This window comes from Mustela erminea, chromosome 18 (assembly GCF_009829155.1).
Source record: "Mustela erminea isolate mMusErm1 chromosome 18, mMusErm1.Pri, whole genome shotgun sequence".
Taxonomy (NCBI): Eukaryota; Metazoa; Chordata; class Mammalia; order Carnivora; family Mustelidae; genus Mustela; species Mustela erminea.
In genome coordinates this window covers 19,748,353-19,886,365 of record NC_045631.1, presented here as the reverse complement: position 1 = coordinate 19,886,365, position 138,013 = coordinate 19,748,353, and the positions used below count along the sequence as shown (strand labels likewise).

At 51.5% G+C, this 138,013-nt stretch overlaps 6 protein-coding genes across 13 annotated transcripts; 2 read left to right on the top strand and 4 right to left on the bottom strand.

Annotated features, from left to right (window-relative positions):
- Nucleotides 1-22,740: 22,740 nt before the first annotated feature.
- On the top strand, nucleotides 22,741-49,908 carry SLC13A2 (solute carrier family 13 member 2). 2 transcript variants are annotated; one of them, XM_032320801.1, is made up of 12 exons: nucleotides 22,741-23,039; nucleotides 37,648-37,776; nucleotides 38,709-38,845; nucleotides 38,960-39,174; nucleotides 40,162-40,339; nucleotides 40,464-40,586; nucleotides 42,306-42,524; nucleotides 42,746-42,834; nucleotides 43,095-43,216; nucleotides 44,357-44,518; nucleotides 45,135-45,272; nucleotides 45,582-49,908. In XM_032320801.1, exons 1-12 carry the CDS (start codon nucleotides 22,938-22,940, stop codon nucleotides 45,750-45,752), a joined length of 1,785 nt encoding a protein of 594 aa, XP_032176692.1. In that variant the 5' UTR covers nucleotides 22,741-22,937; the 3' UTR covers nucleotides 45,753-49,908. The 2 variants fall into 2 exon arrangements, with proteins under 2 accessions (XP_032176692.1, XP_032176693.1); XM_032320802.1 differs by lacking the exon at nucleotides 22,741-23,039 and adding an exon at nucleotides 36,036-36,218.
- A 4,878-nt stretch (nucleotides 49,909-54,786) lies between these two features.
- Nucleotides 54,787-83,193, top strand: FOXN1 (forkhead box N1). 4 transcript variants are annotated; one of them, XM_032320800.1, is made up of 9 exons: nucleotides 54,787-55,021; nucleotides 69,052-69,203; nucleotides 69,602-70,057; nucleotides 72,386-72,496; nucleotides 74,266-74,396; nucleotides 75,693-75,789; nucleotides 79,199-79,406; nucleotides 79,619-80,110; nucleotides 81,597-83,193. In XM_032320800.1, the coding sequence occupies exons 2-9, from the start codon at nucleotides 69,081-69,083 to the stop codon at nucleotides 81,914-81,916; spliced, it is 1,938 nt and encodes a 645-aa protein (XP_032176691.1). In that variant the 5' UTR covers nucleotides 54,787-55,021; nucleotides 69,052-69,080; the 3' UTR covers nucleotides 81,917-83,193. The 4 variants fall into 4 exon arrangements, with proteins under 4 accessions (XP_032176691.1, XP_032176689.1, XP_032176688.1 ...); XM_032320798.1 differs by having other exon boundaries at nucleotides 69,072-69,203; nucleotides 69,599-70,057; nucleotides 81,597-83,192; XM_032320797.1 differs by having other exon boundaries at nucleotides 69,599-70,057; nucleotides 81,597-83,192.
- A 4,118-nt stretch (nucleotides 83,194-87,311) lies between these two features.
- Nucleotides 87,312-93,112, bottom strand: UNC119 (unc-119 lipid binding chaperone). Its single transcript, XM_032320305.1, has 5 exons — nucleotides 92,808-93,112; nucleotides 89,241-89,354; nucleotides 88,651-88,753; nucleotides 88,309-88,481; nucleotides 87,312-88,011 (listed from the first exon to the last, which is right to left on the bottom strand). Exons 1-5 carry the CDS (start codon nucleotides 93,028-93,030, stop codon nucleotides 87,899-87,901), a joined length of 726 nt encoding a protein of 241 aa, XP_032176196.1. The 5' UTR covers nucleotides 93,031-93,112; the 3' UTR covers nucleotides 87,312-87,898.
- Nucleotides 93,113-93,933: 821 nt separating this feature from the next.
- PIGS (phosphatidylinositol glycan anchor biosynthesis class S) lies at nucleotides 93,934-106,061 on the bottom strand. Its single transcript, XM_032320302.1, has 12 exons — nucleotides 105,967-106,061; nucleotides 105,548-105,687; nucleotides 105,348-105,459; nucleotides 102,360-102,449; nucleotides 102,013-102,104; nucleotides 100,358-100,565; nucleotides 99,750-99,892; nucleotides 98,734-98,848; nucleotides 97,234-97,379; nucleotides 96,576-96,676; nucleotides 95,365-95,575; nucleotides 93,934-95,036 (listed from the first exon to the last, which is right to left on the bottom strand). Exons 1-12 carry the CDS (start codon nucleotides 105,998-106,000, stop codon nucleotides 94,761-94,763), a joined length of 1,668 nt encoding a protein of 555 aa, XP_032176193.1. The 5' UTR covers nucleotides 106,001-106,061; the 3' UTR covers nucleotides 93,934-94,760.
- Nucleotides 106,062-108,637: 2,576 nt separating this feature from the next.
- On the bottom strand, nucleotides 108,638-112,534 carry ALDOC (aldolase, fructose-bisphosphate C). Of its 2 annotated transcripts, XM_032320303.1 has the most exons (9): nucleotides 112,394-112,534; nucleotides 110,985-111,106; nucleotides 110,681-110,892; nucleotides 110,479-110,533; nucleotides 110,226-110,386; nucleotides 110,021-110,104; nucleotides 109,623-109,797; nucleotides 109,294-109,493; nucleotides 108,638-109,144 (listed from the first exon to the last, which is right to left on the bottom strand). In XM_032320303.1, the coding sequence occupies exons 2-9, from the start codon at nucleotides 111,094-111,096 to the stop codon at nucleotides 109,049-109,051; spliced, it is 1,095 nt and encodes a 364-aa protein (XP_032176194.1). In that variant the 5' UTR covers nucleotides 111,097-111,106; nucleotides 112,394-112,534; the 3' UTR covers nucleotides 108,638-109,048. The 2 variants fall into 2 exon arrangements, with proteins under 2 accessions (XP_032176194.1, XP_032176195.1); XM_032320304.1 differs by lacking the exon at nucleotides 112,394-112,534 and having other exon boundaries at nucleotides 110,985-111,211.
- Nucleotides 112,535-113,154: 620 nt separating this feature from the next.
- SPAG5 (sperm associated antigen 5) lies at nucleotides 113,155-136,642 on the bottom strand. Of its 3 annotated transcripts, none has more exons than XM_032320299.1 (24): nucleotides 136,400-136,642; nucleotides 136,004-136,119; nucleotides 129,198-130,291; nucleotides 128,918-129,095; nucleotides 123,545-123,619; nucleotides 123,031-123,123; nucleotides 122,374-122,508; nucleotides 122,161-122,280; nucleotides 121,948-122,040; nucleotides 121,733-121,846; nucleotides 121,274-121,367; nucleotides 120,924-121,071; nucleotides 120,742-120,844; nucleotides 120,419-120,552; nucleotides 119,749-119,887; nucleotides 115,558-115,669; nucleotides 115,359-115,445; nucleotides 114,975-115,095; nucleotides 114,746-114,857; nucleotides 114,275-114,355; nucleotides 113,945-114,100; nucleotides 113,789-113,863; nucleotides 113,578-113,658; nucleotides 113,155-113,347 (listed from the first exon to the last, which is right to left on the bottom strand). In XM_032320299.1, the coding sequence occupies exons 2-24, from the start codon at nucleotides 136,115-136,117 to the stop codon at nucleotides 113,276-113,278; spliced, it is 3,531 nt and encodes a 1,176-aa protein (XP_032176190.1). In that variant the 5' UTR covers nucleotides 136,118-136,119; nucleotides 136,400-136,642; the 3' UTR covers nucleotides 113,155-113,275. The 3 variants fall into 3 exon arrangements, with proteins under 3 accessions (XP_032176190.1, XP_032176189.1, XP_032176192.1); XM_032320298.1 differs by having other exon boundaries at nucleotides 136,004-136,129; nucleotides 136,400-136,641; XM_032320301.1 differs by lacking the exon at nucleotides 123,031-123,123 and having other exon boundaries at nucleotides 136,004-136,129; nucleotides 136,400-136,631.
- Nucleotides 136,643-138,013: the final 1,371 nt, after the last annotated feature.

The following is a 138,013-nucleotide window of genomic DNA, read 5'->3' as shown; positions in this document are numbered from 1 at the left end:
GACAGAGAGAGACACAGCGAGAGAAGGAACACAGCAGGGGGAGTGGGAGAGGGAGAAGCAGGCTTCCTGCAGAGCAGGGAGTCCCATGTGGGGATCGATCCCAGGACCCTGGGATCATGACCTAAGCCAAAGTCAGACGCTTAGCGACTGAGCCACCCAGGCATCCCAGAATTTCTAACTCTTGACCGCATTTGCATCTGCAGTTCGCCACTGCCAGAAGCAGTGGCTTTCCATACATCTCACCTTGTTCCCTCCCTCACAGGTCTCTCTGTATCTTTAGAGCCTAACAAATGGACAGGTATAAACACGGGGCTTGTGTGTCATCAAAGAGAGAAAAAGGAGCTTCCCAAAATCAAAGCACATGATATCAGACCTTCTAAATGTTAATAACGCTGAGTGAGAACCATGCCCCTCTTTTTAAACGTATATGAATTTCCTCTTAGATATGTACTTTATCTGTGCACTGCAATTCCTCTTGTTTTCAAAGTGTATAGTTGAATCTCTCTCTTTTTTTAAGATTTTACTTATTTGTTTGACAGAGAGAGACACAGTGAGAGAAGGAACACAAGCAGGGGGAGCGGGAGAGGGAGAAGCAGGCTTCCTGAGCAGGGAGCTGGATGCGGGTCTCGATCCCAGGATCTTGGGATCATGACCAGAGGTAACAGCAGACACTTAACCAACTAAGCCACCCAGGTGCCCCTGAATCTCTTTTTAAGTCTACATTTACTTTATTTCCTCTGTTATCAAAGTGTGGACTTGAATTTCTTTCCAAATATATACTTTAAATGAGAGTGTGCTTTGAAAGTTCAATGAGAGGAGTGCCTGGTGGCTCAGGCAGTTGAGAGTCTGCCTTTAGCTCAGGTCATGATCTCCCAACCCCTGTCCGGGGATCCAGTCCCTCATTTGGCTCCCTGCTCAGCGAGGACCCTGCTTCTTCCTCTGCCTGCTGCTCCCCTTGCTTCTGTTCTCTCTCTCCCTGTCAAGTAAATTTTTTTTTTAAATCTTAAAAAAAGAAAATCTTAGGACAGCTGGGTGGCTCAGTCTTCAATCCTCTGCCTTCAGCTCCTGTCATGATCCCTGCTTCTCCCTCTCCCACTCCCCCTGCTTGTGTTCCCTCTACCACTGTCTCTCTCTGTCAAATACATAAAATATTTTTTAAAATCTTAAAAAGAGAAATTACCCTCGAAACTTAATTTTGTTGTTACTTGTATTTAATGCTGTCATGTAATCCAGCTTTAATTTTTTTTTTAAGATTTTTTTTTTTTTTTTGACAGAGAGAGATCACAAGCAGACAGAGAGGCAGGCAGAGAGAGAGAGGGAAGCAGGCTCCCTGCTGAGCAGAGAGCCCGATGCGGGACTCGATCCCAGGACCCTGAGATCATGACCTGAGCCGAAGGCAGCGGCTTAACCCACTGAGGCACCCAGGCGCCCCAGCTTTAATTTTTATATGATTACGAAAACGTACACACACACAAAATAGATTAGTGCAAAGAACCCCCATATACTCATAACTCAGATTCAACAATTAATCAAATCTTGCCACAGATTTGCCTAGTTTTGTCCTTTGCTAGAGTATTTTTTTATACTTTATTTATTTATCTGACAGACAGAGATCACAAGTAGGCAGAGAGGCAGGCAGAGAGAGAGGAGGAAGCAGGCTCCCTGCGGAGGACCCTGGGATCACCCAAAGGCAGAGGCTTTAACCCACTGAACCACCCAGGCGTCCCTTCTAGAGTATTTTAAAACAAATTCCTGACATTATAATGTTCTGTCATTTCTAAAATATATAGACATTGTCTCACATAAGCATATGTTATTATCACCCCTTAAAATGTAGCAATTTGGAGCACCTGAGTGGCTCAGTCATTAGGCATCTGCCTTCACTTCGGGTCATGTCCCAAAGTCCTGGGATCCAGCCCTATGTCCGGCTGCCTGCTCAGTGGGAAGCCTGCTTCTCCCCCACCACTGCCCCTGCTTGTGTTCACTCTCTCACTGTATCTTTCTCTGTCAAAAATAAATAAATAAAATCTTAAAAAAAAAAAAGTAACAATTCTTCAACATGATCTAATACTGGGTATTCAATAACTGTTGCCAAAAAATGTCTTTTTACTATTGATGTGCTTGGATTAGACTTCAGACAAGCCCACACAGTGCATTTTAAGGGCATGTACCGGCTCTTAAATCTCTTTTGTTCCGGAACAGTCTCTTCACTTCTCATCATCCCCCGTGTCTGCTTTTCCTGAGTTGTAAAAAAACAATAACCATAAACATTTATATAATAAATACAGGTTTTACAACACTTGTGGGCTCCAGGAATGGGCTCCATCCTATGACGTGTAAACTTAATTCTCAATTTTTGCATCCTTCACTGTCACAATATGTAAGAAACAAGGCACTGCTTGTAGTGGGAAATGTATCAACAGAAAAGAGGGGCCCAGAATAGGTTGGGAGGAACATCCGGAAAACAGAGATCGAAGGGAAAAATGAAATTTGGCAATTTATGCACTCTAGGGTGAGAAGCGTTGAACCCAGCAGACGTGGGCATTCATTTCCCAGGCAACATGGATGCCCCAGTGGACAGCAGTCCTCACCAGCAAGCGGCTCATGGTTGTCCTAATGAGCCTTACAGGGACCCCACAATCCCACACTTTCATTCTCCTTCTCCCTTGGTGACCTCTGATGACCCTTCCAGGCCCCAGAGTAAGGGCATAGAGGTGCCTGGTGAGCGGCAAGTGAACGCTGTCCCTGTTTAGATCTGTTTAGGTTTACAGTAGTTTGAGTTTCTTTCTTTTTTTTTTTTTCCCCTTAAGATTTTATTTATTTATTTAACAGACAGAGAGCACTAGCTAGGCAGAGGAGAAGGAGAAGCAGACTCCCCATGGAGCAAGGAGCCCAATGCAGGACTCGATCCCAGGACCCCAGGATCATGACCTGAGCTGAAGGCAGACTGAGGTCTGCCTGAGTCTGACCCAGACTCCACTGAGCCACCCAGGCTCCCCAGAAGTTTAATTTTCTCCTGGGAGTTAACACATTGACATTTGAAACTTTGAGGCAGTCCCTGATGGGCTCGGTTACTGTGCGTCCACCTCTGAAAACCAGATGGTCTGGCTGTTCTGACAAAGTGGCATTGGCCACCCAAGCTTCCATTGCTGTGACCAGGATGGAGCTTTGGAAGACCACCTGCCATCCTCATCACTCGATATCTTACCTGGTGGACAGGCCTTCTGTGACCTCATCTTTTCCCATCCTGCCACCCCAGTAACCCTCCAATGGTTCCTTCCCTGTCCCCACTGCTCTTCACCAGCCTAGACCACTTTCCTCCTGGGACTATTCCAACCACCTCCTGGCTTGTCTTATACATTCTAGTCTTGCTCTGCTTCCAAATCATTTCCACAGTGATTTTTTTTTTAATGCAAATATCATTTGGTTTCTTCCCCCCTTAAAAACCTTCTGTGATTCCCTTGGCCTGACATCCGAGGGTCTTTCTGATCTGATGCCAGCTCCATCCCCCTCAGTCCCCATTCCATGCAAGACACCATGTCTCCTCCCCATACAACCCTGGCACTGGCTACTCCCCTCTCCCATGTCCATCCCCCTGGCCAGGGTAACTCCTTCCTACACATCTTTCTAGACTCACGTTAAATAACCCCTCCTGCAGAAAGCCCACTCCCCATTCAGAATAGGCAATACCACAGAGCCCCATACTCCCCACACTGGGTTACTAGACTGTTAGTCCTCTGAAGCCGAATATGTCTTGCCTTATCCAGCAGTGCCCGATGTGCCAGGAATTACTGTCGGATGACCGAAAAAGTGACACTTTAAGATTGAATGCCTTCTTGGCTCCAGGCTGAAGCCCCTCGGCTCCTTTCACTTCTTCTCTTTTGATGAGATGTCCAGATCCCTCCTCACAGTGGCCCTTCTTGCAGGAACAGAGCACCCTGCAGATTGCTGCCTAAGCGTCCCCTGGCTTGTCCAAGTTCTATGCCCCATTAAAGAAGCCATAACTGGGGAGGGAAAGTGCATTCTCACTGCCTGGCTGGCTTCTGCTGTGCTGTTCCTGGGAATCCCCAGGCTCTCACCTCACACTCTACCCCTGGGTCTGCTTTCACCTCCTGGCCCACACACAGGTGGACTTTGAACCCATCGTCAGGTTCATACACGTATCCCTTACATGTGATGTCACCTTCTTCAATTCGGCCCATCTGGGTCACTTAGCGTTCTCTAGTTGCAAGGAAAATAAATACATTCTGGCTGTCTTTTTCAAATGGATTTGTTTGAAGTTCCTGGAAGGGTAAACTCTCAGAATACAAAGAATGCTGAATGGCCAGGTCACAGTTGGGACAAGAAGCAAGACAGTTCTGGGAATCTGGGCAGCAGAAACCATCAGACACACTTACAGGACATCGCTGTCAGGAGAAATCAGCTATATCCCATTTCTATCATTCTCAAGATTCTGGTTCACGGGAAACAGGCTGACTGGCCTGTTTCAGTGGGTCATGCGCCGACCCTTGGGCAAGGAGGGAGGGTCTTTGACTTTTCCATGGCTGCACCCAGTAGGGCAGGCAAAGCAAGATACTGTTATCAGAAGGTGAGTTGGTTGCTAGTCAGGGGGAAACACTGATCTCCATGCTGCTGGCCTTTTGCTCTAACTTGGACAAATTCTAGAGATCGAGGAAGCCAGGATGGGGACGATTCAGTGCAATGTTCAAAGGGTAACCTTGGGTCAGGCTCCAGCAGGGTCCACCCAAGGCTCTTTTCTGAGTAGCTCAACACTGTGGCAGGGGGTCCTAAGGGTGGCTGAGCAGCCAGTGTGGCGCTAGGGCACCAGTCTGGTTCAGAGCCAACCCCACCAAGGGACAGGCTAGGACTTATACAGTGTGCATGGGCTCTGTGCTCACCACCCAACAGTTAACACCAGGAACCAGCAGCAAGACAATCCAGTCTCCACGGCTTAGGAGGTTTTCCTATTTTCTGGTGACGGAAAGCCTTAGCCTCTTTCCATTCCTTGAGCCCTGCTTCTAATGGATTCTCTCCAGACTGGGTCCCAGCTGCTCTTGCTTGCTTCCTGGTGGCCATGCCTGGTATGACAATACTCTCCAGTTTCTGGGAAGAAGTCCCCAACCGGCAGGGACCTAGCTCTACATCTTGATAGTGAGTCTACCAGATGAAGCAAATGTATTTTCCACAGAAAGAACCATCAAGACAGAAGGGCTTTTTTTCCCGAGGGGGTGACTTGTGTAATGACAGTCCTATAAAGGTATGAATGAACAATTATATGGACCAAGCCACAGTTTAGTCCCTACACTGAAACAAGAAGAAGTGCATGACACCAGGACTCTCCTGGAAGAATGTTTCTACCGTCAGAGACCAGCCCTCTTGGCTCTGTGGGGCTTTACACTGGGGAGAATGGTGTACACTGATGAAAGGTTAGCCTGTCAACACATCTCATGTGCTTCTCCAGAAACTTCCTTCTCAGCACACACACATCCATCCCCAGCTTCCTTGATCACAACTCCTCTTTGGTCACAATTCCTCTCACCCCCTCCAGACCTGACTGCCAGTATTTCTCCTCCAGATCCTGTCAGCCTTTGGTCCATCACCGGCAATTTTCAGCCCCCCTGTATTAGGCACGACCAGAAGATAGGCTATACCTCATTGTCAGAGAGAAGAAAAAGGAGGAGGAGGAAAAAGTGAGAAGGAGAAACAGATATTTCACAAAAGACAATGTTCAGACGTCAGGTAAACATGAAAAATTGCCCATCTTCACTTGTCACCAGGGAAGCACAGACTGAAGCCACAACATAGTATCACTCCAGACCTGATGAGCTCAAAGGAAAAGGAGATAATATCAAGTCTTGACTAGGGTAGCCAACCATGTGGAAACAACTCAAATATGTGTCAAGAGAGCAGAGAAGTTGTGGGTAATCACACAAGCAAATATTAAAGAGCAAGCACTACAGATCCATGTGACAACAGAGTGAAAAAAATCAGATACAAATGAGTACGTACTGTATGAGTCCACCTACATGGCCTTCAAAGAGCCAATAAGACAAATCTATTTTGTTAACTGTCCGCACAGTGGTTCCTCTTGGCAGGGTGAGTCAGGAGGTGGTAACTGGGAGGTGGTACTGGGATGGCGGGAGGTGGTAGCTGCGAGGAGCTGCTAACATCCCTTCATGCGGGTGGTGGTTACATGGGTTCTATCTGTGGCAAGTCATCCCACTGAACACTTAAATTTGTGTACTTTTCTGTATGCATATTTTATCTCAAGAGAAAAAATGTTAATCCCCTTTCCTCTATTACTTTGATGTTTCTCCATTTTTGCCCCCCAAACCTCTCCTCCCCCATTCTTCTTGACACCAGTCACCCACTTGGGGTCTTTTCGTTCCTCCCCCTCTCTTTCCACCACCCCAATCTTATTATCCTTTCCCCTCTCCCAGATAACATCACATCATTCCTACAAAACTCCCCACACCACCTCCTTGCTTCACTCATTGATTTCTCTACTTTTCACACGGAGGCCAGGGGCTGAAGGGAAGAAAGATACTGACAAGGGGAGTCCTCCAGGGACAGGGGAGAAGGAAAGAAGTTGCAAATAGTTTTGACATTTTGATAATTTGTGTCCTTTCGACAAGTCAGGAGTCGGGGCATCTGGGTGGCTCCGGCAGTTAAGCTTCTGCCTTTGGCTCAGGTCCAAAGGCAGATCAAGCCCGGCATAGGACTCTCTGCGCAATGGAAGGATCCTTCTCCCTCTCCCACTCCCCCGACTTGTGTTCCACCTTGTTCTGTCTCTCTCTGTCAAATAAATAAAAAGTCTTAAAAAAAAAAAAAAAAGTAAGGAGTCATGTTCTGATGTTTAACCCCTTATTAAGACCTTTCTACCAGTTGCCTTTTGTTTTGTTTTATTTTAGGCAAAAAGATAAGTTATTGATTCATCACACAGTAAAATGTGGGGGTAGCATGCCTCAAGCCATGACTTGATCCAGAGGCTCACAGACCTCTTCCAGACCAAGTATCTTTCCATCTTACTTTTGTTTTCCTTGGTGCTGATTTCACTGATGAAGGCTTTGCACACCTGCTAGTGGCAGCCCCCAGCTTAGATCCCAAGGGGTGCTTCTCAGCCTACCCCGGGAAGAAATAGAACTCCTCTTCCAATGAAAGTTGCTTCCAGCAAAAGTCATCATTAGTCATGGGTTATGGACCTGTGAATTTGCCTCCTCTTTTAAATGTATTTATAACCCCAAAAATCAATGCCAGGCACTTTCACCACACTTTCAAAGTCATTTGTACACATGTGTGGAGATGAAAATTTTGAGTCACCCATGGGGACTGCATAGCATGGGCGGGATAGAGGGTTAGATATGTTATCTGTAACCCGTACAACCCAAATAAAACTTGGCAACCTTTGTTTCTCTTTTGCTTCCAAAACAGAAGAAAAGAAAAAAGATTTTTGAGTCACCTAGCACACAGGTTCCCAGCTGAGATCCAATAAGCCAACACTCTCTCTTCTTGCTTTTGCTCATCCTGTAAACAGCTGCCCCTTTTGCAGTCTATTTAGTGCTGTGTTTTGGGCATTGTTGTGTTTTTTCCTGCTGATTTCACTATTTTAAATGGCCCCAAAGATAACACTGATGTACCGTCTATTGTTCTGAACCACAAGCAGCCTGCCTCTAACGTAACTTAGGGAGAAAATGCACGTGTTAGAGAAGCCTCCTTCATGCATGAGTAATAGTGCCATTGGCTGTGAGTTCAACCTTAGTGACTCGATCATATATTACATAGGATGTCTAAACAGAAACACATAAATCAAGATTATGTATCGATTGGTTGAGGAAAATGTGAGCAGAGGCTGATAGGAACCTAATCTTTTATTTCCCCTAGGAGCAAGGGTTCCGTATTTGCTAATTTGCTGTTTCCGCCAACTTGATGGAACATAATGATCCCAGATAAAGAGAACTGAATGTACTAGCATTAAGTGTCTTTAACCAGGCCGGAGGGGTGTGCTGTGAGTACATCACCTGAGCAGGAGGAGGGAATGTTCTGATTGGCTAGGCCTGCATCATCCCTGAATCTGTCCAGTGGAGGCTGCTTCACCCCTACTGCAGAGGCTGAATGGGAGAGGGGGGACAGGTTCCCAAAAAGGAATCAAAAGGAGAGGAGTGGACGCGAGGCAAACAATATGACAAATGCCCACTACTCCCAGCCTCTGTTTTGAATTCTGTCTTACCTTACAGACCGCAATTTACATTAAATGATTGGGTAAAAAGGAGGAGTGAGGTGGGTACAAATCTATTGGCAGCATAGATACTGATCCGCTAACTTAAGCAGAAAGACTCTGGAAGGTCATTGAGGAATTCAGAGAACTGGCTAGGAGAATGGAAAACCAGGCTTGGAAAATGATGAAACTGCAGCCATGGCTTGCCCCAAGAACTGTCGGGTTGGGACTCAGCTGGTCACTGCTGTGGGCAGGACACTGATAGACACGGACCTTGCTGTGAAATACCCCGAGTGGACATTGATCCCATGCACGGAAATACACTCTGCGTCTCTTATCACCAGACATAAAACTACATAAGTGGCAGAGACTGTAAACTTGGTTTACTCAGTACCATTCCAACCCGTTTCTATCTTGCCTTCCTGTATTATAGAGGCCGGAAGAGTTTGCACTTTCTAGACTCCCATGCAACTGCAGTGATCTAATCTCCCTCCAGCACAGGAGAGCAATGAGCTAGAGGTCAGAGGCTGGGAGTCTGGAAATTCTGCAAAGCACAGTGGTGCACCTATCTTTTACTTTTGGGGAGTAGCTAGAGATGAGGCTTCAGGGTTCAAACTTCCCATCAGCATGTGAAGCAGATACCATATTTTTAAAAGTCCATTAGCCATATATTCTCATATACCTCTACCCTCTTCTACTTACGTCAAATAAATCAATACATATACAAATTCAATACAAAATTCAGAGGACTGGCTAAACATTTATCTATGCTGATTAGAGGCTAAGAAACCCATGGGGCACCTGCGTGGCTGTGGGTGGGTTAAGTGGGTTAAGCCTCTGCCCTTGGGTCATGATCTCAGGGTCCTGGGATCGAGCCTCGCATTGGGCTCTCCGCTCAGTGGGGAGCTTGCTTCCCACCCGCACCCCCGTCTCTGCCTGCCTCTCTGCCTACTTGAGACCTCTCTCTCTGTCAAATAAATGAATAAAATCTTTAAAAAAGAAAGAAAGAAACCCAGAGAATAGAATAAAATTTGAAGTCTACTATAGGTCTAATCTGGAAGCTGGGAGCAGAGTCTAAAGAGTGAAAAGAGGCCATTTTTGAAGAGACATGGGCTGAGGAGTTCCCAGAATTCAGAAGGACACAAACCATCAGAATCATAATAAGTTCAATCTAGGATAAATGATCCCCAAAGCAGGTATGGGATGGAAGAAGGAGCTGAATGCCAATAACGGGCAAGAAAACGTGTAAAATCAAAGCAAGCATTAACTGTATGTACAAAGCAATCTTATGATGACGATGTTTAATTTGGGAGGAAGGTTGTAAAAAAAAAACCCCACACAAATCAAATAACGAATGACAGTTACATGTATGAGAGGAGGGAGTGATTGGTGTTAAGGAGAATGGTAGAGATACTGAACAATTCTCGATTTTATTTCTTTTTTTAAGAAATAAATCTTGGGGGCGCCTGGGTGGCTCAGTGGGTTAAGCCGCTGCCTTCGGCTCAGGTCATGGTCTCAGGGTCCTGGGATCAAGCCCCGCATCGCATCGGGCTCTCTGCTCAGCAGGGAGCCTGCTTCCTCCTCTCTCTCTCTCTCTGCCTGCCTCTCTGCCTACTTGTGATGTCTCTCTGTCAAATAAATAAATAAAATCTTTAAAAAAAAAAAAAAGAAAGAAAGAAATCTTGGAGTCAGGTTGTGAGTTCAAGCAACTCACAGCTTTGGGTGTAGAGTTTTCCTTAAAAAAAAATCAGAATGACTTTATTTATATTTTTTAAAAGATTTTATTAATTCATTCAACACAGAAAGAGAGATCACAAGTAGGCAGAGAAGCAGGCAGAGAAAAAGGAGGAAGCAGGCTCCCCACTATGCAGAGAGCCCAATATGGGGCTCAATCCCAGGACCCTGCGATCATGACCTGAGGGAAGGCAGAGGCTTAACCCACTGAGACACCCAGGCGGCCCTGACTTTATTTTTTTTTTTAATTTTGATTTATTTATTTGAGAGAGAGAGCACAGAGGGAGAGGGGGAGGAAGAAACAGACTCCCCACTGGGTGGAGAACTGGTCACAGGGCTCGATCTCATGACCCAGAGATCATGACCTGAGCCAAAGGCAGACACCCTTAACTGACTGAGCCACCCAGGCACCCCCAGAACGACTTTAAACGTCTCAAAAGAGTCACTCGAAGCAAGAAAACAATGCAGAAATGACTTCAAAATTCTAAAGGCAAATGATTTCCTACCTAGAATTCTATAACTAACCAAGCTGTTGTTCCAGTGTGAAGGAGCAATCGGGCATTTTCAGATATGCAAGTTCAAAAAGTTTACTTCAGGGCTCGCTTCTGCAGCGCATATACTAAAATTGGAACAAAAAGTTTACTTCATATATCCTTTCTCAACGATCTATGGGAAGTTGTCCTCTACCAATAGGAGGACGTAAATTAAGAGAAAAGAAACGGATACAGGAAACAGGAGATTCGACACCGAGGAGGAAGGAAGGAAATCTCCAGAATGATGATGTAGGGAGATTCCAGGATGACAGTAGTGCCCCAGATTATAAAGGGCAAGCCCCCGCCCCATGGGTGGGGTTATGATCACCCTCAATAGAAATGCCTCGTGAGTCACCCTATTGAGGGTGGTCATGAACACGCCCTCTGCTGGCCAACGTGCGCCACTAAAAGAAGGAAGTAAATCAAAGAGGAAAGCCTATCACCCAACTCAGGAAGCACCAAGAACATGACAAAAGTCCCAGGTGGATAGCTGTGCAGCAGGGCTGGAGAGCCACTAGACTAGCCTGAAGGACACTGGATGTCTCCAGGAGGGAGGAGAATGAAGATCTCCAAGAAATGATGTGAAAGCGGCTTATCACCTACTGTGAAGAGCGTTTGGGAAAACTGTAGTAAGAAGAGGCTTTTAGGTGGCGTGAGAGGGTGAACAATGTGTACAAAGACAACTATGCTAACAAGGCACATATTAACTTTAATAAAAATAAAGGAAACATAATCATCATCCACCACAACGCCCAACTGTGAGTATTTGCATAAGCATTCTAAGGTAAAAACTAAATATTGATTCAAATTCTTTTAAGATTTTATTTGTTCCTTTGCCAGAGAGAGAGACAGAGAGAGAGAACAAGAAGGGGAAGCAGCAGGCAGAACGAGAGAAGAAGCAGTTTCCTCACTGGAAAAGGGAGCCTGATGAGGCGCTCGATCCCAGGACCCCGGGATCCATGACCTGAGCCAAAGGCAGGTGCTTAACTGACTGAGCCACCCAGGCACCCCTGACTCAATTTTAAATTATAATATAAACAGGGGCGCCTGGACGCTCAGTTAAGCGTCTGCCTTCAGCTCAGGTCATGATCCCGGGGTCCCGGGATCGACTCCCTCATTGGGCCTCCTGCCCAGCGGGGAGTCTGCTTCTCCCTCTCCCTCTCTCTCTCAAGTGAATAAATTTTTAAAAAATTATAATATAATCACATTTGACTTGAGAGAGCTAAATATTCTCAATATAGTTGTATTATACTGAAATGATTCTCTAATGGGAAGCTGATGGATAACTTTCAAAATTGATAAATGAAATATGATATATGGGGCACCTGGGTGGCTCAGTGAGTTAAGCATCTGCCTTTGGCTCGGGTCATGATCCTGCGGTCCTGGGATCACGAGACCTATGGTGGACTCCCTCTCAGTAGGGAGACTGCTTCTCCCTTTCCCTCTGCTGCTCCCCCTCTTTGTGCATACTCTCTCTCTGTCAAATAAGTAAAATCTTTAAAACAAAATAAACTAAAATATGGATGTATGCGTTCTCTTTAGAAATAAGGATTATATAAATGCTCAAACAAATGGCTAAAAGATTTGAAAATGTCTGATGCTAAGAAGGGATCCTAGGGGAGTGAGAAGGAGTGGGACCAGAAACTTCTATATTTTTTAGCCTTTCAGAATATTTGGCTGTATGAATGTATTATATTGTATTTGGCTATTGATGTGGTATTTTGATAAAATAAAAATTAGCTTAGAAATGCCATTTAATCCTAAAGAGAACAGGAAAACATAAAAACAAAGCACAGAAAAAGCAGGAAAAATGTAATTTCAAAAATAAGAGGAATATCTCCAAGTAATTGATTAGAACAAGCAGATACTAAATCAGAAAGCATACAGCTGCCGATTTGCATAATACTAACAACTGACTTAACCTGACTGACATTTATAAAAAACACAATCTACAACAGCTGTGAAATATACCTTCTCTTCAAATAGACACAGAATGTCCACCAAGGTAGACCATAATCTGAGTCATGGTCTATTTGATGAGAATCAGCAAGTTTCAGAAGAATTCTGTTTTAAAGATTTTATTTCTTTTTTAAAGATTTTATTTATTTATTTGACAGACAGAGATCACAAGCAGACAGAGAGGCAGGCAGAGAGAGAGGGGAGGAAGCAGGCTCCCTGCTGAGCAGAGAGCCCGACGTGGGGCTCGATCCCAGGACCCTGGGATCATGACCTGAGCCGAAGGCAGCGGCTTAACCCACTGAGCCACCCAGGCACCCCTAAAGATTTTATTTTATTTTTTTATTTTTTTTTTTTTAAAGATTTATTTATTTATTTATTTGACAGAGAGAAATTACAAGTACACTGAGAGGCAGGCAGAGAGAGAGAGAGGAGGAAGCAGGCTCCCTGCTGAGCAGAGAGCCCGATGCGGGACTCGATCCCAGGACCCTGAGATCATGACCTGAGCCGAAGGCAGCGGCTTAACCCACTAAGCCACCCAGGCGCCCAAGATTTTATTTTTTAAGTAAGCTCTGCACCCGAGGGGCTCAAACTCATGACCCTGAGATTAAGACTTGTACGCTCTTCCAAATGAGCCAGCCAGGCAGCCCTTTGGAAGACTTTTTAAAACAAGGGGGGCGGGGTAAAGTCAACATGATGACCCTCCCAGAGAAATGTATAGCTTTAAGTGCCTATACTGGGAAACAAAAGGGTTTATCCTAAACTAGATCTTAAACTAAGAAATTGGAAAAAGAACAATGTGGGGCCGCTGGGTGGCTCAGCCATTGGGCGTCTGCCTTGGGCTTGGGTCATGACCCCAGGGTCCTGGGATGGAGCCTCACATCCGGCTCCCTGCTGGGGGAAGCCCGTTTCTCCCTCTCCTTACAGCTTATGCTCTCTCGCAATCTCTGACTCGCTCGCAAATAAATAAATAAAATATTTTTTAAAAGACACACACACAAAAAGCCCTTCGTATAGACGATTAGTACCATCATCCCGTTGAAGACCAGGAAATCAAGGCCCACAGGAATGAAAATGACAGATGGGAAGGAGGGCGCGGGTGATGCTTGCGCTGCAGGACGTGTCCCCGGATGGGAGGCTCAGGAGTCAGGCCTGAGCTGGGGGTGTGGGACCCAACCGCTACCAGGAAATCCTGCTGGGCCTGCCTACTCTCAGCGGTCCTGAGCCAGGGAGCTGCCCTGCAGCATTCCTGAGGCCTCTGAGGCCCCGTTTGCTTGCAAAACGGTGGTTTCATAAAAGCATGGGGACAGGACCTGTGGGCAGAAAGAGTTGCTGTCCCCCAGGGTTGTGAGGGGTGACTGATTATATATGTGGGAGTTGGGGGACATAAGGAAAAGGGAGGTTTCACAGGGATGTTAAAAGACTCACAGGATACTGGAAGCCTTGCCATTGTCAAGTTGAGGTTGTTTTTCCCTCTAGCAAGGTATTAACATGAAGATAGTGGGGGCGGCGGGGGGGAGCGGGGCAACTGGGTGGCTTAGCTATAAAACGTTTGCATTCAGCTCTGGCTCCGGTCAGGATCCCAGGATCCTAAGATCAAGCCCCACATTGGGCTACCTGCTCAGTGGGAAGCCGGCTTCTCCCTCTCCCACTCTCCCTGCTTGTGGTACCTCTCTTGCTGTCTCTCTCTCTGACAAATAAATAAATTAAATATTTTTAAAAAGATAGTTGGGGGGCTTCCCAGAGGAATGTCACACGTATCCCCCCTAGGGGTTGGGGGAGGGGGGTAGGTTGCAGTGTGTCACTTTGTGCTTTGTCCTTAGCTAGCCTTCTGCTCCCTCATCACATATAGAGTGAAGGGTGTCAAGGTTGGGGACACACAGAGGGAGGCCCCATCTCCCCCGGAGACCTGTATGCTTTGCAAATTCAATAGTGAGGAACTCTGTCTTGATATCTTGTTGAGGGAATGAGGTCAGTATGTGGGGGGAGAGGGGGTTCTGGGTGTTTGATAAGGAATCCAGTGTCTGTCAGCCATCACAGTCTCTGAGACCTCTGATCTGAGAAGAGCGCTGGGCTACACACTGAACAAGTAACCAAAGGGGGACAAATTGGATCCTGGCTCTGCTCGCCAGCCTCTCACCATCCAGTGAAACACGCCAGGGACAAAAGGTACCACCAAAAGTACCTTCAGTGAGGGAAACCAGAGCAGCTAACAGATCCCCAAAGGAGTTCTGGGGACCGTAGTCAAGAAGAGCCTTGACATCGGGCATGGGTGACAGATGGGGCCCGGTCTTGTGGGATAGGGAGAGTTTTCATGGAGTGGAAAGGGAGGTGGGCAGCACATTCCAGAAGTTAAGGCTCTATTGTGCCCGGTGAAGAGGTGGGGGGCATGGCGTGCCCTGAGGATGTTCAGCTTTGGAAGGGTACTTGCCACCCCCCGCCCTCCCCCCATCTGCAAGGCCATCCCCACCATCCCCATTTGAGAGCCCAGCAGGAAGCAGAGACTTAAGAGGAAAGGGAGGAGGAAGGCAACCTTGGCCTCAGGACCTCCTGTGCACGCCGCGTCCTCTCTCAGAAACCCCACACCAACCCTTCCAGGCAGGTTTTTCTTGTGCTCACTTTACAGGTGAGGCAATTGAGCCTTGCAGGGACTACACGCTGGTTGTGCAGTTAGCAAGGGGCACAGCTGGGGTTGGCAGCTGGGTCCTGAGCCACAGCCCCTCCTCCCTACCCTTGGGAGCTACTTTCTAGGCTTTGAAAAGTAGAGGATTCTTTCGCAAGAGGGGAAGATGGCTTCTCCCCAGGAGGACCAATCAGGCCTCTCTCCTCTTCCGGGCAGTCTTCCAGCTGCTCTCAGAGTCAGAGAGTTCTATGATCCAAACAAACACTGTCCCCAACCCTATACCCTTATCGCCACTCCCCACCCAGAACAATCTGATTAAATACTGCTGTCGTCAGTAAAAGGTCTTTTATAAAAAAAAAAAAAAAGTCTTTGCTTTCCTCAAGCACAGCCTCCTTGCCGGACACAACATGCTCCCCGCCTCCCAGCCTTCAAGGTCAGGACCGAAGGGAAGCTTGGTTACCGTCCCACCCGGGAGAGGCTTGATCAGACAGAGTCCTGCTACATTTGTCAACAAGTAATGAATGATCTCCTGAGCGACTAAACGGAAGTTGAACCCTAAGAGAGCCTTGGTGCCTTGGTCCTGACACTCAAGGGACCCTGGGGAATGGTTGTGTTACCCAATACTAGCCACCAAGAAATAATAATGGCTGCCTTTAGGGAGTCCCCACCTCGGTGGGCCTGTTTGCCCACCTCCTAGCTCTTTCTACCACCCAGCAAGGTCAATTCAAGTGTTCTCCTCTGGCTACATTTTCAGTTTTTCTGCTTTATGGAGACAGAACTAAAGCTCAGAGAGGTTGTTCTGTCCAAAGCCATGACGGGACTAAGCTTACAAAGAAAGGCAGGATTCAAACCTAGGTCTGTTTGATTCCAGATCTTGGCCATGCTCTTCTGTAAGTGTTCGGTGAATGAATGGATGGATGGATGAATGAATGATGAATGATAATGAATGGAAGGGATCAGGTTCAGAAACCCAAAGATTGGAAGCCAGCATTCATCTTACCATCTCCTCCTGACTCTGTGGCCTCTGCACAATGTTTAGATAGGTGAAATCAGGTTAAAACAAATGTCAAAAGAAAGTTTAAATGAGAAAACAGGCCTCAAAAGAGCTGGGCATATGTATCTAAGGCCGTAGTCAGCAGAGTGAAAAGACACCCTGTGGAATGAAAGAAAAATACTCACACATCAATATCTGACAGGGGATCAGTATCCAGCATAAATAAAGGACTCCTACAACTCAGCAGCAACAAAACCCAAATAACTTGTTTTATATTTTTTAAAGATTTTATTTATTTATTTGACAGACAGAGATCACAAGTAGGCAGAGAGGCAGAGAGAGAGGGAGAAGCAGGCTCCCTGCTGAGCAGAGATCCTGAGTGGGGCTCCATCCCAGCACCCTTTGATCATGACCTGAACGGAAGGCAGAGGCTTTAACCCACTGAGCCACCCAGGCGCCCCTAAATAACTTGTTTTAAAAATGGGGAAAGGGGGATGCCTGGGTGGCTTAGTGGGTTAAGCCGCTGCTTTCAGCTCAGGTCATGATCCCAGGGTCATAGGATAGAGTCACATCCGGCTCCTTGCTTGGCAGGGAGCCTCCTTCTCTCTCTTCTGCTGGCCTTTCTGCCTGCTTCTGTGCACTCTCTCTCTCTCTCCCTTTCTCTCTGACAAATAAATAAATAAATAAAATTATTTTTTTTAAATGGGGAAAGGGTCAGTAGACATTTCTCCAAAATATACAAATGGCCAACAAGCATATGCAAAGATGCACAACATCACTTGTCATTAGGGAAAGGCAAATTAAAGGCAAATTAAAACCACAGTAAAATGAGACATCACCTCATCCCCATTAGGATGGCTGCCTGAAACAGACAAGCAACAAAACAAAACAACAACAAAAACAACAACAACAGGGGCGCCTGGGTGGCTCAGTGGGTTAAAGCCTCTACCTTCAGCTCAGGTCATGATCCCAGGGTCGTGGGATCGAGCCCTGCACTGGGCTTTCTGCTCGGCAGGGAGCCTGCTTCCTCCTCTCTCTCTGCCTGCCTCTCTGCCTACTTGTGATCTCTATCTGTCAAATAAATAAAATCTTTAAAACAACAACAAAAACACACAAAAAAGAAAATAACAAGTGTGGGGAAGGATGTGAGGAAATTGGAAACTTGTGCACTGTTGGTGGGAATGTAAAATGGTGCAGCTACTATGGAAAACAGTAGAGAATTTCCTCAAAACACTGAAAACAGAACTAACATATGATCTAGCAATCCCATCTTTGGGTATATAGCCAAAAGAACTGAAATCAAGTTTGAAGCAATGTTTGTAGCTGCATTTTTCACAATAGCCAAAAGATGGAAGCAATTCAATGTCCAAAGATGAAGAGATAAATAAAATGTGGTATATACATACAATGGAATACCAGACTTAAAGAGGAAGGGAGTTCTGGCCCATGCTATAACATGGATGAACCTTCAGGACATTCTGCTAAGTGAAATAAGGCAGTCACAAAAAGACAAATACTCTTGATCCTGGGATCATGAGTTTGAGCCCCACGCTGGGCATGAAGCCTACTTAAAAAAAAAAAAAAGAAAGAAAGAAAAGAAAGAGAAAGAAAAACTGGGACACCTGGCTGGCTTATTGGGTTAAGCCTCTGCTTTCAGTGCAAGTCATGATCTCAGGGTCCTGGGATCGAGCCCCACATCAGACTCTGCTCAGCAGGGAGCCTGCTTCCCCCCTCTCTCTCTGCCTACTTGTGAACTCTCTCTCTCCCTGTCAAATAAATAAATAAATAAATAAATAAATAAATAAAACCTTTAAAAAAGAAAAAAAAAGTAGCACCTTTAGAACCAGAAAGTGGAACGGTGGTTACCAGGGCTTGGGGAGAAGGAGGTAGGAGTTCTTGCTTAATGGGTATAGAGTATCAGTTTTGCAAGATGAAAAAGTTCTAGAGACTGGTAGCAAAACAATGTGATTATACTTGACAGGACAGATCTCTATGTATAAAACTGATTAAGATGGTAAATTTTACCTTATGTATATTACATTACAATTTTTTAAAAGAGCAAGACATGGAAACTCGGAAGACAAGGGGACAGGCTTGCTGCTCAGTAATGCAGGGGGGAGGTTCTTGGGCTGACTGTATCCAAATGAGTCTCAGGTTAGCATCAGAACATTCTGTAGATTCTTGCCCAGGCTCAGCTTCCAGAGGACGTGTGCAGGGCCAACACTGGAAGGGGGATTCCCTATTGCCTCTTCACATTCTTTTTTTTTTTTTTTTTTTTTTATGAATTTTATTTATTTGACAGAGAGATATCACAAGTAGGCAGAGAGGCAGGCAGAGAGAGAGGAAGGGAAGCAGGCCCCTGCTGAGCAAAGAGCCCGATGTGGGACTCGATCCCAGGACCCTGAGATCATGACCTGAGCCGAAGGCAGTGGCTTAACCCACTGAGCCACCCAGGCGCCCCTGCCTCTTCACATTCTTGATGGTGGTAAAAACCCATTGACTTCTTTGCCTTTTCACCTGACCAACAGCCCCGATTGTCCTATTGAAAGATCCAGAGAGCAGCTCCACAACATGATAGTAAAAGGGTTTGACTCTCTGGCACGAACCTTATAAATTATCACGTGGGCACTATCCACCCACACACCCAACCATCCATCCATCCATCCACGCAATCATCCTTTCAACGTATTTGTTGGATATTCGCTCAAGAGGCTGAAGAGGTCTATAGGGACAGTCATACAAGACAGACCCTACCGTCCCCAAACTCAGAGCCTGGTGGAGGAGAACAAAATGCAGTGTCCTATGTGCTTATGCGGTGATAGTGTCTTCAAGGGCACTCAGCAGGGACCTGTTCCAATTGGTAATGAAGGTTCGCAAAGGAAGTTCAGTCTCAGGCTGAGACTTGAAGGGTAAACAAGATTCAACCAGCCACGCAGGGAGAGGGAGCCTGGGAGAGTATGCCTGAGAGAAGCAAGAACATAGGCACCTGCCGGAGATCTTAGTAAAGGCAGGGCCCGGAGAGACTCTGTAAAGAGTGGAGTCATGGCAGGAGTGGTGAGAGCTGAGGCAAAGAGGGGAGAAAATGAAACAGCCACTGAAGGACCTGCTTTTTGGACGCCTTTTTCTGCTTTGAGTCCTCCCAGGACCTACACCCCCAACTTATGCACGCCTTATAGCACAGATAATGCATGTCCAGGAATTAGCGATTTCTCTGGAGCTTTCCAGCACAATGAGTAACATCTAAGGAATGACTTGACGGGGTCGTTGGTCATGAAGGTTCTCCAAGACCACTGACTCATCAAGACCCCTGACTGCAGGGCTTAAGTGACTTCTGGAGGACACCTAAAGGCTTGTTTTGTTCCTGGATTACTGAGAAGACACGTGTGCTGAACCACTTTCCTTAATAAAAACCCCAGACCCCAAACAAAGACAAGACTCACTCTTCTTCCTCTCCAGGTCTCCCTGACACTCTGTTTGATCTATGCTTTCCCCACATCTTTAATAAATAGTCTCACTTCCTCTTGGCTCACATTTGATTTCTATCCTGCGCGAAGCCAAAGGACCTTCTTGGCTGGTTCCCCTGGAACCCCCTCTGCATCCTCAGCCCCGGCCAGCCTGCAGCACAAAGATAGGGTCATGTAGGTTCATGGAAGTGCCTTCTGAGCAGTCTGCAAGGTGCTGTTGGGGGATGGGAACAGGTAAAAGATGAAATGAACATGCCCCGTTGGAAAGACACTGGAAGACATGGGCCTTTGGAGTCAGATTCTGGGTCTGGGATTCTCAGAGCTCTGAGCAAGTGCCCCCCACGCACTGTAGGATCCCCTCCATTTCTCCCTCCTGCCCCAGGGCAGGCTAGCTGCCCAGGAGGGGCCCTTCCAGGGCTGAGGCCCATATCACCTTTCACCAGGGGGCCTCAAAAAAGCCACAGTGTGCCTTCCTACCTTGCCCCCTGCAGTCCTTTCCGCCCAGGAGAATGCTCACGCCCGATGCTTCCACTGATGGTCTGACGGCCACCCCCGACTCTATCTTCTCCCCTTTAGGCCAGGCAGCTCCAGCTCTTATAACTCATTTCTGGGACTCCCCGCCACATCCAGCCTTTCCCACCTTTCCGGGACCACTTGGATAGGGCCCTTGTTCAGTCCAACCCCCAGTTGTCCCAGGGGCCTTTGTCTAAATGTCTGGCCCTGCGTCCTGGTCCAAACTTCCTAAAAGCCACGTTTGGACCCCATCCCCAGCCTTGGCTTTCTCTCCCAAGTGTATCTTCCCCTTGATTCTGAGGATAGGCTGGTTCTTGTAAGTCGGGGACCACCTCCTGTTTGGCTAGGGCCTCCTCAGCAGTTCTCAGGCGGCCCTCTCCAGGAGGGTCAATGGTCCAAGTGCAAGGTCAGGGTTCCTCCCTGACATCATGCAGAGGCCTGTCATGGGAAGAGCCCCACAAAGACTGAAGAAAGACAGTCATGGCATCCTGCCATGGATTGCTTACATGCACTAGGAGGCATGGAAAAACAACAATGACAAAAACAAAACAGAGTTATTTGCTGCAATCATTGAAGGAAATGGAGGGTGGTGCAAAGTGGGCAAAGCCTGGGGGCAGGGGCCGTGGCTGCGACCACCAAGTGGGGGGAAGGTCCTCCTGATGTAGTGTTGAGTGGAGACTCCCCGCTGGTCTCAGCACGTTGCCTTGTAGAGGACCTGATCACTGATGGGCCCTGGCTCCTGGGGACCCCCCCCCATCAAGCTGCTGTGGGTCATCAAAAGAGCTGGACGAAGGGCCTGAGGGTCTATGACTTTGAAGGGCGTTGCAAGTGTGAAGTGTGGGTTGGGGGTTGGGTAAACTGGGTTGCAGAGGACACACATACTGGAGGCCCAGCCCCACTCACGGCTCCTCTAAAGCCCCAGGCTACAGAAGAAGCCATCTCTGCATGGAGACAGAATTCAGGTATTGTCTTGGGTATCTGAAACCCTTTGTCCTGCGCCTCCTGACTGCTCCTCGCCTAGCCCTAAGCAGGCGGCAGGTTGGCTGAATGGGAGGGAAGAAGCCATAACCCCAGACAGGGGTGTAGGGTGGCCGGTCTGTCCTGTCTTATGGCAGCTTCCCACCAGGCTGCCCTCAGCAGTCGGATGACTTGATTCCCTCCATAGCTCTCTGCTCTCCTCGCAGAGGGCACAGGGGTTCTCTCCCCCACAGACCTCACTGGCTCCAGGAGGATCTCACTGACAAACCAGCCAAGCCAGGCCATTCACTGAACACCCTGGAAGTGTGGCGATTGGCTCTCGGTCCTGCCCCCCGCAAACCCATACTCCAACCACAGAGAACTTTCTGTTCTCTGAACTCCGCCACGGTTCCGCCTCTTTGCCCCGGCTGTGTTTCCATCCTGAAACATTCTCCTTGACATCCTGCCTTCTCACCCAGGCACACACGGATCTTCAACGTAGTCGTGGAAATATGGATTGAATTTCTCCTGTGTGCAGTTATGGGCTGGGGGCAGGGTGGCAGCACCGGGAGACAGAGGTTCTGGGTGGACAGACTCCAGCCATTCCTTGCAACCCTCAATCCGCCCCCTCCAACACAAACACCTCTATGCACACTCCACCCTCCTGGCCTTAGCTGGTTGCTTCTTCCCTCTGCCAGCGATCTTCCCTTCAGCACCGGGCAACCAAATGAGATTCAGCTTCAAAGGTTTAGCTCACACGCCCCCACGCTCCTTGTTCTCTCCTTCCAGCTGGTGCCCCCGGATGGGTTTAGACCTCCCCAGAGCACTCAGGGCACTCAGAAAGCATGTTTAAATTCCGGCTGGCTCTATGTCCCGGGGCCTCAGTTGTCCCACCTGTAAAATTGAATAGTCACACCTAATTCATAGTGTGTTTTGTACAGAGTAAATGAACCAGTGCCCTAACCAGCTCGTACTAAATGCTAAACAAACATTCACTGTTACCAGCACCATCTTAACTACTACAACCATGGCACTGAACCCGGGGCTGAGTCTACAGTTGGTGCCACATACTTGTCTGGTGAATGGGATGGGTGAAGGGATGGATGGATGATGGGTAAATGGAGAGATCAATCTCTCTGGTCTTCTGTGGCAGTTTGGGGTTGGGGGTGGGGGACCAGGAAGAACTTTAAAAAAAAAAAAAAAAACAAACCCTAACCTTTTCTGATCAACATACCATAGGTTGTCTCACTTATGCCTCATAATAGGAAGTTGTTACAGCAGAACAAGGAAGTGTTTATTCAGAGAGGTTAAGTCAGTGGCTCAAAGTCACACAGCAAATAAGAGACAGTCTGGATGGGTAACTTTGACAGTTTCCTTTGACAGTTTCCTGGATACCCAGAGGGAGGAGGAGGAGGGCTTGCTTCAGATTGGCTGGGCTCGATCTTAGATTGGAAACCCCCTGGAGGGTAGGGCGTCTCCGGACTGCCTCCTGGGGCTCAGTACTGCGGATAACCCAGCTTTGGGGGAATAAAAGGAGAGAGGGGAGATTGAGCTGGGGAGAGGGCCTGGGTCTTTCCCCACAGAAGCTGGCTCTGGGGCTTCCCAGACACCCTTCCTTCTCCAAATCCTCCAGCACTTAGCAGCCTGCGCTCACAGAAGGAGTTAACTTTGGGCTTAACTTCTTCAAAGAACCCGAAGCTTTTACTCCTTGATCTTGCCTGCTCCCTTTCTTTGCAAAGTCTTCCTGATCTTTACACCTCCAGCAGGTCCCTCCTCCTTACTCTCACCTCCTGGACTCCAAAACAGTCTGATTGCCAGGGTGGGTCAATGGTTAACACTCAACCAGCTTTATATAAGTTTGCCCTGGCCTGCCGCCTACCTGCCGCATCGCTCCTTTGGCTCCCTGGATCCCGGAGGCAGTGGCTCCAGAAACCCTCACGGTCACACCATGGCCACCTGCTGGCAGGGCCTGTGGGCCTATCGCTCCTACCTGCTCGTGTTCTTCCTGCCTATTTTACTTCTGCCCCTGCCCATCTTCATCCCCACCAAGGTAAGCACTCGGGGTTTGGCTCCAAAGGGGTGAAGGAAGGACGGGGGAGGGCAGTCTGGATGAGCGCTGGGCGTCCTTAGGACCGGCGTGGTTTACTCATCCCTCCCTGTCCTGGAAGTGAGGCTCCGACCTCATGGTCCTCTTCAGACTGACGGTTAAGAGGCCAAAGGGATTTTTTTTTTTTTTTGGTTTGTTTGTTTTTAAGATTTTATTTATTTATTTGACAGAGAGAGAGGTCACAATTAGGCAGAGAGGCAGGCAGAGAGAGAGAAGGGGAAGCAGGCTCCCTGCCAAGCAAAGAGCCCGACGCGGGCCTCGATCCCAGGACTCTGAGATCATGACCTGAGCTGAAAGCAGAGGCTTAACCCACTGAGCCACCCAGGCACCCCAAAGGGGGCTTGGCACCCAGGAGTAGCCGCCCAAGGGGAATGGCTTAGGTGCACTTGAAATCTGCTGCCTGGGGAGACGGGAAGCCAGTTCCGTAAAGGTGGGTACAGGGGGAGGCACCTGGGGTTATCTGGCTACCGCGGGCTCCCCCAGCCCTGCCGGGCTCAGTGGGGTGAGAGCGGGGCTGGCTGCTGGAGAAGGGTGGAAAGGGTGTAGGAGGAAGCTGGCTTCAGGCAGTTTGTGCCTTTAAGAGTGTAAACAGAGGGGCACCTGGGTGGCTCAGCCGGTTAACTATCTGCCTTCTGCCTCCGGCTCTGGTCATGATGCCAGGGTGCAGGGATCAAGCCCCATGGGGCTCCCTGCTCAGCAGGGAGCCTGCGTCTCCCTCTCCCTCGGCCATGTGCGTGCACGCACTCTCTCTCTCAAATAAATAAAACCTAAAAAAAGAGAGAGAGAGTATAAACTGAAAGAGAGCGAGCTCACCCTTGATCCCAAGGGCTAAGTCAGCTGAGGGAGAGGGGCAGGAATTGGACAATGGACAGGCCCCTGCCAGTGGGCACTATAGAGAGCATACCCTGGCTGGAGGGACAGGTGCCACAGCCTCCTGCCTCCCTTGGCCAAGCAGCAGGATCCAAAACTTTGGCTCCCATTTACTGGAGCCCTCACCACCTGCTCTGGACCATGCATCCAGTCTCCCTTCCTCTCCTCTTCCCCCTCCCCTGACAGACCCTTCCTCTCACCTTCAGAGGCAAGCCTGACTGCCCCATTTTACAGATGGGAAAAGTGAAGTTAAGTCACTGAAACCAGGGCAGATCCTGGCTTCACAGAGCTTGGCTATAATACACATTGGGGGACCCCTTGTAAGTAAAAAAAAAAAGATAAAATGATGAATCTAAAATTATAGGGCTTTAGGGGAGGGTCAGTTCAGGAGGAGGGTCCTGAAACTCAAGTTTCACAAACAGCAGGTGAGGCAAGTCACAGAAAGTGGCAGAGCTGGGGGTGTGGTTGAGCACCAAAGCCTAGGCTGTCTTCTCTCTACCCTGCTGCCTCCTGAAGGCTGACCCAGGATCCCCTGGTCCAACCCTCACCCCACAACCCCAGGACTGCCCACTGAGCCATTTTCATCCTTTTGTCCCCAAAAGGGAAATCGGGGCGGGCTTTTTGTTCACGGTATCACAAAGGGGTGAGAGAATAGGGATGCTGTGGCACAGCTCCTGAGCCTCTGACACTTGGTAAGTGACAAAGCCCTGTCTGACCTTCAAGGAGATCCTCATCTCAGGCCAAAGCCAGTGACCTCCCTGTGCCGGGGACCCGTCCGATGGGTTTTGAAACAGGTTGGGCTTTATGTGTAAACTGCAGAGAGAAGGACAGTCAAGTCCTTCCCTCCTCAGGAAAGTGCAGCCCAGAAAGATTCAGCAACTGGCCTAAGGTCACACAGGAAAGACCAAGTCAGAAGAGAAGCCAGGCCCCCTGGCAGGAGGGCTAGGGGTTGGGAGCACACCCCCTCACCCCTGCCCATGTGCCCTTTGCTGCACCCTGCCCTGCTGCCTGCTTTGGCCTCACAGATGGTGCTGACCTGGGCCTGACTCGGAGGAACTGTTCCCAGTCCTACCCGCAGAGTCTAGGCCCTCCACGGAGGCCCCGGAAACCAGCTCCTCTCAAGGACTTTGCTCCCCTCACTATCCCCTCCCCAGCCTCCTCAATTTTTCCCTCTCGCCTAATCTCTGCCATCAGCATACAAATGTGCTGTAATCTCTCTCACTGTGAAAAAACAAACAGACCCTCCTTGAATCCCACATTCCCTCCACAGAGGTCTGCTTTCTCTGTCTCTCCAGATGGAAGGTCTTGGAATCTGTCTGCACGTGTCTTTCCTTAAGACACCTCCCGTCTCCAAAAGGCTACCTTCCAAGCCCCCCCTCATTCCCACTCCCCCGCCCAGGTGACTTTGGCTATCTCCTTGCTGACAACTCCCCAGTCTTAAGCCCAGCCCTAACCTCCATATTACCTAGCCAACACTGGACACTTGCTCCCGAATCTTCTCCAAACAGCTTATGTTTCCACACGGACAGGTCTAAAACAACACTGCTTGCCCATCTTTCCCAACTGGTTCTTTCTTCCGTCTTACCAAGATGTGGTTCAACTTTCTACTTCAGAGTGTTTCCCTTTTTTTTTTTTTTTTTAATATTTTATTTTTAAGTAATCTCTATATCCAACGTGGGGCTCGAACTCACAACCCCGACTTGGTCAAGAGACACGAGCTCTCCCCACTGAGCCAGCCAGGTGCCCCTAGAGCCTTTACTGATTCCTCTTTTCCCTTCATTTCCAGTTCTGTCAGTAGGTTCCGATTGACTCGAGACCTACGAAATACTGAGTGGAAGTGCTTGCCACTGCCTCCCCAGTGGGTCCAGGCCGCCATCATTCCTCTCCTCTCCCTCTCCCTCCCCAGACCATTCTTCACTCAACCCTTCCACAGGCTTCGAATCAAACTCGAAATAAAACCCAGACCTCTTAGGGCAGCCAGGAGTCCCTAGGGCTGCACCCCTGGAGACCCCTTGGTCCCCAGTGCCCAGTATCTTCCCTTCCCTTTCGTTCACTCTTCTCCAGCCTCACCAGCTTTCTCCGTGCTCCGCACGTCGCTCGTCTCCCTGCCTGGAATGTTCCAGATGACTGCTTCTCACTCGGGTTTCAGCCTCAATCTACCTGCTCAGAAAAAGCCTTCTCTGACCGCTGCCGGTCACATACTATTAGGAAGCCCTGTTGTCCTAAGTAAAGGGCTTTCCCTAACTGAAGTGATGCATTTGTTTATTTTCTATTTATTCTCTGACTCCCTATGCTAGCTAGAAGGTAGGCTCCATGCGTGCAGGCCCTTTGTCTTCTTCCATGCAGAATCTCCAGGACCTGGCACATAGTAGGTGCTCAACAAAACACACGTTGCATGAATGCATGATTGTGGGCAAAGAGGACCCTGTGTTGAACCCCTGCTGTCTGGAGTGAGTTCCCAAGCTTACCTCCATGCCCCCGAGCCCCTGAAGTGGGAAGACTGGGGAGTTGTCAGGATGGAGAGTTTGATGAGTCCCAGACAAGGCTCAGACAGATGTCCATATTGTAACAGTTGACATTTATTGAGTATTATTTCTGTGCTAGTCATGATGCCAAGCACTTCAAAGCACTAACCCATTTACTTCTCACAATAACCTGTGAGTTACTGTGAGAGAACTATTATCCCATTTTACAGACCTATCAACTAAGGCACAGAGCAGTAATTTGTCTGAAATCCCAGCTAGAGAAAGGCAAAGTCTAAACTGGAATGTGGCTTTGAGGGTCTCTGCTCAAGGCTGTCCAGGGATACAGGCTGGTGGCCCCATTGTGAGTCACCTCTTGAGCCATCTACCCTCCCATCCACCCTGCCATCAGCCAGTGCTCCCACTGGGCTGCAGTTGGGGAAGTCTGCTGAGCTCCAAGGCTCTGTGCTAGAGGTTACTGGAAAGGAGTACGGGGTTCTGTCCTCAGGTTGCTGTCAGAGGAACATGTGTTTACACAGAGATATAGCAAAGAACTCAGAGAAGGGAGCAAATTCTTCCCACTGACTCAGGGGTGAACCCAAAGCAGGTGTTGTTTGAGTTGGGCCTTGAAGGCTGAATGAGATGCCAACAGTCAGAGGCACCCATAGACGGCCGGCCGGGTGAAGGCAACCATAGGAGTAAAGGTGTAGGGGCCGGAATCATAATGTGTGTTCCAGAAATAGCAACCAATCCTGGAAATGCTCGCCATCCTCTGGTGGTCCCAGGGGAGGAGGGACGGTGGGGCCCGAGGCCTCCTCACTGCTTCCCCCAGCTCAACCACCGGACAGTGAAGGGGCACTATGGGTGTGCCCCAAACCTCATACCCACCCATTCACTTGCCTGCTCACTTGCCCATCAGGAAGCAAGTAATACGTCCCAAGGACTGTTTAGGTGCAGGGGCTGGAAAGACACACAGAGACATATGCTGTGAGAACCGACTGTGACTATGGCTTAGGGATGGGCTGCTTGGGATGGGGTGTTCAGGAAAGGCCTCCCGGGGCAATGTTATTTACCCTCGGACCTGAATGACAAGCGAGGGCCAGTCAAGCACGGCTCTGAGCAAAGAGCTGTCCAGGCAGAACAGGCAGTGCAAAGGCCTAAGGCCAAGAGCAAGCTTGGCAAAGCCGGAGGGATGATCAAGGCCAGCGTGGCACAGGGAGTAGAGCAAGGGGAAGACCGTGTACGTTCAGTTAGAGAGTCAGGGGGAGGTCAGCCCATGTGGTCAGCCCTGCAAGGCCTCGGGGAAGGAGGGTTTTTAGGTCAAAACTGCAGGTGCCCCACTCCCCAACCCCGCCCCCCACATGGGACCATCTGGAAAAACAGTCTCCTAGGGGCACAGTGTTTGCCAGGACAGAGCTTAGCTAAAATCCAGATCGTAGTTACAGGAGGAACAGAAGGCAGAAATTCTTAATCTGAATCAGCTGGTCTCCTAGACTAGACGAATGGTATGTCGTGTTGCCCACGTGAGCTTTAAGACCCGTGTAACTAAAATACCCTAACCGCAAGCTATTCCTGAACCCCAGGGACAGAGCAGGACTCTGATGATTCACCATGGGCATGAAGACTGCACGTGGAATCTGGACCTCGGTGCTGGGGTTCCCCTCTATCTTTTGAAACTTCCTGGCTCTTGATCAAGAAGGCAGAGCCCAGGGAACAAAATGGGATTTCGGAGCCAGACAGATGTGGGTTCAAATCCACACTGTATGTGACCTCACCAGCCCTCTCCTCTCTAAGGGGCTGTGTGAAGATTAAAAATAAGAACCTGTGGACATAGGATCCCTGGTACCTGGGGCCCCGTAGGCGGTGGTTCCCTGTGCCTTCTGCCTCTCATCTGAATTTTTAACCTCTGAAAAGCACAGCCAGCCCCAGGCACCTGACTTCTTTTCCAGAGATGACTTCTGTTCACAGGGGCTGTTGTCCCGACAAGGGGGCCTTGATGTTCCCACCTGTGAATCAGGAAGGTGAGGGGCAGCTGGTCACGGACATGAGAGCAGTGAGGTAGAGTCTCTAAGTGTAACCACCACCTGGAGACAGACTTTCTGGCCTCTGGGGGTGCCTGGGAGTAGGATTAGAAGAACCCAGGGCGCCTGGGTGGCTCAGTGGGTTAAAGCCTCTACCTTCCGCTCAGGTCATGATCCCAGAGTCCTGGGATCGAGCCCCACATAGGGCTTTCTGCTGAGCCTGGAGCCTGCTTCCTCCTCTCTCTGTCTCTGCCTGCCTCTCTGCCTACTTGTGATCTCTGTCAAATTAATAAATAAAATCTTTAATAAAAAAGAGGAAGAAGAACCCAGCCTCCAAATCCAGCGGGGTTCCTGGAGGAGAGAGAGAGAGTTTCCCCAGTCTGGACTTTGTTCCCAAATTATTAGATTATGTCGAAGCCTGTCAGCACCTGCTAGGTGAGGGTCAGGAATGGGCAAACCAGGTAGAATCTTCCACAGTAGTTTCCTGCATAGAATCCAGCAGCGAGGTCCATCGAACGCATGGAGTGTGGAAATGCTTTGCTCACAGTCAGTCTTGCCTGCCGTTTTGCTCTTCTGTGGACCCAGGCTGACCTGGCCCCCAGCCCAAGAGGTCAGGACTCTCCCCCACCACTCCCGATGTTGGTCTTCTCTGACACTCAGAAACCCATTGTTTCCCTTTGGCCTCTTAGAGCGGATGACGCAACCAACTCATTCAGACTTGAGTGCAGAAATAAACAAAGATCTCAGGAGTGAGAGCGGGCAGAGGAAAGGCAGGCAGCCAGCCACCATCGCTCACTGTTAGCAGACCCTCAAAGGTGGGGTGGGGACGGAAATGCTTTACTGGAGGAAAGGGGAGGCTTCAGGGGTGCCCCGACCAGAGGCTGTTGGCAGGGGAGGCCGGAGGGCCTGATAGGCAGCAGGTAGGCCATGTGATTGGTTAGGGATGCGGATTTGGCTCTCACCAGTTGGTCTGGCACTGGAAGTGAGGGTAGAGAGTAGGGGCAACATGGAGGAAAGCCCGCCGTCATTGAGCAAATCCGGAGTACTCAGGCCACCGGCTCTAGAGGCTGTAATTTGGCTTCCCCGGGCTGGTCGCTGCAGACCACGGGACATATTTTCGTATATGAACTGGTTGTCTCCCCTTTGCATATTCAGTCTCTTGAAAAGGTTAGGTATTTAGCCTGGACCTACTATTCCTGGAAAGACTATCCGGCAGTCCGGCCTGCTCTGCATCTCCTGCCCCAGGTCCCTCCAGCCCTTGGGCTCGCTGCAGTGTGTCTAGATACCCTGAGCAGGCACGTGGGAGTGTTTGCTTCCCTTTTCCTCCTACCCAAGATTTTGTTTACTTATTTGAGAGAGAAACAAAGACAGAGATAGCAAGAGAGAACGCACGCAGGGAAGAGAGGGAGAAGAAGGTTTCCCACTGAGCAGGGATCCCAGTGCAGGCGGGACTCGATCCCAGGACCCCGGGGATCATGACCTGAGCTGAAGGCAGACGCTTGACCAGCGGAGCCACCGAGGAGCCCCCCTATTTTCCTCTTTAGATGATGTATTTATTTAATTAGATGACACCCTGACATCGTTTGACATTGGACAGTACCAAAGAATGAAATGGAGAGAGGTCCTGCTCCTATCCTTGTCCCTGGCGCCCATCCAGATGACAGCCTCAGTGGCCAGGGCAGGGACTCCTCATCCCTGGGAATCTAGGGGGAGAATTCAGGAAGTCTGTGAACTTGGATGGAAAGAAACCCTATATTTTATGGTCTATAACATCTAAGGAAAATTTAGTACTTCCTTCTGTTATGAATGTAGATAGCAAATCACAATAGTATTAACCATATATTTGATTTGGCCACCAGGAAAAAAAAATCACAGATATTGTTACATTTCATTAGATTCATTCTATCTTTCTAATTCTGATTCATATATATATATATATATATATATATATATATATATATATATAGACAGACACTGTGCACATATTTTTAAAAATCACATAGGGGATGGGGTGCCTGGGTGGCTCAGTTGGTTAAGCATTTAACTCTTGGTTTTGGCTCAGGTCATGATCTCAGGGTTGTGAGATGGAGCCCCTCGTCAGGCTCTGTGCTGAGTGTGAAGCCTACTTAGGGTTCTCTCTCTCCCTCTGTCCCTGCTCATATATGTTTTCTCTCTCTCTCCCTCTCTCTCTCTAAAATAAAATCTTAAAAAAAAAATCACATAAAGTAGCATTCGTGCAACCTGACAGTGTAACTCTCTCCTCTTAAAACCCTTTAAGGGCCTCACTTTTCACCACTGTCTTCCAGATAAAGCCCTAGATCTCCCCTAAGGCAGCAAGGCCTGTTCCAAGCATGACACCCCTCCAAGAATGCATCAAAATCACTCATGCCTCATTCTGTTCCCACTCTGCTCCCTCCCTCACCTCAATACCTTTTGCCCACCCGCCCACCAAACTCCTATTCATCCCTCAGCACCCGTTCAGCATCCCCTCTGGAACCCCTCAGGCCCCTTCTCCTCTGGGATCCCACTCTGGTCTCGCCTTTGCCATGGTTCTTGGCCGGCTGCCGCCTAGTACGTCACCTCACTCCCAGACCTGGGAGTGCTCACTGCATCACTCCTCACTAGGGGCAGGGGGTAGTGGGAGTGGCCCCCTGTGTGCCAGCCCATGCCCCCTCCCTGGGTTAACCTTCAGTCTCCAAGAGGAATAAGTCATGGTGCTCTGAGACTAAAGGCATGTTTGCAGCTGTGCAATAGCCACGGGCTGCTCTGTGCCCATCATGGGTAAAGGCCATGATGCCCACAGGTCCCACACCTTGCCCGCACCCTGGGTCCAGAGTCTGCCCTGGACTCTGGCACTGTCATCTCCATGTGTGCCTCATGAATCCACACTGGTTTTCCGGGAACCGGGAGTACATTCATCTCTCAACGCCAACCCCACCAATTGCTCACCGCTGTCAACCGTACTTTATGACATACTCACATCCTTTATCCTTATAATAGCCCAGAGGGGCAGGTGTTTCTTTTATTCCCACTTGCAGATAAGGAAACCATATAAAAGAGATAAATGTGTGTATAGCTGGAAATGATCAGTGTTGCTTACAAAAAAAGAAAGAAAGAAAAAGCTGAGAGAGGTGATGTAACTTGCCCAAGGACACAGCCATTAAGCTGGGCCTGGGCACGTGAGTTTTCTGACCTCTCACCTGTGTTTCCCATTAGCTGCCAACCTGGGGGGTTGGAAGTCCTCTGAGTATTGATCTCTCCTGTCCTCTGTTGGCTTTGCAGGGCAGCCTGCCCACAGTGGGCCGAAGGGCCAGCCCACATGGGGGCACCCAGAGCCCCAGAGGGCCAGGGCTGGGCCTCACTCATGCCTGCTGCTCCCATTTATGCATTCCTGCCCATTCCATGTAGGTGTCTGATGGGGTAGGCTGAAACGGACTCGGCCCTAGCTCCCTAGAGACTACGGTCTAATGAAAAAGGGTGATGTTCATAAAAAAATTCATGAAACAAAACATTTAATTATAGCCTGTGATGAGTGCTAGGCAGAAGAGATACAGGGGCTTCATGTGTGAAAACAGGGAACCCATGGAGGATTCCCTGAAAAAGGAATACTTGAGATCTTGAGAATGAGTAGACATCAACTGAGCAAAGTGCGAGGAGAGGAAATCGTGTGTGCAAAGGCCCTGTGGCTGGGAGAAGGATGGAGCATTTGAGGAACTGGAAGAGGGCTGGTGTGGCTGGAGCAGAGAGCAAGGAAGAGAGGCTCAAATAAGCCCCAAACTTCTCTTGAGAGCAGTGGGGTACTCTGAAGGGATTTGAGTTGTTTTGAGGTGAGTGTATCCATGTTGGGGAATTGGAGTGGATTAAACAGACTTGTGACTCGAGATTGCTCTGCCTGCAGCAAGGAGAAGGGATTTCGGCACAAGAGAAGAAGAGAGGTGAATCAGGAGACCTTGTAGGATTCTTGGTGACAGATGCTGGGGCTCGGACGAAGCCGGTGGCCAAGAGCTGGAGAGAAGTCAGTGGGGGCATTTGAGGTATAGATGACCAGCAGGACTGCAGACTTGGAGGGGAGAGGGTATTTGTCTAATGAGTGCCTGATGAACAGTTGAGGGGCCTAGGGCTTGCCCCCCAGAGGCTCCCAATAGCAGGGACTTCCTGATGTAGGGGTGGGTGTGGCACAAGTGGGAAAGGAGGATTTTGCATCCAGGCCAGCACCCACCAAAGAGCCAGGGGTAAACCACCCGGAGGTGAAAAGACTCACTCCCTGTCCTCAGCAGCCCATAAACAGATACTGAGAGAAGAGCAAATCCTCAGCCAAGGCACAGAGCTGGGGAGCACCTCCCCTGCCCGCCTGGGCAAGGGAAAGGTAGTGACAGAGGAAGGGAGCAAGAAGCATTAGCTGCCGGGGGGGAAAAACTCTTGCCCACTGCTAGCTGAGCCACCATAGACTGCAGTGCAGGCTATGCATATGGGATTGGTGTGTGGGGTTGTACGGTGCCAGCAACCCTAGGGAACTGCCAGTGGCCAGAGCATAAACTGACTGGGTCCCACGCCATAGGCTGCCAGCTGGGCTTGGCCAGCCCAGGTTCCTCCCTCACTGTGGAAGGAGCAACAACCACTGCCCCATGGAGATGTGAGGAGGAAATGAGAGGGAAGGGACACGGAGTGCCCACCCAGCTCCACAAGCTTGACCTCTGTTGATCCCTCGCTCTGGCTCACACTGCATCGCTGGGGCTCCTAGAGACCCCTTCTCCCACCGAGAGACGAATTCCACTCGGAGATGGACCTACAGGTTTGGAAAGTTCCCAAGGTAATTCAGGGAAGCTACCATAGTTAGTGCGAGGTCATTGTTCTCTTTCCCTTCACCTTAAGGCAGGGATAAAACTGGGGCCCAAGAGAGCAAGAGCACCTGGCTGTGAGGGACCCAAGCAGAGGGGGCTGGGCCACTTGCTGCTCATAAAACTCAAAGGCAGAGAGATGAGCGGTGGTGGAACGAGGAAGGGATTTATTCCAGCAAGTCCGTCACAGGTAAGAGAGCGGACTAGTGTCTCCAGGAAGGTCTCCAAAGTGCTGAAAATACATGCTGGGTTATATAAGGAAAATGTGGGACAAAGAAAAGGTCCCACAGGTGGGCAAGAAAGGTCAAGTTGACCACCGTCTCGGGGTCAATCATGCAGTTTCCTGTGGCTGTCAGGGCAGTCCCTGCTGTTGCTTGGGGGGTCATTTTGGTTTCCATCAGGGTTTCTTTGCCTGCATCTTTTTGGCTTGAGATAAGAGAAAAGCGGAAGGAAGAACTTAGGGGCGTCTGGGTGGTGCAGCCGGTGGGTCATCTGGCTCTTGGTTGCAGCTTAGGTTATGGGTTCAAGCCCCATGTCAGGCTCCATGCCCAGCGCAGAGTCTGCTTGGGATTCTTGCTCCCTGTGCCTCTGTCCCTCCCTGCAGTACTCTTTCTCTCTCTCTCTCAAGTAATTTTTTTTTTTTTAAAGATTTTATTTATTTATTTGACAGAGAGAGAAATCACAAGTAGGCGGAGAGTCAGGCAGAGAGAGAGAGAGAAGCAGGCTCCCGCTGAGCAAAGAGCCCGATGCGGGGCTCGATCCCAGGACACTGAGATCATGACCTGAGCCGAAGGCAGCGGCTTAATCCACTGAGCCACCCAGGCGCCCCAAGTAATTTTTTTTTTTAAAGAAGAACTTAATTAGAAAGTACGGACTGAGGTCAAAATGGAGGTAGCTGAAAACCTCGTTCAGGGATTTTTTTTTTTAAATATTTATTTATTTATTTATTTGACAGAAAGAGAGAGAGAGAGATCACAAGTAGGCAGAGAGGCAGGCAGAGAGAGAGAGAGGAAGGGAAGCAGGCTCCCTGCTGAGCAGAGAGCCCGATGCGGGACTTGATCCCAGGACCCTGAAATCATGACCTGAGCCGAAGGCAGCGGCTTAACCCACTGAGCCACCCAGGCATCTTTTTCTTAAAGATTAATTAATTTGGGGTGCCTAGATGGCTCAGTTGGTTAAGTGTTTGCCTTTGGCTCAGGTCATGATCTCAGGTTCCTGGGATCAAGCCCCGCATCAGGTTCCTTGCTCGGGAGAGAGCCTGCTTCTGCGTCTCCTTCTGCCTGCTACTCTGCCTACTTGTGCTCTCTCTCTCTATCTCTCTGTCGAATAAATAAATAGAATCTTTTTTTTAAAAAAGATTAATTAATTTATTCACGAGAGAGAAAGTGCACAAGAGGGAAGGGCAGAGGGAGAGGGGCACTGCTTGGAGCCCGACCTGGAGCTCCATCTCATGACTGTAAGATCCCGACCTGAGCCAAAACCAAGAGTCGGTCCTCTCACCAACCGTGCTACCCAGGTGCCCCTCGTTCACAGACACGAACCCATTTCTGAGCTATGAACACCTTTGGCTGTCTGGGGAAGACTTCGGACCCTTCTGGAATAGAGCTTTAAACTGCCCAAAAGAAAACATATGGGATTGCCAAGGAAACCAGTTACTTTGAAATAAAGTACTAAAAATATGAAAAAGCCAAGTGCAATTCAGGAATACAGGTGATCATTCATGCATTAAATAAAGATCTGGCATTGATACAACTACCATGTCAGAATGAGTGATGGATAGAAACAGTATTTCGAGATACATTTGGAGATAACGGCATCAACTGATCTGTGCAGCACATAGCTGATGGCTGATGGCCATGATCAAGGGCCTTTGAGACAAAATCAGCCGCGGTATCCCTAACCGCAACATGGCTTCAATGCCTATGTTTAGAGCCTTAGTTAGATGTTAGCGCAAAGATGGAATAGTTTTCCCGCAGATTCCTTGGAATTCCACGCCTCAGTTAAGCACCCTATGACCCAGGAAGAACAGGTCAGCAAGTTATGCTACAGCTGGACAAGACTGCCCAGGAGGATAGGATGGAGACTCGGGGCTAGGGCCACCCGGGCCAGAGAAGGCTTCTGGATGGGACTTTGAAACCAGTTTTGGGCTTGATCCAGAGACAGACTGACGGACGAGGAGAGGACTCCGGGAAGTTGTAAAGGGGTAAGGGAGCCATAGACGGAACACACTGGAGTTCGGGGGGGGGGGGGGTGCTGGGTTAATGATTAACAGCTGGGAATGGGGTCTCAGACGGGGAAGGTTTGGGCTTTGGGTTTACTTGCCTGGAGCCTGATGGCGGGAAGTGGCAGGCCCCAGGGAAGACAGTTCTGTTGGAATTGAGAGCCCCAGCCCATCCCTATCCACCCAACTAGTCACAGCGAACCTGAGGCTGGAGGGCAGCCCACAACTAAGGGATTCAACTCAGGACAGAAAGGGAAAGAGCAAGAGCCAAGTGGTCGGGCTGCTTCACTTGCGGACGTGTGACAGGGAGACACTGGCTTCATTTATTTATGCCTTCGTTTCTTCATCGGTGGGATGGGAACAATAGTCAGTCATGACCTCACCGAGCCATGAAATGTGACAGTCACCCAAAGCACGGGGCACCCAAGGCCTGGCACGGAGGAGTCCGGGGGATACATGTGCTGTTGTCAGCTCACTCCTCTCGAATCAGCACTGACCACACACCCCAGCCCCCTCCTTGTCTCTGGCCAGAGAATTCCAAGTCAGTTGGGGGTGGGGGCCGCCAGGGTCCAGAAGGGACCGGCCTGCCCTTAGCCCGGGGTGGGCGGGGGTGTGCAGAGATGAGTAACTGGCCACACCATCCATGCAAGTGAGAAGGAAGCCGCTGAGAAGAGCAAACTCAGCAGAACTGGCCTCCTGCTGGGGGAAAGGTAGGGTGGGTCTCTGGACGAAGGTCAAGGTGGCCCCACCCCTGGGGCCGAAGAGTCCATGTCCAGGGTGAGGAGAGCTCATGGAAGTTTCGTGAGGACGGTGGGGAATGGGCAGGCTGCATGCTATTCCATTCCAGGCATTCCTAGAGCACTGGGGAGACGCCCTTGGAGTTCTTCAGTCTGGATGCCTTGCCTGGGTTCCAGACTGGCTCTCCCACTCCCCAGTTCTCTCTGACCTTGAGCAAGCCACTCACCCCCTCCAGCTTCTCTAGATCCTGGGCCCACCACACCCACCTTCAGGGCTGCTTGAGTTACCCAGGAAAACACCCAGCTCCTAAAAGTTGCTCCATCAGCAGCAACTTCGTCTTCCCCCAGGGATGCTCCCCAAGCTTCAGGGCACTAAGGGGAAGAGGTACTCCAGGGTGAGCACCAGGTGAAAAAAACAAGAGGTCAGGACAAGCCTCCCAGCCCATTGTCCTGGCACAGCCTGCAGCCCCACAACCCCTTTGGCAAAGAGTGGGCAGGTGCCCCAGAGGCCTCCTTCTAGCTAATGATTCTCGGGCCCTCCCTGCAGGGGCCCCAGGACCCTGGAGGCTCTCTGACTTCCATGTCCACCCCAGGTCCCCTCCCAGTTCTCATGTCTGGCCTCTCCAGAAAGAAAGGAGCACTTCTGGTACCCAAAGACTTGCAAGACTATGATTCAAGTTCCCCCCACCACAATCTCCTGCACAGCTCAGGGCTGTGGGAACCTTTACATACTCTATAAATGTGTATGACAGCTCCCGGCGTTGTGTGATGCTGGGGTCATTCTAGGCTTGCTGGGAAGGAGAACTCCCACTATTACAAAACTTCCTAGTGGTTCATTCATTCAGAAAAGTTTGCACTGAAGCCTGCTGGGTCCTGAACTCCAAGCACCCAGATGCCACAAAACCGACTCAGTCCTCATGAAGCTCCCCTTCCGGGAGAGGAAACGAACATTTCATTGCATCGTCATACAAATAATTCTCACAGGCTCTGACAAAGTCAGGGAAGGCCAGGGGGCCAGGTAGAGGTCTGCAGAATCCAGGCCTCAGTCCCATCTAGATGAGCCCCCCATCTCATCTAGGGGATCCTCACTTTGGCCCCCTGCAGTCCCCTCGGGCTGGGTGGGGCCTGATGACCAACTCTAAGCTCTCCAGTCCCTCCTGTGTGGCTGGATTACAGCGTGTAGCCTCCCCAAGGTCAAAGACGAGGTGGTGAGTGCCTTCCTTTGTTCTTTATTTCCATTTTGAAATGAGACCTTGGACTCAGGAATCAATGACTGGGGCTTCTGCAGACTCTTCCTACACTGTTGCCAATGGCCTGTTTTCTCTCGGGGCCAAGAGGTGACATGACTTTGGGACACAGGCCTGACCTTCCAACAGCTCTTCTGCTCCCCTCCTGCCCCCAGGAAGCCTCCTGTGCCTACTCCATCATCATCATGGCGCTCTTCTGGTGCACTGAGGCTCTGCCCCTGGCTGTCACCGCCCTCTTCCCCATCTTCCTGTACCCCTTGATGGGCATAATGGATGCCTCTGAGGTAAGGTTCCTGGGATGGAGGGGGTCTGGTATGGAGGAAAGCCTCATCACAGGCAGGGCACACAGAAAAGGAGTCCTTGCCTCTGTTTGGCAGGTCAGGGAGCACTAAGGGAGGAGTCAGAAGATGACAGTGTTGTGGGGGGGCGCATTCTAGAAATGCCGAGGGCATGGTCGGTGTTGAGGGTTAATTCAAAGTGGATCAGGTATAGGCCAGGGAGGTGGACAGGCCAGGTGACCCAGGAAAAGGGTCCTTGAAAGTCAGCTAAAGAATGTGTATTCTCCTGGGTCAGCAGCTCTGAATCATGAGTGTGTGTGTCTTGGGACCACGTGCAAGGCTGGTGAAAACACAGACTGCTGGGCCCCAACTCCAGAGCTTCCGAGTCGGGAAATCTGGGACAGGGCCTGAGCATTTTGTTCCCAGCAAGCTCCAGATGTGGGATAAGCCGGCTTGTGGACCACACTTGGAGAGTCACTGCTGTACTTTCTAGTGTCAGTGCTAAATTCTCTATCTCCCAGTCAATGGCTTGAAACATGACTGGAATCAGGCTAGATTATCTCCCACTCATTTCTGAGGGGAGAAAGAAGGGGAGGAACCTGGTTAAATTCTTTTTTAAAGATTTTATTTATTTATGTGACAGAGAGAGAGCACAAGCAAGGGGAGTAGCAAAGGCAGAGAAGCAGGCTCTTTACCAAGCAGGGAGCCTGATGCAGGGCTCAATCCCAGGACCCTGGTATTACAGCCTGAGCCAAAGGCAGATGGTTAACCACGGAGCCACCCAGGTGCCCTGGAACCTGGTTTGTTTTCAATGGAAGATAATCCAAAGACCATTCCCACTTGGTTCCTAGAGCCCAGGAGACCAGTCTGTGTTTGTGGGAATATCAGGGGTCATGGGAGAGACCCCTTCCTGCCTCTCAGCTGTCCCTGCCTGCTAGGTCTGCCTCGAGTATTTTAAGGACAGCAACATCCTGTTCGTCGGGGGGCTGCTGGTGGCCATTGCCGTGGAGCACTGGAACCTGCACAAACGCATTGCTCTCCGGGTGCTCCTCATCATTGGGGTGCGGCCAGCCCTGTGAGTTCCCACCAACCAGGACTGGAGAACCTGGAACGGGTGGGGTGCTGGGGATCCAGTCCCTGAAGGGATGGCGGGACGCCAGCCAGCGGTTCCATCTTTGTCTGTCCCTAGGCTGCTCCTGGGCTTCATGTTGGTGACAGCCTTCCTATCCATGTGGATCAGCAACACAGCCACCACCGCCATGATGGTGCCCATCGCACATGCTGTCCTGGACCAGCTGCACCAGTCACCCACAGGCAAGGACGCAGAGAAAGGCAGCAACAACCCCGCCTTTGAACTCCAGGAGCCAGGACCCCAGAAAAAAGTGACCAAGTTTGATGAGAAAGGTGAAGGTCAAGCCCGCTCTGCCCCCACCCCTGCCCCCTCCATCTCAGCTCTTGGTGGTGGTGGTGGGGGGGTCTGGGGTGACGTTCTTGACGGGGTGGTCATCTCAGAGCTTTCAGGGAGAGAAAAGGGAGACGTGCAACGACCAACTTGTCCTGGTTTGCCCAAGACTGACCCTAGTTTTATTTTTTTAACTTTTTTTTTTTTTTAAAGATTTTATTTATTTATTTATTTGACAGAGAGAGATCACAAGCAGGCAGAGAGGCAGGCAGAGAGAGAGGAGGAAGTAGGCTCCCTGCTGAGCAGAGAGCCCGATGCGGGACTCGATCCCAGGACTCTGAGATCATGACCTGAGCCGAAGGCAGCTGCTTAACCCACTGAGCCACCCAGGCGCCCCGTTATTTTTCTTAACTTTTTAAAAGATTTTATTTATTTGAGAGAGAGAGAGAGCACAAGCAGGCAGAAGGGCAGAGGGTGAGGGAGAAGCAGACTCCCTGCTGAGTGGGGAGCCAAATGCAGCACTCATCCCTGGACCCCCGGGGATCATGACCTGAGCCAAAGGCAGACACTTAACCAACTGAGCTACCCAGGTGCCCCTATCCCTAGTTTTAAAATGAAAAATCCCACATTCTGAGGATCCCTTCCATGCAGGGCCAGATGAGATGCTAGACCACTCAGGAAGGCAGAGAGCTGGACTCTGGGTGGCCTGTCAGGGATCTGGGCTCCCTTCATCCTGTGTGCTTCGGATAATCCTCTTTCGGGCTCTGTGCCTCAGTTTCCCCCTCTCAAGAGAGAGGTTGGGCCAGATGGTGTTTGAGGGTTGACCTAGCCTGAGAGCCCAGGGAGTGCAAGCCCTCACAGACCTGGACTGCAGCCTCGCCCCCCTCACTCCCCTACCTCCCAGCTGGTCCCGGGTGCTCACGGACAGCCCCCCCCACCCCCCCACCCCCCACCCCCCACCCCCGCACTGAGCTCTCCTTTGTTCCCAGATAACGGGCAGGTCCACCCCATCCCCGCCGCATCCTTAGAGCCAACCACACAGCCACAGGAGCAGGTCCGCTTCAGCCAGGGCATGAGCCTGTGCGTGTGCTACGCGGCCAGCATTGGGGGCATCGCCACACTGACAGGCACCACGCCCAACCTGGTGCTGCAAGGCCAAGTCAACTCGTGAGTAACTGGGGGCGGCGCCAGGGCAGGGCTGAGGGTGGGGTGAAGGGGTCTGCACTTGCCCTGGGAGGCCCCTGGGGCAAGGTCATGCGACCAGCTGTGTCCCCCCCACCCCCACCCCCAGGCTCTTCCCCAAAAACGGCAACGTGGTGAACTTTGCCTCCTGGTTCGGCTTTGCCTTCCCCACCATGGTCATCTTGCTGGTGCTTTCCTGGCTGTGGCTGCAGATCCTCTTTCTGGGGTTCAAGTAAGTGGTGGCAGAAGTGGAAGCAGCCCAGGGGCCTGCCCTTACCCTCTGGTAATCTGGTAGCTGTTTCCGCCAAGGGTATAATTACCTTCCCATTGAGAAGGCCTCTCCCTGCCAAGGCCTCTGTATGCCCTTGCCCCCACCATTGAGGGATTTACTGCGCGGAGACTATTACTCCATTTAGCAGATGAGCAAACTGAGGCTCCAAGAGTGGTGTACAGCCAGATTTGCCAATGCAGAAGCTGAAAACTAGGTCTCTTGATGCCCAGGCCAGATCCATTCCATAATGTTCCACAGTCCTTTGGTTAATGCTTAAGGAGCACACAGTGAGCAGGGTCAGTTCCAAAGGGTTTTTTGTGTTCTTACTGGACATCTGGCCCTGTGTGAGGCACTGAGAATACTAGGGGATGTTAGGTGCAGCCCCTGTCCTTGGAGCTTGTCTAACGCAACAGCAAGAGGCCTGGGGCTGAGGATAGTGGAGATCCCAGAGGGCCCCTGTGGGACATGATGTCAAAGCCAAATCTTGTAGAACGAGAAGCCAGCCAGAGAGCGAATGGGGTAACGGCACTCCAGGTGGTAGCAATAGCCTACACAAAGGTGCAGACGCAAGAAAGAATGTGAGAAAACTCGAGTTCTGTTGGTTGAAACATCAAGATCAAAAAGCAGGATCAGGAACTGAAGCTGGAGAAGTAGGCAGGGGAAGATGACGGAGGTCCTGTGTGCCACATCAAGCGCTGGGACCTTGTCCTTGAGGCCAGGAGTAGCAAATAGGTTTTATTCTTAACTTCCAGCCCTGGGTTATGGGTAGTGACCAGAGAAGTCTGAGTTGACCATCCGGTCAGACCTTGCTGGAGCTCAGCTGGAATTGGGTCTGAGATCGACTGGTGATGTCTGCTGTCAGTGAGGGATGAGAATAGTGATGAGGGTGGTATTGTGGCAGGAGTTATGGGCCTTCCCTGCCCAGGGGGTGGGGGCAGGGGCTTGGGCGGTGAGGATGGAAGAGGGGACGTGGAAAGTTTTTAAGTATTGTTGCTGTGCTTTGGAACAGTCACTTGGGCGAGTGCAAGGCAGCCGGATGGAGGCTGGGGGCTGGTATGAGGCTGGGTGGTGGTCAAAGACGCCCGCATATGCAAGGCATCATGGGGCATTCAAAGCTGGGCTAGGTAGATGGTCTTTGCCGCTGAGGAATTCACGGTCCATCAGGGGAGTTGAGATTTACCCAAGTGAAAAATTAAAAGTCAACCCAAATTACGCAAGGGGCACACAGAAGTGGGTGGCAGTCTCCTCGGCCTCCAAGAGTGGTGTGGGTGGGGCTCAGGCTCCCAGGGGATGCCGAGAAGCAGGTAGGAGAAGAAGGGAAAGATTTCCCCAAAGGCTGCTGGAAGGGGGGGAGTGGGGAGTCCTGGCCAGAAGTCCTTAGCGCAAGACAATCCCTGGAGGGAAAGGGGTCAGTGGGGCAGATGGAGCAGGGCTAAGCATGGGGAAACCTGCCCCTGGAGTCGCAGCCTTGCTTCTGCTAAAGAAGAACCATGACCCCACCCCACCCCTCCCCCTGAGTCTTCTGCTCTTCTTCCAGAACCTTGGGTAGGGTCAGGGCCAGGTTGGTGGGGTAGCAATCCTGCCAGCATCAGCGTATCACAGGTGCTCAAGAGTCCCTTGCTTCCCTGCCTGGCATGGGATCCTCAGGAGCTACCCCAACTCCCTCCTCCCCACCCACAGCTTCCGGAAGAACTTTGGTTTTGGGGAGCAGGCACAGGAGAGAGCGCAGGCAGCCTTCCGCGTCATCCAAACAGAACACAAGCTACTGGGCCCCATGAGCTTTGCAGAAAAGGCTGTCTCTGTCCTCTTTGTCACCTTGGTGGTGCTGTGGTTTACCCGGGAGCCGGGCTTTTTCCTTGGCTGGGGCAACCTGGCTTTTTCTGACAAGGATGGAAACAGGTGAGCATTATTGGGGAGAGTGAGATACTTCTGGGGCTCACCTGGCTAAGGGAGGAGGGAAGGGAGCAGGGCCCCTGGTGCAGACCCAGAGGGGACATGGTGGGGAGGACTTGCAGGGAGGGCTTTGCACTTCTGTGGGAGGGGCTCCTCTCCACCCCTGTTCTACCCTATGACCCTGAGCAGCCCTGAGTCTAAGCCTGCCCTCCTTGCCCTACTCACAGCATGGCATCTGATGGAACAGTGGCCATCTTCATTGGCGTAATTCTGTTCTTGGTGCCCTCCAAGATCCCAGGGCTGACTCAGGATCCAGGTAAGAACCTGGAGTGGGGCAGGGAGGGGCTTCTGGGCAGCCCCTGCCTTCCAGCATGGAATGCGCCTTCAACCACACTTGATAGGAACAGTCAAAGCCCAGAGAGGCTGGGATGACTTGCCAAGGGTGCAGGGACTCAGGGACAAAGTGAGGATGCTGCGTGCCTTGAGCTCTGATAGGGACCCACAGAGCGAACCAGGGGGAGGGGAGGAAAAACCTGTCAGCTCTCGGTGACCCGTCCTCCTCTGCTTGGGAAATAGAAAACCCTGGAAGGCTGAAGGCCCCTCCGGCCCTCCTCAACTGGAAGACTGTAAATGAGAAGATGCCCTGGAATATCGTGCTCCTGCTGGGGGGCGGCTTTGCTCTGGCCAAGGGCAGCGAGGTGAGAAAGCCCCGCCCCCTCGCCGGCCCGTTGGACCGGGACCCTGTGGCAGGGAAAGAGGCACCCTGCCTCCATCCCACACAGGATCCTCCTGGTGGGTGGAGCCTTGGCAGCGGCAGGAGAGACAGGTTAGAAATCCCTCTAAGGGAGGGGGAGGAAACACAAGCCTTAAGGACCTCCGCCTGTTAGGGTTCCCAAAGGCAAAGGAAAGGCGGGCTCCCCTGGTGGGCAGGAACTATTTGTTCTCAGTTCCAACCCTATCTCACCTCACTCCAGCAGCCTCACCCTCTGCCAGGCGGAGAATGCAACAGCTTTAGGGAGTAGTGAGCGTCAAGGGGACGCAGTTGGCCCGCTGGGGCCACCAGGGGGCGCCATGATCACACCCGGCCGGGCTCTAGGGACCAGAGAGCGCAACATTCCCCAGAGCCTCCAAGCAGGAGGGAAGTCCCTGAAACTGCCTGCGCCCCTCTGCGCCTCCGTGTTCTGGCTAAGCTCATTCATTGTGCAGGCAGGAGGCAGCTTCCCTGGGTCAGAGAATCCTGGATCTGGGGTTAGTTCTCAGGGACTGTGCCAGGCACTGTGCTGCCTGCTGGGTGGGCAGTATCATACGAGATAAAGTCCCAGCGCCCTGGGACTCACAGTCTGGCAGTACACTCGTGGACAGGGAATGAATGACCTTGGAGGCCTCATGACCCTGTGAATTGCCCCCCATTCTCCTGCCAGCCTCTTCCCAGCATCTTCCCAGGGCCCTCCGCCCTTCTCTCTCCTTGCCAGTCTGCTGGGCTGGCGGAGTCCGGGAGAGGGCTAAGGATGGCCAGGGAGCTCCCAAGAGCCATTGGGAGAACAGGAGGAAAAGGAATTAAAGCCTTTACTCCCACTAAGCCCCAGGCTTCCCAAGAAGGAACTTTGGCGCCATCTCCTAGCTTCTCATCTGACCCTTCTCCCCACACCCAAGTGTTCTTCAAAATGCTAGAGGGGCCTTTTGGTGCTGGCTGGGTCTTACCTTCTTTCCCAAGCAGATGTGAGTTTGAAGACTCTAGAGAGATAGAGGCAGGAGCAGGACCCTCCCGGACCCCCAGCAGGGGACTCTGGAGCCCCAGGGACCCCAAATTCTCACACACTATCTTCCTCTGCCCACAGCAATCAGGACTATCTGAGTGGCTGGGGAAAAAGCTGACCCCCCTAGAGAATGTGCCACCTCCTGCCATTGCCCTCATCATCAGCCTCCTGGTTGCCACGTTCACCGAGTGCACCAGCAACGTGGCCACCACCACACTTTTCCTGCCCATTCTGGCCTCCATGGTGAGCTGGTCCTTCAGACATGCTTCTTTCCGGCAGCCCTCCCACCCACCTCATCCAGGGGCCCCGCCTGCAGGTCGGAGTGACCTGTCTGCACCTCCTTGCTTCTGGGAGAAGACCCCTGAACTTCCCACCCTTCCTCAGACTCTTTGGCTACCTTGGGCCCTGAGGCCCTCTGGCCCCTGACTCACTCCGTCCCTGGTGATGTCACCCCTTGAGTATCCTGATGGGCCTCATTGGTGGCCTCGCCCACCTCCCCGGCCCAGCCCCTGTTCTGGTCAGTCCTGAGGTGACAGGTTGAAATGACTCCCTGGAGCGTCCCCAGCCCCTTCCTCCCCTGGCGCGTTCCCACAGCCTTTGATGACACCCTGGAGCCCCTTTGAGATCCGTTTTATGGGCCCCTCCCCTCACCACGCCCCACTGGGCAAGGCCGCACACTCATCCCCTCCAGAGAGGTCAAAGGGCCCTTCCCAGGTCACCCTAGTGCCTCCTGGCAGAAGTGGTGGGTTCGTGGCCAGAGGGTATGTCGTTGGTGGGGGATACTGTCCTCCAGAGAGGGGAAGCTGGAGAATTGGGAATGGGGACTGGGATCAGTTCTGCCCACTGTCTCCCCATCCAGGCTCAGGCCATCTGCCTCCACCCTCTCTACGTCATGCTTCCCTGCACGCTGGCCGCTTCCCTGGCCTTCATGCTGCCCGTGGCCACCCCACCCAATGCCATCGTCTTCTCTTTTGGGGGCCTCAAAGTGTCCGACATGGTGAGTGGCAGTGGGGCCTGAATGCCTGTGTGCTCCTTCCCGCAAGGCACCTGCCCCCGGGGAGGTGGACTCAGGAAGAACAGAGCCCAAGGTCTTGAAAGCTCACACAGAGCTTCCTGCTCCCTCCTTAGCGCCAGGATGAAAGCAAGGGACAGGGACCTTGCCTAGTGCTGCAGGTCAGACCCACAGAGAGACTTCTCAGGGAGACTTTGGCCAGTCAGAGAGCTCCTGAGCCCCTAGGAGCCCCTAAGGGATAGTTTCCGGCCCAGCTCAGTGACCGGTCACTCAGACTGGCTCTCCTGCCACCAGGCCCGGACAGGATTCCTGCTCAACATCATCGGAGTACTGATCATCACACTGGCCATCAACAGCTGGAGCTACCCCATCTTTAACCTGCACACCTTCCCATCCTGGGCTGACACCAACAACACGGCCAGCTGCCTGGCCATCCAGGGGAACATCACAACACCAGGCCCCTAGACCCAGGGATGGTCTGGCTAAGACCAGGGAGACCCGCCTGTCCGGATGCCTCTGAGCCAGGACGGGACATGTTCAGGCTCTAAGCCGAACATGGAGAGAAAGGCGCATATACACAGAACCTCGTGCGCATGTCTGTGAGGAAGGGGCATGTGTGCTCTGTGCTGCATTTCCAAGGAAAGCGTGTGTGTGTGTGTGTGTGTGTGTGTGTGTGGTGTCACATGAGGATGCCTGAAGGGGGTTCTTGTGTGCGCACACGACCCTCGGTGTGCATGCTGGGTGGGGTGCACGTCTGGGTTCTCGGACCATACGACGCACCCTGTCTAGCACTTCGGGTCCTCATCTCCCCCACTTGGTGGGTGACCAGCCCCCTTTGCACTGTATTTATTGAAATTTGGGGGTGGGGTAACCCGGGGAGCAGGGCCTACCAGCAGTTGTCATGGCAACGGTCCCTGGGACCAGCCCAGCTACGAGGTCTCCCCAGTTTCTCAGGTTTGGGGAGAGGGATGGAATATTAGCCCCATTAAAGTCTTTTTTTTTTTTTTTTCCAGTAGAGTCTGGGCTGGTTTTCATGGCACTTTCTGGGGCTGGTCCACCACATGGCTCAGGCCCCAGGTTGGGGAGTGCTGGGAGGGGACTTGGCCTCTGTCCTGAGTGGTGGCCCCCTTGGCACCTCTCCCACCCGAGAGAGAAGGTAATGGCCAGGAACCCCTGCCAAGGCTGACTGGAGTGGGCGCAGCCACCCAGGAGAGCAGCACTGACATCACCGGGCCCGGCTAATTGGGAGCTGCCAGTCCCTGCGTGTCTTTGGGAAAACCGGCCTCCCCGTTCCCAGAGCACTCCCTGGGCATTTACATAAAACCCTCTCCCTCTGCCAGTTCCTCACCGACCCTTCCTCCAGCTTGAAAAACCAGTCCCACCAGACCAGGGAAGGCAGACTGACCCCATGCTAGGTGTCCAGAAAGAGGGACCCTCACCCAGAGAGGGGGCCGGAACAAGAGGGATACCAGTGAGACACACAGGAACAGGTTCAAAGTCGGCACGGACTACGGAGTCCAGGACCAGACAACGCTCTGGGTCACTCCGCCTCCCTCCCCGCCAGACCCCCTCTGCTTCCCCACCTTCCTGAATTCCTCATGCCACAGCCATCATCCATTCTAGGAGCTCAACACCCCTTTCCTGCCTGCAAGTTCATCTTTGTGTCAGTCCTAAGTCCCTCGCTGGGACCATGGTGCGTAAGCCTTAAGTTCATTGGGATGGAAGTTTCCAAAAGTCTCCTCCGAGTTCCCTCCTGCTGCAGCAGGAGAGAAAAGAGCAATTTTCCAACACTCTCATGCCCGCTGACAAAGGGGGCTGAGCCGCAAAGACAGAAAACTGGATAGGACTCAGTTCTGGATTCCCCCTCAGCTGGGCCGTTGCTCAGTCTTCCCAGAGCTGGAGGGTCGAGCTCCAGACGGGAGGGGCTGCTGCATGTGGGAGAACATGGCTGTCCCCAGGGGACAAGAGAGTCCTGACAGGACCTGGCAGACATCCAGCAGAATGAGGAGTGTCAGGCAAGAGGCTCCACCCCCAACCCAGCCCCCCAGGCTGGCATTCCTCACTCAGGAAGCACGGTCATAAATCATGGCTCCCACCCAGACCCGCACTAGGGCCCCCGTCCCCCACAACCTGGGGCCCTAGGCTCTGGCACCCCCCGCAACAGGGAGTGGTGGGCCAACCCCTCCAGAATGGTGGGATTTTTCCAGTGACTTCCCCACAATGCAGTGGGTGCCTAAGAAGCAGCCCCAGCTCATCTCCAAGGAAGGCCCTCTGCTACTACCTTCTTTTGGATTCTAGTTGGGTGCCCACAGTAAAGTCCTCACTGGGGAAGAGGAAAGCGTGCTTCTCCGCCCCCACCCACTGTCCTCCGCTTCCCTTCCTACCTTCACTTCCCCCTCAGTCCTGCTCAGAGAGGGCCAGATGGGGACTGAGGCCACACAGCAATCCCCAGCAGATGAGGACCGAACCGGCCCTGTGTTCTTTGGGGACAAGATGGGCAAAAACTGGGGTGACGGTTGAGGGATCAGGGGTGACGGGTGCCCTGGCAGAGTGCAGGGCAGCTCCCCCCACCACCACCACCACCACCACCACCGCCGCCAGGTGTTTGGAAACCATCCTCGGCAGGCAGGAAGATGGACACAGGAGGCAGGTAGCACCTGTTGGCTAATCACCGTCATTAGCGAGGCAATAAAGTGGCACGGACTGGGCCAGCCTTTGAAGGAAGGGCCTGTCAGCCCAGATCTGGTTTTTGTAGCCGGCCCTAGCCCCTCGGCACCTCCTGCACACACTCAGGGCTGTGGCAGGTGGATGGGGCCCCATGGGGACCATGGGCTGCACCCTCTCTGCCTGGGCACCTGCACCCTTTCTCCCGTGACTTCCAGAAAGGGAGCAGGGGGTGGGGGCAGGGAAGCTCTGGGTGTCTCCTAGAGGCTGAATTTGCGCAGTGCTGGGATGCAAGAACTTCTGTGAGAGCGAACTCCCTGTTGCTAGAGAAGAAAAGTGAGGCTGGAAGCAGCCCAGGGACAGTCCGCCTGCCTGATGCCACTGTTTTCCCAGTTCCTCGCGCAGGGCCAGGCCCAGGGACGGTTGTGTAAAATGCATGCATGAAGGCATGAATGTATCAGAAACATAGGGGGACTTCTTGTCCCTGGAGGTGACATACTGCCCTCAAAGCCCCTTTCCAGGCTGCTGGGCAGAACCAATGTTGTCTTCAGGCTCAGTCCATAGGCCCAGATTTCTCAGCCGTCTCTTACTTTTTCCCCTGCCTCTGTCTCCTAGAGTTCTGGGAGTGTCCCCTTTGCCTCCTTCCTCCTGCCAGGCAGCCCCAACCCCAGAGGCAACTGGCAGCCAAAGAGAGCATGGAGGACCCCTCAAGCCAAGTTTTCAAAGAGAAACTAGCGAGGTGGAAAGGGAGCCTTAGTTAGGGGGATGGAGAAGGTGAAAGAAGAGCCACGGACACCACCTTCTGGGTTCATGTTGACTTGGGCCTTAGGTCAAGGGCAGCTCTGGGGGTTAGGGTCCTCAAACCCAGAAGAGGTCCCTTGGGAGGCTCAGGCCATGACTTCTCTATCCCCCCAAAGTCCCCGATGGAAGGCTGTTTCCTGCAGGCTGGAGGGTGATATGATGAGGGGTACAGGGTGAGGGGTGGGGTAGGACTGGGATGGCTGAGGTTCTGGTAGGTGCCAGCCCGGAGAGACGCAACCCGGTCTGGGCCCCATTATTCGTGGTCAGCAGAGCCGTGAGGTTCTACTAGGCGCAGGCAGTCAAAAGGGTGAGCCGACAACTTCAGGGAGGGGAGGGGGTGAGGAGGGGACAAAGAAGAGTGTGGGGGCAAGAGCATAGAGCAGCCTGATTGGAAAGACCAGGACAGGGATTCCAAAGAGTTGCTCTTAAGGGCAGGCGACCTACACACATGTATACACAGAGCCACAGAGTCTTAGGCACAGAACAGCTCACAGATACACACACAGACGTGAGTACCTGCATACACAGTTATACACACACATATACACTCATGTGCAAAGTTACAGCCCTTCGGAAGCCCAGTCATTCACAAAAACACAAACACAGCCACGGACATATTTCTGCACACACACACACACTCTGGCATCACTCTTCCCCACCTCCACGACCTTGCTTCTTAAAGCAGGAGGGATTAAGACTAGCCAGGAGAAGCCTGTCCTTCTCCCCCAGCAGGACTCTAGCTGGGTCCCTCCCTCCCTCCATCCTGGACCACCCTCCCCCAACCAAGCTCTCAGCTTGGAAACTCCCTGAATTCCCCAGAGGGTCAGCCAACCAGAACAGGCTCAGACCTCTCAACTGGGTGGCCCAGCCACACACCCTCCACAACTCTGGCCAGTGCTCCTCTGCCATCTACAGCCAAGGAGCTTCCTGCTCTCCCCCAGGAAGCCCACCCGGATTAACCTCAGGCCTCTCCAACCCTTCTTTGACATGGGGTCCTCAGGCCTCAGGGTCTCCGGGCAGCTCCACTAGGGCCCAGTTCCTCTGCAGATGGTCTTACCTGTCTTCCCCGCCAATGGAGTGAGACTTGGAAAGCCTGGGAAGTGGCAGGCTCAGTCTTGGGAACCCATTTTGGGGAGACAAGTCCAATTCACACAAACAAAAGCAGACAGAAGATGGCTAGTCCTGATATGGGGTGCACGGAGGGAGCCCCTGCTTCATCACACTGGGACTCCCCACGGTGGAAACACCCCTCCCCTTTCTTCTCCCTGGGGTCACCAGAGTCTCACATGGGATGGGAGGATGGCGGACAGCAGCATCAGGGAGTTCCATCCCCGGTTAGGGCTGATACAGGCTCAAAGCAGCCCAGCCCTGGGCAGAGCTCAGCAGCCGGCAGCGAATGGGTTCTGACCTCCAGTCTCTGGAGAGACACAGCTTCCCCTGGCCCCGGTCTGTTTCAACACCCAGCCACAGTCCATCCAGGGCAGAGCTAGGCTATACCTACAGGCCCTGAAATGAGGCTACTGGAATGTGTGAGATCAAACATCCAGACGGAAGTCCTTTCCAAGGAGAGCAGAGCCAACACTGCAGTCCCTAGAGCTGAGGTTAGACACCAGGACAGACTTTCTAGGTCTAGGACTGAACTCTGAGGAGCCGATGTGATGGGAGAAGGAGAGGATGGTCCTGTCTCGAGGTGGAGAAGAGAAGAAAGACCTCACAAACCCCCCTGTAGTCCGAAAACACTGGAATTCCCAAGGCTCCTACTTCAACTCCCAGACGGCCTGCAATGAGGAAATAGTACTTCTCAGAAAGAAACAGGGACCCAGAGCCTGCACCCAATGCTGGGGCAGGGGTGGATCCTGTCTCCCAAGGGGGAAAAAAGAATTCACCTCTTCATCAGAAGCAAAGTCTGTAGGAAGTTGAAATCCAGTCTCTCCTGGCGTCCCATCAGAGCCCCTCTGGGACCCTTGGCCCCCGAATCAATTTACATTTTCTTGATTTTTAAGGAAGTTAAAAATCTTTTTCATTTGTTTATTGGCCATTTGTATTTTACCTCTGAATTGATTACTCAGGTCCTTGGCCCATTGTCCTATGATCATTTGATTTATTTAGAGGAGCTCTTTATATATTATTGATTAATTATTTGTCTGTTATATATGTCGCAACACTTTCTTCCAGGCTGTTTTTGTTTTTCTTTTTTAAACATATATAATTTAGCTTTGTTTATGGTATATTTTGTTCTAATGAAATTTGTAACTTTTACCTGGTCAAGTCTATCAACATACTCATTCGTGGTTTCTGGATTTGATGCCATTCTTAAAAACTGCCTTCTCTGCTCTGTAATTATTAAAATGTTTTCTATATTTTTAAAATTTATGTGTACGGTTTCATTTTAGTCTTTCATCTACCTAAAGTTTTTAAATGAATAGTGTGAAGTAGGATTTAACTTTATTTCTTTCAAATGGAAAACCCAAGGGCACCATGGTGACTCAGTCCACTGGGTGTCTGCCTTCGGCTCAGGTCATGATCCCATGTTCCTGTGATGGAACCTGCATTGGGCTCCCTGCTTGGCAGGGAGCCTGATTCTCCCTCTGCCCCTCCTCCTGCTTGTGCTTTCTCTCTCTCTCTCTCTCTCTCGCTCGCTCTCAAATAAATAAATAAATAAATAAATAAGATCTTTTAAAAAATGGGAAACCCATTATCCGAAGTCCATTCATTGAGTTTTTTACAGTTTCCTGCTGCTTACAACTCTTGTTATTATATGTTCAATTCTCAAAAATTCCCATTCATCCCAGACTCTATTATCTTCCACTAATTCATTTGCTAATTTGCACCAAAATCACACTGTTTTAACTGCAGAAGCCCTTATAGAACATTTTGAAATCTGGGGCGCCTGGGTGGCTCAGTGGGTTAAGCCGCTGCCTTCGGCTTAGGTCATGATCTCAGGGTCCTAGGATCGAGTCCCGCATTGGGCTCTCTGCTCAGCAGGGAGCCTGCTTCCTCCTCTCTCTCTCTGCCTGCCTCTCTACCTACTTGTGATCTCTGTCAAATAAATAAATAAAATCTTTAAAAAAAAAAAAAAAAAAAGAACATTTTGAAATCTGGAAGGCAAGTTCTCCCTATTAGTCTTCTTTTCCAAAAGTTCTAGATTATCCTCATGTATTAAATCTTCACCAAAATTTAGAATCAACCTGTCAAGTTCAGGGGGTGAAAGATTAGATTTGGTCTGAATTACATTCAGTTTGTAGATTATTTAAAGCAGAACTGACATCATTACAATATTATATTGACCTTTCCGTTCAAGAACGTGATTGTCTTTATATTTACTCAGGCTTTATTTGATGTCCGTCAGTAAAGTTCTATTGTTTTCTTCATGGAGATTCTATGTACTTCTTATTATGTTTATTCATGGGTACTGTCTAATGTTGTTACTATTGTGAATAGGATCTTTTGTCTCCTTTTATTTTCCACTTGGCTATTTTAGTTGCATAGACATGGTTTTGGGGTTTTCTGTATGTTCTGGTGCTTTACTAAATTCTCTCATTAGTCCTAATAGCTTTTTAGGTGATTCTCTTAAATTCCTAAGTAATCACATCATCTGTAATTTTTGAAGACTTTGCCTCTTCCTTTCTCATATTTATGCCCCTTATTTCTTTTTCTTATCTTATTGCGTTGGTTAGCTCCTTCAGAATAATGCTGATTGATAGCAATGAGAGCAGCTTCCAATTCATAGCTTTCATGGTTCTCTGTGCCCATATGGAAATACCCATAAGTCTAAAATAATAATTACCCTCATATACACTAGAGAGGAGCAGTAACAAACACACTAGAAGGTCCAGACAGCTGTTCTTTCATTATGAAACACCCATTTTTTATGAGGTTAAGGGAACAGAGCTTTGATTGGTAACATGAGCCCCAGAGAAAGATGCATTGAGTCAGGGCCCCTGTTCTAGCCCCAGAACACAATTCCTACATCCAGGTGAGCAAACCAGCACATCCTCATTTCCCACCCACCACCACTGGGCCTGGGGAAGAAAGAGAGGGCACATATTTATTGAGAATCTACTGTATACCAGACATTGTGCTAGGAACTTTAAACATGATCTTATTTAATCTTTGCCACAATTCTTTTATTTTTTTAAGATTTTATTTATTTGACAGACAGAAATCACAAGTAGGCAGAGAAGCAGGCAGAGAGAGAGAGAGGGACGCAGGCTCCCTTCTGAGCAGAGAACCCGATGCAGGACTCGATCCCAGGACCCCGGGATCATGACCTGAGCCGAAGGCAGAGGCTTAACCCTCTGAGCCACCCAAGTGCCCCTAATCTTTGCCACAATTCTATGAGTAAATAATATTATTCCCTTGTTAACAGATGAGGAACCTGAGACCCCAGTGGTAAGTATGGAGGATAACACCACTAACCATCACTCACAGATGGGTTCATTATTATCTACCTCAGCACTCTCTTTTCTGAAATGATTGTTCCCTGCCTAGACCAAGGAGTCTCCAAATGTTTAAGTCTGGTGGCAGATGACAGCCACCATCCCCCAGCCAAGGTTAGCCTGACCTCCCTCCTCAGAATGAGATGGAGAAAGTGGGGAGGAATGGCCATCTCCAAACCCTCAGGCCAAAAGCCAAACCCCAGGCATTACTGAGCGGCAGACCACCGCTAGGTCTCTGGACACTTCAGCTCCAGAAACAGATACAAGTGGGCTTAGAAACCAGGACAAGTGGGGAAGAGAGAGGAGAGAAAGAATGCCCAGGGACAGGAGACGGGGGTGGGGCAAAGAAGATGGGAAAGGAAGCAGTGAGAAGGAGATGGGGATAGGACCTGGGGCGGCGGGGGGGAGGGGGGCGGAGAGGAAGGTCAGGGTTCAGAGGGGAGCAGTGGGGACCAATTCCAAGGGCTCTCGAGGCACCCCCCTATCCATGTCAACTCTGAGGGGCCAGAATCAGGGCCACAACCATGTGCATTTCTTTTTCCATCCCCCAGAGCATAAAGAGTGGCTCTGGGATCATGATACAGAACCAAGGGCTACCTCCCCCCACCTCCACCTGCACAGACCCACAGATACACACACAGACCAAGACTGCTGACCCAGAGCACAGACACAGAGGGCCTACCAGAGGACACAGACAGGGGCGCTTGGGTGGCTCAGTCAGTTAAGCATCTGCTCAGGTCATGATCCCAGAATCCCAGGATCGAGTCCCACATCGGGTCTCCCCACTCAGCGAGGAGTCTGCTTCTCCCTCTGCCTCTCCCCTCACCCTCCCAACCCCCGACTCCTGCTCATGCTCTCTCTCTGACTCACTCTCTCTCTCAAGCGAATAAATAAAATCTTAAAAAAATAAAATAAAAATACATTTGTAAAAATTAAATAAATAAGTAAAAAGAGGATGCGGACATAAGATCTAGACTCCCACACAGACACAGGGGAAGACACTGACGCAGATGTATGCCACTCTAGGAGACAGGTGTACAGACACCTGGAGAGACTCACATGTCCACAGACCCATGGAGGGAGCCGTGTGCATATCCACATCAGGGTGCCCACACACACACACACACACACACACACACACACACACACACAAGGAGAGACCCTGAAGGTATCCGAGGGACTGGAGAGACAGAGGGTTGGACTCCGTAGACGGATAGTTCTCTGCACGTCTGTGTTTGAACCCAGCCTTTGAGAGATCACGGCCACTGCCTGGTCCCATCAGGCCGCAGAGAACCCCGTGCTGCCACGCAGTGCCGCTCCCCAGGATCCCTTTGCCGGTTCCGTGAACATACGTGTGGTGGCCCAGCTCTCCTGACACACGTGTGCGTGTCCCAACAAGCCTGTGCCCCACCCGTGGGGACTGACATCCCCTTTCTGGGGTGCAGGTGGGGGCCACGGGACAACCCTCTCCTCCACAGGCCACAGGCTGTGCCCGCTGGCAGAGACTGGGGGCTGGGGCTGGCCTGGGCAAAGGGAGGGGTTGGGGGGGGAGCCGGGGTGCGGCTGGGGCGGGCGCAGGAGCCGGGACCTGTCAAACAAGAGCCAAGGAGCAAACGAGCTTCTTAGTCACCTTGCTCTTCTCCCCGTTTTGGCAGCAGCCCCTCAGGGCAAGGGGAAGCTGATATCATAATTATTGGCTCACCCAGCAGCTGCCTCCCCTCACCTGATGTCAGCACAGACCCAGGACGGCCACGCTGACGGACTGACAGGCGGACGGAGCTCCTGGCCCCCCAGACCCGGGCCCCCACGCTGACCTGCTTCACTGAGCAGGTAAGAGGAGACTGGTCCCAAGTCAGCCGTGGAGGCCAACAAGGCAGGACCAGAGCATGGGGGGGTGGGAGTTTGCCTTTTTAACGGGCCCTGGGAGAGGCTGGCAGCCGCTGGGTACTCCCCATCTTCTCACTGCTGCCGAAGGGAGACTCAGGAAGCGGGGTGAGTGCCTGGAGGACAAAGAGGACCACCCCCCTCGTGTTCTTCCCTCTCGTCCCTGTCCCAGGCTGCCTAACATCAACCCTTCTCACTGTAGTAGGACTTGTGGTTCTGGGGTTGGCTGGATTTTGTGTGTGGCTCTGTGGCTGGAGAGGCTGGGCTGAGTCACCCCCATGCTGGGGAGAAATGAGGACTCGGCAATACTAGGACCGGAAAACTAGAGCTGAAAGACGGGGAGGCAGATTCTCAATTGTAGTGGCTTTCTGGGGGAGAGGGGACATCCCAGCTCCAAGGGGCTGGGTGATGCCAAGGAGCTCTGTTGATCCCGACATCGCTTAATGTCTCTGGGCCGCTTGGGCTGGGGTCTGGACGCCTGGGGGCTGGAGGGAGGCCTGGGATGCAGAAAGGAGATGGCACAGCTGGTGGAGAAGCAAACAGGTGGCAAACAGGTGTTGTGGCCAGGGCGGATGCAGAGCTCAAGGCAGAATCCCCCGGAGGTCCAGGAACACCTCCCTCCCTCAAGACCTCTGTGATCAAGAGGTCTGGCGAGCAGACCTGGGATGGGCAGGCAGCTCTAGGACCCTTGAAGGGTAGAACTGGGATTCTGGCAAGCAAAGGCTCTTAGGGAAATGGCTGGAGCGCAGGAAGCCCCCTCTGGCTCCCACAGCTTCTCCCCACCACCTACCTGATCAGGTAAGGTTCTGGCATTCCCCGGGGAGTCCCCCAGGCCCTCCCTAAATGTCCAAAGAAGCAAGTTAGATAAAGCACAGACTCTAACAAGTGGGCGTGTTTGCCTGCTCTCTCTGCACCTACGAGCGTGGGGTGGACGTTGGTGTGGGGGAGTATGTGTGCGTTTGTGTGTGCATTGTGTCCAGACCCACCTGGCTGGCGGGAAAGGACCTGGGTGAACAGGACTCGGCCCAGAGAAGTCCCCTCATCCCTCTCCCAGCCCCGATGCCGCTTAAGTCCCATGCCAGGCGGGACTGCCCTCCCCACTTTCTAATCCTGCAGGTGGAGGCTCGCACAGCTCCGTCAAAGTCAGGAAGTCTCCACTGCTCTGCTTGACCCATAGCCTTGGCCTTCCCCCACTGATGAGACCCAGCTTCTCTGGGCTGACTGGAGGATGGCCTTGCACTCCAGTCCTGTCCCCACAGAGATTGACTCAGGTCCTTTTGCCACCTCGGTCATTGCCCGACCCACAAGACACAGGCCGTAGGTAGGAGGCCATCCCCCACTGATGGGGGGTGTGGCACCTCCTGTCCTAGACCTTCTCTTGTGTTGGGGGGCCAGGCAGGGCCAGACACAGGCTGAGGTTGGGGAGACTCGGGATCCTCAGGGCCCACGGTGCCATGGGGAGAGGCCATGTCCTCCCAGCTCCCCACCCAGCCCCGCCCGTGGTGCCTCTGTGGAGCTCAGCTCCCGGCTCCGGGGCCTGCTGAGGCATGCTGGCCCCCCAGGCCCGGCGCCTCGCTCACCTCCCAGGGCCAGGAACCTGTTCTCCCGGGAATGCCAGGGAGTTCTCAGAGGACTTCATTTCCCAGGGGCTCAGGGAGCCCCAGAATCCTCTCAATTCTGCTCTCGGTTAGGGGAGAGAAAGATGGGGGGTCGCTGCTCCCCCATCTTGGTCTCATCTGCAAACTGAGCCCACCACCTTTCCCCCTACCAATGGCCTTCGCCATTCATCGTGAGAAGGGGAGAAGGCTCGGGAAGTGAAAGACAGAGGGGAAAGCCCACCAGGGACACGTGCCTTCCAGGAGGCCCTCGGATGCCAGCCCCCACCCACACCCTAGTCTCAGGGAGGGCCTTTCTTTAGCCCCCAAGGAGAGCCCCATCTGCCTTCCTTCCCACGGGCTCTGTCCATCCTTCACAGCCGGGAAGTCCTCCCTGATGTCTAACTCCCTCCTTCCGGCTTGTGTCTTCTTGCACAGCAAAACCCCACCGCGTGCACAGGGCCCAAGCGTATGGCTAGAGACTGTTACTGAGGCACACTGAAACTTCCAGAGACCTGGTATATGGGAAAGGACAGAAGGACGGCCCCACTGCCCTTCTCGTGGCCTTTCCAACCCCACACTCTGATGAGATGGGGATGTTGGGAGCCACTTCTGCCCGCCTCCCCTAATCTCCCCCCATTACAGAGGGAGGCAAGCGACAGGGGTCCCGCAGCCCTGCCCTCCCCTCTTCCCTTCCTCATCACAGCCCACCACCCCAGCTAGGCCTGCAGGGGGACTCCAGCAAGCTGAGACTGGCTTCTGCAAGCAGGAGAGATGGACGTTGGACTTCGTGACATGTTTCAGGGTCATAAACTGAATTTGGCTGGACTGTGTGACCACAGGAGGTGGTTTCCTGAGCGGAGAGGCAACCATTGATCTGGGATGGGTGTGGCTGGGCTGGCAACGTGCCCAGGAGCAGGGAAATGACAAGATAACCTTTGGGAGAGTGCATCTCAGAAGCATCAAACATCCCTGAATAATTTTGATCTTTCGGATTTACTGCCCCTTCTTCCATCTCTGTGCCCATCTCCAGCCTTAATCTCCAGCCTCCCCCTAACACCTCCACTCCCACCCACATCCCCAGTTTCACCTCAGTCTCTACAATCCCACCCCTCTCTTCCCCTTCTACCTCACCTCCACAGCCCCACGTCCATCCTCAACCCCAAATCCATCTTCCATCCCCACCTCCCTGGGATGGATCTCTCCGTGCACCAGAGATCCCCCTCAAAGTCCAACACCCCTCAGCCTCATCCTCACCAGGTCCTTCCATGTCCTCCCCCTTCTCCCAGTGTTTAGGAAAAGCCCAGAGCAATGCCACTAGAACAGAAAGGACTGGATGGGGTCATCCTCGAAGAAGTCCTCTACTTCCTGAGCCTGTCCAGGCCTTCAAGGCTGGATGCTGGCCAAACAGTAAAAATGAGGTCAAGTGCAACAAGACGAGTTGAGGTCTGATGTTCAGATGGACCTCTCTGCATTGCAGGTGGGTGGCAGGCGAGGGGGAAGCTGGAGAGACACGCCCAGAGGGCCCCAGAGGGAGGTAGCAGCAAGCTTTCTTGGGGGGCCTCAAGTATAACCAATCCAGTTAGGCATGGCTGGCCCCAAAGCAGAGAGATGGACAGAAGCTGAAGCCAGAAAACCTGCCGGGTTGTTTAGGAACGACTGCTGTCGTGAGCATCCCTGGGTCTCTACCCTGCCTGTGGTTCTTGCTTAGTCAGCTCAGATTAATGGGGCCGGAGAGAGAATTAGCTGAATCGTGATCACTCAAGAAACTTGACCCGAGAGCCAGCTGTGAGTCACAGAAAGAAAGGGAACCCTTGCTGTCCTGGCTACTCTGGGAGCTCACTGGGGTGGGCACCCCCCCAAGAACCAGAGAGCCCCCTGGGAGTTCCGCCCCTAACCTCCACCCCGAGCTCATGGGAAGATGGTTCATCAGTTAGCTTGAAGCCCTGCTCCTCCCGCCTGAAACTACTGCTTCTGACAAATGACAGCCGGCTTGGCCACCAACACACACACACACACACACACACACCCCTAGCATGGGGTGTGTCACTGGAGCTGGATTGCCCGGAGACACTTGGAGTCCACCTACACTTGTAAATTCCATAGCCATGTCCCACACTACACAAGTCCGTCAGTCTTGGAAGCCATCAGATGTGCTCACACATACACACACACACACACACACACACACACACACACACACACACATCAACAAGCTCAGAAAACCCAGGGATCAGACTTCCCCTTAGCAGAACCAGAGCGATCTTAGCAGAGCCCAGGCAGCAGGGCTCACCGTCAGAGACGTCCCTGGCTCCTTCCGGGAGGGGTGGCTGGACCCCACGTGGGGCCCCCCAGAGCATGTGGTTTTGGAGAGGAGGCTCAGCCTCTCTGAGCCTTCCCATGCTCTCCGAGGTGGGAAGGGTTTTGGAGAGAAAGTTCTTTGGGCTGACAATACCAAGCCCTGGGGAGGACCCGGGGATGCTTAGGGGAGAAAGGTGAGGGCTGGAGCCCGCAAGCCTTATGCGTTCAGAGAAACACCCCCAGAAGGAACTGCTTCTCTGCATCCTTCTCCTCAGATGCGTAAGGGAGTGAGTGGGCACTCGGCTGGCTTCACCCAGTCTGGGGGAGCCTGGAGGAAGAACCAGCGCCCAGATACCTGCGTAGTGGAGAATAGCCCCTTCCACAATCCCTTCAGTTTCCTCATCTGTCAGATGGAGAAAGGGCTTGGCTGGGTGGGCCCTCCCGTGCTCTTTGCTCTCCAGCTGGGTAAACTCAAGCAGTTAGCTTGCTGCCCACCTTGGAGGAGGGCGCACGGGCTCTGGATGACGTGGGGGGAGGGGCCGCACCCTGAAGGATTTGTCTGGTACTAGATCTGTATTATTAGTAGTGATGACAGAATTCATACCCGTGAGAATAGGCTGGTAATAATGAGCAGGTCTTCTGAAAATGTACAGAGCACAAGAGACCCCTGGCCCAAGGGAAGGTGGGGGGTCCCGAGCCCCCACTAGGGTGGGTAGGCAAAGAGGGCCCGCCAACTGAATGGGAGCACTCTTACCTTCCCCCATGGGAACACCCTGGGAAGGGCCAATGGTTGAAGGGGGAATGATGTCAGCCCCCAACCCTTTCCTGAAATCCCATGGGCCCAGGACCTCGGGGGAGGAAGCAGGAGACCCAGAAAAAAGTGATGTCAGTTTAGCTTCCTCCAACCATTTTGATTTTCCGAGTCCTCAGTCAGTCTCCAGGATAGCCAAGAGAGTTATGTAGGGCAAAAATGATCCCACTGAACATAGGAGGAACTGAGGTTCATGGCCGTGCTAGCCCATGCTGATGGCAGAGCTGGGAAAGAACACTTCTGAGGTCTTTGGTCAGAAGGACTCCCTGTCAGGGAGGGAACAGGGGGCTTGGTGGAGCGGCCGGGGGCTTCTGAGATGATAACGGCCAGGCTAGGGGGATGAGGTAAAACAAGGTTGTAGTCATCCCTATCAGTCTCCGAGCTCAGATGCTCAGCTGCCAATCACACCATAGCCCATCGGCATCTCAGCCAACTATCCATGAGGCCCGCAGAATGCCAGGGACAGGACGACAGGTTTACTGAGTGACTTCTTATGGGGGGACTTCTGAACACAGGACTGTCTGTCGAGCTAATTGGTGGTCAGAGGCTGGCAATGTGGTCCTATCCCCCCGCCCATTCCTCCACCTCCTCAGACAGCATGCATGGCTGGAGGAAGCTTGTCATAAGGGAGAATGAGGCCATATTTCATAATCTGTGAAAAATCCTCCTGTTCCTTCCATCACTCCCCACCTCACCCTCTGCTCTTTGGCCCCTTACACAGTTGGGAAGACTGAGGTTTAGAAGGAAATTGCTTCTCCGGAGATCAGTATCTGGGGCCTCAGAACACTGCTTTCTGCACGCTGGTCCCCCTGGGGGGCTTTAGCAGGCAAGAGTCCCCACCCTCCAGGAGCCCAGCTCTCTTGTCAAGCCCCCAGTGGTGCCGGGTTGCTTTGCCTATCTACGAGTCCCTTGCCAAGCTTGTTCTCACCATCAGACCCAATTATGCTTTTAAAAACCCCTGGGTGGGGGGGGCGCTTTGGTGGCTCAGTGGGTTAAACCTCTGCAGTTGGCTCAGGTCATGATCTCAGGGTCCTGGGATGGAGCCCCGCATTGGGCTCTCTGCTCAGCAGGGAGCCTGCTTCCCCCTCTCTCTCTCTGCCTGGCTCTCTGCCTACTTGTAATCTCTCTCTCTCTCTCTCTCTCTCTCTCTCTCTCTTTGTATCAAACAAATAAATTTTTTATATCTTCAGAAAAAATAAAATAAAAAAATAAAAACCCCTGAGGGAAGATAGAGGGGAGGGGCACCTTCCTCTCTAAGTTGCCCATCTAAGGGGCTCATGTTCTTGGAATTGAGAATTTTCCTCCTCTTCTTCCTACTAACCTTGGCGAGCAAGCTAACCTTGCTTCTGGGAGCAAGATCTGGGGTGAGCTCACGGCTGCAGAGCCTGGGCTCGGGAATAGGCAGGAGGGAGGAAAAGGCAGACCACGAATGATCTTCAAGAGTAAGAGTAAAAAATCTCTTTTACTCTTGGGGTGTTTAGGTCTCCAGAAAGGGGCAACTAAGGAGTAGGGAGAACCCATTAGAGCCAGTGGACTGTGACTAGGTGGACAGTCTTTTCTAGGAGAAAAGGGGTCCTGGGAAGAAGTGTGTCTCAAAAGGAATGGATAGGAGCATGAAGGGTGGCATTTCTTATTTCCTTAAAACCAAACAACCCTTCCGGGTTCCCATTTACCAAATGAACATCCTCAGGGATGTTCCCCATCCATTCATCCATCAGTCTCTCCATCTGTCCATCTATCCACCTGTCCAGCTTCCCATCCAGTCATCAGTCCACCCATCAATCTGTCCATCCGTCCCCCTGTAGACTGCATCCACCCATCCGTCGTCCATCCATCCAGAAAGGTCAGGCCTCAGCTGGTCTCCCCGGGGCTGCCAGGAAGGGCCTGTGGTCCTGTGGCATTTATAGGGCACGTGACCTGCCTGCCTGGCCTGGGGAGGCAGCCCCGCCCCAGCCCTCAGGCAGGGGGCCGGTCCAGGCATGTGGGAGTATTTATACCTCGATGGAGGCTCCCTGGGTGTTGCTGGGCTGAATGACTCCCCGAAGCCGTGATGGTGGCCATGGCCCCGAGCCCACTGTGAGTGCTTGGGTTCAGCTCCTCCGAGGCCAGAGCTGGGTGGCAGGGTTGGGGATGGGCCAAAGAGATGGGAAGCTGTTCAGAGGTGGCCAGGGATGGTGGAAAGGAAAGGATGCCCGGCAAAGGAGAGTGGGGGAAAATAGGAAGCTGCTGGAGTCGGGCATCCACAGCAAGGCTGGGACCCACCCCGGAGAAGGGATGAGTCGGTTGCCTCTGGAGGATTCCTTGATGGATGGCGGGAAGAACAGGGCAGGAGGACTAAGATGACAAGGGAGACTATGGTTCGATCTCTGGAAGAACTTCAAGGTCAGCCCCAGACATGGAAGGGGGCTCAAGTGCTTTCTCAGGATGGGCGCACCGAGTGCCAGTCTAGGACCAGTCCGTTTCCAGCCGCAGGGGAAGGACTGCAGTGGCTCTGGGACAGCTCTGTCTTGGGGGATGGGAATGGCTCAGCGGCAGGTGTCCTTGGCTCAGGTTTGAGGAAAGCATCCCATGAGGGGGATGCTGCTTGCTATTGCTGCTTGCTCTTCTCCACTCCTCCCCTGCTCTTTCTGTCCCTAGGCTGCCTCTCACAGCACTTTAATCAGATCTCAGGGCAGCTGACCCTTTTTCCTGAAACTGAGGCCGGGTGGAGAGCCAGAGGGGCCAGAATTTCAGCTTCTGAACCCCCAACCTGGATGGGACGAGAGGATGGAGAAACTCCCTCCTTCTTGGCACCCTTGCACTCCCAGTATCCTGGGGTGCTCAAGCCTCGGGAGCAGCCCCAGGGCCCTTCGTGGCCTCCCCCAGCTAAGTAATTACTGAGCTGCTCCAGGGGCCCCCTCCCAGTGGCCGGGAGGGCGGAGCCCTGGGTGGGGCCACCGGCAGCACCAGGCCCGGGCCCCACCTCTCATAAAACATGCTGCCGCAGCCAGTGACAGAAACCATTAAGGCAGAACTCTACCATCTCCTCCCCACTCATAAAGGCGGGTGGGAGGCTGCCCAGTGGGAGGGAGTGTGCAGAGAGCCCAGGAAGGGCCCTCCGTGTCCTCTGTGACTCAGCTGCCCACAGAGGATGCAGAGACAGACAGACCCTCCCAAGGGAACCTCCAACGTTGCCCCCAGCCTGCCACTCTGGCTCCCAGGTGCGAGCGAGGATGCTGAGGGGTCCCTGAGCGGAGGCCGGGGAGTGTCATGGTTAGGCACACAGGTTCTGAGGCCCAGGTGTGAATCCGGGGGGATGGGAGGGGGTCATATAATTTGGTAGCTAGACCAACTCGGGTTAAGTAGGGTTAACGGGAGCCTCAATCCCTTCGTCTATAACATGAGGATAATAAATCCTCTTCTGGGGTATAATAATTCCCCCCAGCTGTAACTGGAGGATTTCCTCAGGGATGTCCCTCAGGGAGGCACGGCACGGGGACAGCTCGTAGGACATGGGCACTGCTGGAGGCAGGACCAGTGTCAGCAACTTCAGATGCAAATGGTTGCGACCCCTCAGTGCACTTATAAGGAAACAGAGGTACAGAAAGAGAAAATGACTTGGCCAAGGTCACACAATCGGCAAACAGGGGATCCTCCGCCTCCCACTTCTTCCAAATGGTCTCTTCTGCCTGAGTTCTAAGGCACCAGGAGAAGGGTCTCTGAGAAGTGGGGAGATGTCCTGGGTAGAGGGAGCACAGGGCCTGGCTGTTTGCGAGAAGGGCACAGACCAAGGACGCAGTGATGCTCCTTGTTGTTTCTGCTGTCATGCTTTCTGGGGAATTTCTTCCTATCGTGCTCCCTAAGCAGGTTAGGGAGCAGGGACTCTGCTCTGCCTTCCCTCTGAGCCCAAGGAAGATCAAGTGTCCTTCTTCCAGCCCTAGCCATGCCCCGAGACTCTCTGAGGGTCATGAGCAGAGGAGAGGTAGCTTAGAGAGCCGAGGGTAGACAGGGTGCTGAGCTACTGAGCTGGTCTCCAGACCCTGTTTGGTCAGGGTTATTGTGTGTTTGGGGGTGTGGCTGGGGCTCCTGTGGCCGGAGTTTCGGGAGACGGGATTTTCAGTTTTAGCTGTAGGGCACTGGGCACGTCCCTTCCTCTCTCTGGACCTCAATTTTCTCTCCTGAAAAATGGGGTTAATAACCTTGCCCCCTCTCCTGGTGCTGTGCTGGTCAATGCTCACCAACGAGCTCCTCCCACCCCCACCCCCTAAAAAAGTCTCTGATTTGTAGTGTTTGCTAATGTCCATGGGTAAATAAATGCTTACACCATGGCCAATCCAGTCTGATTTGACAGAACGGGGAGCTGGAAAGACGTGGGCACAGTTGGCTCCTGCAAGGCCACAGTAGCTGTCTCTAGCACACCACTGCCTGTTACCCTCTGGGGCAGAGGGAGAACGAAGCAGATGAGAGATGCAAGAGCTTTGTAAATTGCAGGGTGCTCTACAGATGGAGAGTCAGGAGGACGATCAGTCGGTAGGTCGGCCATCCTTACAGTCGAAGGGACCTCAGGGCACAGTCTGCCTTTGAGAGCCCTGGCGCAGCTTCAGTCCAGGAAGGGCGCAGGCTGTGGATCGGGGGAGCCCACACTAAGCGGCAGGGTCATGGCAGTCATTTCTGGTAGCTGCTGGGATCTGAGAGAGGAGGTGAGCTGACTGGACCTCCCCCATGGGTTTGCTGCTATTTGCGTGCACACACACACACACACACACACACGATCGTGTTCCTTGGAACAAAAGCAGGTAGGATAGAGGTTAGACTCCAAGATTCCCTCTGAATGTGGATGCTAGCCTCAGGACACTGGAGCCATTGGCGAAGCCTCCTGAGAGATCTAAAGCAATAGAGCAGCCCTCCCCACTCCCCACCTTCCCTGGGAGCTTCTACGGACCCTGGCTCCATCTACCACAGGGGGATAGCTGGCATGATCTCTGAGGTCAGAGAGTCAAGGGGAGGGAAGTTTAGCCTCCACCAGTGCAGGTGGATGATGCCATGGAGACAGAGGGGGGAGTCCTCCTTCCCCCACCCCCAGAGCTCATGCTTTAAATTAACTCTGCCCCACTGCTAATTATTACTAATAGCTACTATTTATTGAGTATGTACTATGCATTAAGCTATTTACAAGCAATATTTCATCTAATCCTCCAGAGAGGTATGTATTATTAGCCCTCTATTACAGATGAGGAAACTGAGGCCCAGGGACGGAAGTGAAGCACCTTGCCCAACCGAAGTCCCGCAGTTCCTGGGATTCAGATTCAATCCTGACCCTAGAGCTTCTGAACTAGAGCATCCAACCTCAGGGTCACTGAGAGCTACTCCAGGGAGGGGTCGGGGACCAGCCCAGCCCTCTCCCTTACCCAACAGTGAGCTCCTTCCTGTGCTGGACAGGACCCCCTATTTACACCAATCAAAGCCCCACAGGCCGGCCTCTTTTCTTTTTTCTTTTCCTTTCTTTTCTTTTTCTTTTTTTTTTTTTTTTAAGGTTTTATTTATGTATTTGATGGAGAGAGACACAGCGAGGGAGGGAACTCAAGCAGGAGGAGTGGGAGAGGGAGAAGCAGGCTTCCCGCTGAGCAGGGAGCCCAATGCGATGCTTGATCCCAGGACCCGTGGACCGTGACCCAAGCCAAAGGCAGATGCTTAACAAATGAGCTACCCAGGGGCGCCTGGGTGGCTCAGTGGGTTAAAGCCTCTGCCTTCAGTTCAGGTCATGATCTCAGGGTCTTGGGATCGAGCCCCGCATCGGGCTCTTTGCTCAGCGGGGAGCCTGCTTCCTCCTCTCCCTCTCTCTGTCTGCCTCTCTGCCTACTTGTGATCTCTGTCAAATAAATAAATAAAATCTTTAAAAAAAAAAAAAAAACCACACGAAAACAAATGAGCTACCCAAGCGCCCCTGCCCAGCCTCTTTTGGATGCATTTGGCAGGGAACCTCCTCTTTCAGGGGCTGTGTGGTCTTAGGCTAAGTCACCGAACCTCTTCTCTGGGCCTCCTTTCCTCATTTGTAAAACAGTCTGGTCTGAGGTGACCAAAAGGGTACCACTGAGTCAGGAGTGGGCCCTCATAAAACCAACCCAGAGGAAGCTCGGCAGGAAGACCATTCCAGGGCAGTGGACCTCTGAGCTCTGTGTACACTCCCTGGTTTTAAGCCTGTCTATGGGGCTTGGCCAAGTCCATGTGCATCATACAGCTGTGTGTGAACTAAAGCCTTCAGTTGAGATCTCTGAGATCAGGAAGTGAGCCAGGTCTCCAGATGATATCCTGGGACGCAGAGGCTGATGCAAGGGTGGGAGTGGGGCAGAGGCTTCAGGGGGCCTTCCGGGAAGGTCGGGCCCTCAGAAGGAATTGCGGCCTGCTCAGATTCACATCTCAGAGGAGCAGAGCTGGGATCTGAGCCCCCAGAGGCCAGGCTGAGTGAAGGCCAGGCAGAGAGGGCAGCTGCCTCCTGGGGAGTCATTGACCGATCTCCCCAGGCCTGCCAGGCCCAAAGTTACAGGACCGTCGGGGAAACCAGAGGCCTGGGTCAGTAAGGCCAAATGCGTGACACATGTCCTTGAGGGTTTGCTATGGGCCAGTCATCTTTCACACGTTATCTCCCTTCATCTGACCCCGGGAGATAGGCCCACAAGCCCCATTCATCAGAGGAACAAGATACAAAGAATTACAGGGGGTTTTCAAAATCGAGGAGCCAGGTGGTGACACAGCTGGGACTCAAAGTCAGGTTGGACCGAACCTAAAACCTTTGCTCTTAATCACACACCATTCTGCCTCGGGAGAGGGGAGCGACCACCCCCACCCGCCATGGGTTCCAAAGCCCAAGACCTGGGGGAGACGAAAGGGCCCCGGCCTCACCTGTGGAGGTGCCGGAGGAGGCTTGGGAAAGCAGCCCTGGGCCACATCCAGGCGTGGCAGGCAGGCCCCGGCTGTCCCAGGACTGTCCAGGGAACGGCAGTGTGGGGGGCGGGGGGCGGGCCGTCAGTCATGCGGAGCCAGAGATGGGCTGCCCTGCACCCCGGGCCCCATGCCTGCTCCGCTGTGGTGTCCAGTTACGGCCAGCTCTGCGCTTCCCTGGTCACGCCGCATTTAGCATTATGATTGAGCGGGTGCCGGGACATGGAGAAGGGGCGGTAGGGACTCTTGAAGGGGCGGGAGAGCCTCCCCGTGCCCCCCCTCATCTGGACCCCAGTTACTAGACCCCTCTGCCACTGATCCCTGGAAGGCCTTGGGGCAAATGCCCTCCCTTCCTTGTTCACGGCACCCCCCCAAGCAAAGGGAAGAGACAGTTCATGCCTCCCTGGCATGCAGATCTTAGGCTGGGCACCATGGGGTCCCCCAGGGCACTCCCGAGAGAGCTCAGTCTGGGAAATGCACAGTTACCCTGATCTGCTTTGCAGAGGTCTCGGGTAGGAGGGAGTGAGTGTGAACTTCACGCTTTTCTTGTTCTTTGGCACCCCCCAGCTCAGCCCACTCTCAGTCTGGCCCCCACCAAATGAAAAAACCATACGAGGAGCCCAGCGAACAGAGCTGGGTTCGAATCCTGACTCTATTAAGGATTTGCTATGTGATTTGGGCAAGTCGTGTAACCCTTCTGAGCCTCAATTTCCTCAGCTGTAAAGTGGGCTTAAAGTGGGCTTAAACCTTCCTTATGGGTTTGTTCTGACAAACCTATGAGAAAACCTTCCAAGTCGCTTACACAGAGGCCAGCCCAGAGTGGGCCCTCAGCCAATGGCAGGCTTTATCTGAGACCACTTGGCAAAGAGGAGAACATTCCAGAGGAACTGTCCTTGGCAGGTGGTGGGGAAGGAAGGCAGAAAGCTGAGGCTGAGTATAGTAAAGTTGTACTAATAAGGATATTAATAACGAGAGCGGGCACCTGGAGACCACTTAGGATATGCTAGGCACTGTGCAAAATGGTTCCTGTGTGTGATTTCCTTTATTATAGCATTCCTCGGTGGGAGGCCCTACCTCTCTCCCCGCTCTGTCGATGATGGTGTCGAAGCTCTGAGAGCTTCCTGACACAGCTAGCAAGGAAGGGCTTCGACCTAAGTCCTCTCAACCTCTGGGGTGTGCCGGGGACAAGGTTCTATACTTCTAGAAGTGGGAGCTGAAAGAGTCCTAAGCTATCATCTAGTGCGAGGCCCTAGTTTTCAAATAGTGAAACCAAAACTCAGAAAGGGCAGTGGCCTGGGGACGCCAGGGATTATGAGTTTGGGATAAACTTGGGATTATGAGTTTGAGCTCTGAGTCGGGTGTAGAGATTACTTAAAAATGAAATTTCTTTTAAATTTTTAATTTTTAATTTATTATTTTTTTAAATTTTATTCATTCACCTGTCAGAGAGAGAGCACACATACAATCAGGGGGAGCAGAGGGAGAAGCAGGGTCCCATTGAGCAGGGAACCCGACACGGGACTCGATCCCAGGACCCTGGGATCATGACCCAAGCCAAAGGCAGACGCCTAACGACTGAGCCACCCAGGCATCCCAAAATTGAAATATTAAAAAAAAAAAAAAAAAGAGGTTAGGGCCTCTCGTATATACATAGGTATAAGAGGCAGTTTGGAGGCGGCAGGAGGAACAGCCCATGCCGAACATCGCCCAGTGGGCCAGTGGTGGCACCCCGGGGCCAGGCCAGGCTCACAGGACCACCAGGCAGCCAGGTCTCCTCGAGTCCCCAGGGGCACCCTGGGCATGCCAGTCCCTGAAGTGGCATCGGTGACAGGTCCCACCTCTACAGAGGGCTCGGTCACCTGCAGCATGAGAAGTGTGAGGGTCAGGGCTTGACCCACTCTCTGCAGTCCCCTTCTCTCCAGACCGACCACCTGTTCAGCCCCTGAGCAGAGGCAGCTGGCAATGGTCACCTAGTCCTGTCCCTCTCTGGGAGATAGGGGCCAGAGGCGGGGTCTCAAGGGGACATCCGCAGCTGAGCTCCAGAGAAGCCGACTCTCCCTCATGGGGAAGGGGGTTGGGGTAGGGGTAAGGGGGCCTCCCACCTGGTGTGTTTTGTTCTCTCTCCAGTCTTCCCTCTGTGCTTTCTTCCTCTGTCTCTCATTGTTTATCTGCTTCCTTCTGGCTCGAGTGTGTCTCTCACTGTGTCTGTTTCTCTGCCTGTCTGTCTGTCTGTCTGTCTCTCTCTGTCTTACCAGATGTCTGGCTGGAGTGAGGGCACCAGTGGGGTGGGAGTAGAGGGTGTGAGCGTGGGGTTGGTCACCCCAGGACCATAGTCCTCACTCTCATCACAGCCGGCTTTCTTCGAGGCCAGGACTGGGTGATGGTGTCGCTACTCCCGCCGCAGTCTGACGCCACACTGCCCGGCCCCGCCAGACTGGAGGGCGAGCCCCAGGGGGACCTCATGCAGGCACCGGGCCTCCCAGGCTCCCCTGCCTCACAGAACGTAAGTACCCAGCACCTGGGCCCAAACACAGCCCAGCAGCAGCTGGACCAGTCCCCCCCCCAACCCCAGGGGACCTCCTGGGATCTGCCTTGTCCCTTCCAGCAGTGAGCAAATTACCCAGTGACTCCAAGATCCAGAGGGTTCGGATCCCCACCTCTGCTTATCCCTTCCGTCTGGGGCTTTCCCAGGGCAGGGCTGTGCATCTCTCTGACCTGGGGCACCTCAGATCCAGGAACAAAGTGCCCTCATCAGATTAGGGCTTCCAAGGGCAGTCTTTGTCTCCTCAATCATTTGGGGGTCACCCAGAGCTCAGCCGCAGACCCCATTACCCTAGCCCAGAGTAGGGTCCTGGTCCAGCCTCTACTCACAGGCTCTCTACCCTCTGTCCACCCCAGAAGCTTGCCGGCTTCAGCTGCTCATCATTTGTGCCCGACGGCCCCCCAGAGAGGGCACCCTCACTGCCCCCACAGAGCCCCAGCGTCGCATCACCAGGCCCCGAGCAAGTCCACTGCCCAGCTGGCCCAGGCCCGGGCCCCTTCCGGCTCTCACCCTCAGACAAGTACCCCAGCTTCGGCTTTGAGGAGGGCCCAGCAAGCAGCCCTGGGCGCTTCCTCAAGGGCAGCCATGGGCCTTACCACCCATACAAGCGGCATTTCCATGAGGACGTCTTCCCCGAGGCCCAGACCGCCCTGGCCCTTGATGGACACTCCTTTAAGACCCCGGGGGCGCTGGAGGCCTTCGAGGAGATCCCTGTGGATGTCGGGGAGGCTGAGGCCTTCCTGCCTGGCTTCTCAGCAGAGGCCTGGAGCAACGGGCTCCCCTATCCCAGCCAAGAGCACAGCCCCCAAGTCCTGGTGAGTACCAGTGTCCGGTGGGCATCCCACCCACCCCAAGGGTCCTAATTCCCAGAAGCCCAAGATGAGTCCTCTGAGATCAAACTCCGCCTTCCCTTCCCAGACCTTCCCCATCTTGGACTCAGGGTCTGTGGGCACCCGGGAAGCAGCAAGCTCAGAGAGCTGGGGTCTCAGCTTCTTTCTGGCCTCCAGGCCATCTGGGGGAGGGGAGTGTGATGCTGACCTGCCCTGGCCATGGAGGGGCCAAGGTGAGGGGAGGCAGGAGGTCAGGCTGAGGAAGCTGGCAGCTTCCCAGAGGCTCCTGAGTCAGGATTCCTGCGTGTGACTTCTCTGTTTGTTTAAGAATCCCCAGCCAGACCTACCCGCCCATATGCAAATGTGAGAAGAAAAACACATTCCAGAGACCAAGAGAAAGGGTTTAGGGAGGAGCCACAGAAGGGTTCCTTCTCCAGCATCAGCATACACGGGTTGAGAGAGGGCTTCCGGTTTCTCAGAGGACACTTCCGGACCCTATTCTTTGCCCAGAGAGGGGGGCCTGGGTATATTCATAGAAATACCTTGAAAGCACCTTGTAAAGTGGGGATGTCCTTCCACAGTCATACCCACTAGTTGTGTGATCTTGGGCAAGTCACTTAACCTCTCTGGGCCTCATGTAAAAAGAGGAACTGCCTCCTAGTCTTGTTGCCCTGGGAAGAGAAAAGTTAGAGGGGGGTTTGGAGGTCCCTGAGAGAGTAGGCACGAGTGGGCTAGGCTGGGTTGTGCCTGCTTCAGATGCTCACCAGCTCTCCTCACCTTTTATTCTCAAACAGGCTCCCACTCCATCCCCAAGCCACCCCAACAAAGCCTGAAGGGGTTGGGTACTTACCAGTAGCAGCCAAGACAGGACCCTTGGTTCTGGGGCCCTTTGGATGGCTTCTCCTCAGGCCCATTGAACGTGACAGTCACTCATGGTGAGGGTGTCATATTAGCTACTGCCCCCCAAATCCACTCGCTGCCAGCCCCTGGGCATCGTGCCAGAGGCTTTCTCTCAAGTGCCCCATTTAATCCTCATGACCACCCTCGAAAGACTTCCCACTATCCCCATTTTGCAGCTGAGGAAACCGACTTTCCATAGAAATCAAGTGACTTTCCCAAGATGTCCTTTGGCCCTATAGGAAGTGAGGCTGAGATTTGAGCCCACTCCCCTCCCTCCTGTGCAGTGAAGAGGGGCTTGGGCCCAGAGAACCACAGCTAGCTGGTCGACTCACAGGGTGACCTCGGACATGTCCCTTCCCCTCTGTGGGCTCAGCCCCATCATCTTCCAAATGAGGCAGTTGGACCTCGTGCTGCTGGCCCTTCCAGGCCTGAGATTCTATGATTATGGCTATATCTCTGCATCAGCAACCCCAGGGCGCATCCAGAAAGCTGACAGTTGATTCGATCCTCGGGGCCCAGATGCTGGTTCCCCAGGCCCCCGGGAAGCCCAGGAAGAGTGGGCTTCTTCACCTTCCAGTACCTAGCTGTGCACTCCCTCTGACTCTACTCAGGGCAGAGCCCTGTGCTAGACTCTGTAGGCCCCATGGGGAGCTCACTCCCCGTGGAGAGCCAGAGCCTAGCCGCCAGCACCCAGGTTCTCTGTGCCAGGGTAAAACAGCCGTGGGGCTCCAGCAGACCAGCAATGAGGGAGACTCCCCAGAGCAGGCCGCAAAGGCCTTTGAGTTGAGGATGGCTGGGAGATAGAGTGGGGAGGACTCATCGGCCCCCTCCAAGGAGCCTGCCAGAGCTCCTCTGCGCTTTGCCAAGGAGGAAGGGGCGGGGCTTTGGGTCACCAGCTGGGCCAACCTGTCTGGCCACTTCCTGTGCTCCCCCTGCTAGGGCTCTGCAGTGGGAATTCTAGAGTGGGATTTTTCCAGGTGTCCTTCACAGACCTGCTCCGGGAGGCTGGCAGCTCTGAAAGCGAGCAGACCCCAAGCCAGGCTTGATGCGTGGGATCAGGCCCTGTATCTTCACGATATTCCAGAGAGATCTCTGACCCCACCCCACCTCACTGTGACCATTGTCAAATCTCCGCCAGTCCCCCCACCCCAAACCCCGACCCGGACAGCTTGCCCTCTGCCTCTCACCTGAAGTGAGGTGCGGGTTAGGGATTCCAGCTCCAGCTCCAGGCTAACCTGCTGAGCTCCCTCAGAAAAAATCCCTGACCTTTTCTGTTCTCCATTTGGTCTCTAGGACTAAGCTTTGGGGCAAGTAGAGGAGAGGTTGCTTTCATACAAGTTTCAAAGCCACAGAAGGGAGGGAGGAAGAAAACCAAGGCCTCACCTGATCATCTGTTTTTTTGCCTTCCAGCAGGGGTCAGAAATCAAGGTGAAGCCCCCAGCTCTGGAGACCGGCCCTGGGATGTACTGTTACCAGCCCCCCTTGCAGCACCTGTACTGTCCCTCCCAGCCCCCCTTCCATCAGGTGGGTCAGGGACAGGTGGGCCCTAGGATACTATGTGGTATGAGGTGTGATGGTATGAGGTGTGCATGTGGTATGAGATGTGAGTGTGCATGTCTGCATCCCCAGGGAGAGGCCGCCTGAGTCCAGGGCCCCCTGGGGTGGGGGGCCAGGGCCGCCTGGGGAAGGAAACAATCGCCCTTCTCTAGGAGGAGGTGGGGTTCATCTGAGAGTTGCAGACGGAGAGTCTCAGGAAAGAGAGTGGTGCTGAGAGTGGGGCACGTCCCAGATGTGAACCAAAAAGAGAGAGAGGAGGAGATCCCAACAAAGACAGGGACCAAGAGAAAAGGAATGTGTGGGGTGACTGAGCAGAAAGGCAACAATGGGCTCCCGCCTGGGTCTGCCACTGTCTTACTATGGAGCCCTGTCCCTTAACTTCCCTTTCACCGAGACAGGGTAGGACCAGGCATGGAGGTTGGGGGACCTTCCCACCTGGAAGGCTCCACGACCCCATCATCTCTGGCCCATCCCTCCTCCCCCACCCCACGGCCCAGCCTCAGCTCCTCCAACATGGCCAGGATGTCAGGTAATTGCCCCACACTGGCATGGGATGCAGGTTTTTACAAAAGAGAAAGAAAAGAGCCCCAGAGCTGCCAGGCAGATCCCAGGAGTCACCGGGCAAGACGGAGCAAGTGGCTGCCCAGCGCCCAGCTCCATCCACCTGCAGCCTGGCGCTGAGACAGGACCTGCCTGTGGAGCAGGTTCTACTCCCGGCTCTTTAGCTTTGGCCCTGATCTTGGCCAAGCCAGGGAGGCAGGCACGTTGTGGGGGGAGGATACCGTGGGGGAGGTGGTCAGACTGCTTGCCGTGAGGGAGGGAGGCAAGAAAGAGATGGAGGGGCACCAAGGGAGACCAGGAGGGGTCATCCTCGCTGCCACAAGGAGCCCAGCTGGAATGGCTAAAGCCCTCCTGAGGCTCGGAGTCTGACCTGGGGCAGGGGGTGTCCCGGAGGCAGCCTGGCCCATCAGGGACAGAGCCGCAGCGGGGTTCAGGCGCTGCCAGACCTCAAGTGGCCTCACGGTGCCTGCTTTGATGCCTTCTGCATTCCGCACCCCCCCAACAAGATGGCCGCACCCAGGGCTTTATAGAGGCTGCAGAGAGGGTGACTCAGGCACCAAGTGTCTCTCGGGTGACCTGGAAAGAGCACCTCAGCCCGGAGCACATGGGGGAGTCAGAGTCTCCTATCCCCTTTGCCCCCATAAAACACCACCCCTGGCACCGCAGCCACTCCCTTTGCTGTAAAATCACCTCCTACCCCCACCTGCCCACCACCATGACCGGCCCTTTCAAAGAGCCACTGAAACTCATAAAAGGTGGCAGTGCCCAGCAAAAGAGTGCCCGGCCTGGACACCCCACTTCCGACCCAGCTGCTCTGGAAATGGAGGGGAGGTCTGGAGGGCCTCACACGCTCTGGCCCATCTGGGCTGCTTCCCCATCGCCGTGGCAACCGGAGGATCTGGATGGCCTAGAGGAAGGAACTGGAGGAGAGGAGCTTTGAGGCCTCTGAGATCTCACATCTGGGGATGGGGATCTCCTCAGAGGCCCTCAGATGTCCACGCCCTTGGCCAGCCCCCTCAGATGGCTCTGCTCTTGGAGCCATTAACCAGGGAGAGAAGAATCTAGCCTCAGCTCTCTCTCTGGATGTATGTGTATGGGGTGTGGGGGATGGGATTCCCCCACCTTGGGAAACACCAGCTACCATGGCAACCACTCTGCCCCTTTGACCCCTACAGTACTCACCAGGTGGTGGTGGTTACCCCATTCCCTACCTGGGCTCTTCACACTATCCGTACCAGCGGATCGCACCTCAGGCCAGCACGGATGGGCACCAGCCTCTCTTCCCCAAACCCATCTACTCCTACAGGTATGTTTCCCGGCCCCCCTGGGGTGGAAGGCAGAGGGATAAGAGAACCAGTGAGGAAACTGAGGCACAGAATCCTCAAGGTACAAGATGATGGCAGAGGATGGAAATCATACCCAGCAGGCTTGGAGAAGATGCTGGAGAGGAGATTCCTGAATGGGGGCAGGCGGATAGACTAGATCACCTCTGGCCTCCTTGTCTGACCCCGTGGAGCTATGTCAGAGCCTCTGCTCAGCAGAGGCTGGTGCCCTGAGATTGGGCCCCCTAAGTTCTGGCCTCATGGGGTCCAGGGCCTGGGACTAAGAGTTGAGGAGGGAGGCTCAGCCCTAGGGACAGAGCGAAGACCAACCCCCAAAGCTCTCCTGGAAATAAGAGAGGAATGAAGTCTACAGATGCAACTCAGGAAGCCAGCGCCTGCAGGGTTGGGGCTGGGGTTATAAGCGCCAAGCCCAGAACCTCCAGCCCATCTAGAACACCTTTCCCCTGAGCTTTCATTCCTCCCATCCACAGTGACACCTGACCTCCTGTGTGCCAGGCCCCACATGGGATCAGGTCATCAGCCAGTGTCCAAGCTCAGGGAAGGACAAGGAACTCAAACAGCTGCCCCGAGCACAGAGAAGGGGTTTGTGGGAGGCAGGGTGGGGCACAGAAAAGAGCACGCCCCATCCTCGGAGGCCAACAAGACAGAGTTCAGGTCCAGGCTCTTGAATTGACTAGATGTGAACCTCAGGCAGGTTCCTTAATCTTTCTGTTTAAGAAAAAAATGAAAAAGAACAGCAAGATTCAGGCCTTTGGAAAGATTAAGTGAGAGAATACGCTTGGCACACTGTAGGGGCTCAAGAAACCGTAGTTCCATCCCTTCAGCGTGCAGTTGGCTGAGGGCTGACTGGTAATGACAGATTCCATTTAACGAGTGCCCTCTATATTCAAGGCATCATCCTTAATCCTCACAACTCTGAGGTAGCTATTACTTTCCTTACTTCAAAGCTGAGGAAACTGAGGTTCAGAGAAGTTAAGGCACTCACCCGAGGTCACACAGCTAGTGAGTGGCCAGGCCAGGATGACAACCCTGATCTATCAGATTCCACAAGGCCTTTGTATCTCAGTAATTCCCGATGTCAGTGGACACCTCATCCTTTCTCCTTTCAACATCATAGAGCCTCTCACCTAAATCCACAGTGGATTATTTCTCCTCAACTACTCTAGCCAGGGCAGGCAGGGGGTGGGGAGGGGCAGGTCAGGGGGAAACTCCCTGTCTGCTCAGAAGTTCAGTCCCTCAAGGTTGTTCTCTGCCTTCAGCATCCTCATCTTCATGGCCCTTAAGAACAGTAAAACGGGGAGCCTTCCTGTCAGCGAGATCTACAATTTCATGACGGAGCACTTTCCCTACTTCAAGGTGAGCCCAAGATCCACCCGAATCCTCCCACCCCGAGTCCTGGGTGAGCCAGGCCTCTCTGAGCCAGAAGGGTCAGCGGGAAGGTAGAGCACGGGTTAGAATGAAAACCAGGAGAGAACTTGCCTCCTCTTTTCCACACTTCCTCTCAAGAGAGTTCTGCATCAGGAACAGAGAGCTCGAGCCATTCACCCAAGGTTGCACAGCAGGCTGGAATCCAACCTCATGCTGGTGGAAAGTGGAAAAGTCAGTCCTGATGGGCTTCAAGAAGCCTCCACCTGCCCCAAGTGGGGAGAGAGAGAGCTAGGGAAGAAATGAGAGGCTGTCCCCATCCCTGCCCCCGAGAAGGCTGTAGTGTTAGTGGGATCAGAGTAAGCGCTCCAGCCAGCCAGGGGGCAGGGGAGGCGGGGACCCCAGGACCCATTGCATCCCAAGGAGAGATTAAGATCTGTCCCGGTGGGCGGCAGGCTCTGCAGCAGTGCTGCCAGAAAGCAGGGTGTGGGTTTCATGGTCTTCAAGTGTCTCAGGGAACTCGGTGGCTCACCTGACCTTCCTTTGTGCAACCTCTAGTTCCTGTCATCCACGGAAGGGGCTTCTATCAGATTCCCTCCTTAGAGGTGGGACCGATGCCCTTCTCTCCAGATAGGCAAACACATAACAGGGTACTCCTCCTGCTCAAGGTCACACAACAGCGGGGATGGGTTGGTGGCTCAAGCTGTTTGGCTTCACATCACCCACTTCTGTTCTCGGCATGTGCCCCCATACCCTCCAGCACAGACCTCTGCTTCCAGGGTGGGTGCAAGGGAGATCAGAGCTTGTATGTGAGGAGTGTCTTCTCTGAGGTCTCTACTCCGATGGATCTAATCTCATCTGCAAGCCAGGCCAAAAGTGGGAGCTGAGGCCCAGGTCCAGAACTCAGCTCCCACCAGCCAGAAGGTGGTCTCTAGCCCCACTGGCTTCCCAACTGTCCCGCCTGAGGGTACTCTGAACCCTATACTCCAACAAGTTTGAATTTGCCACGTGGCGATCAAGGGAGGAGTGGGTCAGCTGGCCAGCATGGTCTGGCCAGAGAAGGGGGAAATACCGTCATCCACCAGAGATTCTGGAATGGAGAGGAGGAGGGAAGGGAGTTGTCTCCGAGATCTGAAAAGCATCAAAGCCAATATCTAGGGCTGCCCCTATATCCCGACAGATCCTGAGACAAGAGCTTCCCTAACCCCAAAGCTTTTGGAGGGTCCTATATAGGGCTTCAAAGGGCCAGGCCAGAGAGAGGGAAGTGAGGGCCCTGCCCTGTTCCTCTCAGCCCTTCCTCCCTGCCAACTCCTGGCCTGGCCCCCAGCCCCTCCCTGCATCTCATCTTCCTGGCTTAATTATTTTTCCTGGGAGCCGTGTAATCCTTGTTTTATGGGGCTGAAGAGTGAAGAGGTCTAACAACTTTTTTTTTTTTTTGGTTCTAGTTGTTGTTCTTAGCCAGTTGCATCACTCCCTCACTCCTGAGTTTACATTTGACTTCAGAGAGAAAGCATCTGTGAGGATGGGACAGGCCCCAGTAGTGAAGCCAGCTCTATAGGGTGACCTGGGCAGGGCCCTTCATAAGGGGACAGAGCTGGAGTCTGGGCTCTGTCACTGTCTTCTGTGTGATCTAGGGCCAGGCCCCTTCTTCCCTGGACCTCAGTTTCCCAATCTGTAAAATGGTCAGGTTGGACCAGTTGGCTCATCCATTCCCTCCAACTCTGACTCTTCCCCTCTGACCTACCTAAGGCCGGCCCCCTTTATCGCTCACTCTTCATTTGAAGGGTCATTTTCCCCAACAAGAACAGAGTGGACCCTAGGGTGGGTAGCTCTCATGCCCCAGGCAATGGAGGTGGGCGTCCTGTAGCCCCATGAGTCAGGGCTACGGGACTGGGGAAGTGTCCAGCCACTGGGCATAATTGCTACTGCCGACCATCCCTCTTCCAAACAGGAAGTGGCTGGGGTGGGGGGGTGCCCTGGCATCCCAAAAGTCACAGATTTATGGGCCCATAAAAGGGCCCAGTGCACATTAACTCTGCCCATCAGGCGACACAGCCTTGACTCCTAGTACGGACTGTCGTGGGAGTTGAAGGTGAATCCCAAGCTGACCGGTCTGGTGACTTGAGAATCCTTCCTCCTGAACCCCAGGAGCCTTGAAGGGGGTCATCTCCACCAGCCCCCTGCCCCGGCCAGCTGTCCCTGGGAAAGAATCCAGCAGCTCCTGCCAGCGACTTGCCGTGACGCTGGCATCAGGACCCAGTTCTGCGGGGCGTGATTCAGCCCGGCTGCTCCCTGGGGCAAGTGAGCTGGGGAGGAGGGCGTGGCCGCCCCTCATTAAGCAGAAACTGCAAGCTGAAAGGGAAAAGGGACGGGGGCTGAGGGTGTGGGGGCCCCACTGGCTGGAGCCGATGTTCTGCCCACCCGTCAGCCACTGCTGGGTTTAGGACTGTCACAGAGCCTGGGACAGAGCTGGAGGTGGGGGGATGGGGGGAGCCCACTGGCACCCTCGCCACCGCCTCTCACCCCATTGAGTCAGCCTAATGGTTTTTACAACCCTCCCTGGGCACAATTACTGCACTGGTGGCATGACCGGGCCTCCTAATGGGTGTTTATTCTGTTGGCACGAGCCCCCCCACTCCCCACCTAGGGCTGGCCTCCCCACCGGGGGCCCCGCACACTCACACCCACATACAGTCATGGATCCCCCCACACACCCAGGGAGACTTTCTCACACGCACATCCTTGCATTCAAAGGAACTCACAGGCCCACACCCCAGAGACGGGCTCACACCAGGGAGACATATTTAGGGGCACAAGCACACACAGACTCATAACCAATCCCCCCCCAACTCCGAACACACACACACACCTCGCTCTCTCTCCAAAACCCAGCTGTACACACAACATATATGCGACACGGGCACACACCCAAATACGACCTCACCCATCATTCTTCCCTCCAGGGTTTGCCCAAGCAGGGATGAGGCAGCCCCCAGGGAAAGGATCATCCCCTAGCTTCCTTGGGGACACCTGAGTGTTGTGAGTTTGCTTTTGGCACAGGGTTCGGAGCACAGGCTGGAGACCTGGGGCGGGGGGGTGGTCCAGCTCCAGACAGGGAACGGGCCCTCCCTGTACGAATCACCTCAACAGTCCTCAGAAGTGTCGGCCAGCGGTGGAGATGAAGGCAGATTTTAGGTGAAAATAATTTGCAGCCAAAGTTCCTGCCCACCGCTGCCCCACCCCGGAAGGGTGCCAGACGCAGGCTGGGTGCTGAGGAGGACGACAAGCCCTGGAATGGGTGGCGGTTAGGTGCCCAGAGGGCAAAGGAGTTTTCTGGAGCCCAGACCTGGCTCTGGCTACTTGACCCTGACCCTGACCTTGTCCTGCTCTGCTCCGGCAGACGGCACCCGATGGCTGGAAGAATTCTGTCCGCCACAACCTCTCTCTCAACAAATGTTTTGAGAAGGTAGAGAACAAATCGGGAAGCTCCTCTCGCAAGGGCTGCCTGTGGGCCCTCAATCCGGCTAAAATCGACAAGATGCAGGAGGAACTGCAGAAGTGGAAGAGGAAAGACCCTATCGCCGTGCGCAAGAGCATGGCCAAGCCGGGTGAGAGGCTGGGGGGCAACGCAAGGAAGGGCGTGGTGCACCTAAGAGCAGGGCGAGGGGGACAGTAGAGGGGAGGGGGAGAGGGAGAGAAGCTGAGCAAAGAGAATTTATCAATGAGTGAAGGTCTGAGTGGTTCCAAGTCTGGGGAGAGGGCTTGTGGGGAAAGGGAGGTCTCACGGTGTCCCTCTCTCTTCTCTCTCGGGCCTTCGCAGAAGAGCTGGATAGCCTCATTGGAGAGAAGAGGGAGAAGCTGGGCTCCCCACTGCTGGGCTGCCCACCCCCTGGGCTGACCAGCTCAGGCCCCATCCGGCCCCTGGCTCCTCCAGTTGGGCTCTCCCAGCCACTGCACTCCATCCACCCAGCTCCGGGCCCCATTCCCGGCAAGAACCCCCTGCAGGACCTACTTGGGGGACACGTGTCCTCCTGCTATGGGCAGACATACTCGCACCTCTCACCGGGCCTGCCCCCTCCCGGACCTCCACAGCCGCTGTTCCCGCAGCCGGATGGGCACTTGGAGCTGCGGGCCCAGCCAGGCACACCCCAGGACTCGCCTCTGCCCGCCAACACCCCGCCCAGCCACAGTGCCAAGCTCCTGGCTGAGCCTTCCCCGGCCAGGACCATGCAGGACCCTCTGCTCCCAGACGGAGACCTTGGCACTGACCTGGACGCCATCAACCCCTCTCTCACCGACTTTGACTTCCAGGGTGAGCTGGGGGCGGGAAAGGGAAGGTGGGAAAGGGCTGGAGAGGTGCGTCCAACGGTGTGGCCCATCCCCTCCAAGTCTCCAGGCTGGGGCCTAGCTAGCTGCCAGGTTTCTGGTCAGTTGAAACAGAGAAGTCCCTAGCCAGCCAGGGGTGCCAAGGGGCAAAGAGAAACATCCTTGCCCCCACTTCCCTCCTTCTGCTACCCCTGAACATGTTGCAATGGACCCCATCATCAAACCACTCCCAGCTCCAGGTAGCTGGGAAAAAGTCCAGTGTGCCATTGAATAGTGGCTGTGAGCGACTGCCCATCTGAACATTCCAAGAAGCGGCTGCGTTTTCTCATTCATCTTTTAGGGCAGAAGGAGAGAGGTGTTCCCCCCGGGGAAGAATGCAAGACCTCAGAACTAGGCAGGCCCTGCCAAGATTTGCGGGATAGGAATCTGGGGAGAGGTTCTATCAAGTCCATTCCACCTTGCCCGCCCCATCTCTGCACACGGCCAAGTCCATCCGTTCAGACCTAAACTCCAGTGGGTGTCCAGTCCCTGGTCCTGGCCCCGGGAGGCTTGGAGGAGGTGGCTGACCCAGGCCTCAGACCCTCTGGGAGCACGGGGGTGAGTGAGGACATCCATAGGCAGCTGGAGACTGCTGACCCTTACAGAGCTCCTGGTCCTGGAGCCCAGGTCTTGGTAAACTTGTTAGGAATGCACAGCTAGAGCCTCAGCCCAGAAGTAGCCGGAAGTGGGGAGCAGCGCTCACCGGGGACCATCAGCTTCACGGGCCCCCTCTCCTCTGGGCCTCTAGAACCAGAGGAAAGATTATTAAACCCCTTTCACAAAAGCACATGGAGGTTAAGTAACTTATTCAAGGTTACTTGGCTAGGAAGAAGGAGATTAAGGATTGGAACCCAAGCAGCCAAGTTCAGTCTGGGGTTTCGTCCGACCCACTTCCTCCATCCCTGCAGCGCTAATGCCCAGGCCCTGGCCTGCCACAATGCAGATCCACAGCCCAGAGAGGAGGACGGGGTAGCAGCAATCACTCCTCCCTAGAGTCTCTGCTCCAGGCTCTGCTCTCCCTGGGGCCTGCAGTGGAGGACTTCATCGGGTCCCGAGGAGCACTGTTGGAAGATCCTTGGTCTTGACTGCAGATTGCCTTCCTTGGAAGCCTGGGCACGAGCCTGGGGGAAGAGCACCAGGGCTCCCTCTGCAGGCTAACTCGGGAGTGCACAGCACAGACATCCCTCCTTTCAAAGGGCCAGCTCTCAAGTCCTTGGCTACCCCCCCGCCCCCACTGCAAAATAAGAGCCCCGGAGATCATCTAAGCTATGGCAGAGGAATCGGAGGGTTCCAGCTACTCCCTGGTGCGAACAGTCTGTTCCCTGGTCAAGGTCACCCCAACAATGGTCTTTTTAGCATGTAAGAGCCAAGGGGTGGGGGTCCACAGGGTTCCTCGGTACCTCCCAGTGACTCCTGTTCTCTCCCCCAACTAGGAAACCTGTGGGAACAGCTGAAGGATGACAGCTTGGCCCTTGACCCCTTGGTACTGGTGACCTCATCTCCAACATCCTCTTCAATGCCACCACCTCCTCCCCCACCCCATGGCTTCCCCCCAGGGCCTTGTCTGGCAGAGACAGGCAGCGGGGCCGGCGACTTGGGACCACCCGGCAGTGGGGCCTCCGGGGCACTGGGTGACCTGCACCTCACCACCCTCTACTCGGCCTTCATGGAGCTGGAGCCCACACCCTCCGCGGCCCCTGCCGGCCCCTCTGTGTACCTCAGCCCCAGCTCCAAGCCCATGGCCCTAGCCTGAGCCACGCCCAGCAGCCACTCTGGCCTCCATCCGGCCTGGACATCCCCGCTGGCCGCCCACATGGGGCCCACCTTAAAGGTCAAGGAAGGAAAACCAGCCCTGTCCCCTAAGCCACCAAGCCAACTGATTGTCAGCTGGCAGCTTGGGGGTGAAGAAGGTACCCCCCAATGCCACCCCTCACACATTTCTGCCATCTGGGGAGCCAGCTCCTCACTCAGGATCCCCAGAGACCGAGTGTCCAGGCGAGGAAAGAACACACCCTCCCTAGCTCACACTCATCCACACCTACGTCCTGCATAATATGTGTGCACACACACACAGTCAAATCAAACCCACACGCACCCACATACCTACTATCCAGAAGAATCAGAACTACATCACCGAGAGTCTGACTCCACTTCTGACGTGACAGACAGCTGAGGGCCCAGGTCCTTGTGTGAGATCCAAGACCACCTGGAAACCCTCTTCTGATGTCCACATGCTCTGCAGGCCTGGCCCCTTCTAACATGTTCTCTCCCGGAAGGCCCCTGTATTTATTCTCCCATCTTCATCCCAGCAGCCTGTCAGGGAGGAGTCATTGTACAGCCTCTCCCCAAGTTGTCTGTGGGTCCCCCAGGGGGCTGCTATTCAGGGCACCCACCTGGCCAGGCTCCACCCAGCCTCAGTGTCTGCTCTGTCTGACCTCCCCCAGAATGCCACACAGGAGAGGTAACGGCCACCCCAGGACCAAACTGAGCCCAGTTCTGGCACAAAGTGTTTGGAAAAGACCTTGCCCTCAGAAACTGCAGAGTGTCCTCTTCTCCCAGCCCTGGGCTCTGAAAGGGCCTCTCCAGGGCACGACAATCTCACTCCTTCTCTGGAAGAACTTCATGTAGTTTAGTTCCCAACTTACTAATGACTTTCCACTGGCCCAGGCAGCCTGGGCATTCAGGGAAGGAGAGCCTGACACAGGCTGGCAGGGATGGGAAGGGGGTGTGTGTGGCGGCCGACACCCGCCTCTCTTTGACTGTTTGGCAGACCCACGATGTAGCCCAGAGCTGGGGATGTGGCCTAGTCAGCCACCATGCCCTACTGGAGAGTCTAACCCCCACCGAGTGGGAGCTTCAGCCTACCCTGCACCCAGGGGTGACAGAAATCCTCAGAGGTTGGCCTGGGCTTGGTTAGGCACAAGCAGATCTCTAGACAGCCTGCAGTTTTCCCCTGACCTAGAACAATAAAGCAAGTGCCTGTGGTCTTGGCTCCTGAGGCTTCATTTCCAGATTTCCCCTCCCTGGGCAGAAAGGCCAGGCCTTTCTGTAGACACCCTGGTCTGGGATGTCACCCCAACCCTCATTCTGTACTGTGAAGTTTCCAAATCCAATGAGTGAGGCACCCAGGAAGACTTCTGGACCAACCTGAGGAGGGCGAGAGAGGGCAGGTAGGCGGGGCCTCTTCCCAGGAGAGCGTCCAGAAAGATCCAAGGAAGCAGTTCTGCCCCTAAGAAGGAAGAGGATTCCCTTCCCACCCTCAACCCCTTCTTACTGAGATTCACTGCTTTCCTCCTTGAACCCCACCATCTCTTCACACAGGAAGGGGTCTCTTCCCTGTCCGGGTCATAACTTCCTGTCCTCCATCTTTCCCTGGTGGGAGCTACGGGTTCCACGGGTGAGGTGACTGGAAGGGAGCCCGGTACTGCGGACACTGCTGGCCCTGGAAGGTGGTCTCTGGGGGGTCAGGGCCCTACTCAGCCTCCACCCTCCCTGAGAGCCTGTGTCCAGGACTAGAGGGATAGGGCACAGTCGGCAGCTGCGGGAGACAGGGCCAGCCGGTGCACCCAAAAGGAAGACCCACCTCCCTCGGCCTAGCCCTGACTATAGAGGGAAGGGGTGGGGGGAGACTCTCTGTGAACCCCCTACCCTACACCTCCGGCTCCAGCGGTGAGCAGAGATCAAGATCTCCTCCAGAGTAAAACCTCAGTCCTGTGGGCCCACACAAGTAAGGCACCTACAAGACAGTTGGCGCCCACACAAGTAAGGCAGGTGGCAAACAGAATTTGGGGTCTCTGAGTTTGTTTTTGTAACCAGACCGGCCCTTAAACTTTAAAGGGCTGCAGCCGCTCTCCCATTCATAGGCTGCCCCCTGCTGGTCATCTCACAACAAACAGTCACCGTTTGAGGATGTGAGCTGAACAGATGCAGGGTCTGGAAGTGCTCTGCTCTGGGGGAGTTAGCCTTTTCTTTCTGGCGGGGGCGGGGGTGTTGAGTGGCTCTAAACATAAGGGTTCTAAAATTGGTTAGTTCATGGGTTCATTAAATTGGATGAACAGGGGTGCCTGGGTGGCTCAGTCGGCCCCTCAGCTGTGAGATCAAGCCCTGCTTCGGGCTCTGTGCTCAGTGCAAGGTCACTTGAGATTCTCTTTCTCCCTCTCCCTCTGCTCCTCCTTTCACCCCTGCTCACGCGCTCTCTCTCTCTCTCTAAAATAAATAAATAAATAAATAAATAAATAAATAAATAAATAAAGTTTCTTAAAAAGCTGGATGAAGAAATCATACCTTCATTGTCACTCATCTCAACCTCAAACTTAGTATTTCCCTCCATTACAAATGTCAGTCACAAACCCCAATAGCTATAGAAGAATCTGTAACTGGGTGCCTGGGTGTCTCAGTGGGTTAAAGCTCAGGTCATGATCTCAGGATCCTGGGATCGAGCCCCATATCAGGCTCTCTGCTCAGTAGGGAGCCTGCTTCCTCCTCTCTCTCTGCCTGCCTCTCTGCCTACTTGTGATCTTTCTCTGTCAAATATGTAAAATAAAAATCTTTTTAAAAAAAAAGAAGAAGAAGAAGAATCTGTGACATTGTCATAAGGTAGAGAAATTGCAGATTCAAAATGACAGATGTTCTCATATTATATTACAGGTTTCGCAGAATAAATATGTAGATTCCTATTACACAATTTTTAAATACCTAAAATACTTAGGACTACCATATATTTTGTGCACATAAGACCCTTACTGTTTCTAGGCTTCAGGAGACGATAACAATGGGGTCCATAACACACAAAAAGGTAAAGCACCCTTGTTTTCGTTTACAGGGTGGTGAGGGATGGATGGTGGCTCTTAACAGGAGGGCCTGGGGCAGAGAGGAAGGTGCTGGGGGTTACAGCTAGCAACTTTTTACCATTGGAAGGGAAGCATCTCAATATTTCATCATGGGTTTGGCAGTCCTAACGTGCACCATACCATGACCAGCCTGGGTAGGCACAAATGGTGGGTCTCTCGGGCTTTCTTGCTTGACCCAGTGGCAGGGTCCATGTGACAATTCCTGAAGAGTTAAAGCCAAGAAATCTGGACCACAGCAGAGAAATGAAATCTGAGGTCCAGATCCGGCCAGGTCCATATGGACCTTCCAGCTCGTCAACATCAGAGCCAGGACCAGATTCACCCTTACCCCGTCTTCTCCCTCCTTCTATTGCCCAGGGACCCTCTACATTCTCAGGGGAAGTGCCGGGAACCAGATGCAGCAAGGTGCACCCTTGGCAGCAGACCAGTGCCAGAAACATGAAGACTTCCAAGGATACAGGGGGCCAAGCCTCTTCCTAGCCGGAACTCCTCCTCCAGGCCCAAAGTACATGGGACTCTCGGTGTGAGGGCCAACCCCATAATTCAGCCATCATTGCAGCTTCAGCAACCATCTTGTGGCCATTGACCTCCAAGGATCACCGTCTCCAGCCTTCACCCACTTCCTGGTCTCAGGGCCTGAATTTCCTGTCTCTTCCTGGTCACCTCCTTCAGGACATCTGTATGCACATGCCAGTAGGTCCAAACCTGAACTCATCATCTCCCCCAGCCCCTGTCCTGATCCAACTTGGATTCCCAAGCCCCGTGACAGCTATCCCACTCCCCACCCCACCCCGTCATTCAGGCCCCAGACCAAGCTTCAGCTTCAACTCCTTCCTGTCTCTGGCCGTCTCATCCCATCAGCCGCCAGTTCTGGAAATCTTCCCTCTGAAAATCTCCACTTCGTCTGTTTCTCGCCATCTCCGTGGATACTGACCGAGTTCATATTCCCTTTGGCTGTCAGCCCAAATTCCTGCACCACCCTCCCGAGGGCCCCTCTGCTTGCCATGAGGGTCTGTGATCTGGAGCCACACTGTGGGATTAGAGCCATGACCCTGCCACTGAATAGACACACAGCTTTGGCCACACACATTCATCCCTCTAGGCCCACACTTCCTGTGAAATGGGCATAATAACAGTGCCTGCCTCAGAAGCAACTGTGAACGGTCTAAGTTAACACGTGGCCCCAGGCCTGGCACTCAGCGTGTGTCGGCTGTTAGTCTTGCTCCTTCAAATCCAGCCTTCTCTCAGAGGCCAGAGATAATCTGACCGGGTCATCCTGATTAACCCTCCCATCTTCCCCTGGAGAAGTCTTATCAACGGGACTACAGGCTCCAGAAGACCTGTCTTCCTTTCACATCATAAATATCCACTTTCCCCTAGACACCTGATCCATCTTGCCTCCAGACCCCTGATTTATGCTGTTCCCTATGCTTCAAGGCTCATCCTGCCTCTTCCAGCCAATCATCCTAAGTGTCCGTGGTCCTGCTGGGAACAGATGTCTCCTCCAAGGGTCCTCCCCAGATCCCTCCAAACAGGATGACTCCCACTCCCCTCCCTGTAGGCCCAGTCCATCTTATTCCTAGGAACAAGTATGTGTTCGTGTCTCACTCATTTTAGAATTCCCAGAGTGCTGCCCAGCCAGGGCTCCAAGGAACCCAAAGGAATCCTGACACTTCTAGGCATCTTAGAGTTAAGTCTCAGCCCAGAGAGGGTGGTCACCAGGCATATCCAAATTAGTGCCTGAGAACAGTAGGGTGTAAGTTCTCTATCTACCCCCGGTTCTCCGTTTCCTCCACTAAGGAAACTAAGAGCTCTTTTGGGTTTGGGGTGGTGCTAGGGGCCAGCGGCAGCGTCCTATGCAGGCCAGCCAGGCCAGGGGATGCTCCCCTGGACCTGAGCCAAAACCATGTCCACCTTGTCTCTCTGATGAGGGCTCAGTGCACAACCTAGTTAGCAGTCCTAGTGGTCTCTGGGTGGGGAAAGGTGCTCTAGAGAACCAGACCACCCCCTCCACACACACCTTCCGTCTACCCTAGAGTTGAGGGCCTTTGTCCCAGCCTCTGTTTTGCCAGAGCTGGCTATGACTTTGGGGCAAAGCTTCCCTTCTCACAGTCTGGGTCTCCATCTTTAACAAAGGAAAAACCCCTTCTGGCTGCAACATATGCTAAATGCTGACTCGAGATGCTGAGTGTGACACCAGGGTATAGAGGATTAGTGGACAGGATGACCTGGGGGCCATGTTATTGCCCCACCCCCAACTCCACCCCTTCCCCATACACACATGCGGGCTCACAGCCGAAGAACAGAAAAGGAGAGAGTTTATTGAAAACTATATACAGTTGGTCCAGGCCCTATCACAGGCCACAGTCTGGAGGGATCCCCCCCACACCTTAGGCAGTAGCTAGGGCCCCGATGGTAAGGGCTAGGGCTGGAGCCAGGGCTGGGCCAGGTCCTGGCTCCCTTAGGAATCTTGGCAGCCAGACCAGCCCCCCACTCCAATGGATATCCTAAATAGACTGTTGGTGGCAGGCAAGGAACAGGGAATAGGTCCCTGCCCTGACCTTGCCAAAGCCTGGATAGCGGAACACTACTCTTAAACCTGGGTCCCAGAGGACCAGCTAGGCTGTCCGGAAGTCCTGGCTACTCCTCTCCTAGGAGGCCTTCCTGGACATGGAGGCAGACAGCCCTCCTACCCCACCCCCACCCCACGGGCTTCAGAGACCTGGACTGGGGACATCAGGTACCCTCCCTCCCATCACCATCTTGGGGGTCCAGGGCTCTCGGACCACTCCCCAGGCAGAAGACCTCGGGTTGAGAGGTGAGTGTTGGGGAGGACTCAGCTAAGGGCCCAGGACCCTCCTGGGACAGGGGGCTGGTTTTGCGGGTCAGGGTGTTCCACTGTAGGAATAGTCTGCTTTGTTGTGCATCACCAGCCGGTCATCCACGAAGTAGAAGCTGTCAGACTGTGTCTCGTATGGGTGACGGATCATCTCACTGACTGCAAGAGAGGCCCCGCCAATTGGGGCAAAGGTCAGGAGCCTGAGCCGGGGCCCCTGCCAAGGAGGCTTTGGGACTGTGGGATGGGGACAAGCTGAACAACCTCAGACCTCCCTCCACCTCACAAAGTTCCCCCAGCCTTTTTGAACCTCAGTTTCCCTACCGGTGGCATAGGAATGGCAGCCAAACAAAAGAGACCCAGGGCAGGAGAAAGGGGTCAGAACCACACTCCCCCGCCAGTTTGGTCTCTCTAGTCTTCCCTGCCTCCCCCCAGCCCCCCACGGCCCCTCCCACGCACTCAGCTCCTCAGAGAGAGGGGGGAAGTCGTAGATGTGCTCGCAGGTGTTCTTGCTGCTAGGGATGCAGAATCCAAAGTGGAAGTCAAAACTTTTGAGGAGCTGGTTGCGGAAGTAGTGCCTCTCAATCATGCGGAAGTTGTTGACAGGCTTGTCTCCCACTGTGAACTCCACCCTGGCAGATAGGAGAGGGCAGACCTGAGCTTGGCCTTGAAGTCAGGCAGCAAGGCTCCATACAGACACCACCCCCAAAAAAGAAAGGCTCAGTAAGAACTCATTCCCCACTCTCACCCCTATCCCCAGCCCTTGCCCACCTCCCACCCCACCTCCATCCAGTGACTCACGTGGCTCCCACCTGCCTCAGGCGGAGGAAGGCAGGCGTGAACTGGTAGCGAACAAAGCGCCCAGCATTGGGGTCCAGGTCCCGCCGGTTGATGGGCAACCGCTCTGTAATGTACCCCAACTGGGGCTCAGAGGGCTTCAGGCCAGGGCCCCGGGCCCACCCAGGGTTCCCATCCCAGGGCCCCCATCTGTCTGAATTCTTAAAAAATTCCCCCAGGAGATTCTGATGCACCTTGAGGATTCAGACATTTGGCCAACTGGTTCCCCACCCCAGGAAGGGGGGGTAGTTTCTAGGTCAGCAGGTCACCAATTTCAATTGAGGTTCCCGGGGGGCCCCAGGAGACAGAGGCCTGGGGCCTCTGGGACTGCAGCTCCCAGGAAGGCCTGCAGAGGGCAGGCTGGCAGGGACCGAAGGGGCCAGACTGTCCACCCAAGATGTCCAGCCCCAGAAACGGATGGGAAAGAAAAGCAGAGGCCCAGCCCCAGCTCTTCTCTGACTCCTCTGCCACCTGACGAGTCCCTAGGCAATCTGCTTCACAGCCCTCGCCCACCTCATCCTTCTGTTGATGGCCTACCCAGCCAGACCACTCACCTGAGGCTGGGGGCTTCTTGATTTCAAAGAGGACAGTGCCTGAGTCCATGTCTCGAATCTTGAACCTGATGAAGTCGATCTTGTAGATATTCTCCTCGGGGGAGCACAGGTAGTCTAGGGAAGACAGGCAGCTAAGCAAAAAAGGGACCCGCCCAGAAGCCCCAGCTGCCAAGCTCAGCCTTTGGGGGACCCCAGACTAGCTACCACTTTCTCTGATTCCAGAAGGTCATTGCCTTCCAGAGAGAACGGAGTCCCAGCTTCTAATGAGGGACAAACAGCTCTATCCTCTGAGGTCTCGGAGGTCAGGGAGGGGCAGAGTGAAGGAGGAGGGTAGAAGACAAGGTCACCCCCCTACTCAGTCTCCTTTCCATCCTGGAGTTGTGGGGCCTTATTTCAGCCTTTGCTCTGGTGGGGCCAGCTCAGTGACTGTGAGCCTGATGGGTCTCCAAACTAACAAGGAACCCCAGCTAGAGAGGGATACAGACCTGGCCTTTGAGAACCTTGTGCTAAAGAGGGTGACACAGCTCCACCTCAGGAGAAACACAGTACTTCACCCGGAGAACATTCACACCCGCCGCCACATAGCTGCCCCTGGTGCTACCTCTAAGAGGTGTCAAGGCAAGGACTTCCCTGACCTAGGTTGTGCTAGGGCAGGCAAACAACCCCTCTAAGGTTTCTCCCCCCCAACCCCCTCCTCTCCCCATAAGCGGCTTATATAAGCCCAGCTCCCTTAAGCAGCTTAGCCAAAGCTCTGCTGACTCAAGCCCAGAGCCTGGAATATTGGGGGAAGGGGGCCACCTTTGCTCCCATCCCCTGCTGATCTCCAAATGGGAGGAAGTCTTAGCAAATGGAGGGAACCCCCTCAAAGCTCATCGACCTAGCCTGAGCTCTGAGCCACCCCCAGAGAGAAGAGTACAAGCAAAGCCAGGAAGTGGGTGTGTGCGCGGGGGAAAGGGAGTCCTCGGGCCCAGAAGAGGAACCGGGACACAGTGGTGAGCCGTGGCTGAGGATGCTTGCTTAGGAACATCAGGGCCTGGTCCAGCAACAACTGTAGGTGCTCAGGGAGGCCCCTGCAAACTGAAAGGAGCAATGGTAGGTCTGGTGCTGTCAGCCGGCAGGCCATCACATCCTCCCTGACAGAGGCCCGGAAATCACCCTTCAGGCCCCTGGGCCACCTCTTATTCCTCTGAGGCAGGAAGAGGAAGTGAATGTAAAGTCCTTCTCTCTTCCCCAAGCCCAGTGCGGCCCCCTCCAGGAAGCCCTCCTGGTAGCCTCCTGGCATCCTAGGGTCCAGCAGGGCTTAAGGGGAGAGGCTAGATCCCTGGCCTGTCAACCACTATCCATGGTGGAGAGAGAGAGAAGGAGGAGGAATGCCAGTGAGCAGCCCTCACCTCACCCTCGACACACCTTATTTAAACAGAAAGTAAGTACCAGTCCAAAGATGCTGAAAGAAGGTGCGGGGCACAAGGGAAAGAGGTAGCAGAACTGGGAGCAAAATCCTAGCTGCCCAGCTCCAGCTCCTGGGAATGTCCTTCCTTCTCCACATTCTTCTGCTCTTGGAGCCTCTCCTCGAATGCCGGGCTAAGTTCTTAGGTCTGCCCTCAGTCTCTTCTACCACACCTTGAATTAGCAGCCCTTTTGTCCTTAGAGGAAGTGAGGGAAGTGGGATGCCCCTGGCTCAGAATGCGGCGCCCACACCCTCCCGTCTGCCAAGGGAAGGATGAGGCCTGGGACCAGGGTCAGGCCAGATAAAGGGGCAGAGTGGCCGAAGGCTCAGAACACAACTGCCACAAATATCTTCCTAAGCTGGATTCAGGGCCAATAATCCAGGAGGAGCAAAACTCAGACCTGTGTGATTAGGGTCAAAGGAGACCAGGGGGTGCCAGGATAGAGATCCCTGGAACCTGGTTCTCAGCTTCTAGAGAGTAAAGAGTTCCAGGAAGCCCCTTCCCCTGCTCTTCCTCACAGATGCCCCATGTCTAAGGGCTTTGAATCTCCTCCAAATTAGGGGACACACAGCAGTGACATGGGCTGGGCGCCCCCAGAGTCGCAAAATAACCTCTAAAGTTACCGAAGACCCAGACAGGTCAGCCTGACCTCCACAAACCGTATAAGTTCTGCCCCCATCCTAAATGCTGCTGTTACCAGTTCCAGCTCAACTGGCACGAACATCAGACTGGTCCAGGCCCCCTCCCTTTGCTACTGTCTGCTTGGGCAAGGCAGCTCAGTGCTCTGGGGGCCCAGCCAAGAATGGCTGCTGCCTGGCTCTGAGAGGAGGGAGAAGCTGGTCCCCCAGGGACTCAGATGCACAGGCCTAGCTAGATCTGCCATTAAAGTCCCCTCCACAGCTCCAGCTGGCAGCCTCAGGCTCTGCTGCTCCCCCAACTCCAGGGCTCAGGCCCATTCCAGCACCTGCCCCCCCAGCACTAGTGAGGGGTTCCAAAAGTTGCTCTCGCAGAGGTAGCCGGAGCAGGATTACTGAAGAATGAAGCTAAGGTAGAGGGCCACTCTCTCTCCAAATGCCTCTGTTCTTTGAGGCTCAGCCACTGCCTCTGGCACGAGGCTTCCTAGCCCTTGCTCCCTGACTGTGGTAACCTCCTCCCGGGCCCTGAATGCCCAGTTGTCTGCCTCCAGGCAGCAGCCGTGAGCAGTCCTGTGGGGCCCTCAGTACTACTGACAAAAGAGCCCTATTTACAGAGCACACACAGCAGGCCAGGCACTAAGCAAAATCAGAAAACTGGTTTCCACAGCAGCCCTATGAAGTAAGTGCTGTTATCCCCATTTTACAGATGAACATGGTCAGAGAGGTGCAATTACTTGCCCAAGGTCACACAGCCAATTACATGTCATAGCTGGGACTTCCACCCAGGCAGCTCAGTTCAGAAACTAAACCACAGCAGAGACTAGGCCTCCCGGAAGAAGACAGGCTAAGGCGGTAGGGGGGGAGGGTGCAGGGAGCAGTAACCTACTCCCTTGAGAGGGCTCAGACCAACCCACTGAAGCTTCCTGCCCAGGTCCTTCCCTGGGGCTGGAGGATGGCCGGAGACTTCCTGGGGGGACCCAGAGTGAGGGCATTTAATGGTCAGGGAGACTGGAGGGTCTTAAAGTCACCTAAGTAACTCAGCCTCTGCCTAGCCTCCAGGGTGGGGACTGAGGACAGACAGCACTTAGCACCCATCCTCATTATTGCAGAGAAAAGCCTCAAAGGGCTGTGACGGCTCCGTGGGGAAGGGGTCACAGTTGCAGCTGCTGCCCGACCTCCACCATGGGATAGGGGGATGGCCTCCTCAGGAAGGAAGGAGTAGGCTGAAAATAAATGTCTAAAGGGAGAAGAAGTGGGCACAAGGAGATCAAGGGAAGAGGGAACATGGAAATCTCACGCTCGGAGGCAGAAGGGTAGGGAACTCAGGCGAGGGGCACCAGCGGGGTGGGGGAGGGGAGGTAGGGGAAGGTGGTAGGGCGGGAAAGGGGGCGGGGGCCCAGGCTCCGAGCTCCGCGAGAACCCCCTCCCGCGCTCTCTCCCTCCCGCCCTCCCACCGCGGGAGGCGCTGCCCCGCCGGTGCTCACCGCCGGTGATCCGCTGCAGCCCCAGCACGTCCTCTGGCCCGATCGGCTGCTTCCTCTGCAACGGCCCCGGCCTGGGCCCCAGGCCAGCTTCGGGCTCCGACTCGGACCCGGACTCGGATTCCTGCAGCTGCGGCTCGGGCTTGGGCTCCACGCTCGGGCCCGAGGCCCCTGGAGCGGGCTCCGCCCCCGTACCAGCCCCGCCGCCGCCCTTCTTCACCTTCATGGCCTCGCGGGGCCGCAGCTCGCCTGCTGCCGAGGCGGCTGCCTGCGCCGGCTGGAACGAAGAGAAGGGGGAGCGTCCGCAGCCCCGCCCCCGGCCGGGGCCCCAGGTACCGCCCCGCCCCCAGGGGTGGGCCAGCTCTGGGCCCCGCCTACCCCGCCGAGAGGCCGCGGGCCCGCCAACCTGGGATCACTCCCCTGGGGCTGGGCGGGGCCTCGCCTTGGGCTTCATTCACTTTTTCACTAGGTACTAGGAGTCCTGTCTACCTCTCCATACTCGCTGCGCTGTCGCCACTCTGTTCTGCCATCTGCCCCTCAAGCGAGTTCCCGTCTCAAGATCTTTGCCTGGGATGCTCTTCCCCCAGATGGCTTCCTCTTCTGGTCTTAGTTCGAATGTCATCTGCTCAAAGCCGCCCCCCCACCAACACCCAATCTAGAGCACTAGCTGCAGGTCCCCATCTGATCAGCCTGTTTTTTCCTTCTAATGCAGGATCTGAAATTAGTTTTTGTTCATTGACTCTCCCCGCTAAAAGATCAGTTCCGTGGAAGCAGAGATCCTGTCTGTTCTCTTATAATACCTAGCAGTTACAACTGTGCTTAATATATTCTTTTTATGAATTTATGAATGAGTTTGTATTTAAAGGCTTATACTGGCACAAGCTATTCCCTCCCAGACCCCCTGAGAAAAAGGCAGAAGTAGATGCTAACAGCTTTGTTGGGCAACCTTGTACGTGCTAAGGGACAACAGCCTAGGCGACTCGCCACCACAGGGCCCTCCAGGGCAGGGAAGCGGGGCCTCTCTCTAGGGCACATGGCCAGGTAGAAGCAAGGTGGGCCCAGGCACCCAGAACAGTTGGCAGGAAACCATTACTTGGACACAAATGAAGAATGAAAGGTATGCTCGTACTTCTTATCATTCCAATTAACATTCAACCAATGTTTATTGAGAGCCTAAAATATACCTGACACTCTCGTATGCTTATCACATTTAATCCTCATAACCACCTTGTAAGGGAGGAATCATTAGTGCTATTTGAACAATGAAAAATTGAGGCTCAGGGAGATTAAGTGGCTTATTCAGTGCTCCCCAGATGTTAAGTACAGAAGGTACAGAAACAAGGGTCTGAATTCAGGCATGCTTGATCCCAAGTCTGGAACCTTCCCCACTGCACCACACTAACCCTATAAAAGGGTGAAGGGAAACTCAGCCACATGCTCAGCATCAGGCTATACCCAACAGGCACAGCCAACCGGGAGGGATGGGAGGGAGGGAGAAAGCCCCAGAGGCGACCTGGCCCCTTCCAAGAGAGCAGTGCTAGGGCTCTCTCTGAGGGGTTAGAGAGAAGCATGGAGGGGAGGGGGCTGGAATCCAACCCAGGGCTTTCCCCTAAGGCTCCCTCTGAGTGCAAGAGGACCTCGAGGAACAGGACAGAAGCACAACAAACTGTCCCTGCCCCGGTGGGAGACAGGAAAGGGCCTTCAAGTTTAAGCCAGGTAAGGAGACCCAAATGACACGTCTTCTGGAGGGAAGGGGAGAGGAGGGCACAAAGGTTGTGGGGGGAACCTGAGCTAGCGGAATGGGAAGGGAAGGAAAGATGAACCCCGCTTGGAGTGTTGTACTTTGGTTACTGGAGCTAAGTCCTTCACGGCAGGCCCCGTTTATGTGCCTCTCAATCTCCCACCTCCCATTCTGGCCAGAAAGGAAGGCTTCCTACTGAGATTCTGCTGTCCTGTTCAGTCTCTCTTCTCAGGCTTTTTCCAGGACTTGCGGGTTTCCAGGAAGATCTTGACCAGGGACAGGAGGATGGGCACGGCCATAGGCAGGAAGAGCGGGATATAGATGGCAAACTTCTGGTCATCCGGGAAATAGAGGAGGTGGAGGAGCGAGGGATCAAAAAAGGCACGCTCTGAGGACGTCACAGCTTCCTGGCTGGCAGTAAAGGCAGAGGCTAGGTGCCCAGCGGCCAACTCCTCTGCCGCCTTCTGGACTGCAGCTACAGCCCTGTACACCTAGGAAGTGGGCAGGGGGATACCATTAAGTCCTAGGCACCAGAGGGGTGTTGGGGCAGGAGTGGGACTGGGTCTTACTGTATTTGCACTGCCTGGAGTTTGCCCAGGATATGGAGATCAGTATAAAAGGGCTACAGTGTATCTTTTTTGTGCCAGCTTAAAACCTCACACCCCATCTGGTGTCCTGCCCCCTAGAGGAAACCTGGGGCACTCCCAGATGTATGCCCACACACACCCTGGGCCTCGTCTGGCTCTGGTCTCACACCATACCCTGGCCCTTGCTGGCCACTCTGGGTCCTGTCACAGAATCCATCCCCTGCCCACTCACCTCAGATGCCACATCGTCCTTGATGACAATGTTGCTGATCTTGCCCAGAAGCTGAGCCAAGGAAGTGAGAGTGGTGGTGGCCGTGGCCACGTTCTCCACTGACCGAGCCCAGAGCAGCCGATCGAGCTCCCAGATCGTTAGCCCTTCACTCTTGGGCCCTGAAAACAGGCATTTCAGAGGTATCTGGGGCTGTCCAATCCCGAAGAGCAGCCTGTAGGAAGAGTGAAGTCAGGAAGGCTGGGAGTAGAAGATGGCTAAGCTTCCTAGAATAACAAGGAAGATTTTCAGTCTTACCCAGAACCACGGAAGTCACAGGGAAGTGCCTCGGGGTCTCGGAGAGGTAAGTGGCAACATTCAGCAGAACACAGCCTCAAGCCCCATTTTAACCAGTGTTTTTGCTTTTACCTGCTTCTGGATTAGATTTCTAAGATCTTGTTTGAAAAAAGGTCCCATGGCAACAAGATTTCTGGTAATACCTAGATTAATCCCCTCATCCTTCTTACCCTCTCTTTGGACAAATGGGACCACTGAGCCTTTAGTTAAGGGGATGATCCAGGACCACTTCTTTTTTTGTTGTTTTTTAAAAGATTTTATTCATCTACTTGAGAGAGAGAGAGTGTGGGGGGCGGGGCAAGCAGGGGAGGAACAGAGGAAGAGAGACAAGCAGATTCCACACTGAGTGTGGAGCCCAATGCACGGCTTGATCCCACGATCCAGAGATCGTGACCTGAGCCAAAACCAGGAGTCAGCCGCCCACCTGACTGAGCCACTCGGGTGCCCGGATCCAGCACCACTTCTGATAAACAGGTGATTGTGCCTCTCTAATCCCGCACCCAGGGCAGACATTGCTAATTAATCAGAATCCTCTTTCCTGATCCTCCAAGGCACAGCCCTAGAATCCTCAGCACAGGGCATCAGGCAGCCACTACCAACATAGCGGTTAGCATCAGAATTCATAGCTCTTTCCTTAAGCACCCCTAATCATACCCCAGGGACCTGACGTTCAGGAGTTTGTTTTTTTTCTCAAACAGTTTGTCAGCAACTACTCCTTCTTAGGAGAAGAAGGTGATCCTTAGAAAGCTTGCTTCGTTTCCCTGCAGCTGTAGGCACAGGGGAGGTATCCCTGCCAGGTGAGATGTCATTCTACTCAGCTAGGGAGGCTGGGGTCAGACTCAGTGGAACATCCCCAGGCGCATCAGCCAGGACCTCACCGCAACTGGGCCAGGAACACCTCCATCACTCGCACCATGTCCACCTCGACCCTCACTGGCAGCTCCGAGCCATTGTAGGCTTTGGGGTCCACATTGTAGACCTGCAGGGGGGAAAGGAGGTTGCCTCAGGACCACACCCAGATGGTTCACGGCTCTGCCCTAGACACTCCGGAGGCGGGGAGAAAAAAAGACCTTAACGTCTCTAGAAATTATAAACCTGATGGTCTAGCTAATATTTTTTTGAAAACCTATTAGGAGCTTTTCATAAATTATCTCCATTATCCCCTCAAAAGTCCTGTACAAAATATTTTTTATTCCATTTTACGAGTTCCTATGAGAAACTCCCAGTCTAACCGGAGAAACAAAGTCCCCAGCCTTGCAAGACTGCCATAAACAGGGCCAAGATCTAAGATGGACACACAGAGAAGTCCTCAGTGAGTGCAAACCGCTACATGCAAAAGGGTCGTATTATAGAAAACAGTGACAGAAATAAGAAGCTGTGGGGCCGGCAGGGGAGAGGACGAGCTCACAGCACTCTAACCTCCTTGGTGCTGCCCCTCCCACAGGCTGGGCCATGGAGGACACCAGAGGAATAACAGAAGGAACAGTCTCAGGGAACATGTGTCTGTCCCTAAAGCTGGGGCTCTAGGACCATTACCATAATGCCACCCCAGCGGGGACTGTGGAAGGCGTTGGTGGCCACTGGAGCCCCATCCTTGTCCTGAATGTACAGTGGGGAGTGAGCAAGCTCGGGTACATAGAGCAGAAAGTTGAGCACAGGGTAAAGGGAGGCAGCGCTGGATCCTGCGGTACAAAGAGAAGGTTAGTCAGATTACCAAAACCGACTGGGTCTAGATCTCAGTTCCCGGTCAGCCTCTAACTTTCTGGTCACTCACTCTGGGCCTCATTTTCCCCAGTTGATAATCACCAGGATAACCTCCAGTCCTGGGTTTCTGCGGTCAAGGATGTCCTCTGAACATTCTCCCAAGATGTGCCACAAACATGTAGAGTTCTTAGCCCCTCAAAGGCCCCTGGAATCTCCCCCTCTCTAACAGGCCCCCTTCACTATCTAAGATCACCATCTTGGGCATTGCACCAACACACCTGTATAACTATAGCCCATTTTATACATAAGTATAAATATGACCTCATGTCAATTCCCTCTTAATCCTTCAATAACTAGCCATTCACACCAGGTAAAGGCTCAAGCTACTTACCATGGGCCTTATGATCTGGCACCAGCCTGCCTTGCCAGCTTTACTTCAGTCACTCCCTCACAATTCCTCTACACTAACTCCGCTGAGCTTTCTGAATGCCTATCTTTTCTGCCTCTTCTGCATCTAAGCTCAGAGTTTTCCTCGCCTGGAAAGCCCTTCTATCTCTGTTCTCACCGCTGCTGGAGGGAGAGAGAGGGGGAGGGAGGGAGGGAAGAGAGGGGAGAGGGAGGGAAGGAGAGAGGGAGGGAGGGATCACCTGTAGTCCCTCCCATATCATGGTCCACGCTGGCCTAGCCTTACTGTCTGAAATCCCACAATGAGTGATATACTAACTTCGGTTTGCTTATATTACAGCTTGTGGTCATCTCTTCTTTATAGGTACCACCCTCACACTTTTTAAAGTCTAGAATCCCAGCTTCAAACCTCAATCAGCAGAACCTTCCAAATTCTGCCTTCACGTACTTTTGCTGTTATCTTTCCTACATACGTGACCGTATCTTTCCTGGATGACTCGCACGGAGGGAGATGCAGCCTACCATGTCTTTTTAAAGCATTGGGAGTCATGTTTAATAAATGTTCCTGGGGGCGCCTGGATGGCTCAGTGGATTAAGCCTCTGCCTTCACCTCAGGTCATGATCTCAGGGTCCTGGGATAAGCCCCACATCAGGCTCTCCGCTTAGCAGGGAGCCTGCTTCCCCCTCTCTCTCTGCCTGCCTGTGATCTCTCTCTGTCAAATAAATAAATAAAATCTTTAAAAAAAAATGTTTCTGGATATGCTTCATGAGTCTCATGAAAAAGGAGCCTAAATGCCCAAAACTTCCTTGATGCCCTCAGGCCACCCAACCTGGGAACCAGAAGGATACACTACCAGCCTCCAACCCCACCCTGAGCCTTCAGGGTCCCTCCCCAGCCTGGCAGATAGACCCTCGTCTTCAGCTCACCCAGCCGGGACTCCACTGGGTTAATGACATGGGGGAGGCTGTGTGCAGCCAAGTAGTAGCTGGAGGAAGCCGGGTCAAAGCGGGGGTTTACCCCCAACACTGCATAGTAAAGAATCTGTAAAGCAAAGAAAGGAGAACGTTATTTTGTATATTGATTCATGCTCCACGTTGTCCCAAAAAGGATCTGAAGTGCCTTAAAAAGATACAGTGAGGGGCACCTGAGTGGCTCAATAGGTTAAGCCTCTGCCTTCAGCTCAGGTCATAATCTCAGGATCCTGGGATCGAGCCCCAAATCTCTCTCTGCCTACTTGTGATCGATCTCTCTCTCTCTCTCTCTCTGTCAAATAAGTAAATAAAATCTTTAAAAAAAAAAAAAAAAGATACAATGAGGACAGGACGAAATATAAGAGACAAAATCAGAGCTGAGAGAAAAACAGGTGTGGTGGGGGGGCAGGGCGGGGGGGGAACAAAGCTCAGGGTAAAGTTAATACAGTAAATGCATGCTTTGAAACTGCATTTTTTAAAACCAGACTTTCTAAAACAAAGAGGGAAACAAGAAGAGCCTAATTCAGTATCCGCAAGATCAACTCAAGTCAGTGATTCAGAAGTACTCCCACTAGCAAGACCTGATAAAAATGTCTCCCACATTTTCCCTAAAAGGACACTGTGTGATACATTCTTCACACATAGGAAGCTACATTCTTGCCATCTTCGCTGCTACTACATTAACATATTTTGGGAAGTTTTATTTTTAAAATAAATTCCTTAAGGATGGCACAAGTGGGTGAATATGGTTCTAAAGGGGGCTGTAAGGAAGGCTGTTTTTTTAAACAAACCTTCACAAAAGTCCCTGAGCTGGACACCACGGTGGGAAAGCAGACACTAGTCATATATACACACAGGCAATTCCTAGCAAATGAGTGAGCTCTAAGAACTGGGCGAACAGACTCCACTTGAAAACAATATGGAAGACTCTGGTGCGGTCAGGGAAGGGACTTGCTTGCTCCTAATCTCACCTGAGAGTCCACAGAGAAGTTGCCCGCAGCACTGAGGGCACTCAAGAAGGGCCGCACATAACGCCGGACAGCCCCCTCGATGTCCCAGTGGACGTCATGGGACTTGGGGTCTGGGTTGAGTAAACTGAAGGTGATCTCATAGCCTAGAAAAACAGGAGTCAGGGAAGCCAGAGGCAGTCGTACCCTGCACTGAGTTGAATTTGTTTCTCCTCTGGGATGGGGTTGGTGGCCATCAGTGAACCCAAGGGAGGATAAAACTGGGAGGAGGGACACTAAGTCCTTTAAAAAGGTGAAACCAGGGGCTCCTGGGTGGCTCAGTGGGTTAAAGCCTCTGCCTTCAGCTCAGGTCATGATCCCAGGGTCCTGGGATCAAGCCCCGCATTGGGCTCTCTGCTCAGCAGTGAGCCGGCTTCCTCCTCTCTCTCTGCCTGCCTCTCTGCCTACTTGTGATCTCTGTCAAATAAATAAATAAAAATCTTAAAAAAAAAAAAATGTGAAACCACAGAAGAAAGGAGTGAAGAGTCCCCATGCAGATTCCCCTTCCGCCCCATCACCTCCGCATCATTCATTTCCCTGTCCCTTCTCACAGCAAAGCCCCGTCACCCTACCCAAGCTGGACTTGAGAGGCCGCCTCTTATCAGAGCTCCACTTGTCCTCTGGAAGGTGGTCAGCCAGGGCTGCCGCGAGCACGTCCTCGGTCAAAGACATGGCCTGTGCTACTTGGATTACGCGGCGGCCCACGATGTGAAAGGCCTCCCGGTGCGTGATCCCTCTCACAACTGCTGTCCTATCGGGCCCGATGTAGCTCATCATGTCCTGTGAGAGGCCACCAAGGGACAGAACGTTGAGGGCTCAGGGAAGAAAGCAGAAGAGCATGCTGGCTCCTGTCTCAGAGAATCTGACATTTTGCCACTGACCGACAGGCCTACCCCTCCCTCTAGATTCATAGTGAACACCTATCTCAGCAGCTCTGACCAATCAGTGCGCATGAATGTTTTCATTCATTTCTGTTCCCTTACCCTTCCCAGCAGACTTAAGTCCCAGGAGTGATCTAGATCTCCACAGGCTGGAAACTAATAGGAGATGCCATGCTGAACACAGACAGCAGAATAAATACACACCTGAAAAGTCTGATATAAGTAGACAGCACGTGGCAAAGAGGCAAGCCCTGGAATGCTCACAGTAGCATTCTTAGAAATTCTTAGCACTCTTAGAAATGCTAAGAGTCAAAAACCAGAAGACAATCCAACTGCCCATCAGCAACAGGATGGATAAATTGTGTGGTTATGTTTCAATAATGAAACATATTAAAAAATGAACAAATTAGACTCAACTACACATTGATTATCACAGATGATTCTCTCAAACACAAACGTGGAACAAAACGAAAGTTGCAGAAGAACATGTGGGGTATTAATATGAAGTTCAAAAATTTGTAAAATTGTGTATGTTGCTTAGTGAGATACAAAGCATATGATAAAACTTGAATGAAAAGTAAGAAAATGACACATATAAAATATGGTCACCCTGGGCCAAAAGGGAGCAGGTCTGCGTAGAACCATGGAGATGCACGAGTTCAGCAATACGGCTAGACTGTAGTGTGCAAGCGGGGGTTGGATACATGGATGGTCATTAAAATTTTTTCATCTTTTTGTAAGAATTATATATTTGGGGGCACCTGGGTGGCTAAGTACGTTAAGCCTCTGCTTTCAGCTCAGGTTGTGATCTCAGGGTCCTGGGATCGAGCTCTGCACTGGGCTCTCTGCTGGGCCGGAAGCCTGTTTCCCCTTCCACCTCTGCCTGCCTCTCTGCCTATTTGTGATCTCTCTCTTTCTGTCAAATAAATAAAATCTTTAAAAAGAAAAAAAAGAATTACATATTTCATCACAAATTGTAAAAGAAAACAGTACGTGATATAGTTCCCACTGAGCCTCTTGCTCCTCAAGTGAAAAGGTCAATGTGTCGCCCGTATTCCCATAACAACCCATTCAATCAAGCTTCTTTTCTTTTTCATCCTGATTTTTTTTCCCACTTTAAATGGTCATCGGACCTTGGTCTGGGCTTTAGAAAGACCCAGGGTCAATGAAAAAATCCCTATTTGCATTCTGTTTTTTTCCAGTTTCATTCTTTAAAAAAACTATTTGTTAAAGAGTTTTCTGGAGCAAATGCCAGCAATGGGGGGTGCTACTGCAAAGACGAGGTGACCTAGGAGAGAATGAGCTGACGGGATAAGGCAAGACCGCAGCCCCTCTGCTCACCCTACCTGGGGCAGAAGCGAGGAGTTTTCAGAGATCACGTACACAGTCAGGGAGCCCTCTGCTTGCTCCTGCGGCTCAGCTAACATGGTTTCTGCCTCTGGGGACAAAAGCAGGAGGTGCACCAGAAGCAAAAACACCATTCCCTTTCCCTCTAGCCCCCTACAGAGGGCCTGAGCTTTCCACCTCCCGCTCACACCTGGCTGGCACTGAGGCCAGGTTCAGCCCCCGGTGGCCCAGGCTGAAACAGGTATCTCATTCCCAGCTTTCCCAGAGATTCTGAAGTTAAGACAAGAGATTGGAAGAGGAAAAAGAGGGCTTCGTGTTAAACCAGCATAATCACCCCTTCGGGTACCTTGCATACTGCCCAGGGACAAGGCCTCCTCCTCGCGCTCTAAAGCCCTTCGATAGGCCTTCTGGAAACGGCACTTGATTTTCATTTTGTCTGAGAGGAAAAGGGAGAAGCAAGGTAAGAAGACTAAGTACAGACCTCTGTCCTCCTTCCTAGCCCCCACACTGTCCAGTGTCTCAGGACAGCAAGGATATTGTTTGCAAAGACCAAGAAGCTGCAGCCAATTCTAATTATTTCTACACAGATGGTATCAAATACAGGGCACCCCATCTCCTTCCCCTAACTAGCTCTTGCCTCTGCCTGTGGACATCCTACTATCAACCATTCCACCATCCTACCATCAACCCTCCCAAGGGGAAATCTACTACAATATTCACTCTACTAACAGGTGAAAGGAGAAAAACCAATGATCACTTCAATATGTGCCTCAAAATAATTAAGTTCAATGAATGTTCTTGATACAGATAAGATGCACACTTAATGACAAAACACTAAATGTAGTTCCATTATAAGTAGTAATAAGGGGCGCCTAGGTGGCTCAGTCAGTTAAGCATCTGACTCTTGATTTTGGCTCAGGTCATGATCTTAGGGTCAGAGGATGGAGCTCCACACTGGGCTCGCTGCTTCAAAGGAAGCCTGCTTTCCCTCTCCCTCTCCCCCTGCTTTTGTTCCTGCTCTTGCTATCTCTCTCTCTCTCTTTTTTTTTTAATATTTTATTTATTTGACAGAGGGAGAAGGGGAGGGAGAGAGAGAGAGAGCGAGAGAGGGTGCACAAGCAGGGGGAGTGGCAGGCAGAGGGAGAGGCAGGCTCCCTGTTGAGCACAGAGCCCGATGCAGGACTCCATCCTAGGACCCTGGAATCAGGACCTGAGCCAAAGGCAGACGCTTAACCGACTGAGCCACCCACGCATCCCTGTGTGCAACTCTTGATCTTGGGGTTGTGAGTTCCAACCCCATGTTGGGGGTAGAGATTACTTAAAAATAAAATCTTGAAAAAAACAAAAGGAAACAAAACAATATCCTTCAAGGGCTTCCCTTCTCACCCAGAATAAAAGCTGTATGTGAGTCTAGCCTCCTCTGCCCCCTCTGCCCTCACTCTGGTCTTACATCATCTTCTCTTACTCTTTCCCTCATTCACCTCCCTCTCACCACAATGGGATTCTCACTGTTCTGCAAAGGCATCATTTCTGCTCCTACTTGAGGACCTTATACTTGCTGATCCCTCTACCAAAAATGTTCTTCTCCCAGATACCTATACAGTTTACTCCTTTATCTCTTCTTAGCTCTTCATTTGGAAGTCTTGTTTTCAAATGCTGCCCTCCCTGGCCGTGCTTCTAAAACAGCAATGATCTCCTTATCCCCCAAGAAAACTGCCCTATCCCTGTCCTGAACTATTTTTCTCCTCGCCACCCAACATACATTTATTTACTCAAGGCTTTTTTCCTTCCTGCTTCCTGCCTGGCTTCTTAGGCTGCTTGCTTTTTCTATCTAACAGATTAGAAAACCAAGATTTAAAGAGGTTAACAACCTCACCCAAATTCACACAAATAAGTAGTAGAACCAAGGCTTTATTCAGCTCTCTTACACCAAATTCCATACTCTCGGTCATTCCACTATCCTACTCCATAATACGTCCATATTACAGAATGGCATGTCACTAAATACGAAAAATTCCACAACAAATTGATAACAATCATGTTTAAACTAACAGGTGCGGTATGATCCATTCTTGTTTTGAGAAACAAAAACTATGTGTGTTTACATTAGCTCAAACTGTATGAAATATGATTTTTTATTTTATTATTTTTTTTAATGTAAGCTCCCTCCCCAGTGTGGAGTGCAACACAGAGCTTAACTCACAACCCTGAGATCAAGACTCAAGTGGAGATCAAGAGTCAGACAGACACTTAACCACCTGAATCATCCAGGGGTCCCATGAAATATTAAATGTGTATTACCAAGGTTAAAAAGCTAGACAGTAAACAGCATACAGGAATGTCACGGTCTGGACTTGGCCTTCTCATCCAGTCACTCCTAAACTTTCACTTCACACTTCAGAAAAGTAAAACTTCTCACAGATCCCCCAACACGTTGATTCACCCCTCCATGCTTCTACACGGGAAGCAGTAGAGTTTGTTGGTGAAAAGCCAGAACACCGGAATCAGTCAGGCCTGGATTTAAATCCCAGTTCCACCTCTTACTAGCTAGCTGTGTGATCCTGAACAAATCAAAATCTCTTAAGTCTGTTTCTTCATTTATAAAATGGAGATCATAATGTTAAGAGAGGATTAAATGAGGCAGCACATGTAAAGTCCTTTACCTAGTTTCTGGCATATAATGAACAACTAATATTAGAGATTATTATTACTGGCTCATGCTGTTCCCTTCTTCCCTTCCCCCATTTAACCTGAATTCCTGCACATCCTTTAAAAATCCGGCTTAAAAATGACATCCCCAAAACTTTCTCTGCCTGCCTTTCCTCCCAGACAGTTAAAGTCTCTTTCTTTGGTGCAATCGTGGTTTCTTAAATACTTTTGATTGTGATTTCTTTATCTAAGTGTCTTTCTCTCCTACTGGACTATGAATTTCTTATAAACATCATCATTTCCTCATGTACTCCAAAACCCCTGGTACTGAAAAGTACCTAACATTCAGTAACCTATTTCACATTAAATTTAATAAGGCCTGTATACAACCCCAACTTGATTCCAAACCCAGTGTCCTCTCCGCTACATCCCACTTCCTCTCCTATCCCCTAATGAGTAGTAATTGCTTCTCATCGGGTAGCATAACTGTTTTATGAATAAAACTGTCGCCTTAATGGTGAACACTGAATTTAAAGTTGTTTTTCTTCTACCCAACCACACCGTTCATTCAGAGAGGGCTTTTAGTAAGTTTTTAACTTTAAGGGACACCCACGCTCGTCTTAGCTAACCCATCTCTGGACTGAACTCCGACCAGAAAGGCAGCCCTGACTCTCCAGGAACTCACATTTCAGGGGGATCTCTCTCTCATGCACAACGGTGAAGGGCAGCTTCTCCTGGTCGTCCAATGGCACTGATTCTCGGGTAAACACGACAGTGACGCGCACCGTGAGCCGCAGCTACGGGAAGGAGCACCAGGGCCAACAGCTGAGTCTCCACCTTGCCAGTGGGCTGTCCCCCTGGCTTTCTCCCACCGAGCCCTCTCACCTGCAGGGCATTCAGTCCACTGATCTGGGAGTAAGGCAACGGGGCCCGGTAGGTCTCTGTGGTCTTCCACCAGAGCGGCAACCCCAGCAGGATGGCCACCGCAGCGAAGAAGAGAGCCGCCCGCTTGCCTCGGATCACCTCTGGGGGGTACGGAGGTAGCGACTTGAGCCGCTGGAAGTGGGCTTAGGTGCACGCCCCACACCCGACCCTTAAGAGTCCCAGCAACCTGCACTCAGAGGCTCTCCGGCCGCGTTCATAGGTAGGAATCCCTGTGCTAGGGGCCCAAGTCTAAAGGGATCTTGTCTGAAACGACCCTCCGACCCCCAGTCCGCGGGACCTCTTGCATACCACAATCCCCAAATCCCTCACTCCTCCCTCTCAATACACGAGCCGCGGGCCCCGCCTGAAAGCCACCGAACCTAGGTCTGTAGCGGCTTCCCCCGGAGCCGCCATGCTTCCTTCCGGTTGCTCTAGGCGCCGAGGGCGGAGCTACGCAAGCCGCCCCCAATCGGAAACCCGCAAGGAGGGGGTGGGACCACGACAGCGGTCGCAGCCAATCGCGAGCCGCACTCCAGGGGCGCGGAGAGGAAAAGAGGTTGAGGGTGGGCGGGGTCCACAAGGAGCGCGTCGGCCCGTTTGAAAAGAGTCTCTCCCGCGCCAAGGGCAGTCGAGGAGGTGCGCGGATTTCTGTGTTGCTCGAAAACTCTTCGTTAGTCCCCCGCTTTCTTGCAGAACACATCCCTAGTCCCACGGATTAAGAGCGCAAACTCTGCAGGCGTTATACACTAGTTGGGCTACCACAGGCAGCTCTAAATCTCAGTTTTCTCATCTGGAAAATGGATACATTTACTAAAATGAGCTCACTTAGGTTGGCTTGCCCAATCCATAGAGCTCAGGGGGCTTGATCTAGGGCTCATAAATTCCAACCCCACGTTGGGTATAGAGATTACTTGAAGAAATAAAATGCGCCGCCTGTATGCCTCAGTTGGTTAAGAATCTGTCTTTGGCTCCGGTCATGATCCAGGTGTCCTGAAATTGATCCCCACATCCGGCTCCCTGTTTAGCGGGGAGCCTGCTTCTGCCTCTCCCGCTGCTCGTCCCCGCCCCCCACGCCCAGCTCGTTCTCTCTCTCTCTCTCTCACTCTCTGGAATAAAATCTTTAATTAAAGAGGTGCCTGGGTGGCTCACAAGGTTAAGCATCTGCCTTCGGCTCAGGTCATGATCCCAGAGTGCTGGGATCCAGTCTCACATCGGGCTTTCTGCTCAGTGGGGAACCTGCTTCTTCGTCTCCCTCTGCTGCTCTCCTTGCTTGTGCTCTCTCGCTCTCTGTCGAACAAATAAATAAAATCTTAAAAAAAAAAAAAAACTTTAATAAAGAAATAAATAAAATAAAATGAGGTCATTCATGTAAAGAGCCCGGCACAGGAGACACCCAAATATCACCGATCACATAGCTGTTTATCCATATCATAGAACGTCTCTTCTGGGCGTCCTCTCCTCAAGCCTTAAATATGGAGGTGGAAAGCCAGTAGTACCTTTTTAGCATATTTGGCTCATTCAGTATTTTGTTAATTCATTTGAATTCATTTCCAACTCGTATAAGTGAATACTTCACCTTAAATTTTAGAAAATTCACAAGCGGATTCTGAATCCTGGATCCAGAATTCTGGATCACTTAGGTTTAAATCCTGACTTCTTCACTTCACCTGAGTGCTCTCAAGAGTTTAATTAATTAACCACTCTGTGCCTGTTTCCTCATATTAAAATAGGGATAGTAATAGTATCTGCTTTATACAGTGTTGTAGTAAATGAGTTACTAAATGTAGAGTGATTAGAATAGGGCCTGGCCTGCCAGGAATACATAGTCAGTGCAACAGGGGATGCCTGGGTGACTCAGTTGGTTCAGTCATCTGACTCTTGGTTTCAACTCAGGCATGATCCCAGGGTTGCTGTGGGATAGATCGAGTCCTGCGTTGAGCCCCATGCTCAGCAGGGAGTCTGCTTGAGATTCTCTCTCTTTCCCTCTGTCCCTTACCTTGCTCAAGCAATCTTTCCCTCCCTCTCAAATATATAAATCTCTTATTTTTTTTAAATTTATTCGAGACAGAGAGAGAGCATGCACAAGTGTGGAGGAGTATCAGAGAGAGAAGGAGAAGCAGACTCTCCACGGAGCCGGGAGCCCAATGCGGGGCTTGATCCCAGGACCCTGAGATCATGACCCAAGCTGAAGGCAGATGCTTAACTGACTGAGCCACCCAGGTGCCCCTAAATAAAACTTTTTTTAAAAAACAAAGTACCATATAAGTGTTATCTATTTTTATTAATATAAGGGCAGGTCCCACTGGGCCTACATCCCCATGCTGCAGTAATTAGCTGGGTGGAGTACTTTACACAGAGCCTGGCCTCCCCAGTTCACACAAAACACACCTAGTTCTCTCATCTTTTCATCCCCTCAGACAGACCAGGTGTTTGATGTACCCCCACGCCCCAGCTAAGTGGGCAAACTTTAGCATGAAACCTCAACAGGTCTACCCTTGCCCAGACCCTCAATCAGCCTTCTCTGTGTTCTCATCTACCCCAATGGGAATGGGCAAGAGCCCCTGGCAACCTCCTAGACAGCCTGCTCCGTCTGGCGGTCCTGAGCCTTGGGGCTTTTCCATGTTGGGCAGGAGCCCAAGTGCTGCTCCTGCAGTGCCCACCCTACAACCCCAGCACAATGTGTCAAGCCCCAGCAGGGTTCAACGCAGAGGACAAGTGAGAGACTCCCATCCCCTTATCTGTTTTGGGCTCTGTGCAAAAGCTGCCTTCAGGAATTGTACAAGTTCTCACCTTCCTCCATCCTTCAGCTGCCCCCTAGTGCCTGAGGCAGCAGTCCCTGAAGAACATGCAGCCGTCTGCACTGCCCACACTGCAGCCATGGACATCACCAGCAAGAGCTGAGCCGGGAATGGTGACTCGGTGTACCCCTCCCTCATAAACTTAGAACCCAGGAAAACTACCCTCCCCACCTCCACAGGCAGGAGGCCCAGAGACAGTCAATGGAAATCAGAAACTGAGGTGGGAATTTGATGTGTAAAACAGACAGACAAATTAGCATGGTTTGCTACCATTTATTTGCTTTGTGGTATGTACCCAAGGCATGAGTCACATCTGGTGTCTTACTTTCTGATCCGAGGAAGCAGGGCAGGAAAGGAAAGCCCAAGGAGAAGCTACCACATCATGAGGAAATTGTGGGGGCTGAAGGAGGCAGGGGGAAACCCAGGCATCCTGCTCTGACTTCTAGCAACTTCTCCTGTCTTCAGTCACAAGGGGCGTCCTATCTTCCCATCCAATGGTCCCGGGTGCAGCAGTGGGACGGGGGAGGGGAGGACAAGAAAAGGAAGATGACTCAGTGCTGGATGGAGGCATCTCTGCTCTGCATGGCTATTCGGTCCTAGCCGTAACTATAGGCAAAATAGGGTGCAGATGGCCAGACCAAGGGCTGTGGTGTGGAATGCGTACTCAGTAGGCGTGGTTTGCAATATAGAGGGACTGTGCTGCTGCTCCCCCGTCTTCTCCGCTGCCTTCATACTTGCCCTGGGCTGCAAGCCCATTCACCTGCAAAAGGATGAGGGGTAGGAGGGAGGTGGAGTAAGCGGTCTGACACTGCCCAGAGGTGCCAAACCCTGCCCAGGCTCTAGTCTGTGGGTGCTGCCCTCCCACCTAGCCATACCCCTCTCCCACAATCACCATCTCTAGCTCCCTACCTCAGCCCGCTTGATGAACTCCTCAGTGGCAGCCCCAGCATTGTCTTGTTGCCCTCTCCAGGCATTGAGGGCAGAGGCCTGAAGGGCACGCCCATAGGAAAAGGTGAGGGCCCAGGGCCGAGGAAGGGGGCAGCGGTTGATAGCATTGAGGTTGAGTGATGCCTCCTCTTCACTCTGACCCCCAGATAGGAAAGTCACTCCTAGAGTAGAGACGAGAAGACAAACTGGTTGGTCAAGCCCCTATTTTTCCAGGGCAAGGGACCCATGAAGGCCACAAGAACCTGAGAATGGGTCTTAGGGACAGAGCAAGTTAGGAAGCAGGGCAGTACCTGGGACAGCTGGGGGCACAGTGCGACGCAGGGCAGTGACAGTTGCCATGGCGATCTCCTCTGGGCTATATTTAATGGGACAGGCATGGCCAGGGGTCACCATGTTGGGCTTGAGCAGGGTCCCCTCCAGGTACACGTGATGGTCACTCAGGGCCTTGTACACAGCAGCCAAGACCTGGAGATCAAAGGAGGCTTACTAAGATTCTGGTGGCCCCTTTTTTAGGGGAACGTGGGCATGACTGTGAGGGTCAGTACAGGCTCAAACTCGCAGGTGTGTTCTGGGACAGTGTAAAGGGTGCTTGGGGTGAGTGCCTGCATCTGAGCCAGGGACTATGGGGAACAGGCTCCCCCATCAGGCTGCCCTTGCAGTATGTGTCTGTGTGCGGCTGTGGACTCACCTTCTCGGTAACATACTGACAACGTTTGAGGTCGTGGTCTCCATCTGGCAGGATTTCAGGCTCCACAATAGGCACAATGCCATTCTGCAGGTAAGAGCAGAGTAGCTTGGGCGGGGCAGCAGGTGGGAGGGGAGAAAGCCCTGTACCCCTCTCCCCACTAGGCACAGGGCACCCACCTAAGCCCCTTACACACACATATACATACCTGTTGGCAGATGCTGGCGTAGCGGGCCAGCACGTTGGCATTCTCTAGAATGGCAAGTGCTGAGGGTGTGCGCTCACTGATTTTCAGCACGCAACGCCACTTGGCAAAGTCAGCGCCATCCTTCTTGTATTGGGCACAGCGTTCCGAGAGCCCATCCAGCCCTGCAGGCATAGTGCCAGCCTCATCACTCTGCCCTTCTTTGCCAGCATCAACCATCCAACAACCCTGTGGTCTTCACCCACCCATCCTGTACCTTGAGTGGTGGTTTCTCCGTCAGTCCCTGCTAGAGGCACTACGCCCTTGTCAACCTGTAGGGGAAACACACAGACAGAGGGCTGAACCCAGGCAGGATTCCCCTTGTCAACACACACACACACACACACACACACACATACACACACACACACATATATCTATTTCCATGTTCAGCCCCCATCAAGGGCCAGTGGCTGCACCTTGATCCCCACGACAATGCCTTTATCCTGAATGGTACGAACGAAGGGAACGCCATTATCGTCTTTCTGGTAGAGTGTCTCATGGAAGAAGATGACCCCGCCAATGCACTTCTTCACACGGTCATCAGCACTGAACAGGACCTGGCGGTACAACCGGCGGTTTTCCTCTGTGTTCTCCACACCAATTTGGCTCAGCCGCTTAGCCATGCTGCCTGGAGGCAAAAAAAAGAGGAGTAGCAAGCTCATTCCCAGGGCTCTCTGGCCATCTCTACCCCACCCCACCTAGGCACAGGTCCCCACCTACCTACAGACTCATCTGCAGCCAGAATGCCTTTGCCTGGGGCCACAATCCTGAGCGCAATGTCAGACAACTCCTTTTTCTGCTCAGCAGAAAGGGCTGGGTATGAGTGGGGCATGGTGACAGCTCTGTGGAGTAGAGACAAGATATAAAAGCTGGATCCGGGGCGCCTGGGTGGCTCAGTGGGTTAAGCCTCTGCCTTCGGCTCAGGTCATGATCCCAGGGTCCTGGGATCGAGCCCCACAACGGGCTCTCTGCACAGCGGGGAGCCTGCTTCTTCCTCTCTCTCTCTCGCTCTCTCGCTCTCGCTCTCGCTCTGTGTCAAATGAATAAATAAAATCTTTAAAAAAAAAAAAAAAGCTGGATCTGACCTAGGACTTCCTCTGCTTCCTCTCCTGGCCACATGGGGGCCAAATGGCCTCCCCCCACCTCCCAACAAGCATAAAGCTAGGAACAAGGCAGTAGTCCTTGGCGTGGGTCCTGGGCAACACAGTGGCACCAATCCCTCTGACAGCTAGCAGGCTTAGGGCCCCAGTTCCCACATCTCCTTTTGTCTCTGGTGGGCACCCTTCCCAGCCCTGGGGAAAGATGCGGGGTGGGGGTGGGGAGGTGAACTGCCCAAAGCTACAGGTCTTCTTGTGAAACTACTGCCCAAACAAAGATCCAGTCCTTCTTTCACTGAATCTGGCCCCTTCGGGTAGGACATAAGCCCTGGCCTTTGCAACTTCCATCTTACCATCTTCAGCAAGACTCCTAGGAAAAGCATACTTACTTCCAAGGCTTCAGAATGAAGCAAAAGTACCTATCATCCTCTTCCCTCGGGTTCTGGAGGAAAAGTGGGTGACAAGTGGGGTGCAGGAGTGGCACACATAACTGCCATAGGCTTCTGTAACCTCTTCTTTTCCATACCCCAAATCTGACTGCCTTTGCAGCCAGATGGGAGCAAAGGACCAGAGTTGAAAGGAGTAAGCAAAGGGCCTGAGAAAGGGAGGATGGAGCAGGGAGATCTGTGGGGAGGTGACAGAGAGACAGGCTAACTAGCCAAGGGAAAGACCTAAACCAGGGGGAGAGAGTAGGCAAGACAACTGGGCCAGGAACTTAGCCTAGAAGAGGGAGTAGGCTGAGATGAAAATGGGCTGGCTGGGAGAAGCTGACCCCGAGGAAAAATTCTGTAGGCAGAGGAAGACTTGGGATTAGAAAAGCTGAGGTCCGGGCATGAGAGCTAAGAGGAAGGGGTCCTGTGGGAGAGGCTGAACCATAGGGTTTCCGAGTGGACAGAAAGGAGAGAGGATTAAGAAGAGAACCGAGAAGGCACATCCAAGGACCCCCGAGAGTAGGGCAAGGGTGATAGAGGGAAGAGTCAGGGAGAGGAAGGGGAGATGCTGAGCAGCTCTTGCCTCGCCGGATTACCTCACCTGTGTGCAGCAAGGTGCGCAGCGAGTTAGCGGCGTCAGCCACAGGAAGGGCGCGGATTCAAATCCACAACAGCTGCGCCTGAAGCTCAGGCTCCTGTAAATGAGGCTGCGGATGCCGCAAAGCTACGTGACTCCCCCGAGGGGAGGGCACATCCCCGCCTTGGCCACGCCCCCTCCCCGGACTGGTGACCAGACAGAGCCACGCCCACTGAGGCGGGGCCACGAGGTGGAGTGACTACCCCGCCGGGTTCTGGGAGGCTGTCTTCCCACTCCCACCTCCTTACCACTTGGGTCCCCGGAGGCAAGAACTGGCTTTGCCCTCATTTCTGCCACAATCGCTTTTACCATGTGCCGGGCACGGGGCTGGATGCAGGGGTCTGAGCCTGGTCTGATGAAGGAGTCACCTAAGTAGTTGCAACTGGTGGGGTAAGGAGAGGCACGAACAAAGTGTGGTAGTCCGGGGCAGAGAGTAGGAATGAGTTTCTCTGTCCTCACCCTCTTATTTAGGACCTAGCCTGGAGGGGGGGATGAAGAAGGTAAGAGAATGAATCCTTGTCTGTCCCACCCCCAGGCTAAGAGCCAAGGAACAAGCAGTCCAGTGCCCAGTGTGTTTGAGGAAGCAACGGAAGGGAGGAGGAACCATTGCTCTGGATGCAGGGGGAGGGTGGTATGGAGGGAGCCCAGGCAGGAGAGCCAACAAGGTTCTCTAACCTCATAGATCCCCCACACCCAAAAAACAGGATTCAGTGAACTTGAAGAAATACATTAAATATATTTTATTTAAATAACATTAAACACAGCTAGCTCTTTGTCCGTTGGTCCTGGTGTTGGGCTAAGGGAGTACTGCAGGTAAGGGTGAAACAGATTCCAGCTTTCAGTTTCTTAGCTCAGAAATTCCAGCAATCCCTGTAGCTCCTTGCAACCCCTCACAACCTCTGGGATGGACTGCAGAGTCTGGCAAGAGGCATAAAAGGCAGCTTAGGGTCATAAGTCCAAGGCTCCCAGCCCCAGGAAGCACCAACTGGGTCAGAGGGGAGAGAGCAGAAGCCACAGAGAAGCCTGCAACAGTGAGTCAGGCCCAGGGCTCAGCACAGGCTGGGAACCACAGAGATGCTCCTGAGTACTTCCTGGGGCCAAGCCCTATGCCAGGTGCCTTAGCTACATCAACTCCCTCCCTCCTTTACCTCATAAATATGCTGAACAATGTCATCTAGTTTCTTTAACTCCTTGTCAGAGCGCCGAAGATTCTCCTCTAGTATGTTTCTCTAGAAAACAGACAAGATGCATTAAGTCCTACACTCAGAAAAACAGCATAGCTTGTGGGGCAAGGAAAATATGGCAGAGCACTTGCTAGTAGTAGTGGGAAATGGCCCTGAATGGCATGGGAATTCTTACATGGCTCTGGAACTTGACCATGAGTTTTGCCTTCTCATTTTTCATCTCCAGGAACATCACCCTCAATTTGTCCACCTGTAGGTATATTCAGATCAGTAGAGGCACAGCCTAGGGTTCCCGCCAGCTGCCCAGCTCCTCTGCTGAGTCACCTCTCACCTCTTGGGAGAGCCACACTTTCTCCTGGATCCAGTTAGTAGCCATAGGCTGACAGTCGGGGTTCAGCTGACCTGCTAGAGTCTCTTGGAGCACCTTAGTCTCTGTCTCCGCACGCCGAAGTGAGCGGGTGAGCTGGGTTACCTCCTCTCTAAGGCTCTGGGGACGAGAATGGAGAGATGTCCAGTAGCCCTCAAAGGGCCTCTCTACCCTTATTATCCCATGTGGTGAACGGTGAACAAGGGAAGACCAGGGATCCATTTCCCACCAAATCTGAAATTCTAGCCCTCAGGGACACAGAAGGCGGAGGGCCAGGCATCATACTGAACATACTATGAGCTCGCCGCTCCTGTCTATCTGCTCTAGGATCTTCTCATTCTGCTGTTGTATCACTTCCTGGAGCTCCTTTTCATTCTGTGAGGGAAAGGGAGGTAAGAAGCACTGAGAGAGCTGGCTTCTTAGCAGCCCTTGCCAGGAGATAGGATTTAGTGTCTGACCCCTGTCCAGCTCCAGTAACACCAATTGATAACACTCCCGATTCTTCCTCTAGGGCTACATCAGGCAAGGCATGTTTCAGTGTTGAGAGAGTTCTGCCAGAGTTCCTGACTTCTAGGTCATCCTGGGAGATGGGTCAGCCCATTGCTAATTCCCAAACGTGTAAAATGGCTGACCCCAGGAAGGGCAAAACTAGGGCAAGGATTGGAAAATCCCCACCACCCAGATTCCTGGAGAGACCACTGCTCCCAATGGGCCAGTAGAGCTGCCCCAGTTCTTCATCGCCCCACTTCTAGGCCCCTCCTTCACCTTGTAGCGCAAGCACAAGGCCTGGTTCAGCTTCTCTATGTCTGCCTCCTTTGCCTTCTGGGCTTCCTGATGCTGTTCTTCCTGGGCCTGTAGACTTGCCTGCAGATCACAACTAGGGGAGGGAAAAATTCAGCATTATTTCTGTCCTCCCAGGTGCTGGCTGGGCCCTGGACATAAGGAGCCATCTCACGTGACCTGCCCCCTCTGATCAAGACCACCCTCCACTCACATCTTTCGCTGCCAAGTCCTGACAGCTTCCTCTTTAGACTCTTGCAGCAGGGAGCACAGGCTTTGAAGCTCCAGAGTCATTTCACCCATTTCTGCCAGGCTCTTCTCCATGCCTGGGATCTCTGAAAGAGCAAGTGCTAGCTGGAAGCAGAGCCCTTGGGCTCTGGAAGGAAGAAGTGTGGGTAGCCATCGCCACCACAACTCTTATCCATGTTCCCCACCCATAGGATTTAAATTTCCAGAACACCGCAGATCCCAAAAGGCAGAAATAAAATGAGCCCATGTAAAATTGAGGTTTTTAGAGCAAATTACTTCTCACTGTTTTACTCTTTATCATGAGTACCAGATCTAGAAATGAGGCAGGATCCCTGGAGCCCATCCTAACCTGTAGGCTGAAGGGAAACCATTGATGCTACTCGGGTGAAAGCACTCTTGTCACTTCCGAGCAAGGGCACAGGAGATGCTTCTGACTCTGAAACAAAACCAACCAAGGTAGAGGGCCCCTCTGGTGACCCAGTCAAGGGTCTGCCATAACAGAAGCCAGGGCCACAACTCTCCCACCCCTAAATCCCAGGGCCTTTAACCTTCATCTGCCACTGTTGTCAAGACATTTCCCAGGAAGGCGCTGGCAGTAGGCAGAGGGCATTCCTGGGCAGGAGCACAGGCTGTGCTTACCACGGGGGTCTCTGGTTCAGCCTAAGGGTAGAGGAGAAACATGGTCAGCGGCTCTTCAGGCTTATGGATCTCTTGAACTTCCAGGTACCAAGAAGTCACCTCCTCTGGAATGTTGTTCCATCTACTCTCTTTTTTCTCTTTCAGCACCTTCTCAATTAGCTCCTTTCCCAGAATTTAATTCTCTCACAAAAACAACAACAAAAAAAACACAAACAATTAAACACAGAAACCTTCTTAACTTAAATCCCATTTTTTAAAATTTTATTTATTTATTTGACAGATCACAAGTAGGCAGAGAGGCAGGCAGAGAGAGAGGGGGTTAGCAGGCTCCCCGCTGAGCAGAGAGCCCGATGTGGGGCTCGATCCCAGGACCCTGAGTTCATGACCCGAGCCGAAGGCAGAGGCTCAACCCACTGAGCCACCCAGGTACCCCATTAAATCCCATTTTTATTTTATTTATTTATTTATTTATTTATTTTAAGTTTTTTTTTTTTTTTTAAGATTTTATTTATTTATTTTACAGAGATCACAAAAGTAGTCAGAGAGGCAGGCAGAGAGAGAGAGAGGGGGAAGCAGGCTCCCCGCTGAGCAGAGAGCCCAATGCGGGGCTCGATCCCAAGACCCTGAGATCATGACCTGAGCCGAAGGCAGAGGCTTAACCACTGAGCCACCCAGGTGCCCCTAAATCCCATTTTTAAACTGCCTTTTCTCTTTCCCCTCCGATCAAGAAAAAGATAAAGAAGCCTACATTTCCCGCCTAAAACTGTCATATCTAGTGACTCCCTAGCCCACTACACTCAGTCTTCTTCCTCACCATTCCACCAAAACTCGTTTGGTTCACTAAGAGCATCCTTACTTTCAAATTCCACAGACCTGTTTCAGCTCTTGTTTTACCTGACCTATTTGATAATCGATGACCATGTTCTTCTTTTAGAAACTTCCTTTTCTTGGGGTGCCTGGGTGGCTCAGTGGGTTAAAGCCTCTGCCTTCAGCCCAGGTCATGATCCCAGGGTCCTGGGATCAAGCCCCACATTGGGCTTTCTGCTCAGCAGGGAGCCTGCTTCCTCCCCCTGCTCTCTCTGCCTGCCTCTCTGCCTACTTGTGATCTCTGTCAAATTTTAAAAAATAAAAAATTAAAAACTTTAAAAAAAAAGAAACTTCTTTTTCTCACCTTCTGGGACATGACTCTCTCCTTCATACACACGCCTCATAACTTTCTCACTATTTCTTCTCTCTATCCACAGGTTGTTCCTTAAACTGTTGGACTCCTTTTGGTTCATCCTTGGCCTTCTTTATACTCTAATCCATTCCCTAGGCCTTGCCTTGGGGAACTCCACAAAAAAACTACTACTACGTGGATGAACTTTCTATCTGTCTCTCTCAAGTAGATTATTTTCCCAATCTCCAGACCCAAAAGCCTGTGAAAAATCTACCAGAACGCTCCACAGTCTACCTGAAATTTAGGTTACATAAGGCTGACCTCACCATTTTCCCTGTCCCATCCCACCAAAAATCTGTTCCTCCTCCAGTTTATGATACTAGGGCCGGGGGATTGGGAGGGCAGCAAATGACAGTCTGTGGTTCAGATCTGGCCTGCCACCTGTCTTGGTAAATAAGCTTTATTGAAATACAGCCATACATTTATTTACATATTATCTATGGCTGCTTTTGAGCTACAAAGGCATAGTTGAGTAGTTAAGATAGTGACAACATGGCCAAAAAGACAAAAGTACGATATTGTACTTTATGGGAAAAGTGTGCCACCCCCAGTTCTAGAAGGTATCATCATCTTTCCAGCAATTTAGAGACGACCCTTCACTCTTCCACCTTACTCCTACACCAAATTGGTTACCAGGTTCTATTACTTCTATTTTCTTCTTCTTTTTTTTTTTTTTAAAGATTTTATTTATTTATTTGACAGAGAGAGATCACAAGTAGGCAGAGAGGCAGGCAGAGAGAGAGAGGAGGAAACAGGCTCCCTGCTCAGCAGAGAGCCCGATGTGGGACTTGATCCCAGGACCCTGAGATTATGACCTGAGCCGAAGGCAGCGGCTTAACCCACTGAGCCACCCAGGCACCCACCTCTATTTTCTAAATACGTATTCAATTCATCCAGTCCACCCTTTCCTTTCTAACCCTTCTATAATCGCCATTAGTTCAAACCTCCAGGCCTCCTGTCTACTTCTCTAGTTTTGTCTCCTTGTCATTCTTGCCCCATATAGCTTCTATACTGAAAAGCTACTTCCCAGACTCCAAACCTGCCAAATTCCTTATGAGCAGGGCCTTGTCTTGTTCACCTGTAACCCCAGCACATAACCCAGGTCATGTTGTAAGGTAGACACTACAAGAAGAGTACACACAGTGCCTCTCTGACTTTCATAGTCAGAAAGGCATTCTCTGACTTTGCCTAGTAGGCCTTCCTACATAACCCTGCCCCTGCCCCACCCCCACCTTCCAAAACTCAAGACTCTGCCCAAGGATCACCTGCTCTGAGAAGACATGCTAACTCTCAAAAGTATAACTGATGCTTCCTCCATTAAGACCTCTATCATGATCCCAAGTCAAGATGTCAAGGTTACACCTATCTTCCCTGCAACACTGTGGATTCTTTCACATTTTCTGTGCTCAGCACACACTAGGGTCAGATCATAAGCACTTCCAAATTTCAGGATCGTGGTTGTACCTTTCAATGTTGAATAAGCTGATTAACTATTCCGAAAGATATCAACAATATATTGTGTGGTGTGCACTGTGGGAAAGCCAAAGAAGAAAGGCTAAATTTCTGTTTTCTGTTTTTTTTTTAAAGATTTTATTTATTTGACAGAGAGAGCAAGTTCACAAGTAGGTAGATGGGGTAGGGCAGGGGGAAACAGGCTCTCTGCTAGAGAGCCTGATGCGGAGGGCTTGATCCCAGGACCCTGAGATCAAGACCTGAGCCAAAGACAGAGGCTTAATCCACTGAGCCACATAGGTGCCCCCTCTTTTTTTTTTTTTTTTTTTTTAAATATTTATTTATTTGAGAGAGAGAGAAAGAGAGAGGAAGAGTGAGTGCAGGGGGAGGGCCAGAGTGAGAGGAAGAGAGAGAAAATCTCCAGCAGACTCACCAGAGTGTGGAGCCCAGCCTGGGGCTTGATCTCATGATCCTGAGATCATGATCTGAGCTGAAATCTAGGCAGATGCTTAACCAACCGAATCACACAGGTGTCCCATCTGCTTTCTTTCTTTTTTTTTTTTTTTTTTTAAAGATTTTATTTATTTTATTTGACAGAGATCACAAGCAGGCAGAGAGGGAGAAGGAAGCAGGCTCCCTGCTGAGCAGAGAGCCCGATGTGGGGCTCAATCCTAGGACCCTGAGATCATGACCTGAGCCAAAGGCAGAGGCTTTAACCCACTGAGCCACCCAGGCGCCCCCCATCTGCTTTCTTTAAACATCATAATCTAGATGATGAGAACAGACACCTGAGGGAAACTAATGCAAGTGCAAAAGGAGAGTAAGTTCATGAAGAATACAGCAGGAGATCACTGAGTCCATGTGATTCTGGAACATTTGAAAGAAGTTGAAATGAGGAGGATAAAGAAAGGAAAAGGTATTTCTAGTTTCTAGAAAATGGGCATGGTAACAGCCCAAGTCTGGGTATGATTAGAGACGGGGCATGTATGATTAGAGACATGTGGTATACGGGCAGTCTAGTTGGAGTAAAGGGTTCATAATAGGCAGGAAACAGATGAAAAAAAGGATGACAGGATGAAGTACTGTAGGTAACTGAAAGTCAGTGAAGGTCAGAGATGGAAGAAGAGTAGTGTTTTAGGAAGACCATTCTGCATGATAAAGATACAACTGGAAAAACTCTCATCAACTAGGAATAGAGGAGAACTTCCTCAACCTACAAAAGCCTGCAGCTAACATCATACTTAAGATCAGGAATGAGGGAAGGATGTCCCCTTTTACCCCTCCCTTTCCATGTAGTGGTGGAAGTTCTAGCTAATGAAGTAGGACGAGAAAAGGAAATAAAAAATCTACAGATTGGGAAGGAAGGAATAAAATTGTCTTTGGTTGAAGATATGATTGGAAAGGAAGAGAAGGAATCCCTGGATCCTACCTTCTCCTTTAGTTTTGCCTGTAAGAAGAGGGTGAGTCTCCGTAGTTGCTCAGTCAGCACCCCTAGCTCTTGGGAATACTGGCGGGTCTTCTCCAGGTGTTGTTCCTGGTTTTCTGCTATGGTTCTAGCCAGGTTAGCCCTGAAATCAGGAAAGAATAGAGAATACAGCCAAAGACCAGGCAACCTCTGAACTCCTCTCCCAAATCCCCACACGGAGCTTCATTCAAAAAGGAAACATGGGGCGCCTGGGTGACTCAGTCAGTTGGGCGTCTGACTCTTGATTTCAGCTCAGGTCATGAGTCCTGGGATCCAGCCTGGCCTCAGCCTCTGCACTCAGTGTGGGGTCTGCTGTCCCCCTCCCTCTAGTTCTCCACCTTCTCATGCTCTCATTCTCTTTTTCTCTTTCGAATGAATAAATAACATCTTAAAAAAAAAAAAAAAAAAAGGAGGAAAACAAGAGGTTCTTGGATCATGTCACAGTCTCCTTGGAGACTACAGTTTCTGAAGTGTTCCGAGGAAGCATAAACACTTAGTAGGTGAATGTCTACGGCCATACCACCCTGAACGCGCCCGATCTCGTCTGATCTCGGAAGCTAAGCAGGATCGGGCCTGGTTAGTACTTGGATGGGAAACACTTAGTAGGTGAAGCACAGAAACGTAGAAATCTTACTTCAGGTTCTCCACAGTGTCCTTGAGGTCCTCACACTGCAGGCTGCGCTCCCGGAGTGCTTCCAGCGTGGTTTTCAACTGACATTCCACCTGACCCAGCTCTAAGTGAGCAACCTGATTCTCTTGGTCTGCAAACTGGGGACACAGGAAAAGGAAGGAAGGCAAGGGGCGAGAGAGGGAGGGGGTGAAAATGAGCTAAGTGGGAAATTTCAGAGCCCTGGGAACAGAGGATTTTTCTGGTCCCCAGCCTCAAATGTCACCAGCACAGCATCAGGTAAGAGGCATGCTGCTCCCAGCTCCCCTGCCCCGAGCCATGTTCCTCACCTCCAGGGTCTCCTTCAGGTCTTGGACCTCCTTGGCCAGGACGGCTTGTTGCTGCTGCAGCTCTGCCTGCGTGTGTTTTAGTGCCACCGCTTCCTTTTGCCATCTGCCAGAGACCTTCTTTTAGATCCCAGCCATCCTACACTCTGGGTGCTGACTGCCACCACAACCCGATAGTGACTCACTGAGTAGCCTGCTCCTCATTGCTCTGGGTCAGCTGGCTAAGCAACTCATCCTTCATGGCCAGGTCCTGGGTACAATGGGCATGCTGACTCTGTAGCTCTTTTAGCTGACTCTCCATGCTGGCCAGACTCTGTAGCTGAGCCCGGATATCTAAACGAAAAGTATCCTAATGACACCATGTAGTCATCAGGCCAAAACCTCTCTGTTCTTCTGCTCTGAAAAAAATGCTCCACAGCACTTCTTTGTTCTACTGCCATACGCCAGGCTTCAGCAGGGCACAGGGCTTGTTCGTGTATGTATGTGTACGTGTACACACACACACACACACACACACACACACACAAACCCCTACCTGTTGCTAGGTGACTGTTTTCCAACTCTAGTTGTTCTATTCGGCTTTTGCAGTCCTCTAAATGGGTAGTAGCTTGTTCCAGCTCCCTGGAAACCTAGGAAGAAAAGATAGATTTTTCTCCTATGGTTCTTCCTGAATCAGGAATCCTAGGACTCAGACCAGCTTCTCTTTCTGGACAGAACAGCAAAGCACCTTGCTCCTGGGCAGTAACACTGCAGAAATAAGTTCCCCAGTAAAAAGGAGAAAGAGGAGAAAAGTAGCTGAAGAAGGTACTAAAGAGAAAAGGAAACAACTGGGCCCAAAGCCATCTACAGTGAAAGGACCTGGCTGGTCTCCAAACCCAGAGGAGAAAAAGGACACAACCAGGGAAAGAGGCTAATGATACCACTCATTAGAAAGGCCTTCTACAGAGGAGGATGAGGAAACCAGGCCTAAGAAGTCCCCACTTCTGGTTTGTACCTGCTGCTTTTCCTCAATTGCAGCATCACGTTCCTGCAGGGTCTGCCGGCTCTTGGCTTTGAGTTTCTCTGTGAGTTGTTGAGACCGGCTCAGCAAGGCTGTCCATGTTACGTACTAGTAGGGGAAGCAAGCAGGTCAGGAGAGCACATTCGAGGCAGGGCTCCTAACAGGGCGGGCTGGGAGTAAAGGGTGATATAATAGCCCCAAATACTCACATCCAGCTGCATGGATATCCAGTCCTGTTGTAGGTTTGAAGTCAGACTCGCTGTCTGCTGAGCCACCTCTTTCTGCTCAGCATGAAGCCCAACCTACACAAGAAGGAGTGCCTACAGAGATGGCCCCCTCCCTCTGGATGCAACAGAGTGCGGGGATATGGCCATCCCAGTGTGTCAGCTTAGATCCCAGGGAAGAAAATGCCTTCAAATTACCAGCTGGGCCTGGGTCTCCTTCAAAAGGCCTCTGAAGTTCCCAGTGGATGCCAGGTCCTGTTCCAGCTGGCTGATGCGCTGGCTGGCATGTGCACAGAAAGCGTCTAGCACAGCCTCCGCCTGTTGAGGGAAGAGGGCAAGTAACTCTGTGTTCCTGCAGGAACCCTGAGGAAGAGACCTCCCACATCCAGGAACAAAGGCCTGGCACCTTACCGCGTCCTTGCCTCTAAGGGCCATTTCCTCTTTGTGTTTTGCCTCCTCCCTTTCTGCTTTGAGGCTCTCAAGCCTTGCCTTCAACTTCTTCAACACGTCACAACAGCAGGAGACCAGGGTTTCTGCATGCCGAGACTACAAGATAAGAATCAGACACCGCGGGCGCCTGGGTGGCTCAGTGGGTTAAGCCGCTGCCTTCAGCTCAGGTCATGATCTCAGGGTCCTGGGATCGAGTCCGCATCGGGCTCTCTGCTCAGCGGGGAGCCTGCTTCCTCCTCTCTCTCTCTCTCTCTGCCTGCCTCTCTGCCTACTTGTGATCTCTCTCTGTCAAATAAATAAATAAAATCTTGGGCACCTGGGTGGCTCAGTGGGTTGGGCCGCTGCCTTCGGCTCAGGTCATGATCTCAGGGTCCTGGGATCGAGTCCCGCATCGGGCTCTCTGCTCAGCAGGGAGCCTGCTTCCTCCTCTCTCTCTCTGCCTGCCTCTCTGCCTACTTGTGATCTCTCTCTGTCAGATAAATAAATAAAATCTTTAAAATAAATAAATAAATAAATAAAATCTTAAAAATAAAAAAAAAAAAGAATCAGACACCGCGTCCAGTTCCTTTTTTTGGACTTTCAGTCTCACCGGAGTGCCTTCAGCTTCGTGCTGCTTACCTCCTGACTCACGGCAGTTTTATCTTCCTCTAAGTGCAACAGAGATAGATGAAGCAAGGATATCAGCTCTTTAGAAGCCAGCACCCAAGACTGCTGTAAATGGAAAGGTGGTTAGGTTAGACCAGAGACCAAATAAAGTCACTAAGTCGGAACTAATAACCAAGGGCACTGGGAGGGGAAACCACTGACCCCAGTTTCAAGCTCCCAGTAGGGAGAAGATAATCACCATCTGCTAACCACCCAGAACTCTCCATTCTTTTTTTTTTTTAAGATTTTATTTATTTATTTGAGAGAGAGAGATCACAAGTAGGCCGAGAGGCAGGCAGAGAAAGAGAGAGGGAAGCAGGCTCCCCGCCAAGCAGAGAGCTCGATGTGGGGCTCGATCCCAGGACCCTGATACCATGACCCAAGCCAAAGGCAGCGGCCCAACCCACTGAGCCACCCAAGTGCCCCAAGACTCATTCTTGATCATCACAGGACACCCAGAGATGGCATAAAGGCAATCAGTACTTACCATGACATTCCTGGCCTGCTGCAGAGCCTGTCCAATCTCTTGGCTCTCCTGAAGATGCTGAGGTTTCTTACTTGTCTAGTCAGAGAAACAAAAGTGTGCCCTTTGAAGAGGCAACATGCCCCACCAGCGCCACATTCCCCCTCCCATCTGCCAAGATCCAGGAGCCTCTCCTATGAAAAGCAGGAGCAAGGCTCACAGCTGAAGGAAGCTGAGTCAGAAAAAAATCCAGAGGTACATAAAAAAATTCCTTTTCAAAATAACCTTTTTCAGGCGCCTGGGTGGCTCAGTGGGTTAAGCTGCTGCCTTTGGCTCAGGTCATGATCCCAGAGTCCTGGGATCGAGTCCCGCAATAGGCTCTCTGCTGGCGGGGAGCCTGCTTCCCCCCTCTCTCTCTGCCTGCTTGTGATTTCTCTCTGTCAAATAAATAAAATCTTTAAAAAAAAAAAACAAAACAACCTTTTTCTAACTATAAGGATAACATGTGTTTAAAGGTTTATAAAAGTTTGGAAATATAGAGTGAATAAAATGGAAAAAGAAGCCATTAATAATTTCACCATCCGGAGCAATGATTCTTTTTTTTTTTTTTTTAGATGTAATTTATTTATTTGAGAGACAGCAAGCATGAGTGGGGAGGGGGACAGAGGGAGAAGGACAGGGCCAAGCAGACTCCTTGCTGACCTCAGAGCCAGACCCAGGACTCTATCCCAGGACTCTGAGATCATGATCTGAGCAGAAATCAAGAGTTGGCCGCTTAACCGACTGACCCGCCCAAGGACCCCCAGAGCAATGATTTTTTTTTTTTTTTTAAGATTTTATTTATTTATTTGACAGAGAGAGATCACAAGTAGGCAGAGAGGCAGGCAGAGAGAGGGGAGGAAGCAGGCTTCCCGCTGAGCAGAGAGCCTGATGCAGGACTCGATCCCAGAACCCCAAGATCATGACCCGAGCTGAAAGCAGCGGCTCAACCCACTGAGCCACCCAGGTGCCCGAGAGCAATGATTCTTAACCAACAGTATAGCAACTACCCTGAAAGATTTCACTATAACTCCACACCAGAGATTTTCTGGCTATAGGGATTTGCTGTAACTGAGGAGTATATTACTTCCCTCAGGTGTCAGGAAGATTACTGATTTAGAAAGAAACTACCATATTCAAGGGGCCTGGGTGGCTCAGGTCATGATCCCGGGGTCCTGGGATCAAGCCCTACATCGGGCTCTCTCTGCTCTGCCTGCCACTCCCCTTGCTTGTGCTCTATCAAATAAATAAAATCTTGAAAAAAGAAACTACCTTATTCGTGGCGCCTGGGTGGCTCAGTGGGTTAAAGCCTCTGCCTTCGGCTCAGGTCATGATCCCAGGTTCCTGGGATCGAGCCCCGCATCGGGCTCTCTGCTCCGCAGGGAGCCTGCTTCCTCCCCTTTCTCTCTGCCTGCCTCTCTGCCTGCTTGTGATCTCTGTCAAATAAATAAATAAAATCTTAAAAAAAAAAAGAAACTACCTTATTCAATAAATTTTAAGATGATTATCTTTTTATACAATAGTGCCACTGAAATTGGGATGCATCTTAATACTGACAGTGTTTTAGGTATGATGAAAGACAGTAACGCTTAAGAAAATCACAACTGAGATTATAACATAAATATGGGGTCCTCCTTCTATTACTTAATTTCATTATAGTAATGTTATTTAACCTTGAGTTTATATTCACTCTCTTCACTGAAATTGCCTGAGACTGGAACATGGGGACCTATCAAAGTAGAGTACACTCATTTTTAACTTCCGCTGATACTTTATCTCACCTCGAAGCCTTTCAGAAATTATCTAAACTCTGATTTCCTTTTTTTTTTTAATTTCCTTTCTTTAAAAGCCATGATTTATGTTATACTTCCTTTCCATGTTATTAAAAACTCTTCATAAGCATACTTTAAAATTACGTTGCAGGGTGCCTGGGTGGTATGTCAGTTCATCTGCCTTTGGCTTAGGTCATGATCTCCAGGTCCTGAGATCTAGCATCCCCACCCCCCCAATCCCCCCCACCCCCCCGCTCAGCAGGGAGTCTGCTTCTCTATCTTTCTCTCCCTCAGCCCCTCCCCACTGCTCATTCTCTCTCTCTCAAATAAACATCTTTAAATAAATAAATAAATAAATAAAATTACATTGCAGAATATCCCATCTTATGGTGTTTTCGAAAAAAGCTACTGCCTTTATGCAGCATTTTTTTTTAACTCTTAGGATACATTCCTAGAAGTGGAACTACTGGGTCAAAAAGTCTGAATTGCTTTAATGATCTTAAACTACTTTCAAAAAAGGTTGAACCAATTTATACACCCTACCGACAATGGGACAATATTTACCAGTATTATCTATTTTATTTTTTGCCATTTTGTGAGACGAAAATAGTTTTAATTTCATTCTTTTAATTTGTAATTCTCTTAATTTCTAGTAACCTTCTTGAATATTTCTTAGTCGTTTTTCTCATTCTCTGTCTATGCCTTACCTTAGTGCAGATAAAAATTAGTATGCTGTGTAGAGTGGAAAAGTATGATCTTGAGACAGCAGAGCTATACAAAGACTCAGGTTCTGAGAGAAAAGCCCAGAAATGTCATTACTGCTGAAAGGCAGCCATCATCTGAGACAAAACCTGTGGGAGCAGCAGTGCTGAGTCATGATGTTACAGCAGTCTGGATTTAAGGCGACAGAGCTTGTGGCATTCGCTGCTCCCCTCCCCTGCAGAGCGGCCATTATTCCCCACCACATCGTGTGTGGTAAGGCCCACAGCACTCTGTGAGAGCTGGGCAGGGCACGAATGCTCCTCAGAGCGGGGCAGTCAGGCAAGTGATGAGATTAGTGTGAAGGAGGCAGCCAAGCGGGAAGGACAGGACACTGTGATGGGGAATAGGGAATGGCGGCAGGTGCTGTCACTGCCCCTCTTTGGCTCTGGCTCAGTGGCCTCCAAAGGGATTTGGCAAGCTTCAGGGAAAGAGTGGGGAAGGAGGTCAGGATTTTGGCAGAAGATAAAGTTGAGGATATTTTCAACCCCAGGTCTCTGGGCATTTGGAGACCAGCTCTTCTTAGCAGTAGCTACCCGTTATCTCAGAGGCCACAAGACTGAGGCTCTCAATTCCTTCCCTGGACACCATTCCCTTCCTTTCTCAACCTGTGCTGTCACAACCAGAATCCTCTAGAATAGTGGTCTTTAAACTGTTTTCCTCTCATATCTCACAGAATAACCTTGAAAGACTGAGTACTCTTAAGCTTAAAATGTCATAAAGGCTGTAATTTTAACCATGTTATAAATATTGATAGTTTGAGGGGCGCCTGGGTGGCTCAGTGGGTTAGAGCCTCTGCCTTCAGCTCAGGTCATGACCCTGGGGTCCTGGGATCGAGCCCTGCATCTGGCTCTCTGCTCAGCAGGTGATCTCTCTCTGTGTGTCAAATAAATAAATAAAAAATCTTAAAAAAAAAAAATGCATAAACAGGGGCCACTGGGTAGCTCAGCCAGTTAAGCATCCCACTCTTGATTTTGGTCAGGTCATGATCTCATGGTCTTGGGATCAAGCCCTACATGGGGCTCTGCACTCAGTAGGGCGTTCACATAAGGATCCTCTCTCTCCCTTTCCCTCTGCCCCTGCCCCTGCGCACATGTACACTCTCTCTCAAATAAATAAATCTTTTTAAAAAATGCATACACAAGCTCTTCCTAAAGGTCAGAAATTTAAAATAATAATGATAATGATAATAATAATAATAAATAATAAAAATAGATTTAAATTTTTTTTAATTTTAAAAATTTAAAATAAAATAAATTTAAAAAATAAAATAATTTAAAACAAAAAAAGATCAGAAATTTGGGGGTCCCTGGGTGGCTCAGTTGATTAAGCATCTGACTCTTGATTTCAGCTCAGGTCATGATTTCAGGGTGGTGAGATCAAGCCCTGCTTTGGGCTTTACCCTCAGTGGGGAGTCTGCTTCTCTCCTTCTCGTTCTCCCTCTGCCTCTGCATGCATGCACATCCTCCCTCTCAACTAAATAAATCTTTAAATCTTTAAAAAGAGTCAGAAATTTTTTATCATCCTTTCTTCCTTGAACCTTGTATTTTTACACTCAGAATTTTATCCTCATGTAATATATTTTAATTCTATAATATATTAAGTCTATTATTAATCAATATCTCTGCAACCAAGAGGTCCATTTAACCCAGTAACATTTTATTGGGAATAATCTATTAATAAAAAGGACAGCAATTCCCTCCCCTTATTAACTCATGTGTCTGTGGATTACTATAATTCCTACACTAAGACATGCTTCAGCAACAATTCTATGCTGATTTTCCTTTCTTCTAGATGTAAGAACTGAGAATCTGCTTCACATAAGTAATAGGCATAATTAGGAATGGAGGAAGAAAAGACCCAATTCTAGGTGCTCCTTTGGAGATACATGCCAAAATCTCAATAGTGAACTTCAGTCAAAATTTTTAATAATCCACATGTGTTATGTTATCATTGCAGCCATTTGCTTTCTCAGCATGTACACAAAGGTTTTCTATTGTCCTTTGATTATTATTCCTTGACAATGTAAGATTCAGGATAGGTCGTGAATATGCTGCTCTTTAGGAAAGTAGGAAAGGGCCACTGAGAATGAGGAAGTAGGAAAGAAAAAAATTAGTTAAGAATACATGTGCGGGGGGCGCCTGGATAGCTCAGTGGGTTAAAGCCTCTGCCTTCAGTTCAGGTCATGATCCCAGACTCCTGGGATGGAGCCCCGCATCGGGCTCTCTGCTCAGAGGGGAGCCTGCTTCCTCCTCTCTCTCTCTGCCTGCCTCTCTGCCTGCTTTTGATCTCTGTCTGTCAAATAAATAAATAAAATTAAAAAAAAAAAAAAAGAATACATGTGTGGTGATTCACAGACCTGTACCCCTGGGGCTAATAATACATTATATGTTAATAAAAAATTAAAATTAAAAAAAAAAAAGAGTACATGTGAAAGATGAACATCTAGAAACTGATTCTTTTAAAACTTTCCTTGCTTATATTCCCTAGGAAAATGATGATGTATCCCAGGGGTATAATGAGTACCCACAGCTCTAAGGGATTTTCCAGATCCTCAGCTTTTTTTTTTTTTTTTTAAAGATTTTATTTATTTATTTGACAGAGAGAGAGATTACAAGTAGGCAGAGAGGCAGGCAGAGAGATAGAGAGAGGAGGAAGCAGGCTCCCTGCCGAGCAGAGAGCCCGATGCGGGACTCGATCCCAGGACCCTGAGATCATGACCTGAGCCGAAGGCAGCGGCTTAACCCACTAAGCCACCCAGGCGCCCCAGATCCTCAGCTTTTATACATATTTTAAAGAAGAGGGCCCACTGGGAAGAACTTCTTACCCCACTAGGAGATGTGTCAGTCTGTGTGCTGCTGTCCCGAACCTCTGAGTGAGAGACAATCAGCTGGCTCTTCCAGTCCCGCAGCTGGCGGGACAGAACCTCCAGGAGGATGAGAGAGTTCAGCAGGTTATCTTCTAGGTCATGTCGAGATAAGGCAGTTAGATCCAGAGGACGGTTGCTGCAGCAAGAAAAGAACATGAGAAGAAAGAAAGGGTGAGGGAATGGGAGCAGCAGGTCCTGATTAATGGAGCCCAGGGGCACAAAGATACAGGACACTTACCCCCATAGGAGGTGCTCTGTCTCAGAAGTACCATCCTTGATATCCACTGGGCCTGTCTGTGAGGTGTTTGTACTCTTTTCCTGTGCTGCTGGGGGGGTAAACCAAGTCCCCACCGAGCAAGTAGGGAAAGGGGTAGTACTAATCGCAGCATCCCGAAGCACAGAGGGAAGGGATAAGCTCTGGCGGAGATTTTCCAGCATAATCGAAGTATTTACATCTTTTTCCAGCCAGGCCAGTGGGGACATCCAAGGCCCTGTATCAGAGATGAGAACCCTACCAGCATCTTCTACTGCTGGGTCTGGAGCTGCCTGGGATTCCATCTCTCCTGGATTTGGAGTTAGGCATGTGGATGGAGTATCTCCCATATTTAAGACAAGTGCTTGATCTCCTAACTCAGTCTTCTCAAGGAGTGTGGGAAAGCTAAGTTCTCTTTCCTCTACAGATCTGTGCTCTACAATTCCCTCCCCTGGGTCCACATGCCTGGCAGGGAAATCTGCTGCTAAGGCAGTTGAAGGGGAGAGCCAGAGCATGGAGGAAGGCAAGAAGATATTACTTTCCGAAGGGACTAAGTCCTCAACCACAGCCTCAGTCCTACCACCCCTGAGGCTTTCTTTGGAGCAGTGTGGCTGTTGCTCTGAACAGGGATTTGGTAGACTCTCCAAGATATGGGATGGAGGATGCAGAAATGTAGGTTTATCGGGCATAGCGGGAACAACCTCTGAAAAGCTGTCTTCTTTGCAGGCCGCCACCCCTTCTCTTAGCAGATCTCCTAGCCTCAGAGGCTCATCTGGAAATGAGCTCTTTGTCTCTGTCATAGTATCTAAATGAGCTTCAAGTGTAACGTCTTGCTGTTGTCTCACTGGAGAGGGTACAAGGACCATGGTTTTAACCACATTGTTGTCCAGTGGATCTACAGCTTCCTCAGATATTTTAGGAGTAGAGTTAGTTTGGGGATTCATATCTAGGGGCTGCTCATCTGATTCATGCTGACAAGGATCTTTTAGCCACTTTGAGGGATGGGTGAACTGTTCTGAAGGGGAATCAGTCCTCTTGGCATTGATAAAATCGGGTGGAGATGCGGTGTTGCTGCCTTCCTGACAAAGAAAACAAAAGGAGGTGACCAAGGCAGTCAGTTCAGGTTCCCAACATATAATTATGGGTACAGAATATTGTCTGAACTCAAAGGAAGAGTTTTTATCACCTCTGTATAGTTAAAATTTGGCTAAGTCTTGCTGCGCACTAAAGAAACCCTAAACTAAACCCTGACTAAAGCTGGGAAACCAGCTTAGATCTTTGCAAGTGAACAAGCCTACAATATAAACAAGGCTGAGATAATCTATCTATATCCTGGGGAGATGGTAGCTTGAATGTGACCCACTTGTCTCCAATCCTAACTCCAACCCACTTTTAGAGGAATGGGTAGGAAGGATCTCTAGGTAAGCTCTGCCAGACTCTAGAGTTGCTCCAAGATTTTCCCTCTTCTGGAATAGATGAGAAATTGGGGACCAGAGTTAGTATACTGTCTTGCTGGAGACCACAGAAATCTATGGACCCTAGGATAAAGGGCAACATCAATCTGAAGTAGAGACCCAGTCTCCTTGGCCTCAAGAGCTGAGAGTGTCCTGAAACACATGGGATGAATCCATTTAACCCTTGGGATTTTTAGAGCTCTAACCTTTACAGCAGAGGAAAATGAAGAGCAGAGACTTCCTCCTGGTGCCTCATAAAGGACTGATAATCCCCCACATGCTGGTTCACAGCCACAAAGACCACTGTGCCCTCTACCACCTACAGGGTTGCTGGTCCTGAGACTCAATGAACAAGAAAGGGAAAATATGACTGTACTTAAATGGATGTAATAGGCACAGAAAGGATAAATCCTAAGATAGTTAGAAAAAGTAGACCCTAACAAAACAGCTGATAGAAGAAACAGATGACAATGGAAGAAGATTTGAGTACAACAACACACATATACAAAGACCTTCTGGAAATAGTAAAAAGTACTTTTATTTTTTATTTTTTTTTTAAAGATTTTATTTATTTATTTGACAGAGAGAGATCACAAGTAGGCAGAGAGGCAGGCAGAGAGAGAGAGAGGAGGAAGCAGGCTCCCTGCTGAGCAGAGAGCCCGATGCGGGACTCGATCCCAGGACCCTGAGATCATGACCCGAGCCGAAGGCAGCGGCTTAACCCACTGAGCCACCCAGGCGCCCTAAAAAGTACTTTTAAACAAAACATTCAGCAAACTGAATTAAAAGAGGATAGTACAATTCATACACACAAAGCCCTTATGGAAATAATAAATATTACTTTTAATTTAAAAATTCAATAAAATGAATTGAAAGACAATGATCAGAGTAGAGGTTGGAATTACTGGCCTGGCTCATCAAGTGGAAAAGTATCTTAAAGCAAAGACAAAAATACAAAGAAATATAAACCTTAGGGAAGACCTAAAAGAATTGGAAGATAAATCCAGTAAATCTAACATGTGAAGAAAAAAGTGCCATGGAGAAATTAACAAATTTTATAATTAACAATATTTAATTACTAACAAATAAACAAATATAATTAACAAATATTATAAGAAAGTTTCTCCAAGGTAAAGAAAGACCAGAGTTTGCATATTGAAATGGCTTACCAAGTTCCAAGCAAGACTGTTAAGAAAAAATAAAATTACTGAAGTATATAAGGAAGATAAAACTATTTCAGTAGCTTGAGATAGAAAGAACAATTATTTACCCCAAAAAAACAAAAAATCAGACTTTCGTGAAATCTCTCATTTACATCAGTGGATAAAACTTTAAAACATAAGGTTAAGCTAAAAAGGGCTTCTGATATTCTGGCAATTTGCTGACTGAGTGTTGATTACAATGACAGGTGCTTCATACAAATTTGTTAAGTTGTATATTTTATGTACTTTCACACATTTAATTTCAGTTTTTTTTTTAAAGATTTTATTTATTTACTTATCTGTCAGAGGGAGAGAGCACAGGCAGGGAGAGTGACAGGCAGAGGCAAAGAGAGAAGCAGCCTCTTGGCTTAGCAAGGATCCCAGGATCCCGGGATCATGACCCGAGCCAAAGACAGTGGCTTAACGGACTGAGCCACCCAGGCGTCCCTTTATTTCAGGTTTGGTTTGTTTGTTTTTTTTTTTCCAGTTTTTAGAAGTTTTTCTTTCAAAGTGCTTTAAAGGAAAAGTAGAAAATAAAGTGATGACAAAGAGACATGAGGTAAAAGCAAACAAAGAGAGCAAAGACAGCAATATTAGTAAGGTTAGAGCACTACCGTAATAAAAGACATAAATGAAGATATGAAATAAAAAACATAAATCAGTATGCAATAGATAGCTCAGAAACTAAATAAACCAACGACTCTGAGAAATGTAAACTTACACTTACAGTTTTTGCTGTGTTTATCAAGTTCCTATTCATTTTTTTTTTTTAAATCACTTATGGAAACAATATTTGAAAATCTTAAAACTGGTAATATATAATATATAAAGAACTCTTACAATTCAACAACAACAACAAAATAACCCAATTTAAAAATGGGCAAAGGGACGCCTGGGTGGCTCAGTTGGTTAAGCGGCTGTCTTCGGCTAAGGTCATGATCCCAGCGTCCTGGGATTGAGTCCCACATCCGGCTCCTTGCTTGGCGGGGAGCCTGCTTCTCCCTCTGCCTCTGCCTGCCACTCTGTCTGCCTGTGCTTGCTCTCGCTTCTCTCTCTATGACAAATAAATAAAATAAAAAAATCTTTAAAAAAAAAAAAATGGGCAAAAAGGGGCTCCTGGATGGCTCAGTGGGTTAAGCCTCTGCCTTCAGCTCAGGTCATGGTCTCAGGGTCCTGGGATCAAGCCCCACATCAGGCTCTCTGCTCAGTGGTGAGCCTGCTTCCTCCTCTCTCTCTGCCCACCTCTCTGCCTACTTCTGATCTCTCTGTCAAATAAATAAATAAAATCTTTTTTAAAAATGGGCAAAAAATTGGGGTGCCTGGGTGGCTCAGTTGGTTAATCGACTGCCTTAGGCTCAGAGGTCATGATCCTGGAGGGAGTCCTAGGATCGAGTCCCACAGGGAGCCTGCTTCTCCCTCTGACCCTTCCCCCTTCTCATGCTCTCTCTCTCATTCTCTTTCAAATAAATAAGCAAAATCTTAAAAAAAAAAATGGACAAAAAACTTTAAAATAGACATTTCTTGAGGTAATACAAATGACCAAAAAGTACATGAAAAGATCCTCAGCATCACTACTTATTAGGGAAATGCAAATAAAAACCACAATGACATAACACCTCACACCCATTAAAATGGGCACTATAAAAAACAAAACAAAAAGTACCAAGTGGGGGCACCTGGATGGCTCAGTGCGTTAAGCCTCTGTCTTCGGCTCAGGTCATGATCTCAGGGTCCTGGGATCGAGTCCCGTGTCAGGCTCTCTGCTCGGTAGGGAGCCTGCTTCCTCCTCTCTCTCTGCCTTCTTTTCTGCCTATCTGTGATCTCTCTCTATCAAATAAAAATAAATAAAAATCTTAAAAAAAAAAAAGTACCAAGTGTTGGTGAGATGTAGAAAATTACTTTAAGGATTTATTTATTTATTTGAGAGAAAGAGAGAGAGAGCACAAGTACACACATGGGAGAGCAGGGAAAGGGAGGCAGGTACTCTTTTTTTTAACCTAGACTATACTAATATGGTAAAATTACAATTAAATAAAACTAGAGTATATTTTATTTTATTTTTTTAAAGATTTTATTTATTTATTTGACAGGCAGAGATCACAAGTAGGTGGAGAGGCAGGCAGAGAGAGAGAGGAGGAAGCAGGCTCCCCGCTGAGCAGAGAGCCCAATGCGGGACTCGATCCCAGGACCCTGGGATCATGACCTGAGCCGAAAGCAGAGGCTTTAACCCACTGAGCCACCCAGGCGCCCCAAGTATATTTTATTTTTAATTAAAAATTTTTTTAAAGATTTTATTTATTTATTTACAGAGACAGACACAGTGAGAGAGAGCATGCAAGTAGAGGGGAGTGGGGGGTTGGTGGGAGAGGGAGAAACAGGCTTCCTGATGTGCAGGGAGCCCAATGTAGGGCTTGCTCCCAGGACCCTGGGATCCTGACCTGAGCCAAAGGTAGCCACTTAACTAACTGAGCCACCCAGGCTCCCCTAAAAGTAAAAATTTAGGTCCTCAGTCATAATAACTACCTTTTAAGTGCTCAACAGCCACAAAACTCATGGCCACCATACTGGACAACACATATTATCAAACATTCCCTTCAACCCAGAAAGTTTTGGGTATTTTTTTTTTTAAGATTTATTTATTTATTTGAGAGAGAGAAAGAGAAAGAGAGAATGAGGGTGAGCGAGCAGGGGGAGGGGCAGGAGAAGGAGAGGGGAATCAGACTGCAGAGCCAACATGGGGCTCAATCCCATGATCCTGAGAGGACAACCTGAGCTGAAACCAAGTCAGATGCTCAAATGACAGTCCCCACCGGAAAGTTCTACTGGTCAGTAAGTGTTAAAACAGTGTTTTTAAGAAAGGCTGCTACCTTTATACATATGTTATTCAGGAAGTCTCTGTTTTTACATATTCTTCTTTCCTCCTCTAATTTATATTGTATCTCAAAAATAATTCAGACTCCAAAGGAGCCGCGGAATGGCTTAGTGGGTGGAGCATGCAACTCTTGAACTTGGGGTCCTGAATTCAAGCCCCACGTTGGATATGGAGCCTACTAAAGAAAAAATAAAAATAACTAAAAATAGGGACACTGGGGTGGCTCTGTCTGTTTATTGGCTGCCTTTGGCTCAGGTTGTGATCCCAGAGTCCTGGGATCGAGTTTCGCATTGGGCTCCTTGCTCAGCAGGAAGCCTGCTTCTCTCTCTGCCTCTGCCTGCCACTCTGCCTGCTTGTGCCCTCTCTCTCGCTGACAAATGAATAAATTTTAAAAATCTTTTAAAAAATCAACTAAAAATAAAAATGTTACAAATAATTTAGTCTGCATGAAAAAGGGCAGATAGAGGTTAATGAGATACCAAATCATAGAAAAGAAAAAGGAAGCAAATCTTCCTATTTCAAGGAGTAACAGTAGCTATATCTGATGATCAAATTTGACCCTAAGCTCTCTAGAAGCCAGAGCAAGAGGGAAAATACCGTAGACTACCTAATTCTCCTTATCAGAAAGAAAGAGGATAGCAATTTCTTCAGGAAGACAAGTATCCCAGGCAGTTAAGTTCTAAAAGAAATTTCTTTAAGGAATTTTATAGAGGGGTCAATCTCCTTCCTCGGCAAGTTTTTACAACAACTGAAAATCAGTTTCCACGTGGCTACTTCTCTCAAGACTTTTGAAAAAAGTACAACTCAGCGAGGGCAATTCTACATGGGGCTAGTTTAAAAGAAGTCTGTCCAGGTACCCTGCCTTCTAGTGGGGTAACTTGATCCCAGGAAGAGTTCTGGCAACCTCTTGGAATGAACGTGGATATTGCCTCCCTGTGGCAGCTGACTGATCTCTGCGTGTGAGCCCACATTAGCGGGAGAACCACTAATCAAAGTGATAGTGTTTCTCTGTAGTTTGGTAAAGGTTTAACGGGGGAGGAGGTGATAAAAACGAACAGCTAAATAGAGGTCTGGGTTCCCCGTGGATTTCCTTTAACCACCCTAGGGCACCTCTCTGTTGGCCTGAATAGCTGTAAATGGATGTCACTAAGGCAGAAGACTTCATTATCCTTATTAATTACGTTCAAGCCTTGGCCCTCTGTTCCTCTGAGCTTTCGACCTCGGCGAAGAGCCCAGTCGAGAAGCCGGCCAGGCGAATCTCACCTGCAGTCCCAGCTTGCACAGTGATGAGGTCGGCGAGTAGCCTATCGGGGGCCCTTTTCCAGAGTTGGGGAGGGCACCGGGCTGCAGAATAAGTTCTCGGAGAGGAGTTCTCATAGCTGGTTTTCCCTGAGAAAGGAGAGTGTGAGAAAGCCTGGGCTGGGCCAGGCCGGCCCCTCTTCTCTTTCTAAGAAGCTCCTGCGGCAATAGGAAGAGTAGACTTCCACCGTAGCCGCGCTTAAGCGGCAGGACCGTTAATAGACCACACACACAGACACACAGACACACACCCCTTCCCCAAGTTCCCCTCGACCCAGCTTTCCAGGATACTCGGCGCTGCGGCGTCCCGCCCCAAAGCCCCGACCCAGATCTCTCCGTCCCTGAGGTTCTCTTGCTCACCGGTTGGGGCGAAGGCGACAGGATAACGTTCAGTTTTTTCACCCGCCACATTTTCACCACAGAACGCGCAGCGATCACCACCCAGACCCAAAAGCAGACGCCATGTTCACCCGCCGTCTTTATTTGAAACTGCGCCGCGCCTCTCGATTGGCTGCGAGGGTCTAGGTGCGTCGGCCTAGCCGTCCGCAGCAGGCTCGAGCCCGGCGGAGGAGGCGGGGCTTAAGATGGCCCCGCCCCCCCCCGCCCACGGGCTCGCGGGCCCCGCGCGCAGTCTTTAAGGACCGGAGTCTTCACCACCTGCGCAGGAGGGGGTTGGAGGTTTGGAAGTTCCCGGGGCCCGAGGCCCGTTTTGTGGTCTCACCTCGGGGCGGGTATCCAGATAGCTGGAGAGTCAAAGAGTCTGTCCCTCCTACTTCCAGTGGACCCTCCTCACACCCTGTCTGAAAAGTGTCTCGGTCGCCGGCCACAGGAGTCTCCCCAGGTTTGCCTTAGTTACCTGGCGCCTCAGCCTTGACGGGGAAGTGCGGGCCGGGGAGCGAGGAAGGGAGAGGGGAGTGGAGCCTTCTGTAACCAGGACTGGTGCGTCCAGCGCGTGGGCCCTACGTCTGGGGTGGCCTGAACTGGAATTTAGCCTCTTGGGAATTTCTCGTGTTTTCCTGGGACTTAACACATAGCCTGCTACAAGTTCACGGGAACAACAGCTAACCAGTATTGAACATTTATTCTGTACCTGGCACTGTTCCAGATGCTTTATCTATATTAACTCCTCTAATCCTCCTAAGGACCTGTGAGTAGGTGATGTAAATATCACCCTTTTGCAGACGAGAAACTGAGTCCTAATGAAATTGGCCCCGGTAGTAAATGACAGAGTCGAGATTTCAACCCACACCACCACCTAACGACAGGACTGTATTCTCCTGTGGGCCTGAATCACCTCCATGGGAAGTCTAGCTGTTGAAGGTGGGCCTGATTTTTGGAAACAGCCTAATGCTAAGTATTGAGTTCATGACAAAGTGTGTTCATTGCAACACTCACTGTACCTTATTTATACTCTGAGGTGTTAATGAATTTGGAAAAGGAAATCAGCCAAAGAGGAGGAATTATAAATCTGTCATGAACTATATAGGGCTTTCAGATGATGAGCTCCTGTTCAACCCTGGGGTCTAATAGCATAAGCCACTAGCCACATGGAATTACTGAGCACTTCAGCTGTGGCTAATCCCAACTGAGATATATTATAGGTGTAAAACACAAGCTGGGTTTCGAAGACTTTGTATGGAAAAGAGAATATAAAATATTTTTAAAATATTGATTACATGTTGAAATTGTATTTTAGGTATATTAGGTTGAGTAAAATACATTAAAATTAATTTCACCTGTTTCTTTTTACCTTTGTAATGTGGCTACTAGCAAATTTAAAATGACTTATGGGGCTTACACTATACTTCTATGGGACAGCACTGCTCTTGAAACCTAACAGTTCTAGCCTGCAGGCACTATGGATAACAGTTGCTTGAATGGGAAACTGGGAAGAAAGACCACCTAAGAGCACAAGCATGAGCGTGGGGTTTCCCAAGACTCAGCAGAGGGTATCCCAAGGTGTATGTACTTCTG

Bases quoted from the DNA above. Each gene is read 5' to 3' on its own strand.
- SLC13A2 (XM_032320801.1), top strand. From the start codon at position 22,938: ATGGCCACCTGCTGGCAGGGCCTGTGGGCCTATCGCTCCTACCTGCTC. The intron at 42,525-42,745 runs GTGAGCATTATT...CCCTACTCACAG, and splicing joins TCTGACAAGGATGGAAACAG to CATGGCATCTGATGGAACAG. The intron at 45,273-45,581 runs GTGAGTGGCAGT...TCCTGCCACCAG, and splicing joins GCCTCAAAGTGTCCGACATG to GCCCGGACAGGATTCCTGCT.
- FOXN1 (XM_032320798.1), top strand. From the start codon at position 69,081: ATGGTGTCGCTACTCCCGCCGCAGTCTGACGCCACACTGCCCGGCCCC. The intron at 69,204-69,598 runs GTAAGTACCCAG...TGTCCACCCCAG, and splicing joins GCTCCCCTGCCTCACAGAAC to AAGCTTGCCGGCTTCAGCTG. The intron at 80,111-81,596 runs GTGAGCTGGGGG...TCCCCCAACTAG, and splicing joins CACCGACTTTGACTTCCAGG to GAAACCTGTGGGAACAGCTG.
- UNC119 (XM_032320305.1), bottom strand. From the start codon at position 93,030: ATGAAGGTGAAGAAGGGCGGCGGCGGGGCTGGTACGGGGGCGGAGCCC. The intron at 88,754-89,240 runs GTGAGTGGTCTG...GGTACATTACAG, and splicing joins CAAGAAGCCCCCAGCCTCAG to AGCGGTTGCCCATCAACCGG. The intron at 88,012-88,308 runs GTGCGTGGGAGG...CCTCTCTTGCAG, and splicing joins CCCTCTCTCTGAGGAGCTGA to TCAGTGAGATGATCCGTCAC.
- PIGS (XM_032320302.1), bottom strand. From the start codon at position 106,000: ATGGCGGCTCCGGGGGAAGCCGCTACAGACCTAG. The intron at 105,688-105,966 runs GTTCGGTGGCTT...CGTACCCCCCAG, and splicing joins GGAAGCCGCTACAGACCTAG to AGGTGATCCGAGGCAAGCGG. The intron at 96,677-97,233 runs GTAATGGTCCTA...TCCCCCCTGCAG, and splicing joins CCCGCTGGGGTGGCATTATG to GTCTACAATGTGGACCCCAA.
- ALDOC (XM_032320303.1), bottom strand. From the start codon at position 111,096: ATGCCCCACTCATACCCAGCCCTTTCTGCTGAGCAGAAAAAGGAGTTG. The intron at 110,534-110,680 runs GTGCAGCCACTG...TTTCCCCTACAG, and splicing joins GCATTGTCGTGGGGATCAAG to GTTGACAAGGGCGTAGTGCC. The intron at 109,145-109,293 runs GTAGGGAGCTAG...ATCCTTTTGCAG, and splicing joins AGTTCATCAAGCGGGCTGAG to GTGAATGGGCTTGCAGCCCA.
- SPAG5 (XM_032320298.1), bottom strand. From the start codon at position 136,450: ATGTGGCGGGTGAAAAAACTGAACGTTATCCTGTCGCCTTCGCCCCAA. The intron at 130,292-136,003 runs GTGAGATTCGCC...TTTCTTTGTCAG, and splicing joins TGTGCAAGCTGGGACTGCAG to GAAGGCAGCAACACCGCATC. The intron at 115,096-115,358 runs GTTAGGATGGGC...TTGCTCTTTCAG, and splicing joins GGTTTCCCTTCAGCCTACAG to AGATCCCAGGCATGGAGAAG.